Genomic DNA, 138,389 nt, shown 5'->3' on the forward strand with positions numbered 1-138,389 from the left:
CATGCACAGATAGACTGATGGGCCACAAGGCACAGGAAGGGACACTGTCAGGACCCAGGACATGCCTACCACACACATGAACACACCACACACACAGGGGCATGACACACTGAAACCGAGCAGGACCCTGCAGGGCCCCCCGGGGTACAAAAGCCCCTCCGTGTCCCCCATTTCTTGTTTGTAAAAAAACTTTAGTCTCCTAGGCCTTCCCTGAGTTCCAAAGAGCAGACTCAAGCAGTTACTAATTAGAGAAGTAAGGGAACCAGAAACAAAGGAAAAGCAGTCAATCCAGAGCAGCAAGGATAGCTTCAACCATAGTCAGCGATAAAGCAGAGTCCTAGCTCCTCCTCAAGGGATTCACACAGCAACCTGACGCAGATCTCTGAGCTGTTCTGCAGAAACTAAGACGCTCACTCAGGAGGAGGACGGTGACCACATGCTGACCACAAGCATGCAGACCCCAGACCGGTTGGAACCAGAAGGTTGATGATACTGACTCCTGATTTTACCTCCTCACCAACTAATCAGAAGAAAGTCCATGAGCGGCAACCCTCACCCCTAACGCTGCCTTCCCTGAAAGCCATCAGGGAGTTTGGTTCTTTTGAACAGGAGCTGACCGGTCTCCTTGCCTGGTGCCCGCAAAAATAAATGCCGTACCGTCCTCCACCACAACCCAGTGTCAGTAGGTTGGCTTTGCTGCAACTGGGCGAGCAGACCCAAGTTTGGTTCGGTAACAACACTCACAGACACACATGCCCACACCACACACGGTCACAGAGACGGGCTCCGTCACAGACTCACGCATCCCTTTCACACATACCCCTCGGCAGACACACAGAGGACGTGGACCCCACCCCACCCCTCCATCCACATATACAACAAAAGTTTTGCATTTCTATTCAATGCTGTTCTCCTTCATTTTAAAAAAATGAGGTCACAATCCTCTAAGTTGCTTTCTCTCCTCGCATGGGCCATGAGCACACTTTTCACTGGACCTGGAGGTTCGAAGTCAGGTGAGGAAGGAGAAGCGAGCAGGTGGACGGGCACAGCAAGATGGGGCAGGCAGGGCCTGGGGTGCAGGGCAGCATCCATCCGCCTCTGAAGACTAAAGCAGACAGGGGAGGGAGGGTGACGCGATGGGATTGGAATCCCAGCAGGCCCTCTGCTTAGGCTGGAGAGCCAGCAGGGGCAGAGGGAGGGGCTGCGAGCCGCTGTCAGGAGGGTCCAGGAGAAGCCTGCTGGCCAAGGCCCGGGGAGGTGGTGGTGGAGGATGGGTAGATACGAGAGGTGCCTGGAGGGCGCGCGGCTTGGACCAGACCAGGGGCTTGGTCTCTAGGCCAGGAGAGGGTGAGGTCGGCGGTGTCAGTGCCGCAGGGAGTACCCAGCAGGATGCCTTGGGTGGGGGGGTGGTAGGAGATGGGTGTGGAGAGGCCCAGAGAGTCTACGCTGCAGACACTGCTCAGGGGTCAGGCAGGAGATGAACCTGGATCAGGAGGTGGCAGTGGGGAAGGAGGGGGGTGAATCCAGAGGGTTCAGCAGAGACACTAAGCCAAGGGTGACGGCACTGGGGGCCATGTTTCCTGCAAACCACGAGGGGACCAGATCCAGGGAAATGCGAGTTTACTTTAAGAGGTCGATGTGAGGGGCTCTGGTTGCCTGGAGAGGCCTGTGGGTGGTCTGAGGAGTGGACCCCTTTTGCAGCTGCCTGGAGGAAGGAGCTGGGACCTGAGGTCAGGCGGTCAGCTGGGGGTTGGGGAGCAGTGGCCTGCGGAAATGGAAAGGGCCGGACAGAACTCCCAGAGCTGCGGGGGGCGGCGGGGGGGCAGCCGGACCTCCAGCATGGGGAGGGGCCTCCTGGGCCAGGTCTCGGAGGCAGGAGCGCCAGAGCAGACACCTCGTGGGGCGCAGGGCCCATCCCCTGGGGGGCTTCAGGAGTGCGCGCAACGTGGGGAGTGGGCCACGACGCGGCCACGGCGCCCACGAGGCTGGGCAGGAGAAGCCCGGCTCCCCTTTCCTCCATCCGTCACCCCCTGGCGAGGAACGTCTTTGTTTAAATCGCCCGCCTTCCTGCTGCCCATCGGACTCAGGGCCCGAGGGCGAATCCCCTGGTTACGGTCACCTTCCCGAAGAGACGCTGGGCTGGACACACTGCGTGTCCCTGGACCTTGCCCCGGTTTGCAGCCTGAGACCCCAGGTGCCGCCTTGGGCAGCGGCAGGGGCAGCTTTTCCTGAGGCGGGGGCTCGGGCCGGCCACGCTGCCTGGGGACTGGGGGTCGGGGGAGAAACATTGCGGCTGCAACGCAGGGGTGCTAGGACCCGGGGAGCGGCCCATGGTCGGGTTCCGGGTCCACACCCCGCTCCGCGCAGGGTTTACTCCGCGCCAGGCCCTGCCCCCTGCCCGGCCCCCTTCCCGCCCACTGCCCTGGCCCGTCCTGCCCCCTGACCAGCTCCGCCCCCGCCCGCCCGCCCTCCGCCTGGTCCCCGCGGCGGTCAGAGCGCGGCCGGCCGAGCCGGCGCACCGCGGTGGAGGCGCAGCATCCCGCGGCACAGACGGTCCGGCCCGCCTAGCATGGCGCCGAGGTGCGGGCCGCGCAGTGCCGAGGACGGGCGGGGGCAGCGGGGGCTCACGGGCGGGGGACGGGGGCGCGCGCGGTACCCTAACCTGTGGCCTGTGCCCGCAGGTGGCCCTGGCTGCGACCGCGGCGGCGGCGCCTCCTGGACTTGCTCGCCCCCCTGGTCCTGCTGCTTGGGGTCAGCGCGGCGTCCGCAGAGCCAGGTAAGACCAGCGGGTACGCGAGAGTGCTCGCACCTGGCCCGCCCGCCTCCGGCCGCACTTCGTGCGGGTCTCTGGCAGGTCCCAGGCGGCGACGTCCTCACCCCAGCCCGTCTTGGCTTCGGTCCCGGGAGGCGGCCCCTGCTCTACCCACGCGCGCAGGTGGCCCGCGGGCGGCGGTCGGTGGGTGGACGGGGTCGGGCCGGGGCCGTGTGCCCGAGCGTCCCGCGACGGCCATTCATTTCTCGACTGCGGGGGTTCGCGCCACCTGGGCGCGCCCGGGACTCGGGAGAGGCCCGGGCTGGGGATGGTGCGGGCCAGCTGCGTCCTGAGACCCTCGTGTCGTGACCAAACTTCGGCGACTCTGGGGAAGTTGATGCGCTCGACGGACAGCGCTGCGGACCGAGGGCCAGTGAGGTCCCGGAGCCGAGGTCGTGGTGACGGCCGTTACACACGCGGTGGCTCGGAGACGCCCTGGCATCCGAAGCCTGACCGCGGGCCTGTGTCGCCGTCACCGGCCTGGTGCCTCCCAGCGCCTCTGGGCCCCAGTGTAACCGCGCGCGGAGTCTAGCAGGTCTTGGGGAGGACAGTGCGGTGCGGGGCGCAGCCGTGTTGTTTCTAACCTGTTGAGGCAAAAGTGCCCAGGTTTCCCCAGGGCCAGCCTTTGTGAGCCGCCCCGGCCGCCAGGCCTCTGCCCCCGCGTCCGCCGCGGTGTCGGGTTGCGCGCGGTCCCTTTGATGCGGCCGAGCGCCGAGCAGCCGCCGGGAGAACAATGCGCAGGGGTCCGTTGTTTGGCGGCGCCCTCCCGCCGCTCCTCCCGCGTGGACCGCAAACTGTGGTCGGGAAGGCCGTTCTGACTGCGCTGAAACTTCCTCTGCCCCCAGCTCCAGGGACCCCATTCCCAACCACGCGGCGGCCCAGGTCCTCTTCCCAACCGGCCCAGCAAAGGCCCGGGAGGAGCCGGTGGAGGTGCCAGGCCCGAGGGGAGCCCCCGCCCCCAAAGCGTAGGTGCTTTATCACAGGTGGAAGTAGACTGCCTGCCCTGACATCCGTCCTGGGCAGCCGGCTCCCCGCGGCGTGAGTGCTCACTGTGGTCAGCACAGCGGTCACCTGCTGCCACAGCGGGGGGGGGGGGTGTCGCCGGAGGGAAGTGTTCTGGGGAGAGAGCCATAATAATTTGTTTCATTGTTTCCAGTCGGCTGGGTCATCAGGTTAAACGGCAACACAGACCTTTTAAACAAGTAACCACCTGGTAAATAGATGTGGGAAAGCACCTGTTTGTAGTGTAGCAGATAACTCCTCAGGTATTTGGGTTAACTCTGGGGGCGGGGGGGGGCATTTAGGGGAGTGTTTGTCCTTATAGGGTTCTGTGGTCCCCGGGGTTCCTGGGGTTCTTATGACTGCCCGGGACCACATCGTGGCTTCAGGGGCCATCCCCTCAGACATGTGCAGGAATGTGTGAGCCTGAAGGCTCTTCTATGATTATGTCTAGTCGGGAAAAGGAAAGACACTGAAGCATCCACACCCCAGCTTATGAAACTTTGTCATCAAGGAGAGGAAGTCAAGGGTGTTGACTCTGAGCCTCAGAGAAGAAAAAATAAAATGTGTTCGGGAGGTTGGGTGAGATGAGACCTCTAGGTTCAAGTTAATGCAGACTCTGGGGGCAGTGGGTGGCACAGTACCGGTTCAAGAAATGGTGTGGTTTTTTTTCAATTTATTTATTTTGTGTATTTATTTTTGGCTGCGTTGGGTCTTTGTTGCTGCGCGCAGGCTTTCTCTAGTTGTGGCGAGCAGGGGCTACTCTTCCTTGCGGTGCACGGGCTTCTCATTGCGGTGGCTTCTCTTGTTGTGGAGCACGGGCTCTAGGTGCATGGGCTTCAGTACTTGTGGCACACAGGCTCAGTAGTTGTGGCTCGCGGGCTCTAGAGCGCAGGCTCAGTAATTGTGGCGCACGGGCTTAGTTGCTCTGCGGCATGTGGGATCTTCCTGGACCAGGGCTCGAACCCGTGTCCCCTGCATTGGCAGGCGGATTCTTAACCACTGCGCCACCAGGGAAGCCCGAGAAATGGTGTGCTTTATCTTCTGTCCCGCCGTGTGGCTGCAGTGTTGGGAGAGAAGATAAAGCACAGCAGGGTTTGCCGGAGTCTCAGCTCGTCCAGAAGGAAGGGAGCCCCTTGCAAGGTGCCCAACAGAATGTGCTCTTTTTGTTCCCTGGAGCATAAAGCAGGAAGCAGCCTCAGCGGGGCTTGTGTGCCGCCCACCCCTCCCCCGTGCTGGGAGAACACAGGCTCCTTTCCCTGCTGGGACCAAGTCCCCTTGGAATGAGATAATAATTGCCCCTCTAGATGTTGGAGAAGAGCAAAAGTATGTGAACGCCTGACTTAGCAGGGGCTCAATTTGTTCTAGAAACACTTCAAAATTACCCCTGGGAGTCAAAAACTTAAGCCCCGTTTGCTGATTTGAACATTTTTTCTGACCCCAAATGATGCATTTTCCCAAGTCTGTCTCTGTGCTGTACTTGACCAAAAAAATAAATAAATAACGACTTTTGCTGTTTTGCTTAAGCTTGGCCGCTGTCATCCTGATGCTCTTGAATGGCGTCATGTGCTTTCCCCTGTAGCCAGAGAGCTGGTGGGACCTTGGCTGGGCGGGCTTACGAGCCTGGGGGCTCAGTGCTACCTGCGGTCCCCTCTCCCGGAGGAAGTACCGGAGTCACGGGTCATTCCTTCAGGGCTGAGCAAGAAGGACCTCGCCCTGTGGGCATTTGCAGGATGCCTGTGGCCACGCCAGAGCCCTAGGCTTTGAGTCGCCTTGTCTCTGGCCCCTCCCACATGTGACTTTGGGCTCAGGCTCGGTAAGCTCCCCGCACACCCCAACCCCCAGACCCGCGTGTCCCACCCTTTCTCACCACTAGGGTCCATCAGTGGGTCCAGGTCTCCGCTGATGGCCATGGTCCTCCCTCCCCAGAACTCCCTCGGTGGGCCTGCAGGGTTTAGGCTTGAACAGGACATGGCCAAGACCCTGTGGGTCCCTGTGTCCGGGGGTGTCTGTCATCCTGGGGTTCACAGGCACCTGGGTAAAGGATCTAAGCAGAGGGAAGGAAATTTTGTTCAAGGCAGGCTCGTCTGGAGGGGCAGCACAGATGGGGAGTCTTCAGGGTTCAGGAATAAGACCTCTAAGGTAGTCTTGAATTTCAGCAAAACTTGTTTTTCAAGGCACTCTTGTTTTCCTTTAAAAGAAGGAGGAGGGGGAAGGTCCTTGCAAGGAAACCTAGAAGGAGAGAAACTGACTCCTGAGCTGTCCAGAGCTCGAGGGGCCTAGAGAGCCTGCCGCACCCGCCCTGCTTCACCCTGAAAATACAGCTGCGCATGCGCTCAATGCGCACACACACGTGCACACACAGATGTACACACGTGCACATCCATGCACACGCTTGCTCTCTCCCCACCAGAGTGCCTGGTCTCTCTTCAGCTGGGTTGTTGAAAACATCCTGGCGCTCCGTGGGTGACAGAATGGGACAAGACCCATCTTCTGACACGATGGCCAGCAGACTTCCCTCTCTCAAGGCCTGAGTACTGCGGGGAAGGGCCGGTCAGTGGAGGGGTGGGTGAGGGGCAAGCTGCTCTTGCTGCAGCCGAGGGTGATGAGCAGACCCCAGGCCCGGCTCTGTCTGCAGTGGCTGGCCTATGCCCCATGGCACATGCCCGTCTGCAGTCCTGGTCGAGGCGTGGCCACCCCCGTGCCTGCGAGGGTCGGACCACAGATGGCACACTCTAATCTCAGCTCTCTGCTCGGAGGCTTGGAGGCTCTGGGTTAGCTGTCATCTGAGAGAGAACCCCGAAACGGCGGCCCCTCTCCCCAGAACACAGCTGGCCAAGCACCAACTGTCTGATGTCTGGGTAGAAGGTGGACATTGCAGGATGTGACATGTGAAACTACCCGAAACCTGATGCTGTTGGCGGGAGGGAGGGATAAATTACTGGGAAGATTAAAATATATGTTTGGCACGCTCATAAGATGATTGCATTTGATACATCTTGACGGCAGGGGCCCAGAAGGACAGTGAGAACGTTGTGGGAGGTGCCTGCAGTGTGCCCTGGGTCCCCACAGCTCTCGTCCCTTGCCGGGTCACGTGGCTTCTCTGGACCTCACGCCTCCCATCCCTGATGGCTTAGGGTCTGGATGAGCGCTCTGCCAGGCCCAGCTCCTTCCCAAGAAGGACTGGGCCTCTGAGCCCTCCCTGCCCTCCTGCCAGTCTTGGGAGGAGCACTGGGGGGGGTGGGTGCTGCCTTGGTTTCCTGCTTGTTTCCCGGGGCGGGGACAGCCCCTTCCCCCTTTCTGGGTGCCCCGAGCAGCAGGTGGTTGCATTGTGAAGCCCCTCACAGCGCCCGTGTGTGACATGCCTGGTGTTTGATGCTGCTCGTGGAATCTCCACACGTGTCCGGGACCTCGCACCGTCCACTGCATCCCTTGGGCATACTTGGTGAAGACAGGGAGCTTTCTCTGTCCTGCTCCCCAGCACTGCCCGATGCCGGCAGGGTGTGGCTGGGTGACTTGGGCTGGCCCTTGGGGTCATGTTTTCGATTGGCGGGTCTGGGCCGTGCAGAACGGCTGTCAGAAGGAGCTTTAGATCACGGATGCGCTGAGTCAGATGAAATTTGGGGGCCGCAGGGCAGTGTCTGTGCTCCGCCTGCCAACCGGCAGGGGCGTGTCCTACCCCCGCCCCAGCTTCTCTGGCAGAGGAGACAAGTCCCGGCACGGCCTCCTGGCTGACTTCAGCGAGTGCCCAGGAAGGAGGACTTGTTCACAGGCCGGTACACCTTTCTGGAATTCCGTGCTGGCAGACGGGGACACTCCTGGGCTGATGCACCGTGACGAGGCCGGTGGCACAGGGCAGGGGCACCCAGCACTGAGCTGGGGTGATGGGTGGGGCTCTTGGCCACCCCTGGTTTCTGGAAGACCAAGAGGCTCTGTGGTGGGTCCAGCTGGCCCAGGCACTGGCCACGGGTCAAGGTTGACCTTTACAGGGTGTTTCCCCACAAAGGACATGAGACCAGAGCCAAAGGCTTGGGGACGAGGCTGCAAGGCGAGGGGATGGAGCCTGTGTGACCAGAGCTTGGTGGCGGGTCACAGTGGCAGGGCCTGAATGGAAACTGCAGAGACCATGCACGTGCTTTTGATGGATTGGTGTTGGTGGTTGTCATGGAGCCCGGAGCAGACATTGCATGTTACTGATTTATTTATTTTTTTATTCATTCAGTCATTCATTTAATTTTGGTCCGAAGTACTCGTTTCTACTTTTTGCACTGTTCCTTGAGTAGATTCAGAATTAGGCACGGTCAGGCCTCCTTGTTTTGCATCCAAGCTCAGAAATCTTGGAGACGGTACCAGGCTCCGGCAGCTGGGTCTCCTGTTTGCACAGAACCTGCTGGCACAGGCTGTTTTCAGTGAGCACGAGAGGCGCTCTTCCGCTTTGGGGAGACTTGAGCCGCTGTGAAAGCAGTGCCTGGAGGGCACGTCCCGGCAGCGGTTGAACCGCATCTTGGTGCCCACCGTGCACAAACGTAAGCTTCTCTCGTCCTGGAAACGGGGACGGCCCGGGGAAGAGCACCGACCCAGCTGCTGGGAGCTGGAGGCCGAATGCATCTCTGCTGGGGCCTGAATCCAGAGCCCCCATGGCCTCTAGGGCGAAGGGACACCTTTCTTCCCCGTTTCCGTTTAGGCAACCAGGGGACTTCATCTTGGAAGGGAAACCGTGATTTGCGTGGATGCTGCTGCTTTGACAGCGTGAGGCGGGAAGGTTCTCCCCCTCCCCTTGCAGTTGGGAGGGCAGGGCCGTGGGCAGAGGGGATAGTGCTCCGCAGGCCGACCGGGCGCCTGATGCAGGGTGGGCCTGAGCCCCTGAGGGGGCCCTGCCTGCCCCTGAGCTCCCCTGGACCAGCCAGTTGGGCCACGGAGCCAGGGTCTCTTCCAAGCTGGGGCTCACGCATCTGGGGCCGGGGGTCGGGGTTTGCATTAGCGGAGAACTTGGGAAGGCCTTCCTTTCGCCCCGGCTGGTCCGGGGCTGGGAGGTGGTGGGTGGTGAACCCAGCCACCTGGCCCCTTGGTCCATTGACTTCCTCTTTCCTGAGTCATTTTTGAGCACCTCTGTTTGCGCCCTGCCTGCCCCAAACAGGAAGGTAAACAGCAGTGTCCCTGAGTGACCGAGGGCAGGGTCTGGGCTGCTTATCTGGGGAGGCCCCATGGCAGCGCTGGGGCTGAGTGCGGGGGTGGGGCTCTAGTTGGGACCTTCGGGAGGGGGGTGGACATCCCTCCAGATGGATATTAGTTCCGTGCAGCTTTTCAGCCCAAACCGCCAGGGCTGGGCACTGTCACTTTGAAAATCCTGCTAATCTGATAAATGGAGAAATACCATTTCTGTGCTCTACTTTGTGAGTTTCCGTCCAGTGAGGGTGCAGGTTCTGGAGTGTTCTTTGGCCTTCGCATCTCTCCTTCTCTGACATCCATCCTCTGTCTGTGCGCTCTCTTCCTCCTTGTCATGCCTGCCTGTGGTGTCACCTCCTGGGGGGCATATTTGGCATATTTTCTAGTTTGTGGGCAGGCTTTAATTGGGAATGTGAAATTTCTTAAAGCAGGGTGTTGTTTTTTTCCCTTATTTTTATGGCCTTTTCCTGTAGAGGTAGGACACGTGTGACGATCACGGCTCAGGGACAGCGGCCTGGGCTCATCTGCGTTGCAGGGGTGATGCGGGGGTCGGGAGAATTCAGAGAGGAAAACTGTGCGCGCCAGCAGGCAGAGTGCTGGGGGGCCACGGGCTGCATGTGGCTCTTATTTTCTTGACTCGGCTTTGGTGGGCGTGGAGTTAGAGCTAGTCCTTGCAGAAAACAAGTATGGAGTCACTAAATCGTGGTCTATTACAGCTGGCAGGCAACCTGGCTGGCCACTTTGTGTTTGTGGATGGGACACCATCTGCTATGTGGGTAGAGAGCCCAGGCTCCAGGTTTTAATTCCAGCTTTGCTTCTGAGCGCTGTGTGACCTTTGGCAGATTCCTCACCGTCTCTGTGCCTCTGGTTGTAAATTGGGGAAGACAGTGGGGCTCTGTGGGACTGAGTAGGGCATTCCTGCAGGGAGCTTCCTGGGATGTGTCCTGACAACTCCTCCTTGGGCTCTGGGGACACCGTCGGGGATGGCCTAAGCCACCCGGCAGGGCGGGGCCTGGAAGGAGGGCCTGGTGAGCACCAAGAGCAGGAAGTGGGTCCTCGTGACCGGAACACAGTTTTTGTCCTTCTTACTTGGCCATGGGCTCCGCCTGCTAAGACGATCATGTGTTTTAGACAAAGCAGCCCACTCATGCCCGCAGCTCCGAAGTCCTGCAAGTGTTCTGGGCCCAGGTGCCCTTGTGGTCTCACCCACCCACGTGTCCCATGGGGGTGATCCAGGGATCGCAGACCTGCCTCTGCCTGTTGGATCTTGTCACGAGGCTGCTGTATTTTGAAAAAAATCTCCCGCTGAGATTCCACGGAGCCTCTTGTTCTCTGCGAGCCAGGCCAGTTCCTGGGGTTCCCGCATTGAGGCCCCGTCTGTGCTGGGAATCTGAGCTCAGCCTGATGGGGTGTCGTCTGGGCAGCGCTTGCTCAGAGGACAACAGACAGGGCGGCGTCCTTTCTGTCCTCTGTCACCCAAGCCTTCCAACCAGAACGAGGGGAAGCCACCCTGGATCCCGTGCACGCTCACCTTCAGGGTCTCCCTACCTGGGGCAGACCTGCTCCCTCTCCAGCGGCTCTACCCCAGGCCGCCAGGCACCGCTCGCGGGCCCAGCTCAGACCCTCCTTCCCCTCCTCACACAGGGCCTGAGGGCTTTAAAAGGCAGGCCCCCCAGGAGAGGGCACAGCCAGCCCATCGGTGGAGCTGGGAGAGGCTTTTTCTACCACAGACGATCATTCCAACTAGACAGCTCTCCTTCCGCCGCCCTGGGCATGTCCACACCTGGCCCTGAGCCACCTCTGCTCCTCATCCTCTTGGCCCCTGGAGGAGAGGACGGCCCTTTCTGAGCCCAGATGCCCCTGCAGGGCCCGGCCCTCCTGCCCCACTTCAAGGTTCCAGCTGTCACTTTGCTCACTTCTCTGGCTCACTTCTTCTCACTTCCCCAAGGCTGACCCAGGGTTGCAGGCTTAGCATGCTTCCACACCGGCGGGTAGTGTTGGCAGCGACCTCTGCTTGCCTTGGGTCCTCCCATCTTGGCCTTGTCCCCCTGTGGCACCGGGGGACCCATCTTGGTCCAGGTCACCAGTGTCCTTGGGGCAGCCAGGACCTTCCTGTTTTCTGGCTAATGTGAGCCTCCATCCCCAGGGGACTCGGGCCCGGCTGGCGCTGACTCAGAATCTGCGATGCTCTGCTGTTCCTTCCTTCATAACCTTATATTGCAGCAATAGTTAAGAATGCTGTGGAGGCTTGGAAACCAGAAAGAAAAAGCACCCATTCCAACCCAGTCTTTACTGTCAATGTGGGGGAAATGGGACATCTTAAACGGACCTGGGCTGCCCTCCCTGCTGACTCCACTCCCAGCCTGCGTGGACAGCCCCTCTGGGTGCAGAAGCCTCAGGGCCCCCCGGAGAGCCAGCCGCAAGCTGGTCTGCTTCCCAGATGGGAAAACATCCCCACCCCACCGCCCACTCCTGGACGGCGAACTGGCCTCCCAAGCACCTAACTTCCCCACATTTAAGACCCTAGACAACCCCACCTCCCAGCGTTTAAACTTTTTCTTCCCATGGCATATGGTCTGCTGAATGTCAGCCCCCAAAGACCTCGCCATCCTGATCCACAGGACCCGTGAATGCTGCTTTACGTGGTAAACAGGACTTTGAGTGGGATGAGGCTCTTGAGCTGCGGAGACGACCATGGATTACCTGGGTGGGCCTACATGGAGATGACCCTGGATTACCCGGGAGGACCTACGTGGAGATGACCCTGGATTACCCGGGTGGGCCTGCATGTAATCCTAGGGCCCTAAGAAGGGATGGGGGAGGCCAGAGGGTCAGGTCAGAACAAGGAGACGTGGCGATGGAAGCACAGGTTGAGGGAGAGATTGGAAGATGCAGGAAGGGGCTACGAGCCGAGGAACACAGGCGGCTTCTAGATGCTGGAACCGAGGGACTGGGTCCTCCCTGGGGCCTCCGGAAAGGAGCACAGTCGTTCCGACACCTGGGTTTTAGGCCTCTGGCCTCCAGAACTGTGGAGCGCAGTTCATGTGGTTTCCAGCCCCTGACTCCGGGGTCATTTGCTCCAGCAGCTGCAGGACGCTGTCCAGTGTGTGGCTAGGTCAGCGGCAGGGGTGGAGTCACAGTGACACAAATTTTCTCGTTGGTAAAGTGCTGCTTCTCGACAGTGTGAAACCTCTGAAACTTTCGAAGGCCTTGGGACCCCCACGCCCTGTACAGGGCCCCTGAGTGCCCTTCCTGACCCCCAAGTCCCGAGGGTCGACTCCCCGTCCTGCACACCCAGCACCCTGGCCTGGGGACTCTCTGTGGAGAGGTTAGAGGGGCCCCTTCCTAGGAATCTCTTAGAGCTCAGTGGGACCCCATTCTCAGGTCCCAGAATGACCTCCACGTGTCCCCGGGTGGCACCAGGGGCTCTGACATGCTGGCTCTGGGCTCCAACTGGCTGATGGAAGCTTGAACGGGGGAGGGAGGAGGGCGGACAGAGGGCAGGTGAGCGGGGCCGGGGCAGACGTCAGGACGCCTGAGAGTGCCTGGACGGGCCTGTGGGCAAGGGGACTGTGTGTGTCGGGGGGTCTCTCCTGCGACTCTCTCTGGCAGGGCCCTCGCAGGGCAGGGGTGGGTGTTATTGTCCATAAGGTCGGACAGCAACCCCCTCTGTTCTGTTTTTGGAGAATGAGGCAAATGGCACAAAAGCACATTCCCAGAAAGTGCCAATTCTGCCCAGTGTCCTGGCGTGTTGCAGAAAGGGTTTATAAAGTAAATCTGACCAGTTGCCGGGCAGGTGGACAGTACTCAGTACTTGTGGAACGGACCAGTGCTTGTCAGCTTCCAACCATCTTGGGTGCTGGCTGGACCTTAAGTTATCTGGGTGCTGGGTGGACCTTCAGTTATCCGAGATGGACCTTCAGTTGTCTGGATGCTGGGTGGACCTTCAGTTATCCGATATGGACCTTCAGTTATCCAGGTGCTGGGTGGGCCTTCAGTTATCCGAGGTGGACCTTCAGTTATCCGGATGCCGGGTGGGCCTTCAGTTATCCGGGTGCTGGGTGGACCTTCAGTTATCTGGATTCTGGGTGGACCTTCAGTTATCCGAGGTGGACCTTCAGTTATCTGGATGCCAGGTGGGCCTTCAGTTATCCGGGTGCTGGGTGGACCTTCAGTTATCTGGATTCTGGGTGGACCTTCAGTTATCCGAGGTGGACTTTCAGTTATCAGGTGCTGGGCGGACCTTCAGTTATCCGAGGTGGACCTTCAGTTATCTGTGCCAAGAGACTCGATGGCCGGTGGGAACTGGTGGCCAGACTTGCTTCACTTACGAAAACGGCCAGACTGGCCCATCTGTGAGGTGGCTCCTGACAGGCAAACTACATCTTCATTTGCCTTCACGTACTGGGTGTTGTCACCTCTCCTCCGGCACAGGGACCTTTCTCAGATCTCACGCACTCAGAGAGACCAGGGACGTCCGGGCAGGGCGTGTGGCTGAGAGCTCAGCCTGGCTCCCGCAGGCCTGGCTTTGTACCTTCTGGGCGGCCAGAGACGGAGCCCAGGGTGGCAGGCAGCCAGGAGGGGTTGGGGGCTGTGCCCGTGACCCTTGGGTGCAGTTTGCTCTTGTTCCCATCCCCCGACTCCCAGAAGTGGATGGGCCCCCCGCCTCAGGCCCTCTGTAGGCCAGCTCAGGAGCGGCCAGGGCTGGCCCAGCCCAAAGGTCACTTCCTCAGGGGACTCTGCGGGGAGGCTGTGCAGCTCCTCCCCAGGGTCATGGGACAGAGGAGGGGCAGGGCACATGTCTCTGCTTGGATTCAGAAATCCAGGGCCTTTGGCGGCAGCGTCGTCCATCATGGCTGGTCACCCTGGTCTGTTCGGTCCCAGCTGAAGACCCTGCTCACCAGGTCTCTGCGCAGGTTGTACTGGGTTTTGAACCCTAAGTAGCTAGTAGACGATGGGGAGTTGAATTCTAAAGCCGCAGCTCTCACCTGCCCACTGGATTGGAAATCAGCCCCTCCCCGCCATCCACCTTTCCCTGTGTTTCCCCAGTTACATGCGAGCATCCCTTGGGAACGATCCAGGATCGACGCTTCCAGGGGCGCCGTCTCACTTTGAGTTTCAGGTGTTTGGAAGCATCTGATTTGACCTTTGCCTTTCTCTTCTACAGAAACAACCCTCGTGCCTTAATGTGCTTTTACTAAAGGGCCTTTTTGAGTGATGAGGAGTCTCTCCTGTTTTCCTGGCTCAGGACATGCATGTTTGGGGAGCCACTTCTTAAAGGGCAGCGCTGGGCCTGAGCTTCTGGGAGACGCGGGTCACAGAGACGAGGGTGGGATCCGCGGAGACACCTTCCTTGTGCCGCGGTGTCCCGAGCGGACTTCGTCCTATCAGCGGTGACGGTCGCTCGCTGTGACTGCCCGAGCTTCGGGGCGCCCGTTCTCTTTCCCTGTGCCTGTTGACCAGCCCCCCGGATGCCCCCCGCACGCCCTTCCGTGTGCCAGGGCCCGGCGTCCCTGCGACCGCACTCTTGGGTGTCCTTGCTCTTTCCCGTGGGTCACGGCTCTGGGTCCCGGCCCGGCCGCCCCCCTGTGCCAAGGGGTCTGGGCTGTGCGTCCTGCCCCCCGCCGTCCCTCTGCTCCTCCTTGGTGGTCAACATGCCGACCCTGCCGTTCCGTGAGCCCCGGCTCACCCAGGACACGGGCGGGAAGACACCGCACAGGCCGCGGTGTAACCTGCTCTCAGGTAAAGGCGTCCCCCTGTAAGCTGTGGCTGCGTCGGCCCCGGTGAAGCCACACCACCTCCACCCCGGCCCGCGTCACCCCCGAGGCCAGGTCGAGGTGCCGCTTTGTGGCCTGTGCCGTTCCCGGGCCGGTGGCTGCCCGTGAGGTGGGGGGACGCTCATGATGGGAGGTGGGGCTCCGGCTTCCAGGGTTGGGGGTGGCTGCTCGCACCTGCTTGGGCCCCAGGTGGGTGCACTGGTGCAGGTTGCCCTGACTTCACTTTGCACCGAGCACAGGAGTTCCCCTCTCACGATTCACATCCCCCCCACCTCTGAGCTCTCTCATCGCTAATCGAGGCTGTGAGGCCCCTCAGATGAAAGCCCCTTTGTGCACAGCCTGCAGCGGGCCCCGCCCTGGGCTGGCGCTCACGGCCTGAGCAGGCGCGATGGCCCTCTCACCACAGGAGCGTCCCCACGAGACACCGCGCACAGCCTCCTCCTTTATTTCTGCTGTCAGTTCATGACGCTGCGATTTGGGTCCAGTTATATCTGGAGAAGGTCGTGCTGTCTAGACGCTAGTCCAGCTCGGCTGCGTCTCCTCCTCGCTCGTATCCCAGCAACAGGATTACGGCTGGCGGGATGGCATTCCTGTAGCCCTGAGAGAGCGGGTTCCCTGTCCTTCCACTCTCCGGAACCTTCTGGGGCCAGCGGTGGGTGTGGGCAGCGAAGGCACTTGGACCCAGCTGCCCTCAGGCTACCAAGCGTTAGCGGTGCAGGACTCCCAGCGAGAAGGAGCTGCGGCTCCGGACCCAGGGGCCTCCGTGGGGAGCTGTGCGTGGCGAGTTCCGTGGTCCTGCTGCACACTCCTGCCTTTTACCAGGAAGGGCAGGGCTGCTGATGGCCCGCCTGTGCTTCTCAGTGTGCCCCCGACTCACCAAGCTGGAAGGCGGGCCCCTCTCTGCGGCTCCCGACGGGCTCCCCAGCGGCGTCTGCACTGGCGCCTACTCTGTGTCAGGTTGGCTGGTGCCCGTGTGGGTCCCGCTCAGCACACTCTAGGCTCCTTGAGGACAGACGGGCAGACGGAGGGCCTCTGGGTGAGACTGGACTTTGTCCCCGGAAGTGTTTGCAGCCCTGTTTCATCCTTACTGAAAGTTACAATCCTGTGCCATGTGTTTAGTGCCCCTTGTGAGGAGACCCGTGGCCCACGTTCAAGGACCACCTGTGCCTCTGACCCCAGGAGTGACAGTGGGTGGGCTGAGCAGTAGGAATGGTCCCATCGCAGGGTCAGCGGTAGTCGGACGGGAGCAAGAAGGAGGTGAGTCCGGTGAAGGGAGGTTGAGGCCCAGTGTGTACAGAGCAGCAAGGCTGTGCTGAGTGAGGAAGAGTCCTGACTACTTCACCTCGGAGCAGAGTTCCACACGGCCGGCAGGGCCTTCCTGCATCTCGCTGTCCTTTTGGGGCCTCGGTCAGGGGACGCTCCCTCCTCCCGCTCTGTCACACGGCCCCTGACACAGCCCGGAGGTGGGGAGGGGGTGGGGGTGCAGGGTCCCGAGCACACCCTCCTTCCCGACCACAAGGCCATGGGTGGACATTTGAGTGCAGCTCCCGTCTGTGGGCACCAGATCCCTCCGCTCCTGATGGTAAGGCTAGTTTGCAGTTAGCAGATTCCAGAACCGCTCACAATGAGAAGCTAGGTCTCCGCATGCTACTTATTATGCTTTCATTTGATTAGTAACAGTCCCTTCCATCTGGCGATTCCTGCAGGTGCCTCCCACGGGGTTGGAAGGGGTGGGCGCATGGCGGGGGGTGACAGGTGGTGTCTTCGCTCCTAGCTGACCGAGGCGCACGTCATTTTAAGTTCAGCCACGTGCGGGGGGTGCCTTCCTGACACGAAGCCCCAGGTACTGGGCAACGACCGGTGGGCGCTGGGGCTGGGAGGGCCGTCAAGATCTTCTGGGCACCGGACGCCGGGCACCTGCTTGTACTGGAGGAGCGAGAGCTCTGCGCAAATGTCCTCGGCTCCAAGGGCCCTGGGTCACCGGCCTGTGGGACTTCTGGGCGGCTGTGACCCTCACGCCCACGGTGGGGGGGGGCCCGAGCCCAGCCCACACTCGACTCGGCCCACACCTCCTTTCCTTCCACCCGGACAGCACACAGGCTCACCCTGAGGTTTAACCAAGTGGCATCTGCACCCCAGGTCAGCTCCTTGCAGCCTCGCCGCCCCCATCCCCACCCCCCACACGCAGCTTCCTCCCGAGCTGTCCAGCCGCCAACCTGCCCCTCGTCCCGCGGAGCCCGGGCAGGGGGTCCTTAGCTGGCCACTGGTCCAGCCCGGCCCCCTCTCCCCAACCCTGCGTCCACCTGGAGGGAAGCGGCTACAGGCCCATCCGGGCCCCCCCACTCCCCACTCCATGCCAGCCTCTCTGTGGCCTGGGAAGGAGATGGTGGGCAGTGGCCCAAGGGGCACCGGGACGGCCACCCCAGGGGACGACGCCCGCCTTCGAGTGTCCACCTGCTTCTCCGTCTACCCCGTCCCTGCCTGGTGGACCTCATCTACCCCCTGGACCCGACGCCTGCACCTCCACTGTGGCCGCTGACCTTTCCCCTGCCCAGTGCCCTGGGCATCAGTGTCTGGCTGCCATCCTCCCCCAGCGCGGGGGACCTGAGGCCCCCAGCACCTAACGTCATGCCTGGCCCACAGCTGGGGCTCGTAAATGCTTCCCAGATGCATGGATGGACTTCTGAGGGCTTCGTGAGAATGATGGCTCATGCACTTGGCCAGAGTGCACGGCCGGCCCTGCCTGAGGTCTTGGCGGTGCAGCTTCGCGGGGCGAGGGCCTGGCTTAGGTGCGCAGTTACTGGGGATGCAGAGGCGTTCCTGCACCCAGGGGTCACCAGGGGGTTTGCCCGCTCCTGTGCGGGCTTTGAAGGTGTGCGGACGCTGGTCGCCGTGGAGCTGCAGGAATGGGAGAGAGACGCTGAAGCCCACGGTCTGGCCCGGCTCCCCTCACCGGCTGGCCACCGCGCTGGATGCTGGGTGTCAGCAGACACGGAGCAGACGAGGTCCTGCTGCAGGAGGCCAGGCCGTGCCGGGAGGGGCTCGGATGGCTGTCTCAGGGTCGTGAGGCTCACGGGCTCTCCCTGGCCGAAGGGCCGCTGTCCCCACAGGGAGATGGGGGTCTGCGGGGGAGACCCCTCAGTCCTGGAGGGCAGTTTCTAGGAGGTTCGAGAGATTTCAGGGGCCCTGACTTGTGGCCAGCCATCCCTGCTACCTCTTCCTTGTCCTCAGGGCAAATTGAGCTGGGAGATGGGGTCACTGAGCCTCGGGGTCTGATGATGAAGCCTTGCTGGGACTGGGCGCCTTCGAGAGCGTCCGTCTGTCCTGGGTGTCCCCAGGCGGGACAGAGCACGGGAGGCCAAGGCCGCAGACCGGCCTGGACAACCTGCCTCGCTGGGTGACCGTAGGTCGCCTTCTCTGAGTCCTGGTCTCCCAGGGGCCGCCCTCACTGCCGTGTGGGCACCTTGTCCCAGCCCTGCTGTGGGACCCCGTCAGCGCCGAGCTCCTCAACATGAGCCCTCAGGCCCCCCTGAGCCCCTCCCCGTTTTTGGAAGAATGACTTCCTTCTCACCCCAGATGTATGGTCAGCAGCTGCGGTGGCACCTTCCCCAGGTTGAGCCAGCTCCTAGGAGCCGTCCGAGGACCAGGCTCTGCAGCGCCGTCCCTGTGGGCAGTGGCCGGGTGCGCCCAGTGTCCCCAACCCAGACGTTCCTGCCGCGCGTCTGGTTTGGAGTGTAAGGTGCAGAACGCGCGTGAGGCTTGAGAGGCTGGACAGAGGAGCCCCCCCTCCCCGCCGGGGTCTCAGTGCCTGGGGAGCCCGTGTCCAGCCAGCCGTTCAGCGGCCTTCTGGCCGGAACCACCAGACAAACTGCACTGGGCCTGGGGGAGCTGGGCTGCCCCTGCCACCCTGGTGGGGCAGCCCTGAGTGCCCAGCGCTGGTGCCATGGGGTCGGGAGAGGGTCTTCCGCCCGAGGGCCCTGGTGGGCCACCTCTTTGCCTGAGCGCCCAACGTGACACCCGTGGTAACACGGCCAGCGCCTTATGGGGAAGGGCATGTCGATGCACACAGCAGCTGAAGAGCGCGCCCACACCCACCGAGCGCCTCCGTACGGCGGGGTCCTGGCCGTTGCTGGGCTGAGCACACTCGGTGCTGCCCGTGGCAGGCCTGTCAGACTCTGGGAGTGGACACGAGATCCCTCTCGCTGGGAGGCCCTGGAGTGGGTGGGGAGGTGGGCAGGCTGCCGGTCATCACGCCTGGTGCCCAGCTCTGCCGTGTGTCAGCTGCGGGGCCCGGGCGAGTGTTCAGGGGACGCCGCAGCATGGTGACCACCCGGGGCCAGCCCTGCGCTGGCCTGGAGTCCCCCGCAGAGAGTCACCGGACGGAAGGGACACTCTGCTCCCATTCTCACTTCAGAATGTCCCCCTGTGTCTCGTGCTGCTCTGGTTGAGAGGGCTCAGGAGGATGCTGTGGCAGAGGAGGGGCCCATCTCTAATGTCGGCCCCCGAGACCCGGTCCAAGGTGTGGATCGAGCCCCTCAGTTCAGGGGGCACAGGGGGATTGTGGCTGGAGGCCTGTGGTTTCCGTCCTGCACTTTGGAAGGGCAGGGCACCGTCCTCCGCCCGCAGCTCCCTCTGTGGGGCCCACCACTCACGGACCCCCCCCGGCCTCCCACAGGTCTGACGAGGCCCGAGGCTGGCTGTCCCCCTTTCCGCCTGGTGACCTACCTCGTTCAGATTGCCCCGGGCAGCCCCCGGAGGGCCTCAGGTTACTGGCCCTCCCTGTAAAGCCCCCTGAAAACCCTGGTGTCACAGCAGGATCTCTAGGAGGTGGCTGGCGCCAGCCCAGACCTGGGACACTGCCCAGTTCTCAGGTGTCCCTGAGGGCCACAGGCAGGGCCTGCAGCCCCCGGTGGTGGCCTGGGCTGGGCCGTCGGGTGGGCCCCGGTAGAACCCGTGCTGATTAAAACAATGACAGCAACAAACCCGAAACTTCCCAGATGCCAGAGGCTGCAGCTGGCTGCTTTCCGTCTTACTGTCACTTTGGGAAGGAATTTAAGCTGTGTGCCTGTCGGCCTGTTGATCTTCATTCGCGTGATCCCGTCCCTGCCTGTGGTTTCTCGTTCTCTAAACCTCCGTTTTCTGCTGTCAGGATCCCTCCTGTGCTCTAAGGCCGGACGGCACTGCGGGGGCCCGGGCGGGACTGGCTGGCGCATGTGGCTGCCCCCAGGGGCCTCCTGCAGGGGCCAAGGTCCCCCGGGTGTGTCCTGCATCCCTGCCTTCCCCAGCTGTGGCCCTGGTCCGGGGGGCGTGCAGAGCTGGGGCTCCAGACATGGGGTGCCAGGAAGGAAACGCCCCTGCCTGAGGACTTGGCGTGGGGTGACTGGGGGCCTCTGGGGAACGCCTGCTCCCCACGTCATCCAGGAGGGCTCCTCCCAGGGCCTGAAGGACGTGGCTGTGCGCTGCTATGAACCTAGTGCTGTCTGACTTTAAACCCTGATAAATTAGAGAGAGAGAGACAGAGACAGAGAGGGAGAGAGAAAGAGAGAAGGAGAGAGAGAGAGAGAAGGAAAGAGAGAGGAGCCTGAGCATCCAGCTCCAGGCCCCAGGATTCCTGTTCGCCGACGCAGAAACGCAAACCTCAGGGCCACCTGCGACTCCCGCGTGGGTGAAGCACCTGCTCCTGACCTAGCGACGTCCTTTTTGCTGGAACGTCGTGGAGCATCGTCTGTGGTTCTGTTCACCTCTTTAACCTGGACGAGAATTGGGGAGGGGCTAAGCGCGAGTCCCCTTGGTTTTCCCGCCTTTCTGCAGGCGCCCTGCCCGGCGTAAACGACAGCGAGTGTTCTTAAGCCGCTTGTCTTTGCGTCTTTCCAAAGCCCTGAGCCCCCTTCAGAGGCCGGTCCCTCTGAGCGCCTGTCTCGGTGGATCGTTTGATACCTCAGTGCATTGAGCAGTTTCAGGAACAAGCACGCGGCCAATGCGAGCTGCTGTTGGGGTGAGGGCCGAGGTGACGGGGCACGAGGGAAGGGGCAGCCGGGGTGCTGGACCACGGGCCATGTGTGCAGGTGAGGGGGCCTGTGACCCCCAGACACTGGGGAGCAGAGTTCCAGGTCCTCCCGCCCGAGCCTGGCCGGCCACTCTGGCCAGGCTGAGGACGCAGGTGGGTGGCGGTGGGGTTGGGTGCCCATTCCTGCTGAGGCAGACCAGGGAGAACCAGCTCTGAGGGCCCCGGTCAGGCCCAGTGACTGGGTCGGTAAGGGCAGTGGGGGCAGCTGGTGGCTTCCGTTCCCCCCAGACCCCGAGGAGCCTGCAGGTGCCCCGGGAGCAGCAGGGGTGCTGGCTGCACCCTGTGGACCGAGGTGCGTGCCTCTGAGGATGTGGCCTTGTGCCCTCCGTCCCAGCCGGGGGGCTGGCCTCGAGGCGGCCGGCGAGGGCCCTGCGGCTTGGGCTCAGGGCTGCCTGCAGCCTTTAGGGTAGGGGTGTCTGGGCAGAGGCATCCACAGCCGGATGGCCCGCGGGGTCCCCGGCTGTGGGGGTCAGCGTCTGAGATGGCGGGGGGTGGGCGGGGCTCGGCCTGGAGGGTGCACCCTTCCCATCTTTTCTGTGCACCGACTATGCACGGGGCCCGGTGTGTTCCCTGCTGGATTTCAGGGGCCCACAAGCCTCCACGAACAGTCCCGAGTGGAGGTGTGTCTGAAGCTGAGGCCGTTTCGGCAGCAGCCAGGGCTCCTGGTGAGCCACATGGGAGCCCCTGCCTGTCTGCTGGCCGCAGAGGTGACGTCCCTTGGGTGATAACTCTGGCATCCCTGGATTTAAGGCTAGGCTGCGGATTTGTGGGTTCCATTGTCGTCTTCCCTGGCTTGTCCTGTCCCCCGGCAGACACTCTGCCTGCCTCTTCACCGTGGCCAGTGGCCCCAGGGCTGCTGGCTGGCGGGGGAGGACCCCAGACCCTGGGAGTTGCAGAGTCTCACCCACAGTCCCTGGTGGTGGAAGGAGCTGCCGAGGGCCGTGCAGGGAGCTCGGGGCTGAGCAGAGGTAAGAGGGTGTGATGGTCACTGAACACAGGTGTTCCCGAGCAAGCGGGCGTCTCCCATCCTGCTGCCAGACAGTCCCTGAGGAAGAGAGCACCCCTTGCTTCATGAGACCTTTTTTTAAAGGCCGTGAGTGTGTGCGTGTATGCGTGTGCATGTGTGTGAACGCACGTGCATGTGTGTATGCAGGTGCATGGGTGTGCATGTGTGCAGGTGTGTGAGTGTGCCTGTGTGTGCACGCAGGTGCATGGGTGTGTGTTGTGTGCACGTGCATGTGTGCACATGTGTGTGTGTTAATTGAGGCTCCTTTGGATGGAGCATTCGTAGGGCCGGGTCTGCTGAACCTCCTGGATGCTGTGACCATGTGGTGCCCCAAGTGGGGAATGGCCGAGCTTGTCGTCTTGATGTTTCCTCACGTCTGCTTCCATCTCACTGGAGCTTTCACTTCAGAATGTGCCCCCGCCCGCCGTCCCCATCCCTCTCCTTCCCATGTGTGCACATGTTCCCAGAGACTCGGGGCCCAGAGCCCCCTCCCGCCCGCGCCTTCTGGGCTGGACCCCAAGAGGCAGGTGCCCCTCGGTCACGGCAGCCCAAGGCACCTGGCTCCCCTGGCCTCTGCCGCAGTCAGAGCCCAGAGCCCACTGCACCCATCCCACTGGGACGCTGCTTGGTGAGGGCGCCGCACCCTGTGGGTAGGCCCCCGCTTGCCCTGCCCCCACCCAGCGTGATCTCACCTGCCTGCCTGCGTGTCGGGGCCCCGCCGGCCAAGCCGGGCATGTCCGGGTGGAGCTGCCCACGTGCTAACCATGTTGCACCGGCCCCTTTGCTGGACGGTGGGGTCTGAGTGGCCCCAGTCCTGCTAGGATCTGGGTTCTGATTTCTGCCTCCAGACACGTGGGCCCTGGCTTGTCTGCGCTCAGCTCGGGGCTTGGGGCCGGACACCCCAGGGCTGATGGGGAAGCAGACAGGGCACGGCCTCGGGGTGCAGGCTGGCACCTGGGCGATGAGCTCACGGCTGAGCAATGAGGCACAGTGACTCAAGGCCCCAGGGGCCCCCAGGGGTTCTGGCCCCTCCGTGGCGAAGGCTGCTTCCTGCCGTCGTCCCGGGAGCCAGAGGATCCCAGGGCTCCTGGGTCGGAGCCGAGGTGGGCGGATGTGCCCACACCACCTCCCTCATGCAGCCCTTCTGAATGCCCCCTCTGGTCCCCCCAGGAGCTCTGAGGGTGCATCTCACCGCGCGGTGCCCCTCAGGGCTTCAGGAGCATGTGGGTGAGCGAGGCTGGGGGCCGTGGATGTGCTGCGTGATGGGGTGGCCTTCCCGGACAGGGGCTGAGGAGACTGGGGGAGGTGGGCCACCCTCACCCACCGGGTGCAGGCGGTGACCGGCTGGGCGTGGCCAGGGCCAGGACTTGAGGTCAGGAGACTTCACGACACGGGTGTCATATGCTCTCTTTTCTTTAGGCTGCGGACCAACTAGATTGCTTAACTTTTTTTTATTTTAACTTTTATTTATTTATTCACATAGCATAAAACTAACCATTTAAAGTGAACAATTTGGAGACATTTAGTACATTCACCGTGTTATGCAGCCATTGGCCCTGCAGTTGGAGAACATTCTTGTCGTGGAAACCCCGTACCCGCTGGCGGTCACTCTCCCCGCCCAGCGCCTGGTCCCCCTTATCTGCTTCCTGTCTCTGGATTCGCCCGCTCTTGACATTTCATGTGGATGGAATCCTACAGTGTTTGTCCTTTTGAGTCTGGCTTCTCTCACTGAGCATCATGTTTCCCAGGCTCATCCACGTTGTAGAGTGTCAGTGCTTTGTGGGGTTTTTTGTTTGTTTGTTTTGTTTTAATGACTAAATGATAGGCCGGTGTAGGTCCTTTCACTTTTAAAACATTTTCTTGTGTATCTGAACTGTCTCTGGACTTGGGACTCTGGACTCGCGACTGTGGCTTTCCCTAAAAGCACCCAGGTTGTGTCTGAGGGTCCTTCTCTTGGAAGCCCCGTGGGACCATGTGTGCACAGCACCCCGGCGGTGGCCTCCTGAGGACCCTCAAGGATGGAGGGGTGTTTTCTGCTCACCACCATGGGGCTCGCAAGGCGAGGGCAGGTGGAAGGGTGGTCGCTGTGGGGAGTGGTCGAGCAGGTCAGGCGGAGGCTTCCTGCCACACGCGTGGCTGTCTCAGGGGTGTCTTCCTTCACGATCCTCCTCCACTCATTCGTCCGCCTGTGTGCGCAGCATGGCTGGAGCTGCATCCAGGGGCCTCAGTTCCGGGTCCCCCCCACGCCCGTGGTCCCTGGTGGGGCTGGAGGCGTGGTCTTCCAGCTTTAAGCTCTGAGCTGATGAACAGGCTATGAGCAGGCAACCAGGCCCCACGACCGTGATGAAGCCCCTGAGAAGAGGAAGGGGACAGGTGGGGCGGGGAGCGCAGTGCCTCTTGGGCCCAGGTCGCTTTCTGTGTCGGGGGTCCTTCTGTGCAGCCAGATACACTGCTGGGTGTCTGGTTCCCCACCCCCAGCATCTGGAAGGCACTGTCTCAGCATCCCTTGTGAGCTGCGTGACCGTGACCGCCGCTATGGGACCTCGGCTGCCGGTGCCCCCTCTCCACCTCCCCGGGGCCCATCTGCACCTGGGCCTGGTTCCCCGCGTGGCTGCCTCTGACCACCCTGACGGCCGCCCCGTGTCCCCCACAAGGGCTCCTGCTGCCCTGCTGCTCGCTTCTACACTGATGCTGGGGGCCGGGGCGCGGCGTGACCATGAAGTGGGGATGTGGGCCCCGGTGGTCTCGGTTGCATCCCTGCATGTTTGAGGACCCTCTGTGGGGGCTCCCAGCTGTAGTCCAAGCGGTGGAAGGTCCCTCCTCAGCTCTAGTCACTTTGCCCCTGCTTAGGGCAGGTGGCTTGAAGCGATTAAAGTGGCAGGAATGGGGGGGGCCTCCCCACTGCCGTGGGGGCCTCAGCCACCTGCCTGGGTGCCTGGGAGGGGGTTCCAGGTGGGGTACCCCAGGCTCCTGCCCCACCTGGCCTGTGGGAGCTGCAGAAGGGGGCTGGGCCTGTGCAGGGCAGGCTCGGGGGTCGCTCCTGGTGACCCTGGGTCCGGTTCCAAGGCAGATGGAAGTCTAGGAATGTGCAGGCGGCTGGTCCCGGCCTCGGGCCTCATCGTGCGGCGGGTGAATTTGCTTTTATGTCTAGGCAGAGGCCACACGGAGAGAACTTTTAGGGCCGCAGACCCTTCTGGCAGAGGCCCCAGGCCTGGCCCTTTCATGGCACAGGCCGTCAGGTCAGCGGGGACTGGCCAGCCGGGGAGCTGGGGTCACCAGGCTCTGCGGCACAGTCACCCTGCACAGTGGGCAGCCCGGCAGGGATCGGAAGGGACCGACACAAACGAGTGGGGAGGCCACGGCCGCCGGCTCCACTGTCTGTGACCTGCGGGGACTGTTGTCATTTGTCTTCCAGGTGGTTTCTTTGCCAGGCTGGGGCTTGATGTCCCCGGGGAGGTCACATTCCACGCACAGCAGCTTATCTGGGCTGTCAGGCAGCCTGGGAGGCGACCTGAGCCAGAGCAGAGCTCTCGCCGGGGCCGAGGGCGGCGGGCACTCCAGACACCTCCAGTGAGCGCCTGCCGTGTGCAGGGACCGTGTGCACCCCACCTCGCATTGCTCCCCGCCTGGGCCCCCCCACTCAGCGGCCGCAGGGGCCGGCGGGAAGCCAGGCGCTGATGGCCCCGGGTGGGGCAGGGGGATGGATCTGATGGGGGTTCCTGCCGCCCCCAGAGGATGGCAGTTTTCTCAAGGCCCCAGTAGTTGCGCTGGGTACGCTTCTGAACCCAACAGAATTTTCCCTGAGGTCTCAGGGAGCCCCCCGGCCGCTCTCTGAGCTTTCAGTGTCTGTTACTTGAGACAGTTTTGGACGCAGGCCCAGGACTAATGCAGAGGCCGGTAAGGGCCAGGCAGCCAGCGGGGCTGGACGGGGCCCGGGCTGGACAGAGGTGGACCTTGGAGGAAGGTGAGAAGGGAGGGCCGCCCAAGTGGTGCTCGCCTGGCCCTGTGGGTCCCTGGCAGGAGGCATTCATGGAAGGCCTCGGGGACCCCACCTTTCTTGTCTTTGAAGACTTGGTCTAGTCAAGTTGCTGTCAGGTTTAAATGGAGCAAATGCCTACCAAGGGCCCAGGTGCCTGCTTCTAGGCCCCTGTGCTGAGGGACTCGGCCTTGGGGTGGGAGGGCATCCTGCAGGGCCTGGAGCCTTGGGGATGGGCAGGCCAACCCGACCCTGGGACCCCGGGGAGGAACCCCAGGGGCAGAGGGAGCGACCCCCCGAGGTGCCTCTCGTGAGCTTGGCCAAGGACCAGCCTGCCCATGGCTCTCCAGGGTGGGCTCCCCCGAGGCGGCCCCGGAGGTTCTGCTGCACCCATCTCCAGGCTCCCGTGCCTCACGCTCCTCGAAGGGCCTGGAGCAGGTCACCCAGGGCAGGACCCCTCCCTCACACCCCTCGTGGCTCCACACTGTGAAGACGTGACGTGGGACCCACCTGAGGTGCCCCTGGGGAGGGCGCAGTCTCGTCCCCTCCTGCCCGAGGCTTGCTCGCCTCTCCGTGGACGGAAACTGCACAAATCAGACTGACCCCTTGACTGCCCGCCTGACTTCAGAGTGATGTCAAATGTGCCGTTGAGGGCTCCCGAAAAACGCCCCCTACAGGGCACCCCGGCCCCCTTCCTGTAATGACTGCGTGAGAAAACGCCAGAAAGGTTCTAGAGAAAAACAGCAGCTTGCACAGATGTTAATCCTCTTTGAAACTTGACTTAACGACATAGCCAAAGAAAATAACAACAGCGGTTTCATTTTGAGAGGGGTCACAGACTCTTTTTAATGTTTGATTTCTTTTGACCTTCTGAGTCTTGTAGAAGAACACGGAGACAGAAACATGTTGAATTTGTTCAGATGTCGGTAGGAAGTCTGGCTGATGAGATGGAACGTTTTGGTTCAATCTTTTAAAATTTCAAAAATGCTTCATTTTTAATAGGTACATTCTGAGCAGACTTTAAGGGACTAGGTTGTCACTACTTGTTAGGTGTGCCAGTGGGACCACCTGGTTCCCGAGGGAGAGGCAGACTCAGTGGCCGTCCCGGGCTGGGCTGCTCCGGGGGCTGGGGGGGCCTCGGACGGCCCAGGCGCGCCCCAGCCTCGGCGGTCTTCGCGGCTGGATTCAGGTTCACAGACCTCTGCCCAGGACCTGTGAGGAGGCCCCTTCCCCAAGGCCTCCGTGGCCTCCTCACAGGTCCTGGGAAGAGGGAAGCTCGTTCTGCTCATCGGGGAGCAGGTCTGGGGGAGACTCGGAGGGGCCCCAACAGGCCCCATTCTCTGGATGTTTCTTGACATGGTGACCGGCCACGTGCCTGCCCTGCACCTCCGGCCGCGAAGGGGCTGTGAGGCTGTCGTGCGGGTGCTGAGAAGTGGGCAGCTGGGGGACGGGCTCTGGCCTCTCCAGGAGCCCCAGCCCCACGGTCGCGTGCACGGGGACCCAGGGGTTGTGGCCCCCCGGGGGTGGGGTGCAGCAGCCTTTCTGCCCTTTGATCCCGGCCTCAGGGAGCAGGACGCAGGTGCCCCCACATGGGCACAGGTGCGGGGGCTCCTGAAACCTCTGCTCTCAGCTCAGAGACCATCTGACCCCAGGTCGAGGGTGACACATCCAAGTGGGAGGATCTGTCTGTCCTGCTCAGCCCGCACCGTGACAGGGCCCCAGAGGGCGCAGCAGGTGGATTTGCAACTCGGATCTCCTTCCTCAGCCTCCTTCCTACCAAGGGGTTGTCAACGCAGGTGGTTTGGGGTGTGTCTGCGGGGGCAAGCTGGCAGCTGGGGCAGAGATGGGGGCGTCCTGCAGGGTCCGGAGGCTACCCCTCACCCGGCCAGGGGTCCTGGAGGGTCGCAGCCTCTGGAGCCCGGCTTCCTGTGGACGCTCATCTTCATTGGCCAGTGCTGGGATGGCTCTGGGTGTGGAACGACCCCAGGGCCTTTGAACAGCCTGTTCTAGGCAGATGGGGGCTCTGTGGTCCGCGTTACACAAACAGGCTGCAGTTTAAGAAGAACCCAGGCATGGGAACCCTGTCAGGGCATGGGTTAGGGGGTAGACTGGGGAGGCAGTGTCCGACCCCCATGGCTTTCTAGGAACATGCTCGGTGGGCCCTGTCTCTGGTGCACCCGCTGCCCTGCTGTCTGTGTCTGCAGCCCTGCCCCCTTCCCTGATGGCACGAGGTGGGAGAGGAGCTCGTGCACACCCAGGTGGGGGCCACGAGAAGGTGTGGGTGGGGTGAGCCCCCTGCGGGGGATGCAGGCGCAGGTGAGGGTCCCAGGGAGCAGGGTGGGGCAGGAGGGGGACAGGAGGGGACACACCTCCTCGGTGCTGTGGGTCCCCCACCCTGGCCCCCAGAGGGAGTGGTTTGGTCCGAGGGCAGGCAGTCAGGGTGGGTGTGGAGGCCCACCGTCTGGCGCTCAGCTGTGGCCACAGAACCATCCAGAAATGGCAGCCCTGTCCTTGGTGAGCACTGGGGGCCAGGGTGCTCCCCATCCTGGCAGAGGGAGCCCCGCATGGCCTGAGTGTCCGACAGGTATGGGCCGAGCCCTGAAGCCCTGCCCAGATCCATGGCTATGGGACAGACAGGCCGGCTCAAGGAGGGACATCTGCGGGGTCTGCAGTGGGTGGGGTCTGCTGGGGGCATGGTGGGGAGCGTGGCCCCCTCGCTGGGGCAGATGGGAGGGTCTGACACCACTAAGGAGGCTCCCACAGGGCCAAGGGGTTGGGTGTGGCCCAGGGCTGGGGCTTTGTGGGGGTCATGACGACTTGTGGTCCCCTCGCGTGGGTGTGTGGGTGTGAATCGGAACTTCTGTGAACACACGTCCCTTCCATCACCCATAGGAGCCCCTCCTGGCAGCCCTTTTCGTGGGAGGAGCGGGACGGGTGGCCTGGTCAAGGGCCAGCGTGGGACGTACTGGGGCCCCGGCTCTCCTCCTGGGCGTGGCCTGTAAAGCCAGGATGATTCTGGGCTCTTTTAGACAACGTCCTCTGAGAAGGAACGTTTTCACAGGGAATTCATCTCCAGTCTGACCTGCAGTGTTCCCAAGTACTCTGTCATCTTGTTGGTGACACTGATTTTAACCTTTCGTTGATTTCCTTGGGCCACGTGGGTGGGGACCTGCTTTGAGAAGCAGCCTCTCAGGAAGGCGGGGCCCCTTCATCCTCCAGTGGAATGCGGCACGGAAGCAGCCGCACTCTGTCCTGGACCCCGTCCAGCCGCGTGGAGGGGGAACGGCCCACGTGACTCAGGGTGGGCTGTGAAGGGGGCTGTGCCTGGCGCTCCAGTGAAACAAACCATCTTCAGATGAATCAACTTTCACTTTTATAACTTCCTGCACCACATTTTTTGTGATTTTAAAGCTTAATGGAATACCCATTTTCAACTTTCCTCTGGAACAAGAGAGGCTGTTAATTAGGGGACAAGGTCGCCTTTGTTGGACGCAGCTCACGCCCAGGCTGCAGCCCGGAAGCGGCCGTTAGAGCTGATGGTGTGTTCTCGAGTGTCCATCCCCAGCAGCTCCAGGCCAAGAAGGACTGTCCCCTCCCAGGTTTGGGCCAGCCTAGCTGCCCGAGTTCTGGAGGTGGGATGTGTGTGTCTCACACTCACACACGCACACACACACACAGATGCACACGCACACGCCCCGGCTGGCGACTCCCAGAGCCGGCTTGTGGGCACGGCAGCTGTGGGAGTGGGTGCACCAGCCGTCCATCCTGCCCTTTCGGCAAACCCCTCCTTTCCCTCCTCCAGCTTCTCGCGGCCCCGCCAGCCCCAGCCTAGGGCTCTGCTCTCCTGTAGGGCTGGTGGGTCTGGCTTGGGGGCAGCTCTTCCCCAGGAGAGGAGGGGAGGGCTGCGGGGCTTGAGCCTGACCGCGGCCCCTCTATGCTCGGCCTCCCACTGGCCCCGCGCAGCGCGCCTCAGTGGTTGTTCTCTGGAAGCGGCGGTTTGCTTGCTGACCTGCGTGGGCAGGTCTGTCCCTGCAGCTGGAAAAAACCGACTCAGATGTCTCTGTACATGGTGACCCAGGGCTCCCGGGCAGTTTGGGGTGAGGGCACTGAGCACAGAAAGCGACAGTCCCCGTGTGGAAACGCTTGTGTCATCTTGCATCACTGTGACATTTTTACTGTATTTTATAAACTATTGGCCACGACAGGTCGGGGGAAGCGGGTCCTGGCTGGCGGGTTGAGAAGCAATGGTCTGAAGGTCCCCATGTTAAGAAGGAAACTACAAACATCAGGCTGTCATTCAGGGCAAGGTCGGGGGCATCACAGTGGGGGGGGCAGCTAGAAAAGAACCCACCAAGAGCGAGGGATGGAGGGTTGATCACATGAAAATGAAAGTGAGAACAAACCAGAGAAAGTGTTTGCAAAGCTGAGTCAGAAGGAAGCCTGTGCCCCGTAACAAACGGGGCCGGCAACCCGCACCCCAGATGCGGAAGAACAGGGCTGGATGCAGGAGGGACCCCCGAACGTGGAGATGCAGGGGCTGCTGGTCAGGTGAAGGGCCCACTGCAGAGCAGGCAGGAGATGCAGAGCAGATGAGGGTCCAGCGGCCGCTGTGACCAATGACCACAAAGTCAGTGCCTTAAAACTACACAGATTTATTCTCTCAGAGCTCTGGAGACCAGAAGTCTGACGTGGGTCTCGTTAGGTTAAAATCAAGATGTGGGCAGGGCTGATCCTTCCCAAGGCTCCAGGGGAGAATCCGTTTCCTGCCTTTTCTGGCTTCTAGAGGTGCCCGCGTCCTTGACTCTCTGGGCCCCTCTGCCTTCAAAGCCAGTGACACCAGTTCAGTCTTTCTCGTGATGCCATGTCTTTGGCTGTGGCTCATCCGCCTCCCTCTTCCCTACTTAAGGGCCCTTGTGAGTCCATTGGGCCTGTCCAGATAATCCAGGATCATCTCTTTAAGGTCAGCTGACTAGCAGCCTTAATCCACCGGCACCTGAATTCCCCGCAGTGTTCACAGGCTCCGGGAACAGCATGTGCGTATCTTGGTGATTCTGATTCTGTCTGCCCCTCCCTCTGGCCCACGTGCAGAATACGTTCATCTGCCTGCCTGCACCCTGCGTGGAGGAAACACGAAACACGCCATCCCCACTGCAGGGTTGGCAGTGCCGGGGGCATGTGCATCCTGTGTCTTCATTGGAAGGTCCCGACCCTCTCTGTTACCTACATTCTAGGAGCTTGTGTCTTTGACCCCATGACCCCATTTTTGGGAAGCACTTCCTGTCAGGACGTCAGTTCAGCAGCATTAGAGCAGCCAGACCAGACGAGACCCACTGGGACCCAGCGCCTGTGCCTCCCGGTGGCCCAGTGAGCCGGATGGAGCTGGGTCCCCACAGGCCGGCCTGGAGGGTCCCAAGGTTCAGAGTCACCGGGGGTCCGAGGGTGGGGACAGAGGAGTGGGTGTCACTGAGCTGTGGGCGGGAGCGGCTCCTTCCTGGGCCTTTGTGCGTCACAGCATGTACGATGCTTTTATTCTTTGAAAGGACCCCACAGAGTGAACTTTTTGGTTCCATCGCCACCGGGTCTCCCATCCCTGGGTCTGTGGCTCCCCCCAGTGGCCGGTCCCCCTCATGACAACCCTGCTCTCGCGGGACCTGGGGAGTCTTCCGCGCACAAAGACTGTTGACAGCAGAGCGCCGGACAGTTCTGGACGCACGCGGGGAGCTCAGCTAGGGGCTTGGGAGGCAGTTTATCTGCACAGAGCCTGGTGTTTGAAGGGTGCTCAGTACGAATGAGCCTGAGAAGGGATTTACAGGCTCCGGCTATGCGTTCAGCCAGAAGGGAAAGTGGGAGCCCGGTGGACAACGGTGTCTGGACGCCTGCCTGTGAGGGTGGAGCCCCGACCTGATCCTTCCACCCGTCCATGTCGCCGGCGGCCCTGAAAGGGCAGGGAGCAGGGCCCGTGGGTGGGCTGGCGGGTCTCCTGCCCCTGGTTCTTGGGACATCTCAGGCGGCAGAGAAGGAGATCATGGCCCAAACCAGCTGTCTGTTTCATAACTGTTCTGGCACCAACTTACCAGTGACGTTTTCTGGATCCTGGGTGTACTTGATTGCATCCTCCAAGCAAGTGCCATTCGATGGTGGGGCACGGCGGGCGGGGGGCGGGGTGCGTGTTAGCAAAAGATCTGAAGCCAAGGAGGTCAGGGGCTGCAATGTCCCTCCCTTTGGTTTCTCAGCCCGTGGAGTGGACCCCTGAGTGGGTGGCCTGTGCAAGGGGTGGCATGGGGTCCCTGCCCTCCGACCAGGGCCGACTCTCCCGCTGGGGTCTTAGCTGCATGGAGCCCTCCCTGGCGAGGCCTGGAGCCCAACAGGCAGCCGGGCACGCGCTCTCTCTGCTTCCCCACCTGAGGCCAGAGCAAGGCGACCCTATTGTCCTGACCCCAGGAGGCAGCTGAGGCCCCTGTATGTGAGGTCACGTTCTTGTGACACAGATGGACGGTGACCAGAGGCCGCCTCTGGAAGACGCCACCGTGGCGCCTCGAACTTCGTCAGGGGCCTGGGCAGCCTGCATAGGCGGCTGTAACCAGACCACGTCCTCGTCTCCTGCGCAGCCGAGGGTCCACCTGGGGAGGGGACAGAGTGGGCAGTGGTGACCCCCAGCCGTGGCTCTGCCCCCGAGGGCCTTGGCGTCCCGTGGGTGATCGTGACCCAGTGCACAGGCGCCCGACTAGGGACCGTTTCTACCACAGATGTGGGACCAGCGCTGTGGGCAGGCAGGTCACAGGGCGGCAGCCCGACTGCAGGGGAAAGCCGTGGTGCTCGGGGTGGGCTTGCTGACCCCCGTCCCTTGCCTGCCCCCACTGTTCCCACCCTTGGGGCTCCTGGGGTGGTCATCACAAATGACCACACACTGTAGTGGCTAAACTAACAGAAAACTATTCTCTCCCAGATCTGAGGCCAGAAGACTGAGGTCAGGGTATCGCAGGGCTGTGGTCCCTCCAGAGGCTCCAGGGGAGGGTCTTTCCTGCCTATTCCAGCTAACCCTAACCCTAACCCCTAACCCCTAACCCCTAACCCCTAACCTTAACTCCTAACCCTAACCCTAACCCTTACCCTAACCCCTAACCCTAACCCTAACCCCTAACCTTAACCCCTAACCCTAACCCTTAACTGTAACCCCCAACCCCAACCCCAAACCCCAAACCCCAAACCCTTAACCCTAACCCCTAACCCGGCCCTAACCCCTAACCCTAACCCCTAACCCTAACCCCTAACCCTAACCCCTTACCCTAACCCCTAACCCCTAACCCTAACCCTCACCCTCACCCTGACGTCCCTCCTGTCTCTCCCTGCATCTCCATGTGCTTCTCCTTGTTCTGTGTCTCTTGTAAGGACCCTCGTCGTGGGTTTGGGACCCGGTTGGGATGATACTGTCTTGAGACCCTTAATTACACCTGCGAAGACCCTTCTCCCTAATAAGATCATGTTCGTGGGTACTGTGGGGGTTTAGGAGGTGGGCATGTCTTTTGGGGACACCACAGGCGCTGGGGTGTCTGTGACACTTTCTCCTGCCATCCTGTGAGCCCCCGCCGGCTCCTGGGGTGTGATGGCATATGTGCTCACTCAGCCAGCCTGTGGGTCCTGCCACCCAGAGGCCAAGCAGTACAGGAAGGACAAGAAATGCCCTCCCAGAGCCCAAGGTGCTCCACAGAGCCTGGCCTGGCCACCACCCTCGCCCACCTGCCCCCAGCACTCTGCAGAGCCCTGTGGGGCTGGCACCCAAGCCCCGGCCAGAAGCTGCTCCAGGTCAGGGCCTTGCTGGAGGTGAGGGGGGACATGGGCCCAGGGCCGGGGGTGTGGGATGGAGGGTCCGGGTGGGAGATGGCTAAGCCAGGGCTGACCCGGAAGACAGTCCAGGCAGGGGAGGGCCCAGCTCACGTGTAGCACCAGAACACAGGAGCCGTCCCACAGAGGCGCGCACACCCCTGTCCCTAAAATAAATCCATGCAGCGCCCTCACGTGGGCCGGTCCTGCCCAGGCACCCAGCCCAGCCACCTTGGGCCACTACCCTGAGTGTGGACGCCACTGGACACTGCTCACACACTCGACTGCACGGTGCCCATGTGAAGCAAACCATCCGCTTTCCCAGTCCCTGCACCTTCTTCTTTCTCCTTATTCTTCATTGTCTGTGAGTTTTGTGTTCATAATTTTCAAAAACATGTGCCAAGAGCAAGGATCAGGTAACCCGCGGCCGGGCTGCACCCCGTTTATGTTGTCACAGTCACCGCGGAGATGTCCTGTCCTTGCCTGGCACCCTCCAGCCTGGCCGGGTCCTCGGCCCTCCTCCCTGGCCCCCTACACGTCCTCTGTGGTTTGGGGTCCTCCTGCACCGGGCAGCAGCGACTTGGCCGACCCTCCGGTGGACGAGCACGCCTGGGCCCTCTTCCCTGAGGGCACGGCTCTGTGAGATGAGTGAGGGTCCCGCTATCGAGGAAGTGCTTGTGGACGTGAAATCAGTAGGGCAGCTGTGCAGCCCCCAGGGCATCGGGCTCCTGCCTTGACTGGCCGGGCCGTGAGCCCCAGAGCGTGGCGCCTGCAGGGAGCGTGACCCTAACCAGGGTGGTCACAGGTGGGGGCCAAGCAGGCCACCGCCTCCCGGCCCCTCCCCGTGGGAAGCTGGCCGCGGGAGCCTGCCTTCCAGCCTTCCGTGAAAAATCCAGTTAATGAGCAGCTGCCAGGCCCTTAAAAACTAATCGGGCTGCTCGCTGCTTTAAAGGTCCCCTCGGGTCCTTTGCATCCTCTCTGCTCCCCCCTTGGCCCGCGCCTGCAGGAGCCCAGCTCCCAGCTGTTGGGGGGCCCTCGAGATGCTGGGAGCCCCTGGCCGGGGCCTCCTGCCCCCCCAGCGTGTTCTCATGGGTTCTAGAAGGTCACGGGGGGTTGGGGCTGCCCTGTGCCTGTATGAGGGGGTGGTGGGGACATGTCACTGAAGAATGGAGCAGTGGCCTCCCTGGTGGCGCAGTGGTTGAGAGTCCGCCTGCCAGTGCAGGGGACACGGGTTCGTGCCCCGGTCTGGGAGGATCCCACATGCCGCGGAGCGGCTGGGCCCGTGAGCCATGGCCGCTGAGCCTGTGCATCCGGAGCCTGTGCTCCGCAACGGGAGAGGCCACAACAGTGAGAGGCCCGCGTACAGCAAAAAAAAAAAAAAAAAAAGAATGGAGCAGTGACGTGACGCTCTGCAGCTCCGAGTCCCTGGGACGCTTGGTGGAAACACTAGTCAAAGATTAATTTCCTGGGTCAAGAGCCTGCATTTGAAACGCTGGCCCCCTTGTGCCCCATCGTATGTGTCACGAACATGACACTGAAGCTGCAGACACTAGAGGACTCTGCAGCTGCTAAAGTACCCAGGTCTCACGGTGACATCAGCTTTGGTTGACCTCAAGAGTCCCGGAAAGGGGACCGTCCTCCCCGCTGGCCATCAGGGACTGCTTCTCCCCTCCTGGATAGCCAAGCAGGTGTCTGGCCTTTCCATGGGGAAGGCCACATCACTGCACAGGACTTTGGTGTCCGCGTGCGGGGAACCCGTTTCCCTGGGGGCTTCGGGGACGCTGCTCTGTTTATCATCTTCCTAGAGGCGCCTTCCCTCTGCCCTGCGTCCTGGTCTGGGCGCTCACCCCGTGTGTCCCTTGCTCTCCCAGCTGGTTCTGTTCCTTCATGTCCTCTTTGTGGTGGACTCTTCCTGCCCTGAGGCTGACCCATCTTCAGCGCCCAGAGCAGGGCTGGGCACACAGTAGGAGCTCGGTGCATGTTTGTTGAATGAAGGAAGGGACGATGTCCCAGGCGGTGAAGAATTAGAGGAGTGGCTACACTTTGGGCACCAAGCCGGAGGGTTTTGCTCCCCGCCCCCACTGGGGGCCGGCCCACCTCCTTTCCTTCCCTGGGCTGCTGATGTGATGGAGGAGGGTAGTGAGGCTGATGCCTACCAGGGCAGGAGTGTGGTCCGACGTGCCTCGTGCAGAACGAGCACCCTGTGAGTGTCAGCCACGGGCCCGCGGAGTTGAGCGCGGGCAGCTCTGTGGATGAGCCGGGCATCCAGGCCCAGAGAGGCCCTGCGGGCACAGAAAGAGTGGGAGGGGAACCTTAAGCTCATTAAAAGTAAGAACCTGGGTTTTGTGAAAGAGGCTTTGTGATAAGCTTGAAAAACAACATTAGCAGCAAAGATGACCTGTGACCATATCCCTGGTTTTTAAAAAAATGGCAAATACTCCTTTAGAAAATGAGTAAAAGTTCATAGGAATTTATAAAGGAAAGAGATATTTTCATTGATATATTCAAAACCTCAATCTCAGGAACAATCAAATAAATGCAAATTAAGTAGCGTTTAGGGTTGTGTGGTTTGAAAAAGGTGACACAGTCTCCCTTCGTTCTTTTTTTAAACAGCTTTATTTAGCCATAATTCACATGCCATAAATTCACGAACTTAAAGTGTATGATTCAGCAGTTTTTAGTATGTTTAAAGATGTGTGCAACCATCACCACAGTCAATTTTAGAACATCTCTATCACTTCAGAAAGAAGCCTTTAATTTTGCCACGTGCAACAACATGGATGGACTTGGAGGGCGTTATGCTGAGTGAAATAAGTCAGACAGAGAAAGACAAATACTGCGTGTTATCACTTATATGTGGGATTTAAAAAATGTGACAAACTAGTGAATATAACAAAAAAAGAAGCCGACCCACAGATATAGAGAACAAAGCAGTGGTCACCAGTGGGGAGAGGGGAGGGGGAGGGGTAAGATAGGGGGAGGGGATTAAGAGGTACAAACTACTAGGTATAAAATAAGCCATAAGGATATATTGTACAACATAGGGGTATAGCCAAGAGTCTGTAACTCTAAATGGAGTATAACCTTTAAAACTGTGAATCACTGTATTGTACACCTGTAACTTATATGATATTACACATCATCTATACTTCAGTAAAAAAAAGAAACCTTTTAGCTGTTACCACTTCCAGCCCTAACCAATCACTAATCTACTTTCTATAGATTTCCCTATTCTGTCTATTTCATGTAAGTGGCATCACCTATATGTGACCTTTTGTGTGTGACTTCTTTCACTTGAACGTCATGTGTTCAAGCTTCATCCATGTCGTGGCGTGTGTCAGGACTTCAATCCTTGTGGTGGCTAAGTCACACTCCAAAGTGTGGATGGACCCCCCTGTGTATCTCTTCACCAGCTGGGGAACACTTGTGTTGTTCCACCTTTTGGGTGAAGTAAATAATGCTGTTGTAAACATTTGTGTACAAGATTTTGTGTGGACGTATGCTTTCGTTTCTCTTGGTATGTATCTAGAGTGGAACTTCTGGGGCATAAGGTATCTCTGCTTAATCATTCAAGGAACTGCCAGACTGTTTTCCAAAGCATCTGCCGCATCTGACACTCCGGCCAGGAGAGGATAAGGGTTGTGACTTCCCCACATCTTGCCAGCACTTGTGATTATGTTTTTGATTCTAGCCATCTTAGTGGGTGTGAAGTGTATCTCGTTGTGGTTTCCATTTGCATTTCCCAGATGACTGGTGTTATAAAGCACCTTTTCATGTGCCTGTTGGCCATTTGTATGTCTTTTTTTTTTGGATGTGGACTACTTTTAAAGTCTTTATTGAATTTGTTACAGTATTGCTTCTGTTTTTTGTTTTGGTTTTTTGGCCTCGAGGCATGTGGGATCTTAGCTTCCCGACCAGGGATCAAACCTGCACCCCCTGCACTGGAAGGCGAAGTCTTAACCACTGGACCGCCAGGGAAGTCCCCATTTGTATGTCTTCAGTGGAGAAATGTCTATTCAGATTCTTTGCCAATTTAAAAAAATTGGATTGTCTTCTTATTGTTGGGTTGTAGGAGTTCTTTTTATATTCTAGATACACATCTCTTATTGGGTATGTGATTTGCAGATATTTTCTTCCATTCTGTGGGTTGTCTTTTCACTTTCTTGTGTCCTTTGAAGCACAAAAGTTTTCAATTTTGATGAAGTCCAATTTATCTATGTTTTTTCTCTTGTTGCTCAGACTTTTGGTGTCATATCTAGGAATCCTTTGCCAAATCCTAGGTCATGAAGATTTATTCTATGTTTTCTACTAAGAGTTTTATAGTTTTAGTTCTTATATTTAGGTCTTTGATCCATTTTAAGCTAATTTTTGTATATGGTGTGAGGTAAGGGTTCAACTGCATTCTTTTGCCTGTGGCTGTCCAGTTGTCCCAGCATCATTTGTTGAAAATACTATTCTTTCCCCACTGAATAGTTTTGGCAACCTTGTCAAAAGTCAGTTGACCATAGATGCGTGAGTTTATTTCAGAGCTCTCAATTCTGTTTCACTCATCTATCTGCCTGTCTTTGTTCCAGTACCCTGCTGTCTTGGTTACTTAGCATTATAAAAGGTTTGAAGTAGGGAAACGTGATTCCTCCAGTTTTGTTCTAACCCTACACAATGTTCTAACCCAATACTGTGAACAATTGTATTTTAACAAATTATATAACTTAGATGAAATGAACAAATTCCTAGAAAGACATAAACTACTGAAATTCAATAAGAAATAGACTATTTGAATATATCTATAACAAATGAAAAGATTGAATTAGTAATCCCAAAACTTCCCATAAAGAAAAGACCAGCTTCACTGCTGAATTTTACCAAACATTTAAAGAAGAATTAAAACCAGTTCTTCACAAACTCTTTCAAATGATAAGAGAGGGGGGAACATTTCCCAGCTCATTTTATGAGGCCAGTATTACCTGGATACCAAAACCATACAGATATCACAAACACAAAAAACTACAGTCCAGTGTTTCTTTCAACACAAAAATCCTTAAAATACTAGCAAACCAAATTCAGCCACATAGAAAAAGAATTATACATCATGACCCAGTGGGCTTTATCCCAGGAATGCAAGTTTGGTTTAATGTCTGAAAATTAATGTAATACATCAAATCAACAGAATAAAAAATAAAAATCACATGATCATCTCAATAGACACAGAAAAGGCATTAGAGAAAATCCAACACCCTTTCGTGATAAGAACATTAAAAAAACTAGGAAAAGAAGGGAACTTCCTCAAGCCAATAAAAGGCATTTCGAAAAACCCATACCTAACATCGAACTTACTGGTGAGAGGCTGGACGCTCCCCCCAAGACTGGGGACAAGACAAGGACACCCCCTCTCACCACTTCTATTCAGTGTTGTACTCTATTCACAGATGACGTGACCTTATATGTGTCAAGTCCTAAGGAATCTGCTAAAAAACTGTTACAACTAACAAATAAATTCAGCAAGGTTGTAGGATACAAGCTCAATATAAAATAACCAATTGTATTTCTCGATAACTTGCAATGAACAATCCAAAAATGAAATTGAGAAAAAATTCCATTTACAAAAGCATCAAAAAGAGTAAAATAGTTAGGAATAAATTTAACAAAGAAGTGCAAAATGTATACTCTGAAAACTTAAAAAAACAACATAGAGAGAAGTTAAGGAAAAGCATCCCATGTTCACGAATTGGAAGACTTAATATCGTTAAGACGGCATCCCCTCCCGCAAACAACCTCTGGCCAGTACAGCTCCGACCCGATCCCAGATGATGCCTTTGTAGGAACTGGCAAACCGATCCTAATATCCATATGGAATTTCAAGGCACCCAGAATAACACTCTTGAAAAAAGAAGAAAAAAGGAGAATAACCCCTTGGTTCTTAAAGGGGTTTTTAGAGCCTGTAAATGTATCTGCTTTGCCTTGGGGTGTAGCCTGGATGATTCCTGTAGAGTCTAAAACCTGACTGAGAGAAACACGTTTAGATCTTTGTTTTGTGAAAGTGAACCTAAATGACGCCAAGTCAGAGAAATCGGTGACTTTGCTGCCCGCTGGGCGCTCAGGGAAGGCGGGAGCCACTCCCAGCTGTGTGGCGACCTGCCAGGGGCTTTTGAAGGCTCGGCAGGGATAACACCCACGTGTGGCCCTGGGGACTGGACGTGCCTGGAAAGCAGTTCTTACCACCCTCCGCTGCGTCACCTGCCTTTCCAGAGACAAAGCTGGTGGAGAGAACGTTCCAGGCGGACACAGGAGGAGAGCTTCACTTTCCCCATGAAGTTCTCTCATGGGAACGTCTCAAACCTGCAGAAAAGTCGGAAGGACAGTGTGGGGTTTGCTCACGTACTTCCTTCACCGCGGTTCCCCTCGGTCTCCAGGTCTGTCCCTGTCTGTACCCAGGACCGTGCACACCTGCACACCGTGTCCACGTGTGCATCCACACTCACATCCCCGTGCAGGTGCACACGCTCCTTGGGGATGTGAGCGCTGCATCCTGACTCGTGTCCTGCTCTTCGCGTGCGCCTCCTGTCCACCTGTCCTTTATCACACAGGCCACATTCAAGGGTCCGCCGGGTCCCAATAGCGTCCTTTATGAAGCTGGCCCCTGTCTCTGCCCGGCGGCCCTGGGAGCATCGAGGAACCACGTGGCGCTCGATGGCCGTGGCCCCTCAGCCCGTTAGTTTAGAGCCGCCCCCTGTGCCTCATCTTTCCTGACGTGGATGTTTCTGGGGAGTCTGCCGCTGTCCCGTGAAACGCCTTGTCTGACTTGTCCAGCTGATTCCTCGTGTTTGGATTAAGGCTTCAGCTGCACACCCTGGACAGGCAACCGCGTGTGCCCCGCGTGGCCTTCCCTAGGGAGGTGGGAGGGTGTGGGTGTCTGGCGGTCATTGGGTGGCCCCGGGGAGGCACCTTTTCCCCGAGATGTGTCGACGTCTTGAGAATCTCTGCTCCCAGCCACCTTTCACGTCCACTGCCGACCCCTCCAGCCGGGGGTCTCCACCTGCCACGCTCGCCTCCCCAAGGGCCGGCTCTGTGGGGGCCGGAGGGTCCCCTGTGTTCTGTCACCGCAGACCAGTGGTGGGGCTGTGGGAGCAGCGCGCCCAGCTGAGTGCGGGGCGACGCTTGGTGTTGATCTGGGATCCAGAGGGTTCCCGTGGGCTCTGCTGTTACCGTAGAGGAGTCTGGGTTTGGGCCAGGACAGCCTCCTTCCCACCTCCCCTGCCCGCTGTGCCCAGGCAGTGGGGCCTCGGCCCTCGTGGGAGCTGGGGGCTCAGCTGAGGGCGTGCACCTGGCGACCTGAACCCGGGTCTCCACTCTCCCACACTGGGATGAAGTGGGTTAAAGGACACCTGAGGGCGGAGGGGGAGGGCTGGACAGCCTGGTGGTTAAAGATTAGATGGTGTCGCAACATACCCGCTGCCCACGGTCCTCATGTCTGTGTGCTCGGCTCTCACTGGCGGTGTGGCCAGGCGGGTCCTTGGGTGACCGACACCCGAGGGGAGGGGAGGCACCCGTGGGCCTTGACCTGTAGCCCTGGCTGCCCGGCCACCTTGTGCCACTTAATCTTCACAGCAACCTGAGGGCGGGCAGTGGCCACAAGGAGAGGCCCGGCCAGTGCAGGAACCTGGCCAGCAGTCATTCCACGTAGAGCTTGTCGTCAGCAGGCCCAGCAGCAGGGCCTTCAATGGGCATCTCAAGAGCTGTGGCCTTTCTCACTGTGGCTCAAAAAAGTCACCATGAAACACAGGCTTGGGGCAGAACATTTGGACAATTATAAACAGAAAGATGAGCAGGTGTGTTCCATTCTGGAAGGGCTGTAAACGTGTCCACAACGCACGGGTCTTTTTATTTTTAATTTTTAAATATTATTTATTTATTTTTGGCTGTGTTGCTGCACGTGGGCTTTCTCTAGTTGTGGCGAGCGGGGGCAACTGTTCCTTGTGGTGCGTGGGCTTCTCATAGCGGTGGCTTCTCTTGTTGCGGAGCACGGGCTCTAGGTGCACGGGCTTCAGTAGTTGTGGCACGCGGGCTCAGTAGTTGTGGAGCACGGGCTCTAGAGTGCAGGCTCAGTAGTTGTGGCACATGGGCTTAGCTGCTCCGTGGCATGTGGGGTCTTCCCGGACTAGGGCTCGAACCCGTGTCCCCTGCATCGGCAGACGGATTCTTTACCACTGCGCCACCAGGGAAGCCCCCACAATGTACGGGTCTTTACTGGACATGCTGCCGCCCTGGGGGCTGTCCCCAGCACTGGATGCTGGGACTGTGGTTTCCCAGGCCTGCTTATTGGAGAGCGGGGACACCTGCCTGGGCTGGCCAGCTCCTCGCAGGCCCACGCGTCTTGAATGGCCTCTCGTATCTGGTCCTCGGGGGAGGAGCAGGAGAGGTGACCCTGGGTGACCTGAGGAGGGGTCCCTGCAGGACGCTGCTGGCCTGGGGAGGCTGGGGGCGGGGACGGGCCGAGGGATGGGCTGAACAGAGGAATCAGGGCCAGTCTTTGGGCCATGTGTGGGCAGCCGCAGGCAGACCCCCCCGGAGGGGCCCAGGAGAGACCCCGCCGTGGGCCCAGGATGGCTGAGGCCCCCGTGGCAGCATCCCTGAGCCCCGGGCAGACGAGGCCGCCCTCTGCGCTCACAGCCTGAGGCCTCAGTCCTGGACGCGCTCTCCGCTTTGCTCCTCGGACTTGCTCTGCTCACGTGAGGGTGTTTTGTGCTTTTGAAAAAATGAAAATAAAAGACCACATTGTTCAGGAATCCAAACCAGAAGGGCCACACGGAACACAGCGCAGGGCGGGGCTGGAGGCGGGGCTGGAGGCGGACCGGAGGGAGGTCCGGAGGCGGGCGGGTCTCCCCGCAGCAGGAGGGCAGAACCTTCTGGAAGTTTAGGGTGCTGGGTCCTCTCGGAAGGGGTGGCCAGCCCCTCGCCCCCCCACCTCCGCCCGTGCTTGTAGGGGGAGTGATCCTGAGCCAGAGAGACCTGTCTGATGAGGCCGGCGCCCGGGTGCCCGTGGGGAGGCCAAGGCAGGTGTTTGAGGGAGCGGCTTAGACATTTGCGGCTTTGGGACGTCATTCCGAGAACGTGCAAACCTTGGCTAACAAGTTAGCAAGTCCTAACCCCCGTCCCCGAGTAATGCAGACCCCAGGGGGTGGCCAGCAAACCCTGGCCTGGCAGGACTTTCTTGCAGCCTCCCTGGCGTCCAGGAACCCAGAGACAGTTGTGTGCACGGGAGTGAGTGGACGCATGTGGGCACAGATCCAAGATGTGTGCACACGTGTGTGTACACAGACATGCACATGCACGCACACAGAGACGTGATCACACGCCCATCAGAGAGACACAAACACACACCTATAGACGCACGTGCACCCGTGCACCTGGCGAGCCCTGGGGTGAATTAACGGGTGAAGGTGTTCGCTGGCTTGGGCCACGAGCCGCTGTGTGTGTCGTGGGTGGAGGAGGGGGGGGCCTTCCAGGAAGGCGGCGTGGGAGGAGTGCGGGCGCGAGGGGAGAAGGGGCATCGGCAATCCACCCAAAGCTTTGCTAGGGGTCACCTGGCACCTACAAGGCATCTACAGGAGTTGTGGCCAGTTCATTCCCAAGAAAGAGAAAGCCCCCTTGTTATTGCCAGTGCCACCCGCATGTCTCCTCTGGGTCTAGAATTCTCTTCTATAATTTAAATTACCCTTGTTGTGTTGGATAGTATCCAGGAGCCTTCAGACAGAAATCCGATGTCCTCCAGGGGAGTTTTCAGCCACCAGAGACAGTTCTGCAGGCATGGGGAGGGCTGGGTGGGAGGAGGAACCCACCCACGCAGGAGAACTTGCCTTAAGTCAGGGACGCAGCATGAAATGTGAGTACGGGTGGACACCAGGTTAACAAAGCACAGAAGCTACCACACCATCGAGGGGTGGGGCGTCGTCACCAAGGCAGGACCCAAGGCAAGAACAGCGAGCCCTGTCTGGGAGCCGCAGGACAGCAAGCACAGGGGATGGGGTCTTGAGGGATGTGTAAGAGTTTGCCGGATGGAGACCCCAGCAGCAGTTGCGCTGTCCTTGGCCTTTGGTCCTGGACCTGGTGAATTCCCAGCTCACCAGGAATTCCTGGGTCCCGGTCATTCCTGAACTGGGTGCTGGGGGCCCAGGGCTCCTTGCATGGGCAGGACTTGCCACGGGTCCTCAGAGGACGGCACTCTGGGCAGCTGGGGGCTTTTCCCCTTCTGGGCACCTGTATGTGGTCAGGGGGTCCTCCGGGGGCCGCTCTGGGAGCTTAGATCAATGCATGCGTCTTCCCGGATGCATCTCAGCCTTCCCCAGAGGCCATCCCACCTGGGTGCCGAGCTGCTGCCTGCTTCTGAGGTTTGAGCCCAGCTGGCTGGTGGCAGGCAGTGGCGAGCCCACGCATGGGTCTATGGACATCGAGGCCACTTCCTGGTGGGGCAGTGCCCTCAGGGTCCTCCAGGGCCAGGTAGATGCTCAGACTCCTGGAACCCCCGTGGCCAAACTTGGCTGGAGGGCCCGGGACAGAGCTCAGCTCCTTCGGGGGAGGGCCAGTCCTCAGGGCAGAGGGACCTTTAGCCTCAGGCCCCACGGGAGGTGGCTTCTTGGCCAGGGTCCCACGAGGGGCCTGCCCCGCACGGAGTCACTGTATGCAGGGAGCCCCCGCGATGGCTTCCAAGGGGCTGGCCTCTCAGGCGCCACTGTCCCCACCGACACCAGTGCCCAGGTTACCAGGGGATGACTAGAGAGTGACCCAAGGTCATAGGAGCCCAGGAAGGCTTTAGATGTTGCTGAGCAGCCCGTGGTCAGCTGGACAGCCCTTTGCCGGCTGTTCTCCTAAGTGAAACCCGAAGGGAGACCACAGACCCTTGAGGGTGACGAAGGGGCCCACGGGGTCCCAGGATGCTCTGGGCTCCACGGGGACCCACCCGTCTGCACATGCTGCCTGGGGGTGTGTGATTAGGGGCTGGTTTGTTTCCTGAGCTGCCCGTGAAGTAACTGAGGACATGGCCTCCGTGCTCCTTGTCAGGAGCGGCTGGGAACCCTGGGCAGGGCACACAGGGTGGGGGAGTGGGGGGTCCACTTCAGCCCCGAGGCGATGGGGCGAGTGCCCTTGAGACCTGGGCCTCTGCTCTCTAATCTGGCCTGAGGAGCCGCAGGGAAGCTGGCCAAGTCCCCGCCAGGAAGGAGGCTGGGACCTGGGAACCTGGGCCCCGGGGCTGCTCCGGGTGGAGGGCTGGGAGGGCCAGAGGAGGCTGTGCTCCCTAGTTCTGACTGGGCAGCGCCGAGGCACCACGAAACGTCTCAGATTGCACGGAAATGCCTCTGTGATACCCTGAGCGGTGGGCAGAGGGGGGAAAGGCCAGGTCACCGCTGGGGGCTGGTGAGGGCATGTTGGCCTGGACGCGCCCGCCTGTGCACCCCTCAGCGTCTCGTCCGCTCCCTCTCCCTCAAGGGCATGAGGATGAATGGGTGGGGGCATGACCAGGGACCGAGGGACCACTCTGTACACGGTGGGGGGCACATCTGCAGGGGCCACCTTACCTGGGGGGCCTGGGTCGTTCCTCAGCACAGCGTTTGTGGCGATTCTGAGGAGGGCTGAGGGCGCTCTGGGCCCGGCCTTGGAGAGCAACGTGCTTCAGAAAGAAGTCACCTGACCCAGTGGGCTTTCAGATGGGTTCCCTCGAAACCCATTTTCCCCTCCGCCTCCATCCCCATGAGTGATGGGAGATGATCCAGCCTCCACAAAGAGCACAGACGCCATAGGGACCAGTGCTGACAGGACCCTGCGCACGGATGGACCAGAGCCCCGTGTGTCCCTGAGGGACTGGGCCTGGGCAGGGGTCCTGTTGCAGCCGCAGCCTGCTGGGGGAGCCTGGTCTACACCTCAGGCTTTCTGAATGCTGCAGTGTCCGTGTGAGTGTGCATGTGAGTGTGTGCACATGTGGGGCTACGCACGTGTGTGTGTGTGCATGTGCACATGTGTGCACACGTGCATGCGAGCCTGTGCACGTGTGGGCACGTGTGGGCACATGTGTGCAGGGAGCCTCACGGACCAGCACCTCGGCAGGTTGCTTCCTGATGGGAGCCAAGTCCTGGGCAGAGCTGTGCTGACGTTTTCCAGAGAAGGTGGACGTGTGACGTTCTAGGAGTGCCGGGGAGTGACCGCAGCCTCCAGAAGGTGGGCCTCCAGAAGGTGGGCAGGAAGGGTGTGGTCTGGAGCGGGGAGGGCGGGGGCTGCCCACTGGATGGTGGTGTGTCGCTCAGTGCAGTGGGGTCACAGCTACCATCCCCCTTTGCCCCGCGGTTCCGCGTTCCTGGCTCTCCCGGGAAGCGTGAGTTGAGCGAGTGAATGAAGGGCTGGGGGCTGGCGAGTGGCCCCCAGGGAGTCACTGAGGGCCCGGGGCCGTCGGGGGACAAGGGCGGCCCCACCCTGATGGGCTCAGGGGCTCTGCCTCAAAAGGGCCCAGGGTCCCTCTCCGGGACGTGCTTGGAGGAGGGGAAGGGCCTTTGGAATATCTGCCCTGAGATTTTCCAGAGACTTTTAGGCATAAAATCACATTAGCGGCAGTGACTAGCAAGAGACTGTTCTCTAGGCGTTTCTAAGAATTCCGGGTTGGATGGTGGGACCAAGATTTGGCTTACAGGGTGCCCCCCGCCTTTCGAGAGGGGACCCGCTGTTCAGCTGTCCTGAAACGTGGGTTCTGATCCCAAGCAGCCCAGCTCTGCCCTTTGGCCCGTGCTCGTCGACGGCATCCTCGGCATCCTGAGCTGGGGTCCCTGCCACACCCTGGAGAGGACGGGCTTCCAAGGGGACTCAGACAGAAGGGGTGGCTGGCATGCAGGGCACGCGTGGGGTCTAACGTGGAACGTGTGGTGAGACCCGTGCATGTGTGAGGGTGCATGTGATGATGTGAGCCTGCGGGAGGGAACACATGTGTTAACACAAGCGAGTGTCAGGCGTGTGCAGGCGTGTGTGTGTGTGTGTAGAGACCGCCTGGATTCCACTCGGGACCCCCCTCTCCTGGGCCGTGACCCAGAGCCTCTGGTCTCCGGGCCGAGGTTTCCTTACCACGCAGTGTGCCTGCCACAGCGAAGGCGTGAGCTGGGTCCCTGCAGGCGCCAGGTGGGGAGGGAGCAGCTATCGTCCAGGTCAGACACCCGCACAGGCTGCGAGTCCCAGGCAAGGCTGCTCCCGGTGCCCGGGCCTTCTCCCCAAAGCCCGAAGCAGGTGCTGGCAGGACTTCAGGCCATGGGGCAGCATCCGATAGTGTTTTGGACAGAGGGATTGTGTCGTCTGAAGTTTTATGAAGGGAAGGAGTCGGGGCTCGGTGGGAAAAGTCCAGCTGCAGGCCGGCCAGGCTAACCCGGCCTCCGGAGCGGTCCGCAGAGTGGGACACCCCCGGAAGGGGCGCCCAGTGATGTCTGGAGGAGGCTGGCGCCCGGGGGCTGCGTGAAGGGCTTATCCCCCAGTCACCCACCCTGCACACGGGCTGAGCTCTGAGGTGTGGGAGTGGCAGGGGGGACCTCTGTCTGTCTGTGTACCGTTGGTCTCACCGAGTCCCTAATCTTCCTCTGCCTTTTGTCGCTTCCCAACTGCTGTGCTCGGTCCCTTTGGAGCAATTCTCAGGAGTTCATCAGCAACTCCCCCAGGCCTCAGCTAAGCGCTGATGAGAACTCGGACACTGTCAGGGTCAGCCGGGGAGCGTGGTACCAGCCCGTGAGACAGAGGGCTGGTGCGTCTGAGCAGGTTTTAAGAGCGAAAGCTGGGGGGAGGGCGGCCGGGCGTCTGTTGGGGGACAGAGCTGGGCAGGCTGCGAAACAGGTGACTTGAGCAGGCCCCAGGGGACTGGACGCTGTCATCTCAGGGCAGCAGCTGCAACAGAAGGATGGACTCACAGCGAATCCAGTGGTTTCTAAGCTCCAGCTTTGCCCCAGAGCCGTGGCTTGAGGCCAGGCTTCCAGGCTGTTCTCAGTCAGAGAAGCTCCAAGTGCAGAGCATCGTGGGCACGGGGGGGCCAGGGGCTGTACCCCAGTGTCCTGAGGCTCCCAACCACGCGCAGGACGGACGCCCCGAGGACCTGAGCCTGGCGCTTTCTCTTGGGTCTGGGCTCTGCAGGCTGCAGGGCGAGGAGGAGGGTCCTTCCCAAAGCTCCAGAGCACCCAGGAGCACCCCCGCCCTGGAGGGGACCGCGGGGTGCTGGCCCGGAGCCCATGCGTGCCCACGCTCCAGAGCAGGGACTCGCGGCAGTCTGGGAGGGCCCGGGGAGGGAGCTGGGAAGTCCTCCGACAGGGCCGCCCCTTGGCCTCTGGTGGAGGGAGCGTCTGTGGCTGCTTCTAGGTGTGAGGAGTTTTCCAGGGGGCCTGTCACCTTGGGTAGAGGCGCGCGTCCGTCTGTTTCCCTCCTTGAGAGCAGGGAGGCGGGAGGGGGAGGGGAGCTGGCCGCGGGCCCGGGGGCGGGGGCGGGGGCGGGGGCGGGCCCGCCTCGGGACAGCAGAGGCCGCCCGCTGCTCCGTGGTGCGCACAGCCTGATGGCTCCGGAGCCCCGCGGCCACTGCGGCCACTGCGGCCTGCTGCTGCTGCTCGTCTGCTGCTTCACGCCCGCCCGGGCCGACCTGATGTCCTGGCTGTGGCCCGCTGGCACTGCCGGGTCCACGGTCACACTGGCCTCTAAGCCCCCGGGCAGCTCACCTGTGCGACCCACAGAGGACACCTCACCTGTGCGGCCCACAGAGGACACCACCACGCACGTGGCCCCCCAGGATGACCCCACCCAGCAGTGGAAAGCCCTTGCCAGCCCCGAGCCGCCTCTGGAGAGGCCGGAGGTGGGCCAGGGCCAGGCCACCGCTGTCCCCTCGGCGGCCTCCACTGTGAGCCCAGACACAAAGGAGGAGAACATTGCCGGCGTCGGAGCCAAGATCCTCAACGTGGCTCTGGGCATCCGGAGCTTCGTCCAGCTGTGGGACGACACCACCCCCACCAAGAGCTCCACCACGGCAGGGACGCCAGGCCCCGAGAACCCCACGGACCCCCTCACCACCCCTGGACCCTCCAGCGGCCCCCAGGATGACGGGACCACTCTCTGGCTGAGCACTGGGGCCCCGAGCTCTCCGGACACCCAGAGGACCGAGGCCGGCACCCTGCCAGCGCCCACCCAGCCGCCGCCCTCCCTGGACAGGCCCCGGGCCCTGCTCGGGGAGCCTGCGGTACCACCGCCATCCTCAGGTAGAGCTTCTGTGTCCTCCTCGCGGGCCGGGGCCCCTCCCCAGGGAAGCCAGCCGCCCCCAGGGTGGCCCCAGGAGCTGGACAGCGAGGGACTCTTGCCCGCGGCAGCCCGTCCCGGCCAGCAGCACCAACGCTCTGATGACCGCACGCGCACGCCTCCTCCGCTTGCCCTGGTGACGGGCTCCCCGGGAGCGCACGCTGCCCCCTGGGCTCTCTCCTCTCACCCCTCCAAGCTGTCTCACGCCGCACTTTTGGCTCTAAGTGGGGACAGGGGTGCTTGGGTTCCCCACGTGGCTAATCCTGCGGGGCCTGGTCTCGCTGACAACTCCTCACTGCTGGGGGCTGCCGGCCGCTGCCTGCCCCTGCTGCCCTCCCTGGCGCTCTGCGGCCACCTGGGCATCGGGCGCTTCTGGCTGCCCAACCACCTCCAGCACGCGAGCGGCGAGGAGGTACAGGCCGCGGTCCGGGCCTGGGGGGCGCTGCTCCAGACCCACTGTCACCGCTTCCTGGCCTGGTTCTTCTGCCTGCTGCTGGCCCCCCCCTGTGGCCCCGGTGCCCTGCCCGGCCCGCCGCCCTGCCGCCAGTTCTGCGAGGCCCTGGAGGACGCGTGCTGGAGCCGCCTGGACGGCCGCGGGCTGCCGTTCCCCTGTGCCTCGCTCCCGGCCCGCGAGGACGGGCGCTGCGTGTTCATTGGGCCGCCTGCAGGTAACGGCCGGCCCGCCGCCCGCCTTCCCGTCGGTCCAGCTGGGCGAGCGCCCTCGGGAGGCTGGACAGCGTGCGCTGCTTCCTTTAGGGGGCAGGCTGAGGCCTGGGGAGGCCGAGAGGCGTGCTTGAGACCAGAGGTTCTGTGCGTGACGGCAGGTCCCCCACGCCCTGAGTTCGCCTGCCACACGCCTGTTGCAGAGGGGGAACCAAGGCACAGGACGGCGACAGGAGTTCCCACCGAATTCTGCCCGCTGCTCCCAGCCACTGTGCCCAGCCTGCACGGTCGAGGGGGCGGAAGGGACGGGGGAGCTTGCTGCTCTTAAGGTCGAGAGGTCTTGACCATCTAGCGGCCAGTGAGTCTGTGGGGCTCACGGGGGCCCCCCAGCTGGTCCGTGAGCTCCAGAGCCTCTCCACCCCGGGGCAGCAAAAGGGCCACTCCCTCCTGGGGGCCACATCCCCCCACATGGACTCGCCCCATCACCACGTGGCTGGTAGGGGAGAGGGACGGGCCGCCGCAGCCTCCTAGGGCCCACCAGCTGCCTCTGCATCCTTGGTGTGGCTGGGCCCCTGAGCGGAGCCTGCTGCCCGTTTGCACCTGCGGGCCCATCCGTGCCCTGCTGTGTGTGTACTGGTAACCCCCACCCCGACTGTGGTGCCATGGGGAGCAGCCTTGACCCACGCCTTGGTCTCTGAAGTCATTGGGCTTCGGAGCTGGGCCAGTGGGGGTTAGCCACCGGCACTGGACCCCGAGAGGGGGCGTCACTCTGCTGGGCCCCTGAGGGGTGTGCACGGGTGATGCCCTGGCCAGGCCTGGGATGCAGCAAGGAGGTGGCTGCTGGTGCCCAGGCTGCGACAGGGCAGGAACCAGTGCCCATGACGGGTGGTGCCCACCCCCAGGAAGAAGCAAAGCAAGGGCTGGGAAGGAGAGGGAGGCGGGACCATGGCCTCTGCAGACAGACGGATGGGGACTGAGCCCTGCGTGTGAGCAGGATGGCCAGGAGGGTGTCCGAGGAACAGCCCGGGCAGGGTCCTCTCTGGGAGGGCCTGGCGCATGAGGAGCCCATGGGCCCTGTGGCTGTCCCTGAGGGCCGGGCCGAGGGTGGGGGCAGGGGCCTGCCCGGGCTGTTGGCACGGAGGGCATCGATCTCACGCCGAGGGCGGGGTCTTCAGTGAGCTGCGTGCTCCCTCACCCTCCACGCCGTCAGTGCCCGGTACACCCGACGCTGGGCCAGCCCGGGCCCCTCCAGCCTCTGTGCCGCGTCCCCCAGCCAGCCTTGCCCTGTCCCCAACCACGTGCGTGGGGCAGGGGCAGCACCGCAGGGAGGTGTCCTGCCAGGAGGGTCCCCGGGGCCACGCAAAGGCCCGCCTCCACAGGGCAGGGGCGGGGAGCGGGGACGGGCCAGGCCTGCCCGCTCAGAGCCCTGGGCACACACATCCTGCTGCTGGGCCCAGGTCCCGTTTGGGTTGGGGGTTCAGCAACGGTGGGTCCGGGGCCGAGGGCCGGTGCAGCATGGGCCTCGTGCCGACAGGGCCCAGGGAGGGCTGCACAGGGTGTGGAATTTCCTTGATCGCAGCTGGCCCGGTCTGGGGAGCGGCCTCAAGGGGACTTCTCACTGGGCGTGGGCCGCGGCCTGAGGCCGTGTTCAAAGCAGGAGCCTGCGGGATTCTTCTGTCGGCTGCTCGGACGTCCACCACACCAGGGACCCTGCTGGCTGTGGCCTGGCCGGGGGTGTCCCACGGGGCCAGGGCTGGAGTGCCCTTCCCCTCCTCTGCCCCCTGCCAGTCCCTTGGGCCAGCCCTGTGTGCAGTGGGGGAGGGGCAGGCGGAGGGGGGAGGCCTGACCGGGGAGGGCGGCCCTGGGATGAAACTGGCTCTGGCCAAGTGAGGTCCTGGGGCTGCTTGTGCCGGCCGTGGGGCGGGGTGGGCGAGGCCCGAGCCGCGGGCGCTGCCTCCTTCCCAGGCCCCAGCAGAGCTGCCCGCAGGGGCCCCGCACCCCCGCGGTACCACCACTTGCGTCCCTGCTCTCAAGTGTGTCCTGCAGGGCGGTGGCGGACCCCAGGACAGACGGGCACCCTCACCTCACAGTGGCCGGTGGGGCGTGGATGGGTGCACAGCAGCCTGAGGCCGCGGCCCTGTCCAGCCCATCACAGCGCCTCCCCCTGGACCTGCTTCCTCCCTGGCGCCAGCTGGCGGCTGGGGGGATGCGCAGCCAGCGGTGTGGGGCTCGGGGAGGTGGTTGGGAGGGACCCCCATGCGGGGCCCCCAGCACCGTGTGGCCAGGAGGGGAGGGGAGGGCGGCTGCCGCCACCAAGGCCCCGCCAGCTCCGTCGGTGTCTGCGGTCAGGCTGGGCCCCTGAGCCGTGCCCGCCCCCTGCCTGGCAGACCGGGCCGGTCCATGGTGGGCCGTGTGTGTCCCGGCCCCCTCCCCTCCCTATGGTGTCGTGGGCAGAGCGCTCTGTTCGGGAGGGGCTCTTGTCCCTCAGGCCCCAGAGATTGGGGAGTGAGGCCTCCACACGGGCGGGTGGGGCACCGTCCGTCCCAGGTCCTCCCGGGTCCCTGCTGGGTGGGCCAGCGGGGGGGGCTGACCCCTGGGAGCGAGGACGGAGCTGGGGTCGGGGAGGGGGCGCCTGCGGTGTCGGGGGAGGCCCCGCTGAAAGGGGCAGGTTCTGCAGGTGAGCGGCCTCAGTCCCGAGGAGGGAGAGTGCAGAGTGGCCATTGCTCAGAGCGGGCCTTCCTCCTGCCACCGTGCACGTGCTGGCCCAGGACCGCCTGCACCTGCCTCTCTCGCCCCTGAGGGCCCCCCCTGCTCTCACTGTGTCCTCCGCTGCTTCTCCCTGTGTTAGATCTTCATCCCAGAGCTAGTCGTGAAGACACTCATCAAGGTCCGGGCCTCACGAGGGAGGGCCGGACACAGCTCCCTGTGCGGGGCGTCTCTGGATTTGCACACATGTGGTATGTGCGTGTCCTGTGGCCACCGAGACAAATGACCACAAACTCAGGGGCTCAAGTCAACACAAGTCTGTCACCTTTGGGGTCAGGAGTCTGAAATCAGTCTCTCTGGGCCAGAAGCAAGGTGTCTGCAGCGCTGCGCTCCTTCTGGGGCTCCAGATTCGGCTTCTGTCTTCTCTAGCTTCTGGAGGCAGCTCATGTTCTTTGTCTCACGGCCCCCCTCCACCTTCAAAGCCAGTGGTGCCGCCTGCCCTTCTCAGGCTGCGTCTCTCTGGCTCTCTGTCCTGGTGGGGAGAGGTTCTCTGCTCAGCTTGTGGTTAGATTGGATGGTCTCATCCCAAGTGCCGTCACTGTAATCACACCTGCAAAGTCCCCTTTGCCAAGTTCAGCGACAACTCACAGGTTCCAGGCGTTGTGGGACACACATCTTTGGGGCCCATTATTCTGCTGCCATAGCGTGTGCGTGCACGTGTCTGCACCCACACGTACTTGTGAGTCCTGCTTTGTGGACGTGGGATCACGTTCTGTGCACCTGAAAGTCTCCTCTTCCTGCACAGGGTCTGGGAAGCCTCCCTGTGTCGCTGGAGGGCCAGTGGCCCCGCTCAGCCTCCACGAGTTCTTTGTTCCTCAGTTGTTCACGTCGGTGTTAATGACTGGCGGCCCGAGAGCCCCTGTGCAGCTTTGGGTGCTGGGTAACACGCCCCACTTGGAATGCATAGCCTTCTTCAAAGACTCCTCGGATGCCCTTGGGCACTTTCCCTCCTAGGTCATCAGAAACATCCCCCGAGGCTGTGATTGGTCACGGTGGACGTGTGCGCAGATCTGAACGCTGTAAACATGTCGGCACATCCACAGGGACTTGGGTCACCTCTCCATTTGTTTAGGATGCTTCCCAGTCCTGCATGTTTCTGAGATGTTTGTTCTCTGTGGGTTTTCTCTGTGATGCTGAGATGAGGTTCCCCAGCCCCACAGCTGTGTGGACTTGGTGACCACTGCCATGTGTGCAGAAGGGACAGGATGGACGTTCTTTGGACACGTGATCAGGTTGTCTCACTGAGGAGGTTATGTCCCATCTCAATGGGAAAGTAGGGCAGGAGAGAGACCCAGGGTCTGCATCGTGAATGAGGACTTTCTCCCCTTTTTGCCATGCGTCCTGGGTGCACGGGGTGGTACCGGGCTCATCACATCTCGGTGGATTGTCAGAATTACCATCCCCTTTGTCCCACTTAATGCCTTTCATCTTGAATTCTGTTTTATCTGATAACAGGGTTGCAATATTTACTTACTTTTGTTATCATTTGCCTAATTTTTTTAACAGACTTTTTTTTAGCGCAGTTTTAGGCTCGTAGCAAACTTGAGGGGAAGGTCCAGAGAGTTCCCCACTGTCAACACCCCCACCAGTGGTACATTTGTTGTTATTGATGAACCTGCCCTGGCACATCGCAATCACCCGGAGTCCAGAGTTCAGGGTTCACTCTTAGCGTTATATGTTCCGTCGTGCGTTTGACAAATGTAAATGACATGTAGCCACCATTACAGTATCGCAAAGGGTGTTTTCACTGCCCCACAAACCTTCTGCACCCCACCTGTTCGTCCCTCCTCCCCGAGTCCTGGCGGCCACTGATCTTTTTACTCTCTCCATAGTTGTGCCTTTTCCAGAATGTCATGTGGTTGGAATCATACAGCCTGTAGCCTTTTCAGATTGGCTTCTTTCACTTAGAAATATGCATTCAAGTTTCTTGCATGTCTTTTCTTGACTTGATAGCTCATTTCTCTTTAGCTCTGAATACTATTCCATTGTCTGGATGGGCCACAGTTTATTTGTTCACCTGCTGAAGGACATCTTGGTTGCTTCCAGATTTTGTCAATTATGAATAAAGTTCCTAGAAACTTCCATGTGCTGGTTTTTGTGTGGACATAAGTTTTTGACTCCCAGGAGCATGATTGCTGGTTCCTATAGTGAGAGTATGTTTAGTTTTGTAAGAAACCACCAAACTGTCTTCCAAACTGGCTGCACCATTCTGCATTCCCACCAGCAGTGAATGAGAGTTCCTGTTGTTCCACATCCTCTCCAGCATTTGGTGTTGTCTATATTCCAGATTTTGGCCATTCTGATAGGTGTATAGTGATATCTCATTGTTTTTTTATTTTACATATATATATATATATATATATATATATATACACACACACATATATATTCTTTTGGCCGAGCCACACGGCTTGTGGGATCTTAGTTCCCCAACCAGGGATTGAACCTGTGCCCTCGGCAGTGAAAGCACCGAATCCTAACCACTGGACCGTCAGGGAATTCCCTCGTTGTTTTAATTTGCATTTTCCTGATGACAGCTGATTTGGAGCATCTTTTCAAGTCCTTAACTGCCATCTGTATATCTTCTTTGGTGAGGCGTCTGTTCAGATCTTTTGTCCATTTTTTAATCAGGCTGTTCATTTTCTCATTGTTGAGTTTCAAGTGTTCTTTATATATTTTGAATAACAGTCCTTTATCTGATGCGTGTTTTGCAATTTTTTCTCCCAGTCTGTGGCTTGTCTTCTCATTGTTGTAACTGTGTCTTTTGGAGCACAGAAGTCCAGCTTGTCAGTTCTTTCATGAATTGTACCTTTGTATCTAAAAGGTCATTGCCAAACCCAAGGTCATCAAGAGTTTCTCCCATGTTATCTTCTAGGAGTTCTGCATTTTACCTTTAGGTCTGTGATCCATTGTGAGTTAATTTTTGTGAAGGGTGTAAGGTCTGTGTCTAGATTCTTTTTTTTTCTAGCACCATTTGTTGAAAAGACTATCTTTTCCCCATTGTATTGCCTTTGATTTTTTTAATTAAAGATGAGTTGACTGTATTTATGTGGGTCTATTTCTGGGCTTTCTGTTTGGTTCCATTGATCTGTTTGTCTCTCTTGCACCAATACCACAGTGTCTTGATTCCCATAGCTTATAGTAAGTCTTAAAGTCAGATACTGTCAGTCCTCCAGTTTTGTTCTTCTCCTTCAGTAGTGTGTTGGTCTTTTCCCTCTCTGTATAAACTTCAGAACTGACTTGTTTATAGCCCCAAAATAACTTGCTGGGATTTTTATTAGGATTGCACTGAATCTATAGATCACATTGGGAAGAACTGATATCTTGACATCATTGAGTCTTCCTATCCATGAACATGGAATATCTCTGCATTCATTTAGTTCTTCTTTGATTTCTTTTGTCAGAGTTTTGTAGCTTTTCTCATGTAGATCTTGTATACATATATGTCATACTTATACCTGGTATAAATATAAATATTTCATCTTGGGGTGCTAATGTAAATGGTACTGTGTTTTTAATTTCAAATTCCACTTGTTCATTGCTGGTATATAGAAAACGGTTGACTGTTGGACATTCATCTTATACCCTACAGACTTGCCATTATCACTAGTTCCAGGAGTATTTTTTGGGTAATTATTTTGGGTTTTCTACATTTTGATTTTCATGTCATCTGCAGATTGATAGTTTTATTTCTTCCTTTCCAATCTGTGTGCTACTATTTCCTTTGCTGGTTTTATGGCATTAGCTATGATGGTGAAAAGCATGGTGAGAGGGGGCATCCTTGCCTTGTACCTGGTTTTAGTGGGGAAGCTTCAAGTATACCATGAAGTATGAAGTCCACGGTAGGTTTTTAGTAGATAGTCTTTATCAACTTGAGGAAGTTCACCTTTATGCCTAGTTTATTAAGAGTTTTTTATCATAATGTGCATTGGATTTTATAAAATGCTTTTTCTGCATCTAATGATAGGACCATGTGATTTTTCTTAATTCTGTTGATGTGTGACGGATTCCATTAATTGATCTTCAAATGTTGAACCAACCTTAAGTACCTGGGCTAAATCCCACTTGATCCTGGCTGGCCTGTTTGCTGAAAGGGAAACTATCTTCAACTAGCAAGTCCCCAATTCCTTGATCTGAAGCAAGTGTGGCAGACCAGAGGGCCCTGGCTTATGTAGGTGCCACCCACTGTGTTCCCAGGAATGCGTACCTCTGAGCTCCCAGAGCTTGGCTTGGGCAGTTGCTCTCTGGAGAGGTGCTGGTTCCCTTCCCGAGACAGCTGGGCCAGCGCCTCTGGCCGCACCTCCAGCACAGCAGCTGCCAGATCTGCAGGGAGGTGTGGCCACTTCCCCCGCACAAGACGCCTGTAATTGGAGAGTGGAGCAGTGATCTTAGGGCTGTGGCATTCGGAGGCCTACTCCCGATGGGAACCATGGAGAATTTCATGGAGAGGGAATGGGAGAACTTTGGAAAGGAACTGCTCATGCATCTCTGGGGTCCCTGGGCTGTCCCTATAACACGCTATTGTCTTCCAGCCCAGGACGTCAACGGCTGCTGTATCTTGTGTTCTCAATTAATCTGGAAAAGTTCTAGCTGCCTGGGAGGAAGGGCGCTGCTGGGGCACATCCATGTTTAACTTTGGGGGCAGCTGAGTTGGGACACTGGGGCCACTGGTACTCAGGCTGGTGAGGGTCCTCTTTCCTAATCTTAGAGCATCTCCCCGAGTGGACACTTGGGCCCTGGGCACTTCTGATACAAAGGGACCATATAGCAGCCACCATCTGGGTGGACAGCAGTGTCTGTCTCTGAGCAGGAAGTGACTGCTGGCCTCCCAGAGCCCAGGGTATTGGGGAAGGTCCCCTGCCCCTGTGAGGGGGACCATTTACCCTGGGCAGGCGCTGAGGCAGGCCACTGTTCCGTGGATGCTGCTGTCTGCACTGCCCTGGCTGTTCCCCACTTCTCATTTGCATAGGGGTCTTATCTGCAAGGGGCAGGGTGAGGCTGAGGGGGAGCCCACATTGTGGGAAGTCGGAGCCACGCAGAGATGCCGCTATCTGGGAGGGACCAGCCTGGCGGGTACCCAAAGCCCTGGTCTTTGTGTGGGCACCTCTTGTCTCTTCTCATATTTTGTTCTCAGGGTGCTCTTTGAAAGGCACGGCTTGTCCTAGGAAGTTGGGGTCCAGCTTTTCTTCCCTCTGCTTTGTCCCAGGAAGTCCCGGGTCGGCCTGACCCTGCGCTCGGGGGCCAGACTCCAGGCCCCCACCACACACTGACGCACGGACGCAGCCACGCTGTCCCCTGCACACATAGTCGCGTGTACACTGGCGGGCTCATCCGCGCCTTGGTCAGGACAGCCACACGTCAGCAGCCGCTCCTAGGAGAGCATCTCCCCGTGGACCTCATTTTGGAGGGAGACCGCGCCCAGATTACGGGGGTTCTTGAGAGAAAAGGCCTTGGGGGGGCCCTTGGCCAGACCACAGCCCCCAAGTCCCCACTCTGCCCGGCAGTGTGGGCGTTCAGGGAAGCCACTGGTGAACCGGCCTCTCCTCGCAATGGTGTTTCCCCCTCCTGGGGTGGCCAGTGACCACGTCCCCTGTACAGATAGGGGACAGGTAGGCCCTGCCGCCCCCAGCCCTGGACACCCCCGGTCCCAGCGATCATCAGTCCAGGCCACTAGTGGCCCCTACACGCCCGGCAAGCAGTACTGTCCATGCTGTACCCACGGCTTGGGCGGGTCCAGGCACCATGGCTGTGTCCCAACCTGGGCCCATGCTGCCGAGGGTGCTCCGTTTGGTGGGGGGTCGCTGACCACACGAGGAGGAGGGACAAAAGCGCACGGGGTAACTGAGAGGATGGGTGGAGCGGTGTGGGGCCGAGAGTGTGAACGGGCGGTGAGGGAGGAGGCCAGGGTCGTCCATCAGGCAGCCCTGTCCAGGTCGGGCGGTTGTGTGTGGCGCCTGGTGTGGACACTGGGCAGTGAGGAGCCCCGTGAAGCAGCCACCAGCTGGTAAGACCCCCAGTAACCTGGGAGGCGGGGGTGGAGTTTGCGGTACCAAGTGTGAACAGACATGGAGACCACAGCTAAGAAGGGCCCCCCAAGAAACGCGGCCCCTTTTATGGCCTCCCTTCCTAGGAGTGTAATTCGTTTCCGGGATGTTCCTAGTGTAGACGCAGCTCAGGGCACCCCCTGTGTGCGTCTCTCTCTTTTTTGTAACGTTGCGATGTCTTGAAGTTACACCAGTGTCCCGGGTGGGTGAGGGTACCTTGACCAGTGTCTGGTGCGTTCCTCCTGGGCTTCCAGTGTGGGAACGGGGTGGGCTCGAGCCCTCGGCACCTGGCGGTGGCTCCTTGAGCTAACGGGGGATGGGGTCCCCAGAGGGCTGTGCCCCTGCCCCTCCCACCACGCTAATTTGGGAGGGTCTCTGCACCCCACTTGGAAGCAGCGAGCCTGTGGGGGTGGGCGTGGTGCTTGGACGGGCAGGTGGCTGTCGTGTCCCCGCTGGGGCGGGCGGGAGGGCAGCCGGGCCTCGGTTTCACTGGGGGTGTGCGGCCTCACTGCTGTCTTTCTCTCCACAGAGAGCCAGGTCCTGGAGGTGGGGCTCCAGCCGCTGCTCGGGGAGCCCCTGCCGCGGCAGGTGGCCCTGGTGCACGACCCCGACGTGGGGCCCGCCTACGAGTTCGGCGCGGACGTGGGTGGTGACGGCTGGGCGGCCCGGAGCCTCCTGCCCAGCACGTTCTTCCAACACTTCTCCCTGCTGGTGCGCGTGCGGCCGGCCTCGGCGCGCGCGGGCGTGCTCTTCGCGGTCACGGACGCGGCGCAGGCGGTGGTCTTGGTGGGCGTGAAGCTGGCGGCGGCGCGCGGGGCGTGGCAGCAGGTGCAGCTGCTCTACACCGAGCCCGGTGCCGCCCGCACACACACGGCCGCCAGCTTCACGCTGCCCGCGCTGGACGGTCGCTGGACGCGCCTGGCCCTCACTGTGGACGGCGCACATGCTACGCTCTTCGTGGACTGCAAGGAGGTCCAGCGCCTGCCCCTGGCGCACTCCCCACGCAGCCTGCAGCTGGAGCCCGATGCCCGCCTCTTCGTGGCCCAGGCCGGCCGAGCAGACCCTGACAAGTTCCAGGTAACCGCGATGGCTGCCAGCACCCGGGGCAGGGGGCGGGCTGGGGATGGGGACGATGGTTGCTCCCACCTGCTGCGGCAGAGGCTCCGGGGACAGGAGAACCCCGGGGGAGCAGGCCCTTGGTCCACCCAGCTCCCCCTGGGCTTTATTCCCCTGCTGCTCTGGGACCGCCTTCTTCACTGGATACCCACCTCTGCCGCTGTCAGGGGCCCCACCCCATGTGTGCATATGTGTGTCTGCATGTGGGTGTGGTGCCGCCCCCATCAGTGAGCAGGGGGCTTTGTCCAGGCCCAGCAGCAGACCACACACAGTGAAAATTAGATGGCAGTGGAGCGCTGAGTGTGGGTCAGGGGGTTCATGCCACGCACCAACATTCATCGTGCTGGTTATTATTTTTGCCAAACTGTGCAGTGGCCCCATGGCCGGTGAGCCCAGGGCAGGCCTCTGCTTCAGAGCAGCATGGGCAGAATTTCCCCAGCGGTGACCGGCGTGTGGCGGTCTCTACCATGTCCCCAGGGAAGTGCCTTCCCCCAGGCCTGGCCCTGGCCTTCACTTCGGGGGGGAGGTAGATCCCAGATCCTAGTGGGGTCTTTCTCCTGGGCCCTCGGCCCTCACAGTTCTTGGAACCTTTAGCTGGAGCCCGCCTCCTGGAAACAGTGCGTGGGCACCCATAGCAGGCGCTGATCCACAAGTCCCTGAATTCTAACACTGCAGCCACTCTGCAGCTGGCACGCCCCGCCCGGCGGTCCAGACAGGGGTCCCTGTGTGTGCTAATGGGGGATGTGTCCCCAGGGGACAGAAAGTTAATTATTGCCCAGACAAAGGCTGCTTGGTTAAAGTTGTTCTAAGTCCTGGTGACTCGGTTCTGAAAGCTGACCTTTCACCTTTGGCAGGAACTTTCACCCATGGGGTCTGGGAGCCAGCAGGACTTTGATACCAAACTGGGCCTCTTCGTGTTTTCATTTTGATCCTCAAACTTGTTTAACTGGAGAGAAGTTGGAGAGAGCCGTTCTATGTAGGGAGGGGCTGTGTGGACTGGCGAGGTGTTGTGAGATTTCCCACGCTTTTCTAGACGGAAATCTCCCCCATAAGTTCCATGTTTCTTTAACACTTTAAAAGAAAAGTTGCTCCTGTGTTGGTGGGGACAGGGGTTGCCTGTCTCACGGTGCTGACAGAGGTCACCACCTTCCTGCCTCGAGGATAGCTGGGGGGTCTCACCAGGCTGGTGTCACCTGTGCAAAACACACTTGCCAGGCAGATACACAGGCAAACGGTGTCTGGGTGTCTTAATTTGCATTTCTTAGTTGTGAGTGAAAACAAACTTTAATATTTCACGTGTTTACTGGCTATTTGTATTTCTTCTTGTGACTAGCCTGTTTATGTCCTTTGCATTTTTGTTTTAATGGCTTCAGTTGTTTCTTATTGGTTTATATGAACTCTTTATGTATGTAAGACACTGATTTGTTTCATATGCAGCAGATTTTATTTCCCAGTTTTTCATTTGCCTTTTCACCTAGTCATTCTTTTTAACCATTGGGATCTTTAAAGTGTTTATGTGTTTAAATCTGGCCTGGAATAGACACCCAGAAACATCCTTGAAGATTAGAGAGACAGGAGCAGCAGACAAGCAGAGGGGACTGGCCGGCTCTGTCTGGAGCCCTGCTTACCAGGGTTAGGGTGCTGCCCCTCCCCCTGCTGTAACGTGCCACTTCCAGCTGAGTCCAGTGTAGTGAGGCTCCTCTGTCCGCTTGGACTCCAGTTCCAGGAATCTCTCTCTGGGAGTCTGATCAGACTCCAGCCAAGTGAGAGGTGCAGCGTGTTTTCTGGGGGGAGGAGTAGACAAGATGGTTTAGGACAGGGTTTGTCAGCCTCTCTGAACTCAGACTCTTGGGGAAGCCTCACTCACATGTGTGACTGCGAAGACTTGGCCCAGATGAGCACAGAACTTCGGGTGCGGAATGAGCCAGGGTGTCCCCACCGATGGTCTCCGGAGCAGGGTGCTCAGCCCGGCCCCCCTCCTGACGATCCTTGCAGACCCTCTGTTGTTTTCTCCCGTCACAAAAATTATAATGTCCTTGGTCTTTCACGTTCATTCTTATTCTTGAGCTTATTTTGTAATAAATATTTCTTGGGAAATCCCTAATTCCACCCAGTAGTTGCAACATTCTGCTTAAAATGTTACTTCCAATTCTTTTTCTGTGGTTATTGACCTCATTCTTTTTTTTTTTTTTAACTATTTCAAACACTATGTAGTTGAATTTTCTTGACTTAATTTCTCTTTGTTGAAAGTGTTCCTGTTTTCTCATTCCTGTTGGCTTTTCTCTTTATGAAGCCACCTTCCTTGTTACCCAGGTTTCTGTTGAGGTTTAGTCATCTGTGTTGTCAGACCTCCTGGGACCCTCGTCCGAAACTGGTACTGGGCCCGGGCAAGACTGTGCTTGGGAGCAAGAGACATGGCCCAACTTCCAGGCTGTGCTCCAGCTGTGCACCTTGTGTTGAACATTCGCAGCTTTTGTTCTATGATGAGGGCACTGGAGGCTGTGAATTTTCCTCAGCAGGCAGCTTTGTTGGCCACGTTATATAAGGAATAAGTGATTGGTCCATTGAAGCCAAAAGGGTGCCCACCAGCCACGCTAGGTTTGGGTAGGCTTGGCCCCAAGGATGGAGCACAGCAGGCAGGGAAAGTGCTGGCATCCTCTGACACCCCTTAGTCCTCTCGCTGTGGCCCCCAAGTCCAGCCATACCAGACCTGCTGCCCCTGACTGAGGGACAGCTCAGGGCACCAGAGGTCACTGTCACCAGCTTCTCCCAATATTCCTCTGTCAGTCATCTGAACTGACCTGGACCCGTCGTGTAACTGGTCACAGTCCTGCAGCAGTCACGCAATTCCCTGACTTCATGAAATGGAGAAATGGGGAGAGAGTTGCTTGTAATAGAATTTGACGCAAATAGTTGAGGAGTTGGGGCTTGATATGGTCAGAAGCCACTCAGTTCAGGACATATGGGAAATGGGACAGTGGTGGTGTGGGCCAATCACAGAGACAGCCGGGGTAGGTGACAAGGGACCAGGCAACCTGGGGGTTAGCCAGCAGAGGAGGGAGGGGCCGGGGGTGAGGAGGGGTGAAAGCAGGCCCAGGAGGGCTGCTGCCCACCCACCCCCATCCAGGCTTGCTCAGCTCCACTGCCCTGGGCCGGGACACGGCCCTTCCAGATGGAGCAGACACCCCTGACACCCCTCAGGGGTGTGGGAGGCCCCCTGGAGAACCCTGGGGTGCCTGGAGTTGGGGTCCCAGGGAGATGGACCCAGCACCAGTGACTAGGGATGCGCTTTCATGGCGTGGGGCTCTGGTCGTCTGCACACAACCCTAAGCCCAGTGGCCCTAGTGAGGTAGCAACAGGACAGATTGCAAACGGTCTGGATTTCACAACCTCTGCTTGCAAGTCCGTCCAGTGCGTGCAGTGGGTCTCATGGCCTTTGTGCTGCTGGCGTCTTCCCAGCTGAGCGTGGTCTCGGCGTGTCCTGCTCCCCATTTCTCCTGGCGTCCGGCAGCCTGTTGCTGAGTGGCTGGCCTGATGCCGGCTGGTGTGGGGACCCTCGCCTCAGGGCACAGTGTCCGTGTGGGGACGGTCATGCCCAGATGCCCTCCGCCTGCCGGGAGCCTCGTGCCCTCCCCGCATCGCTGTCACACACGAAGTGCCCCCAGCGCCGTTCAGAGTGTGGCTTTCTAGAAATTGAACGTCTGGCCCCTCGTGCCGCCCCTGGCATGACTCTCTGTCGCCCGGAGACGCCCTGTCCCTCCTCCAGCAGGGCTGGGTGGGCCGAGAATTTCCATCCCCAACATGCTGCTGACCCGAGCCCAGTGACCAACCCCTGTGCATGCACACACGTGTGCCCTCCCGCACACAGACCCTCCACACGCCCCTCCCGGCAGCTCACTGCCCTCCCTGGTGGCTGGAGCATCTCAGGATTCCAGGGGGGCATAGACCATCCACTGCCCACGGCCGAACCCCCTTCAGACTGGAGCTCCAGCCCCAGGTGGTCTGCAGGCCGCCAGCCCCTCGCAGCCTCTCCTCCACCCGCAACCAGGTTCTGCCTGTAGGATCCACGTACCACACAGGGCCCAGGGACCCCGATGCCTACACAGTCCCGCGGTCAGTCAGGCCGTCCTCTGTCCCACCAGTGATCTCCAGCCCTGGACACAGCCTCAGCTCCCCAACGGCCGCCGTGAGAAGGGGCCAGCTCCACTCTGACTGTGGGCCTTGTGGGGATTCTGCAGGCTGGTTCAAGGCTCCAAAGAAGACCGTGGCTTTCTGCTTTCGGGGGGCCGGTGACGGGGGACCCAGGGGAGGCAAGGATGGAGCTGGATGTGAAGGGCAGAAGCAGCTGGACTCAGCTTTGGACACAGGTGTCTGCGCTGGTTCAGCTGAAACAACGGACTAACCTCAGACTGAGGGAGACGGCGCTCCACATGCCTGGTCACTTCCGGGAAGACGCTGCCACCTCCCTCCCGCCAGCCAGGGGACAGGCTCCTGGACGGCAGTGCTGACCGTGACCCCTGCCCCCCAGCCCTGTGGTCTGTCAGCTTCCCCTGGAGGCCCAGACATTACCAGGCGGGTGCTGGTCCTCGCCAGCCCATCCTGCAGAACCTTCTGGAACCGCTGGTCATCCTGGGTGTGAGAAGCGTGCAGCCTCCTGCCATGGTGTGAGGGTCGGAGCTGCAGGAGGGGCTCACCAGGCAGGATGGGCCTTGGCCATGAAGCCATGGGTGCTTCTGCCTTAGAGCTTCTGAAATGAGCTGTGGTCAGGTGGTGAAAACAGTGAACGTGGCCCGTGTTCCCACCAACGGACACTGTTCTCACCACCTTCGGAGATCGACCAGCGACAGGACGCCATTGTCGGCGACTTGGTGCCCCCGTCGGCTGGTGAGGCCGAGCAGGGCCCACCGCCCCTGAGGCCGGCCCTCGTGCTCACTTGAGAAAAGGGGGGTGTCACACGTGCGCTGCAGAGCTGAAACTCCCCGCCTGCACCTCCTCCCAACCTGTGTCTTTGGCCCCCTCCTCCCCTCGCAGGCCTGGCTGAGAGTTGTGTTGGGGACATGAGGACCTCATGTAACTGGGGGCTGTGGGGCTCTCCCTCAGCCCCCCACCTGGGCCAGCTGACCTCACTCGCCTCCCAGGATCAGGTGTGTGTGCCTGAACATGCACACACACCTGTGCACATACACACCCACGTGTGCACATACACACAAGCGTGTGGATGCAGGTGCACACTCACACGATGCACGTACCTGCATGACACACTTATACACTCATGTATACACGTGCACATCCATGTGCACGTGACACACGCGATGTGTACACACACACACACAGGGAGGTGGGGTGTCCCACCCCGTAGGCCTCACTACCAGTGGGAGTGGAGGTGCAAGGTTGAGTGTGGAGCCGGGCAGCACGGGCCCCCGGAGGCGCTGATCCTCGGGAGGGCGTCCGTGGGGCTTCCTGGAGGAGGTGGCCTGAGCTGGTCCCGGAGAGAGGAGTGGAGCCCTCAGGCGAGGGCGCATGGGGACACGCGGGGGGTGTTTGTCGGCTTGTGGTCACGTGTGGAGCAGGATGGCCATGAGACGGAGGATCAGTGATAAAGGGAGTGTGAAGGGCACTTAGGGGATAAACCGTAACCTGACTGGGTCGGCACACGGCCCGAGGACATCCCGCCCGCGCCTATTTTTATACAGCCCACGACTAGAAAGGCTTTTGCATGTTTAAGTGGTTGCAAAAAACAAAAGAAGAAGAATACTTTGTGAGGTGTGAATGTTTCCGTGTCCTGTACCATCTGGTGGGGGCAGCTGCGTCCAGCGTCCACCAACTGTCTGCGGTCAGCTTCCTGACACAGCCGCAGAGCAGCGGCAGCAAAGACCTGGAAATATGCACCATCTGGCCCTTGACTGAGAACGTTGGCCAGCTCCTGACCTAAACTGGTCTGTATTGAGAGCTGTGAAAATGTGCATCTTAGACTCGATGAAATGTGGTCTCTATTCAGGAGAAGATGCACTGATAAATCCCGTGGATTAAAATGAAAACAAAAGAAATACCAGGCAAGCATGTGTGAATACTCATAACTTCCAGGCAGGGACGCCTTCTAGAAAGGGCACCAAAGGCCCGGGCTCCAGCGGCCTCACGCACGTGTCTCTGAGATCTCGGCTGCGATTCAGAACCTGTGGTTGTGTCACCCTCTGGGGAACAGGAGACCTCATGGCAAAGGCCCCAGTGCAGCCAGGCTGAGGTCCTCGGCCGTCGTGCCATCCCAGCTGGTGGTGGCCCTGCCCCAGCGTCGGGCTTTCTGTAGGAGCGCGTGTCCTGGTCTTCTCCGTGCCTGCTGCCCCGACCTCCCCCCAGCCAGTGCCGTCTGCCTCGTGCCCCGAGGGGACACCACCTCCAAGGACACTGCACACTGCCGACCTGTTCTCTGCACTGGGACCCGAGAGATGTTTGTGCTGTGTCCTGGCACCTAGTGTGGGGCTGGGACCTTGGAGGGAGCGCGGAGCCCGCGAGAGGGTGATGAGCATTCATGCTGAAGAGGGAAGGAGGGAGGGAGTGAAGCCACCGGCTGTGGTGTCCCCCGCTGTGGTGTCCCCCGCTGTGGTGTCACCCCTGGAATTGGCCTCAGACGTGCCGGGCTCCGAGCTGGCTGCAACTTGAGTTGGGGTCTCCCTGCGCCCTGAGCCTCCTGCCTTGGGACCCCTGGTGACCTTCCCCTCTGTGTTCAGGGCCTGATCTCGGATCTGAGGCTGCGTGAGGACCCCCAGGTGAGCCCCCTGCATTGCCTGGATGAGGACGAGGAGGACGATGACGATAGGGTGAGTGGCCGCTGCCTGGGCTCAGGCAGGGGGCTCCCTCCCCTCCCCCACCTTGTGGGAGGAGGGACTCAAGGCCAGGAGTGGGGTGGCCTTGCCTGGAAACCCAAAGTAACAGGACCAGAGAGGTCTCTTTTGAAAGATGCTGCTTTGGGTCAATGTTACCTGGGATTATGTTTCTATCTACCTGTAACCTGAGAAAGAACCTCCCTTGCCTAGAACTTTCCACATAGAAACACTTACAGAACCTAAAGGTTAAAAATCACCCCTAGAATAGCCGGTTGGCGACAGAGTCACTAGTAGTCACCAGAGCAAAAAGTGTGTGTGTGTGCACGTGTGCAGTAGTGTGTGTGTGTGCGTGTGCGCACACTGTCCCGTGGGACCTAAGGCAGAAAGCACACCAGTTCTGGCGTGGGAAGGACAGACGGGCAGGAGACCTGTGTCCCCAGCGCAAGCCCAGGTCTCAGCCGTGTGCAGGGAGCAGGGCAGGCGAGAGGGGGCATGACCTTCACGCTGGGTCCGAGCCCCCGAGGGTCCCTGGGCGGGGCCTCCCCTCTCGGCTGTTTCCCAGGACAGCATCCCACAGGATGACCCATCGAGAGGAAGGAATGCGTTCTGTGCGGGTCTGTGTGTCCGGCCAGTCGCTGAGCTCGCTTCCTGCGGGCCTTTCGTTCTAAGTGGTCTGATGGACACGTGCCCTGTTGAGGACCACCCTGACCCCCACACCCAGTCCGCCCTCTCCTCCCGCCCCGAGCTCCCAGGGGGCTGGGGGCTTCGGTCACCGGCTTGTTTCCTGTCAACCCTGCAGGCATCAGGAGACTTGGGCAGCGGGCTTGCGGAGACCTGGGAGGAGTCGGTGAGTGCCGGGGCCCTCAGGGTGTGGTGTCGGGGACATGTGTGCACACGAGTGTGTGAATTCTAAGGGATCCCTGGGCGGACAAGACAAATTCCCGCTGGAGATGGGGGACCGGGGCTCTGGCTGAGCGGCTGACACGCCTTCCGGCTGAGCCTCCTCTGGGGGGGAATGTTCTCTCGAATCCGGTGTCTGGTCCAGACCTCGTGCGGTTGTCTGAGTGACCTTGGCATCTGTTGCGTCTCTCTCACCTTGTGGGGCCGTAAGGGACTAAGGGGCCAACCCTGCTCCGTAGCCCACACGGCCCAAAGCCACACACAGGGCTGGGGGTGTCTCGGGAGTGACAGGACCATCGCCTTCTCCTGTTTGGACAGATCACCTCCTCCTAGGGCTTGGGAATTGAGGGGCCGTGATGGGGCGGAGTGCTGAGCCGCCCTGGGGTGGGTGGTTGGCGGCCCCCCGCACGCCGGGGACGCCGGGGCTCCCTGCACTGGCCAGAGCAGCTCTCGGGAAGCCGCGCTGGCTCTGGCGCCCGGCCGCCCCCTGGAGGGTGTCAGAGGGTGGTGCCCACGCCGGCCCTGCCGGGGGTCATGTGGCCTGTCCACTCCTCAGCCATCTCCACCCAGGGGCCCTGGGCACAAACTACAGCGACGGCGGTGTCCCCGCTGTGCCGGTGCCAAGGAGTGAAGCGCTGCAGCCACGGGGCCTCTCTTAACAGACTGGAGGCGGGGGGGGGGCAGCCAGAGGTGGAAAGGGTCATCTGGCCTGCGGTGCGCTAACTAGGGAGCCGTCCCGCCAGCTCCTGCTTCAGAAAGTCTGGCCGAGGCCGCAGTGAGGGAGGCAGGAGGGGCCGTGCGGAAGCCTCTGTGCGGGGCCCAGCCTGGTCCAGGGCACCCTCGGCCTCTCAGCGCCCCCTGTGCGCTCTCTGTGCTCCTCAGTGCCTCTGCCCTCCCCTGCCCACAGGGTCTGGGGTGTCAGTGGCTAACCAGCTCCGGGTCCCTGGGGACCCTCCCCATATCGGAGGGTTGTGGCTGTAGTGGGGGAGGCCTGGTGTCCAGCGCTGGGTGCCGCTTGCCCACCGGGCAGTGGGGGAGCCCTTGGACAGGCCTCACAGGCATGCCGTCCGGGCACCTGGACCAGCACTGTCTCCCGAGCACTGTTGCCAGGGAGCTCGTGCCAGGTGTGGATGGTTGGTCATGGGAAGCGTCTTCAGTGCACCTGTGCCCACGTCCTCGCAGCTCCGGGTGCCTCTGAGGACAGGGAAGTGGGCTTACAGAGCAGGGCCACCCCTCCCCTTGTGCAGTGAACGCAGAGGCTCCCTCCCTCTGTGGGCTTCCGCCATGGTGACGGCTACGTGCTGGTCACTGTCTGGACCACGGGCAGGAACTGGGGTTCCCTGAGTCTCTGAGGGGCCATCCTGGGCCCTGCAGGGAGAGGGGGAGGGCCGGCGCTCAGCCATCCCTCCAGGTGTGGGGGGTTTGGGGACTTGCCGGCTTGCAGGGCCTGGAGACCCCCATTTCCAGGAGAAAATGGCTCTGGAGGGGCCTAGAGCTTCTTCATGTCCGTGACGGAGTCTCTGGTGACTCCTTAACTTCCCTGAAGTGCGTAAACATCTCTTTTTACGACCAAACGCATGTAAACCTGACAGCTTTGCCGGCGCTCACGGGCCACACGTGTCGCTGAATAACAGAGCTGCTTCCCACTCTCATCCCAGGGCGCACCCCTGGAACCCAGGCTGCCCGAGGCTCCTCCAGTCACTTCTCCACCCTTGGCCGGAGTGGGCAGCCAGGAAGATTTCAGAACTGAGGAAATTGAGGAGGAGACCACGGTGTCTTCATTAGGAGGTAAAGCTTTGCTGGGGTGGTGTGAGTGTCTGTCAGTGGGGTGTGCGTGTGCATTCAGTGTGTGCGCCCAGCGCGTGTCTGTCCTTGTGGCAGAGGAGGGGCTCCCGTCCGTCACACGCACGCCCCGCTGGGGAGGGCCCATGCATGCCCCGCCCCCTCGCTGCCCCGGTGGCGGGTCCTCAGCTGCTCCGTGGACGTGGTCTCTCCTGTGTTTTGTTTCTCACTTTCTGCTGCTCCTGAGGGATTTGTGGGACCGTCCCAAGGGTGCTGCTACTTCCCAGCCTGGGGACAGCGGGGTCAGCGGAGGATGTGAGAGCTGATTTTCAGGGAAGAGGTGCAAAGGTGCCTCTGCTCAGGCCCTCTGCGAAGTAGGGCAGCATTTGGGGGCTCAGGGGCTCCCCCCACGCCCGGCCCAGAGGGTGCACAGGCTCGGACGCCCGGGCCACCCTGGGAAGTGGACCGTGTCTTCGTGCACAGCTGCCCGTGGCCGTGTGCAGGTGCCCACGAAGGTTGCTGCTTGCCACAGGGCCCATGTCTCCCTTCAGTTGCTATTCCTGCATCTTCTTTAATAAAACTCTGTTCCAGTCTCACGCCCGATTTCTAACAGGCCGTTTGTTTTCCTGTTGTCGAATTCTGAGGGTTTTTATCCTCTGTACACGACTCCTTTGTCACATATCCTCTCCGTCTGCGGCTTATCTTTGCGTTTTGTTAATAGTGAGTTAGAAGAGCACACGGTTTTAACTTGGATGAAATTATCAGTTTGTTCTTTGTGGGTCTCGGTGTTGGTGTCACGTCTGAGAAGCCGGCCCAGTCTTAGGTTTTCACTCGGGCCTGCGATCCACAGGACGTGGTTCTCGTATGTGGTTCCCGCACGTTTGTTGGAAGGAGGGTGCTTCGCCTCTGCGTTGCCCTGGGCCTTGGCTGAGAACAGCTGTGCGCATGTGCCAGTCTGTCTGGACTCTCCTCCATTCCGGACCCTGTCTCACCGTCTTCACAGCTGTTGCACACGGTCCTGATCGCTTGGCTTTATGATAAGCCTGGGCTCAGGTGGTGTGCGGCCTCCAGCCTTGCTCTTCCTTTACGGAGCTGCTTTGGTGTTCTGTGTGCTTCGAGGCTCGTGTGAATTTTCGATCCGTGTGTCAGTTTCTCCGAGAAGGGCTGCCAGGGCTTTGACGCTGCAGGTCAGCGTGGGGACAGGCCTGGGCGTCCAGTTAATGTTGAGTCTTCCGACCCCGGACTCAGGATCTGTCTCCTTTGGCTTATTTAGGCCTTTGCTTTCTCTGAGCGACATTTTTGCGGTTTTAAATGTCTCTGAGGCAGGAATTTTAATTTTGTCTTCAATCATGCTAACACAGGAAGAGGCCTGGGAGGTGTCCTCCCAGGCCAGCGTGGGGCAGGATGGGGTGCCCTCCGGTGGCTGACTTGTGACTTGGCAGGTCTGTGGGGGTGGGATGGGGTTGGCTGAGGCGACAGTGCCCCCAGCAGGCACCGGCCGGCTCGCGTACTGAGCAGGGCAAGCCCAGGGGTGGCTGCAGGTGGACATGGGGGGTTGTGGCGCCGAATTCTTCTGGAAATGGGCACGGACGTCCACCAGAGCTGTGCGACCCTGGAAACTGAGGTCCTGTCCGGCCCCCAAGCTCAGCGCCCGGCACTGTCAGAGTGAGATCAGGACCTCGCAAGGGCACAGGCCCCTCAGGAAGCGGGACGTTGGAAGCGGCTTGAATCCCGTTTTGTAATTGACTCAGTGGTGCTGATGCTATTGGATGAAAGCTTTGGGGGAACAGTATCAAAGTCCACCCCCAGATTCCTGTCCATCACAAAGGGGAGGCGCCATCTTGCACCCAGTGGAGGGAAAACCCGCAGGCGGGGGCGGGGGGACGCGCAGGATGATGTGTCGGGCCAGGCGTCCGTGCCACAGGCACTCGTCTCTGTGCTGTTTTGTTGCTTCCCCAACGCTGTGGGAACTGTCCTTAGCTTGGGCTGAGGCTGGCTTTGGCCGGATTTGGCAGGTGGACCGACCCTCCACGGGTCCTGGAACCGCCACCATCACCATCCCCCAAAAGGAAGCCACAGGGGTGTGGTTGGGCGCAAGGGGAGACTTGGGTTAGGTCACCACACAGAACAACACTGCACTTCCCACGTGTGAGCTGGGTTCTCGGAGGCCCTCGCTCCCAGGCGCTGCCGCCTGGCACTCAGGGGGGAAGGGTCGCGAGGATGCCGCAGACCCTCAGACGGTTCATCGGGAGGAGAAATGGGAGTGCAGGGGACGGAGCTGGAGCCGGGGCTCGGGGCCCGGCCAGGACTGAGCGCCAGGCGGGGGCAGCCTGTGCTGGGGACGGAGCTGGGGGACGGAGCTGGAGCCTGGGCTCGGGGCCCAGCCAGGACTGAGCGCCAGGCGGGGGCAGCCTGTGCAGGGGACGGAGCTGGAGCCGGGGCTCGGGGCCCGGCCAGGACTGAGCGCCAGGCGGGGGCAGCCTGGGGACGGTCTGATGGCCACCTCTGCCTCCTACAGCTCAGACCCTCCCCAGCTTGAGCACAGTCGCCACGTGGGACGGGAGCGAGTGGAGCCCTGGGGGCAGCCTGAAAGAGGTGAGGTCGCCACGGGGACCCCAGAGCAGGCGGAGCCCCTGCTCTGCTCACTGGGGACCCTGGCAGAGTTCTGGGGCTCCCGGCCGTCCTCTGTGCCCCCCTGTACCCGTGGGCGCCAGCAGCACCGGGTGTCCGCGGCTGGGGATGCTCCCCAGCCAGAGCACAAGGGCGGGTGTAGGGGACGCCGGGCAGGCAGACCTCTGTTGTTGCTGGCACTACCATGCCGGCCCCGTGTGCGTCCACAAGCATGTCCCCTTGCCTGTCCCCTGCGCCTGTCTTGTCTGTGTCCCCCTGCTGTGTGATCCGGGCCCAGCCCAGGACGCAGGCGAGCGTATGTGCCCCCGCCCCAGCCTGTACCCTCTCCTCTTCGTCCCCAGCGAGGCCTGAAGGGGCAGAAAGGAGAACCAGGCGCCCAGGGTCCCCCCGGCCCGGTCGGTCCCCAGGGTCCTGCAGGCTCCGCCGTGCAGAGTCCCGATGCACAGCCTGTTCCCGGGCCACAGGGACCCCCGGGGCCCCCGGGGAAGGACGGCGCCCCCGGAAGGGATGGCGAGCCCGTGAGTACTGTCTCCGCTTTGTCCAGCCGGGGGTGGGGGCTTGGCCAGAGGGGAGAGGGCAGCAGGGTCCTGGGGCTCCAGACGGCCGATTCCTTCCCTGGGTGCAGCGGGAGGGTGGCCGGCGGGCAGGCAGAGCCAGCCCAGGGCCGCGGGCGGGGACGCGGCCACAGGGCCCTGGACGGAAGGTTCTCCAGCCCCGTGCAGAGAGCCACCCTCTCGTGGGAGCAGAGGGCTGGGGGGACAGGGGTCCGTTTCCACGTTCAGCTCGGGGGGGGGGTCAGGTGTGATTTTCTGTCACTGATGGTTTCTCTCCCACTTTCCAGGGTGATCCTGGCGAAGACGGGAAACCTGTAAGTTGCCTTTTCTTTCAGAACCTGTGTTATCTGTGACGTTTGCATGAGTCCCCAGGCTCCCTCTCTTCCCCACCCAGTGGGGTTACCCAGTGACTGTTTTTAAGCTCAACAAACGGAAGAGATTTCAAAATGAAGCCATTTTCAAAATGCAACTTTTGTTAAGAAAATATAAGTCTAACGGTTGATAGAGAAATATAAGGTTATGCGTGTGTATTGAGACGTTTAGGCTACCAGGAAACAAAGAAAACGAAAGAAGTAAAAGTAAAGCTTCCAGATTCTTAGAGGTGAGAGAGAAACAGCCTGAAGTCGGGGGTGGGCAGTGGAGCGGGGACACAGCACGTAGAGAAGGAGAGAGACGCTTGCAGGAGACACCACGGGGGCTTCCCTGGTGGCGCAGTGGTTGAGAGTCCGCCTGCCGATGCAGGGGACACGGGTTCGTGCCCCGGTCCGGGAAGATCCCACATGCCGCCGAGCGACTGGGCCCGTGAGCCATGGCCGCTGAGCCTGCGCGTCCGGAGCCTGTGCTCCGCAGCGGGAGAGGCCACAACAGTGAGAGGCCCGCGTACCGCAAAAAAAAAAAAAAAAAAGGAGAAACCACAGGCTCGTCAGCCATCACGGTGGATAAGACAGCTTCTGTCTTAAGACAGTTTGGATTTTTAAAAATCAACAAATGCTATTCGTTGATAATAACAGAATAAAATGACACAAGAAGGTTCAAATAAAGATTTGTGAAACGACAGACCCACAAATGGTGACGGGAAGGCAGGGAGGGAGGCTCTCAGGACTGAGCGGAGACCTGGCGGACGCCCGGGGGGACATCAGGAAGGTCGGCGGGGGCGTTTCATGTGGACTCAGCCTGTCCTTCATCGGCCTCTTTGCGCTTGAGGACCAAGCTTGGCTCGGTCGTTGCGGGAGCCTCTGCAGAGCGGGGTGCGTGTGTGTGCACGTGTGGGATCCAGGGTCCGGTGACTGGATTCGCCAGCTCCTGGATCGGGGTGCGCTGGGGCCTCGAGCCGGACGCGCCCTGCGTGCAGACGCTCAAACACATAGGGGGCCGTTTCAGCCGCGCGGCCTCCACCCATTCACACAGGCAGCACCCACGGAGGCACTCCTGTCCTCAGTGTCCCCGCAGCACACGCCAGCCAGCACACACACGGCGGGCAGGTGCCACCGTCTGGCCTGGTGTCCCCAGGACACCGAGGTCACCTCTGCGGGCTGCTGCTCCTGGTGGCGGCCTCGCATCTCTGAGGTTGGCGGTGCCCCGCTGCGGCCCCCATGACAGCCCCATCTCCGTAGGCACAGAGCCGTGTGTCGGTGGTGGCTTGGCCGGTGACGGGCACAGGGCCTTCTCCTGACCGAGCCTCCTGGCTTCTGTCTTCCAGGGGGACACCGGGCCGCAGGGCTTCCCAGGAACCCCGGGAGACGTGGGCCCCAAGGGCGAGAAGGTGAGAGGTAACCGGCCGGGCGTGGGGCGGGCGCGACCCGAGGTGGGGCTGTGAACCCTGGTGTGACAGGGGTCTTCTGTTCCCAGGGGGATCCTGGGGTCGGGCCGAGGGGACCCCCAGGACCCCAAGGGCCTCCGGGGCCACCCGGGCCCTCCTTCAGACATGACAGGCTGGTGAGTCCTCCCTCTTCCACCCCGGTCCCAGCAAAGGGGCCTCTGGTCGTGCTCGGCTTCCGATGCCGCACTGCTCGGGTCCGGAACCGGCCTCCCGGGGGCGTGTGCAGGCCCCGGGCACTTGGCCCCTGCGCTGCCTCGGGTGTTTTCATTGGGGGTCGGGGGGCTCGAGGCCACTGTGACAGTCCTGCACGGTTAGCTCCAAGGGCCGGTGCTCGGGGCGGGGGGACCTCGGGGCAGGGGTGTGGCCTCGCCGGCTGACCGCAGGTGGGCCGTCTGGGCTTCTGGTGACTCGGCCTCTCCCCTCAGACCTTCATCGACATGGAGGGATCTGGGTTTGGTGGCGACCTGGAGAGCCTCCGCGTGAGTGACCCTTGGCCGGGGTGGCCGCTGCCCTGACGTCCCCAAGCACCAGCGGAGCCCGTTGGGCGGTGACGAGGCCTGGCAGGGTGGGGGGCAGTGGGCCTCCTTCGGCCAGTGCTGCATGCAGTGACGGTTCTGTGTTTTCCGTGTCCAGGGCCCTCGAGGCTTCCCCGGCCCCCCTGGGCCCCCTGGCGTCCCAGGCCTGCCCGGAGAACCAGGCCGCTTCGGGATGAACAGCTCGGACGTCCCTGGACCCGCAGGCCTTCCCGGAGTGCCTGGGCGGGATGGGCCCCCCGGGCTTCCTGGGACCCCGGTAAGGCCCGCCTCCTCTCACCTGCCTGTGTCCGCATCTGGGTCGGGGGGACAGTGAGCGTGGGGCCTTCCTCCATCTGGGTGAAAGCCTCCCTCACCACCTCCATCCTCCCCCCAAAAACCTTTTGGGGGGCCACCCATCTTTGGGCCCCCCAGGGTGGGAGGGACCTCTGTGGGTAGCCCCGTGGTTCTGGCTGCCGAGCCGCTGGTGCCCACATGACAGCTGCTCACCTCCCTGCCCTTGCAGAGGCCGTCTGGGGGTGACTCATGGGACGGGGTTGGCCCTGATGCCTGGAGGATGGGAGGCTGAGAGGGGCCCACGTTTGGCCCTGCGGGCCCCGCTCCTGGCACTGGGGACACTGCACCGTGGCCTGGCAGGTGCCTGGAGGTGTCGCTGTTGAGATTGGGTCCCAGGAACCAGGGATGTGCACCTGGTTTTCACCCAGAAACGTGCTCGGGACACAGAGTCCGTGGGCCACGCGGTTTCCTGCTGAAGGCGTGATGACCCTTTACTGAGAGTCCACGGCCAGTCACCAGCCCCAGCCTCTGCACGCAAGGCCACGCCCTCCCCGCGGGGCTGGTGGCCCTTCTCATCCTCCCTAATTTGATTGGCGACTCAAATTAAACTAAAAAGGGGGAAGAAAGAAATACAAACCCGAACAGAGCTGTCCGACGCCCTTGACCGTGCACGTGGGTGGGTCTCCCGTGAGCTGTGGGACTCTGGGCCGTGTCCCGGGAGTGTTTCGGGTGCCGGATGCGCAGATGGGCTTCTGCTAACCCAAATCATTCTCTATCTGGCCTCACACTCTGCTCTTCTCTCCCCAGGGACCCCCAGGTCCTCCAGGAAAAGATGGACAGCCAGGACAGGCCGGCCAGAAAGGCAGCCTTGTAAGTCACTCCCCCTGGCCTCCAGGGCGGACCTGACCTAGCAACGTGGCGTGTGGGTACTTGGGTGGTGTGGCCCCGGGTCAACAGAGGAGAAATGCCACAGGGCAGGGCGGTGACGGCTTTAGCCCAACAGGGAGCCGCCGTCTTCTCGGTCCGACAGCCGGGGAACCCTGGGCCTCCCACGCTGGCTCAAAACCGGCCGCTGGGGCTCCTGTAAAAATCCAGGACTTCACTACATAGTGCTGTTTCTCTATGATGACAATTGGCCTAATGGTTTTGAAGAATATCGACCCTTTACTTGATTTGGACATTTTATTTCTAGTTTCCATTTTGGTTGCATTGATAATGGAGAAACTTTCAAGGCTGCACAAACCTGTAACCGGGGCCCGTGGTTTCCATGTGGTTTTTCGGGGATGGACCACGGGAGATGCCCACACAGTCGTCTGGAGATAATACTTCCCTGTGATCTTCCAGCAAGAACCTGGCTGTTTTGGGCCCAGCAGAGGAGGCCAGTTTTAAGGGAACCGTTTGTGCTCCGAGCTTGCTGCTTTACAGCCATTGAGCTAGAAGGACTCTCCGCCTGGTTCCAGGGGTGGCGGGGGGCGAGGGTTGCTGCTTAGCAAGGTCAGCCCCGCCCCCTCCACGGCTGAGCCTCCCAGGAGCCTCCATCCCCATCTGAAACGGGTGATGGCGGGAACAGCCAGGGGTGCACCAGGGCCAAGAGGAGACACTTGGAGTTTTAGAAATAGTTGGTACAAGGGGAAAACTTGGCCTCATGGGTCGGGATAAAGCAGGTGAGACGCTGTCTGCTCTCTCTTGCTGCCTGCACCCTGGTCCGATCTGGAAGTAACTGTTCTCTCCTCCCTCAGGGCGAGGCGGGCGCCCCAGGACCCAAGGTACAGACAAAGCCCCAGTGCCGCTGCTCTTTCTGGACGAATGGGCCCGCCGGCCAAGGGGGTGGGGGTGAGGGCATGGCGGCCGGGAGATCGAGCTCCCGGGCACTGATCGTGGGGTCCGGCCAGGAACCGCGTTTGTCCTGCAAGACCGTTTCCACTCAAGTTCTGGTTCAGATGTGCTCGGAGTCAGGCAGCCCTGGGGTCCCGGGGGCTGCAGCGGGGGAGTGGCTGCTGGCAGTCGGGTGCTGCTGGGGCCCCAGGGTGGTCCGAGTGGGTCCCTAGCACCGTCACACAGGCCTGGTCCTGGGGACGCCGCCCCAGCTCCTCCATGAGCCATACCGGCAGCCCTCCCAGGAGGGAGAGCCCGTCACTGGGGAGGCCGCCGTGGTGGTGCAGCTCCAGACTCGTCCACCGGGAAAACCCATGGGGAGGAGGGGGAGGATGACAGTGGGACTGGAGGGGCCTGGAGGGAGGGACGAGATTCAGAGTAGAGACTTGGGTGTGTAAACGCGCACACACACAACACGTGCATGCACACACGGCCATGGGCTTCAGGGATAAACGGGGAAAGCTGGTGAGATTTACCAGCTGGGGTCTGAGGGAAAAGGCTACAGCGGGGGGTGAAATTCAGCAAAGGTGAGGCCAGACTCCACTTGTAGTTGGAGATCCTGGACACCAGAGTTAGATGCTCAGCTACCAAGGCCCCTCAGACCTGAGAGACGGGTCTCAAGTATCTTGACTGAGATGCCTGGGCTGGCTCCAGTCACAGACGCGCTCATGGTTCCCTCATCCCTGTGGCAATGGGGTCCTGGGCCCCCTGCCCTGCTTTCGCCAGTGGAGTCTTCCCCCCTCCGGGAAGGAGTGTCTCCGGCCCCCGCCTGGGGGTCTTGCTCGGTGGTTTCGTGTTAGGTGGATGAAGTCTGGCGAGGCCAGAAGAAAGAGGTGCTGTGGGGTTTGCGTAGCTGCTGGCTGGTTGCTCGCCCCCCGGCTCTTCAGGTGTAAAACGCTCGTGAGGAGACACTGGTGTGCTGGCAGTGCGGTGGCGCCTGGGGTTTAGGGACGCCCGAGGGCTGAGGGTGATGACCTTCTCTCCCACCTGTGCAGGGAAGCAAGGGAGACCCCGGCCCCATGGGCACGCCTGGGGAGCACGGCCTGGCAGGACGCCCCGGACCAGCAGGACCACCAGGGCCCCCGGGCCCCCCCGGGCCCCCAGGCCCAGGACTCGCTGCGGGGTTTGTGAGTACCCGCTGCTCCTGGCCCCCAGAAAGCCCGGCTCTGCGGCCCCAGGTGCCCTCGGGCACCCACACTGACCGGCACTGCCGGGCAGCAGCCAGACTGGTGCCACCCCTGCCTGGGCTCCTCCTGGCTGGTGACAGAGTCCCCACATGTGAGCGCTGAATGGGGGGCGTTGGTAGCCCCGCATGTCCGCCCTGCCGTCCCCATGACCCACCCAGCAGGGGCCCTGCAACTGGCAACCCCACCCTCAGAATCCACCCGCTCGGGCGTTTGGGTCCTGCCCAGCCTGGGGCAGGTCTCTTCCTATGAGAAGACACGCAGACCCTGGCATCCCTGTGTGTTCTCCTCCAGGACGACATGGAAGGCTCCGGGGGCCCCTTCTGGTCGACAGCCCGAGGTGCCAATGGGCCGCAGGTACTGCAACAGAGCTGGGCTTGGTCAGCTTGGGGGCGGGGCCGCCTGGGGGGGTCTGGGGGAGCGTCCCTGGGACTGGCCTCCAGTGGGCCCAGGAGCAGCCCTGCAGAGCCAGCGAGCCACCTGCCTCCAGGACGCTGTCCACCTTGGGGCCACTGGTCTCCAGGGTGGGGAATGCCACTGGTGGTGGAGCTGAATGACCACGGGGCAGGATGGGCCCCAAAGACAGGTCTTCCTGGGAAATACTAGTCCAGTTCTCTTTATGGCCCTAACTTTGGGGAAGTTACACAGTTTTGACCTGAGCAGAACTTTAGTTAAAGAAAAATGGGGACGCTTTTCCTGTGAAAAATGGATGGATTCCTATGAAATCTCACCTTGTTGTGCCATCGACATGCACTGGTCAGGATTAGGTCCAGCTGGCGCTCCTGGCGTCCAGAGGTAACCGAGCTTAGACCGGACGGACGCACGAGGGGCCATCCCGGGGGCAGGATGCCTGGGACAGGCAGGGAGAGGGTTCCCTCCCCCAGGAGCCCGCGGGGCCGACACAGACCCCACTGGGGGTCCTTAGGGGACCTCGAACCAGTGTCCAGCTCGGCCCCTGGAGTCTCAGCCCAGCGAGAGGGTGGTGGGATGGGCCTCCTGTCCTGAGCACCACTGATGAGGATTTTCACTTGGGCAGAAGCTAACTCTGGTGACATAGAGCGGTTTTGCCCCTTGAAGTTGAGTGCCTTCCCCTTTATGCGTTAGAAGGGCTTAGTTTGGGGCAGTAGCTGTCGGCTGCCTGGGCATCAGGTGAGATCGGAGCCAAGGGGACAGGGCGAGGTCGCGGGGCAGGGTCCCCTCCTCTAGGTCCGAGGACACAGCTCCCATGACGCTTGACCCCTGGAGGGGTCTGTGGGCTGTTTCGTGGCCTCAGGGTGATGGAGACCCTCGGGTGGGGTTAAACCAGCCAGTGCCCTGGGGAGGCCAAAAGGCAGCATCCCATCCGTTCAAATGCATTTGTTTCTAGTTAATAAAATGCAGGTTTCTGTGTGTTGGGGTGACTTGCTCATGCCCTCCCCATGGCCAGTTTGTGTGCCATCTGTGGGACACCAGGTGGTGCCGAGGACAGGCCACCTCTGGTGGGGTTTTGGGGTGTGCGGGCCCCTGCTGACACAAATGCCCTTTTCTTCCGTTTTTTATAAGAGGGACTAGTTTTCTTGGGGGGAAAGGCTGTCCCCCGAGGGGCAGGAGCAGCACCGACCCGGCCCTCTTCCTTCTCTGCCCCCCACAGGGACCGCCTGGCCTGCCTGGAGTCAAGGTCAGTGAGAGATTTGTTAGCCCGGGGGTGCCCGCCGCTCACCCCCTCCCCGCCATGAGCTACTGCTCAGTGGCCCCGAGTTCCTCGTGGGAAATTTGCAAAACACAGAAAAGCCTAACGGGGAGACGGTCCCCAGAGCTCGGGTTCAGGGGGTGGCGCCGTCTCATCTTTCTAACCCTGTGAGTCGAGATCTCTGGCTCCACACGTGCCAGGTGTGTGCGGACTTGGGGAGAGCGAGGGGCTCAGGGAAGGAGCCCCCAGCCCGGGGGGCAGTGGCTGGCGCCCGGCAGAACCTGGGTGTTTCTCTCGCTGCCGCTGGCCCCGCCTCCCTGCTTGGCCCTGCCCCCTCCCCGCCCCTGGGGGACAGCAGCTCCCACCCGTCCCGGGAGGGGGGGCGGGGGGCGAGGGCAGGAGCAGCCCCACCCTGCTCCTCCGGCACCCATGCGGTCCGGGAGTGCAGGGTTCCCCCGCGGGCCAGCTGTGCCACCCAGTCTCTTAGAGCGTTCTGCTGTGATTTGCAAACCTTTGAGACAGTTGGAAAGATGGCTTTTTTAGAAGGACATACTTCTTAGCTTTCTTGAAACGTTCAAGGTGAAGTCACCTGAGTGCTCCTGCTTCTGCGGGAAATGGTGGCCTGGCCTCCAGAACAGTCCAGGCCGTGTGCGATCAGCGCGTGGGTGGGTGCAGGGCCCGGGGCCCTCAGCTCTGAGCTGCGGGGTGTGGCGTGGGGACCACTTGGTTACCTGAGGAGGGGTGGGCGCTGCCTGGGGGCTGGGCCAGCGCTCGCGGCCCCACAGAACCCTTTGTCCATTTTAGGGGGATCCTGGAGTCATGGGGCCACCAGGGACCAAGGTAAGAACAGTACCTGGGGTTCAGGAAATCCACAGTCGTTAGCAGCCCTGGTCTGGGGTGCAGGGTGGGGTCCCCAGGCTGAGACCAGGAGCTTGGCTGGTCCCCATTGCCTGGGGCCTCAGTAAACGGGTGAGTCCATGCCAGGCCCAGCATCCTTCTCCCGCTGTCCCCCTGTCCCCCCGGGTCCCCCCAGGTTTGCCCGTAGGACAGCTTTCCTCCCATCCCCGCTCCGCAGCAGAATCCTCTGAGCCCTGCCCCCTCCTCTGCCCCACGGCGCTCCCCAGGGGGCCGAGCAGGTTGAAGCTCCCTCAACCTGGTCAACAGACCAGGTTGAATCGGGTGTGAGCTGGTGGCCAGCGGAAACCCCCGCCTGGCCAGCTCCGGGTCACTGTGGCCCCCAGGTGCCACGGCTGACGCACGTGCTCTCCTTATGTCCACTGCAGGGAGAGGCTGGAGCAGACGGAGCTCCTGGGTTCCCCGGCCTTCCTGGCAGGGAGGGTGTATCCGGACTCCAGGTGAGTGGCCACCCAGGGCTGCTGCGGCTGACACCCCCCAAGTAGCCACACCTGGGTGAGAGCTGGCGCCCAGTGTGTATCTTAGGGCCCCACAGGACCCGGAGACCCCAGCTCCGTGGGACGTGAGTCAGCGGTCCAGGCTGCCTTAGGGGGTTTCCTGCGTGGCTGGCCCCCCCACCCTCCAGGCCCCATTTGGTCAGTGCAGGGAAACTCCACATCTTAACTCAGGGCCAGTCCCGGTGGCCTGGGGTCTCCAGGAAGCGGGGCTTGTGTGCTGTTTATGATGAATGATTTCCTTCCTGTCTCCACAGGGACCAAAAGGAGAAAAAGGGCCCCAGGGAGAGAAAGTGAGTTTGCGGGAGTTGGTGGGTGTCCGTGGACGGGTGGCAGGTGCACGGCAGGGCCAGGGATGCTGCTCTGTGCCCCGTGCCCGCCCCCGTGGTGCAGAGACTTGGGGGGTATCCGGGCTCAGAGCCTGCCCTGCCTGGGGTGGGGGCTTGTGGGCCAGTGTGCTCAGCCCTCAGGCATCTCCTCACACCCCGTGGGCACCGGAAGCCCCTCCAAGTCCGGGCTGGGCTGCAGTTCAACCCCCAGGGGAAACTCTCTTCCAGGGCAACCCAGGGAAGGACGGAGTGGGGCAGCCAGGCCTCCCGGGACCCCCCGGACCCCCAGGGCCTGTCGTCTACGTGTCGGAGCAGGACGTAAGAACCCTGCCTGGGTGGACACGTGCTCTGCCCCAGGTCCCCAGCCGTCCCCCTGTAGGGCGACCTCCAGCGACACCGGGGTCCCCGTCTGTTGGTGCCATGGGGTTTCTTGGCATCGAAGCTGGCCCTTCCAGAGCTGCCCTTTGGTCATGCTGTTTGCCCGCATGTCACCCACTCTAGCTGTGACAGGCCCCCTCCGGCCCCCGTGCACAGCAGCCAGGGAAGTGGGGGGCACTGCCCCCTGGTCCCAGGGTCCCAGGCCGGTTCTGTGGTGCGGGAGCGGATTCCCGGGGCTGCTTCATTTCTCGTCTCAGGGACCTTGAGGCCAAAGCCAGGAAGATGTCTTTCACGTTGACTTTCTGGTGTTCTTTGTGGGTCTGTGTGGGTAATGCCATGGGGGTTGAGTGTTCACGGTAAACGTGGTCCTTTTCCTTCCTTCTCCGGGACACTGGCTCTGCTGACTCGTGGACAGAGAGCACTGGCGAGCGTGCCGGGCCCCGAGGTACATGCGGCCCCGGGACGGGCTGGGCGCCGGGCACCTCCCCGCGGCAGGTCCTGACCGGCGCTGTCTCTCTCTCCACAGGGCCGGGTGGGGCTCGCAGGCCTCCCCGTGAGTACCTCCCCAGCGGGCGCGGGGCCTCTGCTTCACAGGCAGGGGGCCGGGTGGGCCCCCGTGAGTCCGAGGAACCGGAGCCGGAGACCCCATCCGGACAGGGGTGTCGGGCGGGCATCTAGGGTGAGGCGGGGGCTCACGGCCCTAAGGCAGGGGCCTTCCGGGCAGCACTCTGTGTCTCCTGCAGGGACCAGCTGGGTCGAAGGGAGATCTGGGCTCCAGAGGCCAGCAGGGCCTCCCGGGACCCAAGGTGAGGGGCCGTCCAGGGTCACCGGGTGACCGCTCATGGGGAGGGGGGCCGTGCCTGGGAACTTGGGGCGGACTCCCCTCTGGTCTTTTCCCTGGACCTGCCAGAGGCCCCGCTCACGGCTCCATGTCCTGGGCTGTGGCGTCGGTGCCGAGGGCAGTTCACTGCAGGGCTGGGGGGGCGCGAGGCCTGCTCTTGCCCGAGCCGGCCTCCCTTACCCACCCCCCTGTTCCAGGGCGAGAAGGGTGAGCCGGGCATGGTCTTCAGCCCTGACGGCAGAGCGCTGACCTCCGCCCAGAAAGGAGCCAAGGTGAGGGGGTGTCTGGGCCCAGCTTGCACCCTCTGTCCTGCCTGGCCGGGGCAGTGGGGCTTGGGGGCCGTGGAGACGGCACAGAGGGGTTTGTCCTCCTGAGAGGGCCAGCTCCTGCCCGTACATGGGAGTCTCTGCTGATTGGGCTCTGGAAGCTTCCGCAGCCTGGGCCCCTCACCTGTCCGTCTGTTCCTCTCCCACCACCCTGGTGGGAGGGTCCTCGGGGCCCCTCAGAGCCTGCGCCTCGGATCAGCCTCAGCCTGACTGGCCCCTCGTTCTCCTCTGCCCGTCAGCGGAGCCCACACTGCAGAGGAGCGGGGGGCTCTTGGAGGCCCCAGCCTGGGCCTCTCCTGTGGGAGCTGCACCCCTGTGGTGCCTGACTGGCCCTCTGGGGGCTGCCGCTGGGGGCAGGGATCCTGGCCTTCCTTCCTCAGGAGGGGGCCAAGCATGGCTGGGCTCGGGAATGGGCTCCACGGGGGCCTGTGCCCTGGGTCCCCTGCCCCCCTAGCAGGGGACCCCCAGCCCTGGGGAGAGCTGGGTCTGGATCAGGAGGCTGCTGGGGACAGGCTTGCAGGGGTTCCCCAAAGGCCCCCAGGATTGTCGGGGAATGGGCCGAGGGACCGCGGGGCAGAGAGAACTCTGCCGGCCCCGCTGTGTGTCACAGCTGAGGTCGGGGCCCACAGACCCCTCCAGCCCGGGCGCTGTGGGGCCGACCCTCTGGGTCTCAGGGCCCCCAGGGTGGGCCCCGGGACACAAACCCCAGTCCAGAGCTTTCTCCCTGTTGCTGTTTCCTTTTCTTCCTGGGTGTTGTCAGTGCCTCGGGCGCCGCCAGGGGCATCCAGATGGACACAGGGACCCTTCGGGGGCTGCTCACTGTGGGGCGTGACCTACGGCCACCTAACGGTACCTTCTGGTTTTCTGTTCAGGGTGAGCCTGGCTTCCGAGGACCCCCGGTGAGTAGACCCAGGCTTTCCCACAGTGCACATGCGCGTGCTGCGGAGAGCACCGTCTCCTGCCTGGCTGCTGGGCAGGCGTGGCAGCCGAGCTTCTATCCCAGCTGCGCCTCTAAATGCGGGGGCAGGCGTCGGGAGGGAGACCACGGGGCAGCGGGCCGGTCACGGCTCACCTAAAACCTGGCTTCCCCCACAGGGTCCCTACGGGCGGCCCGGGCACAAGGGCGAAATTGGCTTCCCTGGACGGCCGGTGAGTCCCTGGGTCTCGTGCCGGGTGTGGACAGCAGCCCAGGCCCACGTGGACGATGGGCCTGGAGGGGAGTGGGCTGCAGTCTCTCCGCTGTCCTCCACCTGGGGACCCCCCGCCAGAGCGTGGCTCTCTCCAGCCCCGCTCGCGGGCAGCTTGGGCCGCAGAGGGACGGGCACCCCGAGGAGGCCCTGGGTGGGGACAGGAGCAGCTGGACCAGCCCTCACGGCTGCCACCCACTGTGCTCTGCCCCAGGGGCGCCCCGGGATGAACGGACTGAAAGGGGAGAAGGGGGAGCCGGGAGATGCCAGCGTGGGATTCAGCGCGAGGGTGAGTGTCTTGCGGGGCAGGCGGGGGTAGGAGGCCCGGCCACAGTGGCTCGGGTCCCAGAGCTCACCTGTGGGAGGCTTCTGAGCAGCCTCGTGGCCCTCGGACACGCAGACCCCCATGCACACAAACACGTGTGTGCACACACACGCCAAGGCCACCGGACAGTGCCCCGGCGTGGTTTTCTCGGAAGGGCCTGTAGGCCGCGTGGGCCCTGGGGTGGGCGCCTCTGGCCCGTGGGGCTCTGGCTCGGCCGCCGTCACGCTGCAGTGACTGCCGCCTCGGGGGCTGAAGGCTCGGTGAAGTCCCCGGGTGAGGCCCTGTCATCGCCTCTACCTGAAACGGTGCCATCGAGAGGCAGGACTCGCCTCTGACCCCGCTGGGCACCCAGTGGGCCCGCCAGCTGCACCCGGTGCCTTTTCTCCTGGACCCCCTCCGACCCGGCCTGGCCGAGCGACGCGGGGTCCTGAGGGTAGTGGCTCAGGCTGCGGCTCTCCCGGTGTTTCCGTCACCGCGTGTCTTCATTCGGGCTCCCTCCTCCTTGCAGTGGTTTCATGAAATCTCAGAACACGAGGCAGCGTCTTGCAGAGTTCTGAGATGGAGGTGGACTGGGCCACTTCCGTCGAGCAGGACTGGGGGCTCTCAAATCCCCCCTGCGGTTTTGAGTTGTAGAGGCGGAGCGCCAGCCGCTGTGCGCGCGCCCTGGTCAGGGCGTCCAGCGCGTCCGGCTTCTTTGTGGGCCTGAGCTTGCGCCTCTGTTCTGCTGCCAGCCCTCTCTCCTTGGCCGCAGGGTAGGGGCGAAGGTGCCCAGGGGCCTGAGAGCAGGTGCCCGTGAGGTCCCAGGTCCCTGCCCCCAGGCACCTTCATCACTCAGGCCAGCCCTTTGGCGAGTGAGCCGTTGCTTTCAGAACAGGCTCTTCTGACACTACCTGAATCGGCCGTTTGTCCTTTTTCTGCGAGTGGGTGAATGAACGGAGCCGACCTTCACCCAGCTGGCAGTTAGTAACCACACGAGCCGCGTCCGAGGTCGTGTCCAGCGCAGACAGCCGCCCGCACGGCTCCCGTGGGAGTATTTGGGCAGGACTCCGATCTGGGAACGGGAAGGGGATAGCTCTGCCCTCAGGGAGCCCACGACCACAGAGTAAACCGGAAGCATTCTCCATGTGATGTTTTCTGACTTCACCGTGATTCTCAGAATTGCTTCTACCCACATCTGCTGTCCTGGCTAGTGTCGATGTCCAGTGTTGACTGACCAGGCTTTCTCTCCCCCCCACGCAGGGTCCGCCTGGTCCACCTGGGCCCCCAGGGCCCCCGGGCTCTCCCGGGACTCCTGTCTATGACAGCAACGTAAGTCACCGCGACACCTGCTGTTCCCACTGCGTCCTCACACTTCCCTGCACTGGCTTCCTTTCCCCTCCACTGACCCGGGAGGGCTGAACCCCAGGCAGGGCAGCCAGAGCCACGGCCTCTGAGCCCCTGGTGGGGGGGCTTCTGGGAGGGGCGCAGTGGTGGGACCCAGGCCCACCTACCTTGTAGGCCACACCTGGTGGGCCGTTGGTTAGAAGACAAGCCCCCAGGGGAAGTGAGGTCGGGGGAGGGCTCTCTGGATCTGGGCTCCTGAGCACGAGCCCTGGGGTCCTGGGGGGTGAACACCCCCCACCTCACAAGGCTCAGTGACGTGAAGTGACCACGTGGGGCAGTCATGTCGTGACCGGGGCTCCCGACTCCAAATCCTGTGTCCTCTCCCTCCCCCTCCCTGCTTCCCTGTCTTGGGGGGCAGGGGTGCTTGGGGGTGTGGCCTCGCAGACCCTTGGGCAGGTGGTGGCCTCAATTTCCAGAGCGTCTCTCTCAACGGCCATCTTTGGCCTGTTCTTTGCAGGCGTTTGTGGAGTCTGGCCGCCCTGGAGCCCCGGGATTGCCAGGTGAGGGTCCTGGGGCCTCGGGGAGGGCAGGTCACCCCTCCAGCCACAGCTCAGAGCAGGGTGTGGGCATCCCTCACCGGGGTGCTGGATGATCCAGGCCCCCCAGTCCCGGTTGATCACGGCCCCCTTTGCTGGGCTCCTGGGTCCTCCCAGCACAGCCTTCCAGGCAGGCCAGCCGTGGATGGGAGTGAAGACCGAGCGGCCACCCACTGGCCATCCACTGTCCAGCTCCAGCTCCTCGTCCAAGCCTGCTGTTTGTTCGAGCCCCTCCCTGCAGGAGTGGTGTGGCCTCTGGGAGCAGAGGCTGCAGCCCCTGGGGCGCGACCACCGGGCACTTCCACCGGTCACGAGCTCTTGCTCTGACTGTCCCTGGGTTCACACGCTGCCCCCTCCCTGGTCCAGGTCTAGGGTTGGGCCATGCGTGGGCAGGAGGGCCTGTCCCAGGCGCCTTTGTCACATATTTAGTAACAGGCACTGGGGTCTCTGTCCCTCCAGGGCACCAGGGGCCTTCTGGACCGAAGGGTGACAAAGGAGAAGTGGGCCCACCCGGGCCACCAGGTGAGAGTGCTCTGGGGGCCTTGGGTTGTGTGTGGTCACCCGCCCACCCGGCTCCTGGAGGAAGGAAGCCCTCGGGGCTCAGGGGGCTCTGATGGGACGCCTGGTTGGCCCCGCGATCTTGGGGCAGGGCTGGGAGCTAAAAGGACAGGGGCCTGAGGTGGTGGCCAGGCAGGATGTCCCAGCCCCCCACTCGCTGAGGAGCAGGGCTGGGCCCCAGTGTGCACCTCCCAGGGGAGACCTGGCACCCCCAGTGCATCGCGGGGGCCTCATCGGCCCGGATCATCCAGGCGATGAACTCCCAGCACCTCGGTTGTCCCCTGGGATGGCGAGAATCCCCTGCTGAATCCTGCTTCTGCAGCTGATGAAGCAGGAAAACGTGTGATGCCGGGCGCAGGCCAGGCAGAAGCCAGGAGAGCTGGACCCCCGGGCACTGCCAGAGTCTGCGTAAGCTCGGGGTTCCCCTACGAGCTGCCAGAAGCAGAAGCAAACCCTCCCCTTGAGGAAGGTGAGCGCGTTGAGGTCCTGGGATTCCCAAGCGGGCAAGCAACCAGCCAGCAGTGACCGGAGTTTCCAGGCTTGGCCTTAACCAGGACGACAATGATGCCCAGACGTAGAGGAGAGGACATGGCAGCACAGAGCTGGGGCCCATGGGCGAGAGTCGGGTTTAATTCTGGGACTGAAAACCCGCAGCCTCTGGACATGAGGATTCCGTGCGACTTCGATGGGACACAGCTGAGGAGGGCAGAGGTCAGCCCGGAGTCTGGGTGACGCGCTGGGCAGTTGGACACGCCGAGGGAGGTCAGACGCGTGCGGGTGAGGACACGCGGGTGGGGCTGGGGCAGCAGAGCATTTGAAGGCGTCACGGCCGAGCTTCCAAACCAGGAAGGGTTCCAGGAGCTCTTCACGCGAAGGGTCAACACGAGCCACAAGCTGGTTCCTCACGGGGATGAGAGGAGCCAGAGACCATAAAGGGTCCCAAAGGTCGGAAGCAAGGAACCGCTCACCTAGAATTCTGCATCCGGTAAAGACAACCGTCTCCTACAGGAAGAGCAAGTGGGCAGCGAGGCCTCTCAGGACACGAGCCTCAGTGGGGACCGCGAGGGCCGCTGGGGAGAAGGAAGTGGTGCTGACGACACGGGGACGGAGGTAGAGCAGGAGGGCCGGCGAGACCACGCGTCCACGTCTGGCCGCGCCGCAGGGAGGTCGCGTCCCCGAGACCCCAGCCTGGCCCCGAGGAGGCCGAAACCTCGTGACATCAGACCCAAGCGAAGGACGTACCCGTCACCTCAGGGTCCAGCCAAGGACGGGAGGGAACGTGCCCCTGACAACCGAGCAGGAAGGAAGAGCAGCGTAGGAAAAACCCGACCCGAAGACGGCGGGAAAGGAGAGAAGAGGAACCCGGAACAGGCGGAGAAACAGGAAACGGGGAGTGAAGATCGATTAAACTCAGACCCGTTGGCGCGTGTGTCCAGTGAGCGGGTCCACTCTCCCGTATAAAGACGGACGTCGTCAACGCGACAGAAGCGGAGCTGTGCTGCTTACAAGAGGCCCAAGTGTAAGGACTTGAGAGCCGAGGGGGACGGGGGTGGCGGTCTGGTGAGAAGGGAGCCGTGTGTGTGTGCTCGTGAGAAATCACACAAGTGTATTTTAAAGCAGGAAATACTGCCAAAATTGTTTTTAAACTCCATAATGATAATGGGGTAAACCCGCCAGGAAAGTACAGCGATTCTAAATTTCTACACCAGTAACAACATAGCTTCAAGATATGAAAAGCAAAAATTGAGAGAACTAAAAGGGAAAACACACAAATCACTCAGTACAGGGGGAAATCTATAAGCGAGGGAAGCAGCAGACGAAAGACCGGGTCAGTTGGGAGGTGGAAGGTCTGAACAGCAAGTGACAACCTGGCCCCCAGTCCCAGCACCAACATGGGAGGCCACAGGCCCACGCCGGGCACACAGCAAGTCCCTCAGGCCTGTCTGCCCTCGAGGGAGCATCGAAGACACAACCGGGACGGGCCCACCGAGCAGGGCACCTGCGGGGAGGAGAGGCCACGGTGGGAACTGGAAACCCTGGAGCTGAAGGACAAGGATATGTCTGAGGGGCAAGGGTGCAGCCAGGGCCGGGTTTGGGATTCTCGGCCCTCACTCCATGGCCCGCGGTGGCAGTGGGGTCACCCTGCTCTGAGGAAGGACCCAGGACAGAAGCTCCAGGTCGTGAACATGAGCCGGGTGGCCTTGGGCAGGCGTGGGTTTCCCGGAGCAGCCGTGGCGGAGCCCAGATCTGGGGCTCCCCGAGGCCCATGGTTCACTCAGCTGGCATCACTTCACCCTGGGGGTCTGACCCCCACCCTTATCAGGTTTCCAGGGGAAAGGCCACAGGAGAAGGGTAAGCCAAGGTCGCTTTCCCACCCAGAAGGAGTGAGGGTCTTGTCAGCTCCTTGTCTACAAGGTCACAGCCTTAAGTAGCCTGTGCTTCAAGCATCCAGCCCAGGAAGTTAGAAAACAAATAGATTTAACTCCCAGAAAACAGATGGGAGATGCAGTGAATGGAAAAAAAAAATGTACATAACAGGAAGCATCAAGAAAGCAAAGAAGTCAGATGTTAATTCTTTGAAAAGACTAATAATACTCCCCTCGAGGGACTGATGAAGGAAAGAGACAGCAAGAGACACTGAAGATGGCATCCCCGTGCCCCGGAAAGAGCGGGCACCCTCCCTCCACCATCCGCAGTGGCGGGGCGGGGCCACGGGGGGTGGCCGGTCATTGCCGCCGGCGTGGAGCCCAGCCAGGGTGCGGGGGCAGGAAGAGAAACAAGTGCAGAGTGTGACTCTAGAAGAAATAAACCCGCTGTTCTCACAGAGGACGCCTTTGAGAATGTCAACAACCAAAGCAATGTGCAGATAAACCGTCAGAATTAATGAGTGAATTGACCAAAGTCACAGGGGCAGTTCACAAAAATCGATGGCCAGTCATAGACTAAATGAAATCTTTAAAAGGCACCATTTAGAAAAAGTTCAGGTTGGTTGCCAGAGGTGGGATGCAGGGTGGGGGGTGAAAGGGGTCGAAGGTACCAACGTCCAGTTACAGGACACAGCATCTGGGGGCACGCAGCTATAGCCAACACCCCTGCCCAGTGTACTTGAAGGTGCGAAGAGAGAAAAGCTCTCGTCACGAGGGAAAACCATGATTTTTCCTTTGCGTGTGTGTCTCTGTGAGGTGGTGGCTGTTAACTAAACGTCCCGTGGTGGTCATTTCGCAGCGAATGTTAAGCCCGTCGTTTGCGGTCCCCCTTGACTGTCTGCAGTGCTGTGTGTCAGTGATAAAAACTGCAGGGAAAAAGGCACCGTGAACAAAAAATATCAAGTGATTGGGAGTAAGTGTAACAAAACGTGCAGGGGTCTCTGCACAGAAATACAGGAATTAGCACAGAGGAAACTTAGGTAACTTCGGGGGCGGGGGGACGGGGGGACCAGGCGGGAAGACAGCACCTCACTGGACCCCCCAAACTCTCCCCCCTGTAGGGCAGTTCCCGTTGGACCTCCTCCACTTGGGCGCTGAGATGAAGGTGGGTGACCCCAGGTCCTCACACCGCCCCCCACACGGGGCCCCAGAGGGCACCCGGGACGCACACCCTTGGCTCTGTTTTTCGGGAATTCGGTTGACGCAGTGGGAAGCTGGGAGGCCGAGCCCTGTCCTGTCCGGCTGGCCAGGCCTGGGCCGCAGAAGCTTCACCGTGGGCTTCTGGGGGTCGGCGCCCGCCCCTCCCCACACGGCACCGGGAACGGGGCTGTCCCGACAAGCTTTTCCATCCACAGGGGGAGAAGGGCGACCAAGGGGCCGCAGGGCAGAAAGGAGAAAGGGGCGAGCCCGGGGGCGGCGGGTTCTTCAGCTCCAGTGTACCTGGCCCCCCCGGCCCGCCAGGCTACCCTGGGATTCCGGTGAGTCTGACCCCAGCCGCCTGTGGGTGCCACACACAGGCCCAGTCCCGTCCTGTGCCAGAGCTCGCGTCCCCGGGGTCCCTGGGGCCTGGAGCCAAGGGCAGGTCCACCCTGCAGCCTGGGCCCCGAGCGTCCCCCTCCCGGTTCCTTGCCCGATTGTGGGGCACCCACGTGGGGAGCTTGGTGGGTGCATAGTGGCTGCCCTCCCGGATTGGGCATCTGATCCTCCTTTCTCCTGCTGGCGCTGTTCTCCACCAAACTCCCTCAGGGAGACTTCTGTCCTGAAAGTGTCTGGGGGACCGTGGGCCCCAGCTGCCATCCGGGAGTGGAGGAGGGGTGGGGGCCCTCGGGGCTGCACCTCTGTGGGTGGATGTCCTCGTCTACGTCCCAGGGCCCCGTCCCAGTGGGGGACACACGGGGTGGGAAGGCTGGGTTTCCCAGGCCCCGCGTGGGCAGTGGGGGGACGGGGGCTTGGGGGCCGTGCTCCCTGCAGGGGCTCGTGGCAGATGCAGCCAGGACTTTCAAGCTTGCTTGTCCCCAGCCTGGGGACATAGGTGACAGCGCCCTGTGTTTTGTCTTCCACGCTAGGGGCCCAAGGGAGAGAGCATCCAGGGCCAGCCTGGCCCTCCTGGACCTCAGGGACCCCCTGGCATTGGCTACGAGGGACGCCAGGGGCCTCCTGGGCCCCCCGGACCTCCAGGGCCCCCGGGACCCCCATCCTTTCCTGGCCCTTACAGGCAGAGTAAGTTGGGTGGAGAGTGGGCCCTGGGCTCCAGCCTCATCCAGGAAGGGCCACTGTTCCCACCCCTGGCTTCTCTCTTGTAGCTATCAGTGTTCCTGGCCCCCCGGGCCCACCTGGGCCCCCAGGACCACCCGGATCCATGGGCACGTCCTCAGGGGTAAGCGCCACCCTGTTCCTGACCTGTCGGACCCTCACTGCCCGGCTACCCTTCCCTTTGGAGGCGTGTGGGTGGGTACCCCAGCGCCACGAGCCCTGAGACGAGGTTTCCAAAGCGGAAGTGGGGGACCCAGGTGTGGCTGGGGTCTGAGATGGGCCAGGGAGGAGGACGAAGGAGGGGCGTTGAGAAGGTCCCTGAGGGCGGGTCTGCTGTGCAGAGGCTGTGGTGGCCCAGGCACTCCGGGGTTGAGGTGTCCCCGTGGTGCTCATGGGGCCAGCCTGGCAAGGAGGCGGCCACGTAGGTCTTCAGACTGTCGCAGCCCCCAACCCTCCCCATGAGCCCAGAGGCCCTCTATGCGCAGGGGACCCCATTGGGCTGGCCTTCCAGCAGGTGAGGGTCTGGGCCACGTACCAGACCCTGCTGGACCAGGTGCCCGAAGTGCCGGAGGGCTGGCTCGTCTATGTGGCTGACAGAGAGGAGCTGTACGTCCGGGTCCGGAACGGGTTCCGGAAGGTTCTGGTGAGTTCTGGACAGGGCGATCCCTGCACGTGGTGGGGGGACTTCCCACTTCGCTTTTGGGGTGAAGGGTACAGAGAAGATGGGAGGCGGAGGACCCGCGTTGCAGGGGGCCCTGGCGCCTGGCGAGCAGTAGGGACCAGCCGGGCAGGGCCTGCGGGCGTGCTGCCAGCGGTCCTCCATCCTCACCCGCTTCCCTCCACTTCTCTCTTCTATTAGAAGCTGCTCTATGGCAGTTTTAGGTTCACAGAGAAGTGACTCTCAGTTTTTAAACTAACAGATATGCTTACTGTGTGCCGGGCACCAGGTGGGGGGCACTGGGACGCAGCCATGCCGGCCTTCCCCGGTGTGGGGGGCGGCCAGAGCGAGTGGCGCTGGCTGGGTCAGAGGTCCCGGGGTGACCCCCTGTTTTCTTCCAGCTGGAGGCCCGCACGCCCCTTCCCCGCAGGACGGTAAGGAGCATCCCTTCTTCCCACGACCACCTCGGGGGAACGGTGGGCAGGGGTGCAGCCTGGGTGGGGCCCCCTGCCGGGGATGGGGGTGCAAACCGTCCTCATCACCCTCCGTGAGGGGCTCCTCTGAGTCCTTGTCTGTCTGCCCTCGTCCAGAGGGCTGGGCACGGGGACAGACCCTTCAGGCTGTGGAGGGAGGAGGAAGGAGGGGGCAGGTGGGAGGGGGCCCGGGATATTCCAGTCTCCCTAAGTAGGGGTCGCGTCCCCCAGGCGGTGGCTCCTCTGAGTAGAAGTCACAGCCTCTCAGACGGCTCAAGAGCGGGGCTCCGTGCTAGGTCTCGGGGGTCCGGGTTCAGTGTGGGCTGGTCTGCCCCGACGCCAGGCTCGGGGAGTCCCTTCTCTCACGCAGCACCTCCTCCCGGGCGCTGTTCTAGGCGCGGGGACAGCTGTGCCTGAAACCGGCAAAGCCCCCGCCCCGTGGAGGTGACATCGTGTTGGGGAGACAGGCAGTAAGGGCAGTAGGTGACTAGGCAATAGCCTATAATTATATAAATATAAACATTTCAGATAGATACATGAATTCATTCTATAACTTATGATTGCATTAGATGTTACTACCAGGTAATAGGTACCAGGTAACAGGTATACAGGCAACAGGTGTCCGAAGGTGCTGGGTGCTGTGGGAAAGGGATGGAACTGGGAAGCGGGCGGGGCACAGGGGCTGGCATTTGGAGGTCGAGGTCACCGTCAGAGGTAGGAACCGGGCAGAGGCTTAAGGGGCGGCTGGTGCCACGGCTGCAGCAGGGGGAGGTCAGGGGGATGCGGTCGGCCCAAGGGTGCCCAGGGCCACGGGGAGGAGGTGGCTCCTGAGGGTGATGGACCCGGGGGCTTGAGCAGAGGGCCACCCAGCCCGACTGAGGTGTCACCAGGCCGGCTCTGGCCCGACACGCCGGGCGCCACCTCCAGTCTGGCGTCGCCGGCCCAAGAGCACAGCTGGGTGCAGACGAAGGGTGTGCAGGGCCGGGCAGCGGGACCCGCGGGTGCAGGAGGCCCAGCCCCACGGCGCCGACTGCCTCTCCGCCTGCAGGACAACGAGGTGGCCGCTTTGCAGCCCCCCGTGGTGCAGCTGCACGAGGGCAACCCGTACCCCCGCCGGGAGCCCCCGCACCCCACTGCGCGGTCCTGGCGGGCCGACGACATCCTGGCCAGCGCCCCGCGCTTGACACACGCCCAGCCCTACGCCGGGGCCCCGCACCCCGGCGCCTACGCGCACCTCCGGCCGGCAACCCCCACGGCCTCCCCCGCCCACACTCACCACGACTTCCAGCCAGTGGTGAGTGACCACCTTGGGCGGCGCTGGGGTTGGAGAGTCCGGAGCCCAGAGCAGCCGGGGAGGGCGCCGCTGCTGGTGCTGGGACCCGCCCTCCCCGCTCCCTCGCCCCTCCCCTCCCCCCCCACCGCTGCCCCGGGGTCCACCCGATCGCATCCCAGAGACCCACCCGGGGTCGGGGGTGGGGGCCGCGGAGACCCGGGCCATCGGGTCTGACACGCGGCTCCACCCGCAGCTCCACCTGGTCGCGCTCAACAGCCCGCAGTCAGGAGGCCTGCGCGGCATCCGCGGCGCCGACTTCCAGTGCTTCCAGCAGGCGCGCGCCGCGGGGCTGGCGGGCACCTTCCGCGCCTTCCTGTCCTCGCGGCTGCAGGACCTCTACAGCATCGTGCGCCGCGCAGACCGCGCCACCCTGCCCATCGTCAACCTCAGAGTGCGTGCGCGCCCCAACCTGGGCCGGGCCTGGGGGTCGGGTGGGCGCTGGGCAGGTCTTGCCCCTGAGGACCACCGGGCACCCTATGGAGCCCCCACGTGGTCCCCGACCCCTGCCCCCGCCTGCCAGGCACGCTGGTGCATCACCAGCTTCCGGAGGTGGCCTGGTCCCTTGGGCCCTCACCACTCGGGTGTCAGTCCAGGGCTGGGCGTCCCTGCACCGGTGCTCTTCACGGGGATGTGTCCACGGCTCCTTCCACGAACGGAACCACGTGCTTTCTGGATGCACCGAGCGCCGGTGTTCCCCGGGACCAAAGGCGGTGGACTCACTCTGGCCCAGGGTCCAGGGCTGGGGGCGGGTGCCCTGCGTTGCTGGGAGAGGGCGGGAGGCCTGGGGCCAGCCCCGCCTTGGGCGGGCGTGGGCGGTGCTGCGGCCCCCTCGGCCGCTCGTCCCTCTGGCAGGAGATGACCGGAGACGGGGTGACCCCGCTTCCCTCCGCAGGATGAGGTGCTGTCTCCCAGCTGGGAGGCCTTGTTCTCGGGCTCCGAGGGCCGGCTGAAGCCCGGTGCCCGCATCTTCTCTTTCGACGGCAGAGACGTCCTACAGCACCCCGCCTGGTAGGTCCGCTGTGTGGGCGCAGCAGCTCGGGGCCTCTCTGGATCCAAGAGCCCTGAGCAAAGGGGCGACGCTCCTGGCTCTGAGCCTCCAGGCTGACCCCATCCTGGAACACGCTCGTGGCTTAAAACCCCCAAAATCCAGAAGCACAGGAGGAAGAGTAGTTTGCGGTGTTACCTGAAACACCCTCACCTGGCCTGCTTCCCCGGGCAAGTGCCCCCAACTTCCTGTTGGGGAGACAGGCTCCAGCCCCCTCTGTCTGTCACATAACATCACGGCGAATTACCTCTATAAATTCCTCAATATGGAATCTCTGGGTCGGAGAACACGCGTGCCTACCTGACATGCTGGCAGAAGTCGCTAGCTTGCCCTCAGGTCGGCTCCACGCCCATTGTGCCCCTGCTTGCAGGTGTGAAGCCCCTGTTCCCCAACACTCGGGGGCTCAGGGTCTCAGACGAGCCCGCGTCCCTGCCTTCACCGAGGAGCCAGGGCCATGCTCCGGCCCGTGTGGGAGCCTCGGGCTGGGCTGTGGGCTCCACCGGCCCAGGGGCTGGTCCGAGGCCAGAACCCCAGGCCTGCGCCTCGTTCCCAGCGAGGAGGCCATACTGAGATGGGCTTTACGAAGCACGGGCACTCGAAGCCAGGTCCACCCAGGCCCCGAAGGGTCAGCCCTCGAGGTCACCGGGTGCTGCTGGCCAGGCTGTGCCCCCAAAAGCAGCAGCAGGACGGGGTGTGATCTGGGAGACCGAGCGCCCAGGACGAGGTTGGCCTGACTCCTGGCCACCCGAGTCCCGCCAAACCTCTGCCTTTGGGAGACGCCCTGTCCTGCCTGGGGTGGCCTCCAGCGTGGGGCGGGGGTGGCCCCCGGTGAGACTGACGGCCGGTGCCCCTTGCAGGCCCCAGAAGAGCTTGTGGCACGGCTCGGACCCCAGCGGGCGCCGGCTGACAGAGAGCTACTGCGAGACGTGGCGGACAGAGGCCAGGGCGGCCACGGGCCAGGCCTCCTCGCTGCTGGCGGGCCGGCTGCTGGAGCAGAAAGCGGCGGGCTGCTCCAACGCCTTCATCGTCCTCTGCATCGAGAACAGCTTCATGACCTCCTCCTCCAAGTAGGGCCTCTGCTGGCTCCACGGACAGATGGACACACAGAGGGCCGGAGAAGAGCCAGGCGGCAGGCAGGGGAGTGGACACGCCCCCGGCCCGCGGAGGGAGCCTCTGCTGGCGCCCAGGGCGGGGACCTGGCTGGGACACTTTGCTGTATGGTTCACGTTTCATGTAATCCTCCAGAAATAAAAAGAAGCCAAAGAGTGTATTTTTTAAAAAGTTTAAGACAGCCTGGTGCCCAGACTCTCCCTCCCACCCACCGCTCCCCCAGAGCCTCGGTGCCTGTGCTGCCCTCTTGGCCCGAATCAGACCAGGGGGTGGACCTGGCCCATCTAGGCAAGAGGCCGACTTGGAACCTTCTGCCTGGGGAGGCCCCCCGGGTGCCGAGTGGGGCCCCCAACCACCCGGGCAGGTGCTGGTGACTCTGTTTCCTGCGCAGAAAGCCTTGTGGCGCCAATGCCAGGCCTGTCTGCAGGGCAGCCACGAGGAGGCGCTGGGGCCTCCCTCCTGCCTTCTCTCCAGCTGGCCGGCTCGCTCTCGGGTCACACGCAGTGCCAGGGGAGACCACCTCCTCTCAGCCTCTGGCAGCAACTCCCCTGGCTGCAAGGTTCCAAGCTCAACTCCCCCCCCACACACCCCCAGGGCTCCTGGTGCTGCAGTGTGCAGCCAGCCCCGCCACGTGGGCCCGTCTGCGGTCCTCTCTGTCCCACGCTGGCTTCCCATGTCCCGAGGTCCCACCGGCACAGAGCCTGGCCCGGCCCGGACTGTACTGGGAGAGCTTTGAGGGGTCCATAAACCAGCACCGGGTCCCTGGGCCCAGACCTCACACAGGGTGCTCCTTTCCTGACTCCAATGCCTGCCCAGCTCTGCCCAGCAGCATGTCCAGGGACCCAACTGGGCCCGGACCCAGGCTGCCTCAAGTCCTGGGTCAGACCTGCCTCCTGCTGAACTTGGCACCAAGGCCCCGGGTTCACCTTTGCAGGACAGAGAGGCAGAAGCCCTCGGAGGCAAAAGGCCACACGTGCCCCCCGCCAGGACAGAGCCCACAGGCTGGCCAGCCAAGCAAGCCCTGGGACGGGCGAGGCTGCTCGGAGGGGCTGGGCCGTGTCCACAGGCGGGCCACGCGTGCTTGGACCCTGCTCACCACTGTCTGTAGCAGCGCCTCTCGGGGAAAACCCACATCATTGCCTTCCTTGTGGGAGGAGTGCAGGGGACATTTTGGGGTGCGCGCGGGTATCTCCAGGGGAGCTGGCGGGGTGGCCCAGAGCCCAGCTGCCACAGGGTCTGCTGTCCAGGCACTGTGACTGTAAACCGCAGGGGCTGGTCCTGTGAACTGTGTCTGTGGTTTCCAAACAGGCGCCAAATAAAAATGACCATTTCCACTGACACTTGGTTTGCAAGCAGCTTTCACTGTCGTGAGTCCTCAGGAGCCTCTGTCCTGGACGGCCCAGCTGGTCAGTCCTGCTAAAGGAGCACAGGTGTGCACAGGTGTACGCAGCAGATGTATACGGATACACACAGGTGTGCAGATGCACACGGAGGCACATGAACACACATGGGTTCCCAGATGCATGGTCGTCCTTCGGTATCCGTGGGGGATTGGTTCCAGGACCCCCTCAGATACCAAACCTGCAGATGTTCAGGACCCTTATATAAAATGGTGTAATACTTGCATATAACCTATGCACATCCTCCTGTATGCTTTAATTTCTCTCAGGTTACTTATCATTCCTAACACAAGAAAAACGCTATATAAATAGTTGTAAATACAATGTAAATTCCATGTAGTGGCTGGCACATGGCCAATTCAAGTTTTGCTTTTTGAAACTTTCTGGAATTTAGAAAAAAATATTTTCAATCCACAGTTGGTTGAATCCTCAGATGTGGAATGCACGGATATGAAGGGCCACCATGGGTGTGCGCTGGTGTACATGGATATACACACGTGCAGATATACACATCTGTGCATGGGTGTACATGGATAAACTCAGAGGCACATAGATGTGAGTGGATATACATGGGTGTGAGATACACGTGGGTGTACACATGTACACGGATGTGAGATACAGAAACACATGGATGTACACGGCTGTCCATGGATGCCACAGGCGCCCCACACCTTTTTTCTCTCTCAGGGTCTCCCTGGCAGTGGCCAGCAGCCTCACCAGCTCTTCGGAGCCGGGTAGGTGGTCCGGCCCCGGCCCCCGTGCCCCCCACAGCTGTGGCAGATGTCTGAGCCCGAGGGGCCGTGCACACTGCACAGAGCAGGGGCTCAGTGGTACCCCAGGAGCTCGGGACCGGGGGTGGCAGAGGCCGAGCGGGGGGACCAGCGCCTGTGGGGAGGCTGCAGGGGAAGCAGGGGGCAGCGGGAGACCAGGGCGCTGGGTCATGCTCATGGGGGGCAAAGAGCAGAGCCCTGCCTCCTGGGTCAGTAGCCAGAGGCGAGCCTCCTCCACCCATCAAGCCCCGCCAGCTCCCTGAGCATGGAGGGGGTGCTGCCCTTTCCCAGCAGCGCCCTGGCGTCGGCTGTGGTGTCTTGAGCGGAGGCGCCTGGGGACCACCTGCCCTATCTGACCCACACCAACAGCCGTGAGTTGAGTCAAGCTGCGTGTACAGCCTCTTCCTTGACCCTCAGGGTGCCCTGAGATGCCCTGGTCACCCAACCTGACCTCAGGGGTCCCAGGGGGCAGCCAGCTCTGGCCCCTTCTCCACCAGGCGTCCTGCTCTGAACTCGCAGCAGCGACCTTTCCCAAAGACCCTGGATGAGGGCCGGAGGCCATGGGAGGGGCCGGGTTCAGCTCAGGACGGGGTTGGGTCCTCACCTGCTGGGGGGCAGGGCTGGGACCCCCTCTTGACCGGATGGATGCGTGGAGTCAGGGGTCCCCTGGGGCTGTGTGTCTGCTTCACGTGCCTGGGGCCAAGTGGACGGTGTCACATCTCAGAGGAAGCACGACCGGCTCTCGGGCCCGGCGGCAGTGCCCGGGGAACGTGGGCAAGTCCCCCGGGGGCTGGCGCGTGAGTGGCCCCCATCACCGGGAGGGGGCCAGCATCAACCCAGCTCCGGATCGAAGGACAGAGAGGACCTGGGGTGAAGCCCAGAACGGAGGAGCTGGTGCTCCTGGGCTTCCACCCGACGGAACCGCCACCCCCAGCGCCCCACTTCTCCCCCAGAAACAAGCCAGAAGAGGGTCCTCGTTTTGGTCAGTTTTTTAAAAAAGGAAGAGAGCATTGTTTACAACGGAGGCACCTGGACAAGCGCAGACGCCACAGTCCAGCCACGGGCCCAGGAACACGGCCCCCACCCCCAGGGCCCGGGACGCCCCGTGGGCACCGGGTCCCCTGGGCTTGCGTCTGGGACCACTGTGCCATTTCCCTGGGACAAGGGGGTGAAAGCAGGGAGGTCTGGCGGGCACGTGGACCCCCCACACCAGCCACGTGTAGGCAGGGACAGAAAACCAGCCCCCAGTGGCCGGGCAGCTGCCTGAGCGTCCCCGGCAGGCCGCGGGTCATGGCCAGGGCGTGAAGCAGGGCTGAGGAGTGCCCCGCTCGGGGTGAGCCAAGGGCCCCTCGCAGAGGCTGGAGGTCCCCGAGGCTTGGGTCTCACGGACAGAGCACGGGGGCCCCACAGTCACCAGTGCCACAACCTGACGACGTGGACGATGCCGGAAACCTGGCTGCTGACACCCAGAAGACAGGCAGCTGCTGGGGACGTGTCAGCTGTGAGGTCAAGGCCCAGGCTCGCTGCCTCTGGTGTCAGGAATCTGGCCGCCCACCGGCCAGGAGAGCAGGTCGGGCAGGGTCAGGCCTTGGCCTCGGGCCACTGCATCGGCTCCCCCACGGCTCGCACGCCGGCCTCTGGGGCGGGCCCGTCCTGCGCGGCCGGCTCCCGCACCGGGCTCATCAGCTCCTGGGCCGGCGGCAGGGGCTGGTGGCGGCCCTGTCGGAAGTGGCGCAGGCCCGCCAGCAAGGCCGCAAGGACATAGGCGGCAAACAGCACCAGGAAGTACACAGAGTAGATGAGGAACTGAAAGAGAGAGGGCGCAGGTGAGGCGGGCGGGGCACCCGCCCTCACGCCCTCCCGCTCAGAGGCCAGCGGAGCACGCACGGCAAGGGGGGTGGGCACCCAGGGGTCGTGGAGGCAGGAGCAGGGCCCAGCCCCCACCCACCCAGCGGAGCTTCTGTAAACCCAGCACTTCTGCGCCTTCGCCATCTGCCCCGCAGCACTTTGATCACCTTGTGTGACAGCAAATGTGCACTTGGCTCTGGGGCCAAGTCCTCACGGAGGACACCTGTGCGGGCAGAGGCTGGTGGAGGAGAACAGGCCGCCCAGGTCTCGCGGCCCCCGCAGCCCCCATGGCCCCAGGGCAGTGCAGCCCTGCACCCGGGGACCGGTGAAGCTGCACAGCGGTGACGCACACGGAGGAGTGCCCGGCACACGGGAAACTCCCCCCGATTCTCAGACCGCAGTGGGCAGGGGGTCCAGGGTGGTCTCCTTCGTGTGGGGGCCAGACGAGTGTGAGTCCCGCCCACGGCCCCGGAGCTCAGCTGCCCCAAGTGGTCTCCCCGAGAACCCCTCAGCACTGCATGCTCAGCCCTTCTAGGAAAGCTCATTTTCAGAAGCAAAACCAGGAAATGAAACGTCGGGGACTTGGCTTCCGGGAAGACGGAGCTGGCATGACTTGCCTGTTCCTCCCAAGTACGATTAAAACCCTGGACACTGCACAGACGACACACAGAAGGTGCCTCTGAAAAGTGGATGGGGGCAGACTAGCTGGGACCTTGGAATCCAAGAAGCACCACGGCAATGTGTTCCCTGGGCTTTTTTTCTTTCTGCTGCAAGTATTTTTAAAGGAACCAGGGCTTCCCTGGTGGCGCAGTGGTTGAGAGCCCGCCTGCCGATGCAGGGGACACGGGTTCGTGCCCCGGTCCGGGAAGATCCCACATGCCGTGGAGCGGCTGGGCGCGTGAGCCATGGCCGTTGAGCCTGCGCATCCAGAGTCTGTGCTCCGCAATGGGAGAGGCCACAACAGCGCGAGGCCCACATACCGCAAAAAAAAAAAAAAAGAAAAAAAAGGAACCAAAGAAGCCCACAAACCAGGAATACCAGGAAACACAGAAGAAAACACTCAACAAAAGCTGCTCCGACCGAAGGATCAGGAGAGGGACCCCCACCCCAGCCATCAGGACAGGACACTGATGAATGGGAACCACTCTCCTCCAGCCAGACCCCACCCTCGTGACCCAGGCTGTAAAACCCCTCACCCCCGTCGGGTGGTGTTGGTCAGGGCCCAGTGGGGAGCTGGAATGTTCACCCCCATAGGGACCACATGGAAAGCCTGGACTTTCACTCCCCCCAGGTGGTGCCCCCCCCTCCCTGAAGAGTCAGGACTTTTACCCCACCCAGCAGCAGTGAGAATGCCCCTCCCCCACCAGTGTCACTGGAGGCCACATGGGGAGCAGTAATGAGGCACCCATGGCCCTCCTGACCACTGCAGGCCATGTGGGGAGCTGGCACTCCCTTCCTTGCCCAGCAGTAAGGAGAAGCCCCACCCCACCCTTCAGTGTGAGGAGGGCTGAGTCGGGAGCCTAGAATTCCACCCCACCTGGCTATAACGAGTTGCATGCCCCTAGTCCTCTGCTAGGCTGGTGTCAGGAGAAGCTAGCTAAAACGGAAGGATTAAATAAGAGCCAGAGTCTCAAAACATAACAGCCAAAATGTACAGGTTTCATTAAAAAAAAAAATCACTCAGCATACTTACAACCACAAAGATCTCTAAATGAATGAAATACAATCAACAGACACCCACACCAAGATGACAGAGATGTTAAAGTTATCTGAGAAGGATTTTAAGGTAGCCATCATAAAAATGCTTCAACAAGCAATAACAAACATGCTTGAGACAAATGAAAAAAGTCTCAGCAAAGAAACAGGAGAGATAAAGACGAAAAGTTACAATTGAAAAATATAATAACCAAAATAAATACTCAGCAAATGGTCTCAACAACAGAATGGAGGGCATAGAGAAAAGAATCAGTGAACTGGAAGATGGAACAATAGAAATCATCAAATCTGAACAACAAAGAGAAAACAGATGGGGGAAAAAAAGCAGAGCCTCATTCTCCAGGGGACAAAATGTAACACTGTGTCATGGGTGTAAAATAAGAAGAAAGAAAAAAAATGGGGCTGAAAAAGTACTTGAGGAAATAATGACTCGGAAAACTTCCCAAGTCTGGCAAGGGACATAAACCCATAGATTCAAGAAGCTGAGAGAACCCCAAACAAGACAACACCCCCCAAATCAGACCAACACACTATATTCAAATTTTTGAAAGTTAAAGACAAAGAAAAAGGAAAAAGCTTGAAAGCAGCCAGAAAAAAAAAATGACACCTTAAGGGAAAAATAATTAGAATGACAGTGGATTTTTCATCAGAAACCAGGAAGGCCACAAGGAAATGACAAATTTTTCTCATACTGAAAAATTCAGGAATGAAAAATAAATCAAGACATTCTCAGATAAAGAAAAACTAAAAGAACAATTTGTCACTGGCAGACCTGCCTTGAAAGAATGCTTAAAGGAGGGTCTCTAAACAGAAAGTAAATGATAAGAAACTTGGAACATCAGGAAGGAGAAAGAACACAGTGATCAAAATTGCGGGTAAATAGACTTTCCTTCTCTTCAGTTTCCTAAATGTTTGACAGCTGGAGCAAAAGTTATTATCCTATCTTAGGTGGCTCTAATGGTATACAGAAGAAATAAGTAAGGCACTTATACTTAAACAGTAGAGAGAAAAGTGACCTAAAGGAGGTGAGGTTTCAATACTTCACTACAACTGGCCATTTAATACACAAAGCAACCATCAAAAAAGTTACCATGAGAGATACACTCAAAAATACAACAGATAAACCAAAATGAAATTCTGAAGAATCTATAAATAATCTATGAGAAGGCACAAAAAAAGAAAACAGAAACAAAAGGCAGAGAGAATAAAAAGAAAACAAAAAATGAAATGGCAGACATAAGGACTAATACATCAACAATTACACTAAATATAAATGGTCTAAATAAACCAATTACAGACAGATATTGGCAGAGTGGATTAAAAAACATGACAACCATATGCTATCTACAAGATACTCAGGTATAACAATATAGTCAAGTTAAAAGTAAAAGGATGGAAGACAATATGTCATGTAAACATTAACCAAAGGAAAGCAGAATGGCTATATTAATATCAGGTGAAGTAGACTTCAGAGAAAAGAAAATGGCCACAGGCAGCAAAGAACATTATATAATGATAAAAGGCTCAATCCACCAAGATATCCAGTGTATGTGTATGCAACAGAGAGCTGCAAAAACACGACAGAATTGAAAGGAGAAATAGACAAAGTCACAATTATAAATGGAAACCTCAACACCCCTTCTCAACAATAGGCCAGACAAAAAACTCCATAAGGATAGAGAAGAAAGCAATACCACCATCGACTATAGGACCTTATTGATATTTATGGAACACTCCACCCCAAAACAGCAGAATTCACATTCTTTTCAAGTGTACATGGAGCTTATAACAAGATAGACCATGTCCTGGCCCCTAAAACAAACCTCAACAAATTATAAGAATTGAAATAATACAGATTGTGTTCTCTGATCACAATAGAACATAATCAAAATAGAAATTAACAACAGAAAGATAACAGGAAAATATCAAAACACTTGGAAAAAAACCAACACATTTTGAAATAATCATAGGTCAACTAGAAAGTATGAAAGGAGACAGAAATACATAGAAATGAATGAAAACTACAAAATGCTGAAAGAAATCCAAGTCCTAAATAAATGGAGAGACATACCATGTTCACAGGTTGGAAGATTCAACATAATAAAAGATGTCAATTCTCCCAATATTGATAAACAGGCTTAATGCAATTCCTAGCAAAAGCCCAGCAAAAAATTTTGTAGATATACACATGATTACTCTAAAATTTATAGGGAAAGGCAAAGAAACTATAATAGCTAAAATAATTTTTTTTTAATTTCAAAGTTGGAGGAATCAGTGTACCAAATTTCAAAAACTTACCACCTAGCTACACAAGCAGGACAGTGTGGTGGTGGAGGGAGGGTAGGCACACAGCTCAACAGAACAGACAGAGAGCCCAGAAACAGACTCATGCAAGTGGTGGAAAGCAATTCAGTCTTTTCAGCAAATGGTGCTAGAGCAACCAGACATCCACAGACAAAGGAATGAAATGTTGTAAGCTTCACACCTTACACAAAGATTAACTCAAAACAGGTCACAGACTGAGATGTTGGGGAAAATCTTTGGGACCCAGGGCCAAAGAGTTATTATATGTGACACCAAAACTAAGATCCACAAAAGGACAAGTGAATAAATCAGACCTCATCAAAATTAAAAACTTATGTTGAAAACAACCCTATTAGGAAGATGAGACGGTGAGCTACGAGCAGGGAGAAGACTTTGCAAAGCACACACCCAACAAAGGACGACTACCTAGAATCTACAGACATTCTCCAAACTCAAGTGAAAAAACAAAGGAGCCAATTAGGAAATGAATGGGCAGAAAAGTGAAGAAACACTTCACCAAAGAGGATGTACAGATGGCAGCTGCAGGTGGGAAGAAGAGCCTCACAGCCATCAGGGAAAAGCAAATTCAAACCACAGGGACCATCAGCCCTCCACACTGTTCGCAACGGCCGAACAGAAATGGTGACCACACTGAAAGCTGATGAGAATGTGGGGAAACCGGATCCCTCAGGCACGGCCAGTGGGAATGTAAAATGGTGCAGCGAGACCGTGGAAAACAGTCTGGCAGCCACCACGTGACTCAACAACTGCACTTCAGGGCATTTGTCCAGAGAAATGGAAATCTGGGTTCACACAAAAAGCTATAAACAAATGTTTAGAGCAGCCCCCAACCAGATAAAGCCAGGGCTCTTGGCGGTGAGTCGGTAAATGAGCCGTGGTCCAGCCACCGCGGAGCCCCACGCAGCAAAGGACCAGAGTGAAGTAGCCACGTGTCTCCAGGACTTGGGCTGAGTGGGGAAGGCAATCCCGACTCACAGCTGCAGGGTCCCACTCTCGCAATGACAATGCTATAGAAATGGGGGGCAGACCGTGGTGGCCAGCGGTCAGGGAGGAGGCAGGGTGGGGGCCCGGTGTGGCCGCAGGGGGCGGGGGGGCTGCTCCCGTCTCGACTGTGCGAGGTCCGTATCCCGAGAGCGCCCGCGCCGCAGAACTGCAGGACGTGACCGGTGGGGAGGCTGGGCCCGCACCAGGTACGTGGGTCTTTGCATCATCCCCTGTTACCCCACAGGTGAGTGTGTGGTGACCCAGAAGTAGAGTTCAACTGAGAAGACAAGCCAGCCCAGGCCAGCTCCCTGCACGCTCCGTGCTGGTTCCCACCCCCGGCTCTGCCCGGCTCTCACCACCCAGGACGGAGGGAAAGGGCACCCGGAGCACCACACGCAGGAAAGGTGAGGAGGCGGAGCCAGGGTGACTTTCCTTCTGGACGCCCCCAGGATTTCCAGCTACGAACAAACCTCTAGAGTTACCTTTTAACCAGGAGATTAATCCAGCAGGAGAAAAATCCATATATTGTCGTCAGCTTGACCCAACGTGGCCAGAAGCTGTCACGTGGAAGGGGCTGGGGCCAGGTCAGGCGAGGAAGGCCCAGCCCCTGCCCCCCGCCTTGGGCCCCTCGGAAGCCCCGCTGCCCAGAGCCGGGACACCCAGGGCTCCAGAAAGGGAGAGGCTCCCCCAGGTGCTGGGGCCCCTCCCAGGCCAGCTGGAGAGCTGCCAGGCAAGGCCCCATGGAAAGGCCAGGGGACAACATGCTCCCCTGCGGAGGTCACCGCTCTGGGGGAGAGGCCTGCCCCGGAGGGTCCCCAGTGAAGGAGGCCCCAGCCCGCCACCTCTGGACGACAGGCCTTGTGCTCTCCGGACAACCCCTCCCGCCCACCCCATAGGTGCAGCTGCACATGCACCTGTGGACCTGAGTCCAGCCTGGCCACCCTGCTCAGCCACAGTCCCCAGTGTTCAGCCTGGGGTGGATGGGGCAGTGTCCCTGGAGGGCTCCACTGGTGACCAAGGGCCAAAACCTGCCTGCCCATGTGGACACAAAGGACCAGAGGCTCTGATGTTCTTCACCAAAATGCATGCCCAAACCCCATCCAAAAAGCCAGTTTCTGAACAAGAGGGTCTCTCATGCCCGGGACTTCCTTCCTGGCCAGCTTTGAGATCACCAAGGCACCTCGGACAGAGGGCTGGGACTTCTCCATGGAGCTGACCAAGCCCCAGGGAGGTCTGGGCTCCCAGCAGATGGAGGCTGCGTCCCACAGGCAGAGGGTGGGGCAGGATCCCTGGGGAGCCCGGTAACAATCCCTCCCACGGGACCATCCTCTGGCTAATTCCAGCTCACTCAAGAGTGGTCCTGCCCTGGGTGAGGCCACCGGGAGTCACATGCCCGAGCGGCCCCCAGCCTCACAGCGAACAGGAATTCTCAAGTTCTTCTTGGAAGACCGAGGACCTGCCTAGGACCGGATGGAGGAAGGGGATGGGAAAGGGGCCAGCACGCGCCAACGTCAACCCCACGAGCTCCACTCTCCGCTGCCCTCCACAGAGGAGACAGACAGCTGTCACGTGAGCCAGGACCCATCGCAGGCAGGGACCTGAACGAGGGCACAGGGAATGCTCGGTCACGCCTCTGTTCCTCCTGGGACCTCAGCCAGTGCAGGGGGCGCCCAGGGCCAGTGAGAGCGCCTCCAGAGCGACCTGCACCCAGGCCAGCCTTGGAGGCCCCAGAGGTCTCACCACACTCGACCGCGCATGCCCACCGCACTGCCCAGACGCGGGCGACATTTACAGCCCCAAACTCAGCCCTGGCAGGGAGCCGCACAGGCCGGATTGTGGCCCCCTGTCACCTTGCCCTCTGACCCTTCCCTCCCTGCTCCCGCTCAGTCCAGAGGGTCTGGATGGAGACGCCCCACCCTCAGCGGGTCTGTGGTCTGGGTCCCGGGAAAGGCAACACCACTGGCTGGGTGGCCACCAGGAGGCCTGGCCAGGACACGCCCCAGAGCCTTCCCTCCTCAAGGAAGTGAGCCCAAAACGGGGGCTCACCTGAGAGTGGACCGGGAGGCCCAGGCCCCGCTTGTCGGAGACAACGAGGGTGATGATGGTCTTGAGAACAGTGGCGAGGAACGTGTTGACTCCGAAGACAAGGGCGCGGAGCTCTTGAGAAAGAGAAGACGCGATCTGAAAACTTAACGGGGAAGCGGCCGAGGTCAGACTCAGCTGGGGGCGAGATGCACGCACAGGCGCAGAGGCCCAGGTGCGGGGCAGCGCTCCTGGGCTGCCAGGAACAGCCGCGGGGGACAGGCGAGACCCGCCCAGTGCCCAGGCGGCCCACCGCTCCGGGGCTGCGTCCTGATCTGGCACGTCCTCCTGCATGACTCACAAAGCGAGTGCAAAGCCAGGTGCAGAAGGCAACCTCGGGAGATACTTCAAGTCTCCTGGTAACTCCAGGGCAGAGTAAGTCATCATCGCTACAGGTTCCCGGAAAATCGGCCTCATGAGAGCCGGGCGTTAACAGACAGGGCACTGCCCGGACAGAGTACGAGGAAAATTCCGGATTAAAGTCCTTTGTCGTTAAGTGATTCACTACATTATAGAAAGAACCGTAAAACAAACAAAGAAGGCAGGAGGAATTAATATGCTCAGAGCCTGCAATGCTCTGCAAAGAAATTAACATTTGAACGTACTTCCAGTTAAAAGCCCCAAAGTGCCTTTAAAAAAAAAAAAGAAAAAACTGATCAAGAAGTGTCCTAGAGTTCTGAAGAATAAACAAACAAAAATACCCAAGAAGTCTTTAAAGAGAATGACTGAGGAGCTTCTGCTGGGGGGCTCGGGGGAGGGGACAGTACATGAAGTAGGAGGATGAGCAGTCATGTGACCAACGGCGCACTAACTAAGAGAAGACAGCAGGCGGATCAAAGGTCCCTGACGACAGGGTAACTCCTGGGAAGCGGGAGCTGGGCCAGGTCCCGCGGGCACAGGCAGGACGCCACACCACACACACAACCGACTCAGGCAGTGCTGCACCAACTCCGAGAGTCGGATGAAAGCAAACGGGAACACGGCAACACGTAATAAAAGGCTCCTGTCACGTGTGGTAGATGTAAGCGCGCTGCAGATAATCAGGAAAAAAGAAATCCCAGCAGAAAAAGAAGCCACAGGTATAAACTGGGCGGGACACCAGGGAAAGGCAACTGGCCCGCGGGCAGCCCTCCACCACCCGCAGGGGCTGTGTGCCTGCCTGGACAGCGTCTGCAACATCTCTGAAACCCCCTTCCAAAGCACGTGCCCTGTGACCTGGCCGGTTCCCTTCCAGGACCCACCTGAGGCCATTATCAGAATTTGGGAAGAAAAATGTAGGTGAGAGGGTGTGGCTCCCATGTTGTCTGTCACAGGAAGATATCGGAGACAGGGGCCTTATCACCAGGAGGACCAAGGACAATGCCCTCTGACGTGGAGCCACGCGGTTACGAGGGGCAGGGGTGCAGGGTGACCCCGGCTCGCTCCAGGCAGCCCAACACCCACGTCAGCCACGGGGGCTGGGGTCTGAGGGGGTCCGAGGGGGTCCGGGGGGGTCCGAGGGGGTCTGAGGGGGTCTGTTGTCTCCTTCACGCCTTCCTGCCTCACATTTGACCTTTTCTGCATCGTACCAGATCTTTTTGCCACGAACATCTATGGCTTCTACAATTAACAAGAACACGTGAGACACTAAGTGGTCCTGGGAGAAGTGAGGGAAAGACACCCACGGCCCTGGCGCCCGCTCCGGAACGCTGACAGTGACAGGACAGGTGGGACGTTTGCAGGCTGAGCCTCAGGAGGGGAGGACACAGCGTCCAGGTTGCGCGGAAGTCCAGGCCATAGCCACGGCCACGGGGGCAGGGGGGCATTAGGAGCAGAAACCAAGAGAGCAGGGGCAGGGTAGTCGGGGTGTCTGGGCAGCACTGACCCTGAGGGGGAGGAAAGGAAGGACGCAGCCCAGGGCAGGAGAGGGACGCTGGGTGCCAGGCGCTCCTGTGAGACGGCTCAGGGGAATCAGGCCACCACACTGCGGGGCGACGGCTGCAGAGGGTCAGGAGTCCGAGGACACGCTCTGAGCTCAACACCAGGCAGGGACAGATCTCGTTGTGTGTGATCGGAGTGGACAGTTGAAGCGCGGAGGGAGGTGCCCCCAGGGAGATGGGGCTCGGAGGGGAGCTAGGGCCAAACGGCTGGGGACAATGACAGGCCACCTGCTAGGTGCAGGAGGTGTAAGCATGTGTCCTGAGCATGTGCGCTGTGTGTGGCATGAGGGCATGTTGTGGTGTGAACACATATGGTGTGATCACATGTCTGGGGTGAACACATGGTGTGCATGTGCAGCTTCGTGAGAGGTCCAGTCCAAAGGGTGTATGAGGGTGTCAGAAGCCAGCAAGATGCAGGCTGAGGAAGGTTCTGGAAGGCATGGGTGGTCGGCACGCAGCTCCCGGGATGTCCCTGGGCCAGTGCTGGAGCATCCCCAGGACTGTGAGGAACACAAGGGCATCAGGGGAAGGGCTCCCCCAGGCAGAAGGCAAGCTGGGTCACCCAGTCACTCTTGGGCTGTGGGCCACCGTGCCCAGCAGCGGGAGTGGGAGGGGATGGGAATGACCCAAGATAGGACAGCAGGGCCAGGAGACTGGAAGAAAGGACTTCCCAAGGTCCGGTCCCTGTGGACACTGCGGTTCGAGGGGGGAGCAAAGGGGACACCCACATGGCTCCTTGCCCAGCCTTGCGATCCCAGTGGCCAGGATGGGGCATGCTGTGGACAAGTGGGGTCCTGGCTAAAGGCACCTGCTCCACGCTGCCCGGCACATACCCCTGCTGCTCCCCATGGAACCTTCTGGAAGGAGGCCTCTCGATACACACAGTGCACGACCCTCCAGCTGCCCGCCCTCGGCTCCAGTCTTTCGGGACTCTCCTGCCAGCAGTCCCACATGGCCACCCCACACCAGCCCGACTCACGTGGCGATGGGCACCAGGAACTGGTAGGAGCCACGGAAGAGCACAAAGGCCGAGTAGCACAGCCAGATGTTGCTGGTCTTGTACATGAGGAAGATGAGCCCAGCCTGCAGCACCGTCACCACCGCGATGATCAGCTTCGCCCACAGTGCCCAACGGATCTTCACGAAGCCGGCGGCAAAGGAGGTGACGGCACCTGGGGAGACAAGACGCGTCGGCGCCGTCCTTGGCCTCACGGGTCACCCCCGTCTGGGTGAGGCAAGCGGGGCGTACCGAGCAGAGTGGAGGCGGCATCCGCCCCGCCGTTGTAGACCCTCGTGGTGTCCGTGGTGGGGTTGACCACGTTCCACAGGATGTGCACGTAGTAGACGATCAGGTAGTAGCCGGCGGAGTTGAAGACCCACCAGAGGGACCAGAGGCGCAGCTGCGGCAGCTGCGCGGTACGGCCCAGCTCGCGGAGCATGTGCGCGAGCGCCGAGTCCCGCCAGGAGGCCGGCAGCCGGCCCGGCTTCCCACCCGTGGGCTGAACTTGGCCCAGGTTCATCCGGTCCAGCTCGGAGGGCGCGGCCCCGGCACACGCGGGCGCTCCGCGGTTGAAGAAGAGGCTGCGCTTGGGGCGCTTCAGGAAGAGCGTGAGGACCAGGCTGAAGGTGAGGAAAGCCAGCGAGATGTAGTTGAGCGTGGAGAAGGGGACCCTGCCCATCGTGACCAGCAGCTGGCCCAGCACGGAGCTGGTGAAGACACCCAGCAGCACGGAGGCCCGCGAGTAGCCGGCCATGCGCTGGTAGCAGGCGGGGGGCACCAGCGAGAAGATGTACGAGGAATAGGCGATGCGGGCTGCCGTGGTGATGCTGAAGAAGAACTCCATGAACTGCATGTGCAGCACGGACGAGCCGAAGAGCAGCAGAAGCCACACGGACACGTAGCTCAGGCCCTGCAGCAGCAGCACCGGCTTGTAGCGCAGGTAGTCGGTCAGCAGGAAGATGGGCACCAGCACTGCCAGGTAGGAGTAGGACAGCACTGGCGTGATCTCATTGGTGACCTGCGGGACAGCAGGCGTGTGACCCCAAGCCCCCGGGGCGCCTGTCGCCCATCACGTCTACCGGGCTTGGCCGGGTGCCTGGGAGCCCCACCCGGACCCCACGGACCCCTTTACCACGGCGCCCCACCAGGACCACGTGGGGCGCGCCGTCCTCCAAAAATGTGCAGCCCATTAAGACTGTCCAGGGCAGCCAGGGAAATGGAGAAAAGCACAGCCCGACCCCCGGCCGTGATCTACCCTGACCCCATCCCCCACGGGCGTGCTTCTCAGACAGTAGCTCGGTGCTGACACACGCAGAGAGCTGGTAAGTACACTGAAAATAACCAGTAACTACATGCTAAGCCATGCTGATCCAGGCTTGTTTGTTTCTACCTAAATAAAAACACGATATGATTTCACCTTAAGTCTACCGATACAGAAAACAGAGCTGTGACCAATCTACACTCATGCTGGCCGCCAAGGAAGGCCTTCAGTGGCTGATCCCACTCGGTCCCAGGGCACAAGGTATGCAGGAGAGGACCGGGCCCTCAACCCCCCTTTGCCAGGCAGGACTAGGGGGATGCGTACACGGGACCCAGGACTCCCGGCTCCACCAAGGGAGCTGCCCGCAGCCTCGGTCACTCAGCTCTCCATTCAGAGAGGGCTGGCCCAGTAGGAACCTCCTTCCTGGGCACACAGGGCAGAGGCCAGAGCCACAGACCCACTTGGGACAAGAGCCAGATGTGCCCATGGCCGCCCAGGAAGGGCTATCCTGGACTCACCTGGGCCCAGGCCCCACCAAGAGGTCCCAGCTCACGAGAGGCCCAGGCCCCTGGCCTTGGCCCCTTCCTGGGGGATGGACACGGGGGGCACCCTGTGCTCAGAGCCTCTCCTGAGGCCCCAGGTGGGTTTTCAGCAGGTGGCCCCTCACAGGGGTTGCACCAGACCCCATCTGACACCTCCCAGGGGCTCTGACTGAAAGCCTCACCCAGGGATTCCACCTGATGCTGCCCAGGGCCCGGCCATGGCTCAGATCAGCCAGGGCAGCACCAGGTGAGCCTCGGGCCTTGTTGCGCTCTCAGAGGCTTTGGCCTCCCTTGGGTCCTACCTGACTCAGGCCTGACCACCTGCTAACACCATGGGGCGATCCCTGCGCCAGCCCAGGGGGCCCTCAGCCCTGCAAGGCCAGCAGGCACCAAGGCCCACTTTACAGATGCTACCGAGGACCCAGGGCCGAGCCCAGGCCAGCACGTGGGGCCCAGCCAAGCCCACCGCTTAGTGGCCGGCTCACCTGCAGGTTTCTGCAGCCCTCGAATCTGTCCACCCAGGATGTGCCACCTGACCAGCCAGCCCCAGGGCAGTGCTTCCCAGTGTGTGCCCAGGACCCCGGGCTGGCACGCACACCCACCACCTCCAGGGCTCCCCTGCCTGGTGGCCTCCTGCACCACATGCCCACCAGAAGCCACGGCTGACCCCAAAGGCTGTGGCCCCCCAAACACCGAGCACTAATGGCCCCAGGACAGTCTAAGACAGTATTGGTGCAAGTCCGTCCCCGGGGCAGGATGAGTAACCAGCGCTGGTCCCAGAGCCATGGGGGCCAGCTGCAGGGGTCAGAGCCTTGTTTATGGAAAAGTCCTGGAACATCAAACCATCCCTCAGTTAGCTGACAAAACCTCTTGGCAGATGGCTTGCACAGCTGCAAGGGCCACGGGGTCAGAGCTGAGGGACACCAGCTGGACTCTCCGTCCCGCTGCCGCTGCCCACACTTCTCAGGCAGGGCAAGCACACAGGCCAGGCGAGAGGCTGCCCTGTGTCACACCTGTGAAGTGCTGGGAGCACGGGCACCCACAAAGTCCCTGGGGCATGAGGACGGCCTCCTACTGGCCTCGGTCCAGCATCGCTGGGCCACTTCCCAACACCTCGGTTTGGACGGGCCGGGTCCAGGCTGATGGGCAGGATGTGGGAGCTGGGGCCAGGTCATGACCCAGGTGGCTTCAGGGCAGCAGCTGCTCTGAAGTCAGGAGGCCTGGCTGGGGCCCCACAGCAGCCAGGACCAGGATGGGGCGCCATGGGCCCTGAGGACCGGCAGGACTGGGGAGCAGGGCCAGGCCAGGCCAGAGGGGACCTGCATTCCAAGAGGAGCAGCCTCAAGAGCCAACACCTGGCAGCACCCAGGGGTCGCTGAGTCCTGCCTGACAGGGGAGGGAGGACAGGACAGGGCCGTCACAGAGGATCCCGCCAGAACGGCAGGGTCAGCCATGGGCTTGGAGGGACTGCTGTGTGAGGGGCAGGGGTCATCATGGCAGGGGTGGGGGCACGACCCAACCCAGGCAGCTCAGATGCAGAGGAATCACAGGCCCAAAGGCGCAAAGCAAAGCTCGGACCCTCCGGAGGTACTTCACGAACCGGGGGTGGCGGCATGTGGGGCAACACTCAGCACAAACCAAAAGGAAAATCCAGCAGAATTAAAAGGTGAAGCTGCGGCATAAAAGGACCACGGCAAGCAGGGAGGAGGCCGGCGCAGACAGGAGAAGCCGCTGCCCACAGGCGGTGGATCCCGCCAGCGCCAGGAGCCCGCCAGGCACAGGAAGGCAGACGCCCACAGGGAGGGGGAGACTGGCTGAGGCCTCGCTCCAGGGACAGCCAGGAACACGGGACCGCGGCAGAAATCGAGGAAATGCAAACCCAGCAGCAAGCTCTTCCGTCTATCAGATGGGCAGAAACTCAACAGTGCCTCGCGGGTGCTGGCCCGAGGAGCTGGAAGCAGCCTCACGCTGCAGGGGGTCACAGCAGGAAGCCACCAGCAGCAGCGTTTCCCTCAGGGACGAGCTGGAGACCCCGGAGACCCCTGGAGCAGGGGTGGGCAGGCCCTCAGTTTGGGGTTTGAGGTCCTGAATGCAAGTTGGGCAGCTGCAGCCCAAATCTGTGTGGGAGGGTCACAGACCCACCGGGCTCTTCCCACACAGGCCCCTGCCGTCCTCCGGTCACGTCCAAGGCCTGGTGGGTGGCTTAATTTCTGCAACCTATTGTTTAATCAGTTACTGCATGAGCTAAGAGGGCAGGTGGGGGGAGTTCATGACAGGTTTTCCTTCTGGTTATTTTCACGGAGCTTCCCACTCACTCACGTCTCACCTCCGCAGTGGAAGACAGCCCCTTGCAGAACACAGCGGTGTCCGGGGAACTGGCCAATCAGTGAGCGAGGGATGTGCCAGACTGGCTGTTCGAGGGGGGCAAGCCCCCACCCCGGACTCACCTGGGAAGTGACCCCTCTGGCTGCAGTGCTGGCCGTGCGGTCAGACACAGTCACACACACAGACACAGATTTGAGCCTGTGCACGCAGCCCAGGCACCCCAGTGTGTCCATTTTCCAAGAGGACTACTTTGAGGGAACAGGCCTCATCTGCACGGCGACTCCATGTGACTTAATTCTGGGGTTGCTGAGGGGTTGGGGCCAAGCTCTGGGCCAGGGAGAGGCAGGGGCTCCCTGAAGAAATCAAGTGGGAAATCTAGGGGGCCAGCAACAGCGACAGCGGGTGTGGAGGCCGGCGGCCACCCTGGAGGGGACAGACAGGGCTGGCGGGCCGGGGCCACGCTCTGGGGTGGCGGGCGGTCCTCAGGCAGGACGAGGTGTGGTGACCACAGCCTAGACCGTGAGCTTCATCAACCAACGGCCTCTGAGCCCTTTTGATTTGTTTTATTTTATGGAGACAGAAACCGGGAGGGACACTGCCTGTTGCTGCTTCTACTCCACGTTTGACCCCAGAGACTCCCGTCAGGTATAAGCTTATTAGTCAGGTTCCAATGAGATCCTTTGTCCTTGTTCTGAGCAAAAGGCAAATTCCTTCCGTAATCCCTTTGGGCAAACAGGCCTCTGCTGGAAGCAAGGGCCCAGCGGGCGGGCGGGGGCCCCCTTGCACTCTCCCTTCAGAGGCCCACGGCAGGCATAGACCCCTCTGCCGGACCCGCCATCCCTCTAACAGCGGGGACCTGGTAGCCGCCAGCGCCCGCAGCCCGAGCAGCCCCCGCGCTCCGGCCCGTCCCGCCCACACGCGCACCCACGTGCCTGCTTCTGCGTGAAGTTCTTGTCGGGGCCCAGGAGGTAAGGCGTGATGAAGCTCTCCCCGGGCCGCATCTGGGCCATGAAGCCGTAGAAGCAGAGGCAGAACACCAGGCTCCACCAGGACTGCAGCTTGCGGCCCGGCCTGGGCTCCGCCGGCACCTGCTTCTCCACCTCCAGGCCGGAGAGGGCCATGCTGCCCAGGTCCCCGACGGCCCTGCAGGAGACCGAAGGGGACGCTGTACCTGGGAAGGAGAGCCAGAGTCAGGGCAGCACAGCAGACAGCCCGCAGCCGTCTCCCACTCCCGGAAACTTGGCTGCAAAGGGCTCCTCCCCCCGGCATTCAATCGGGCTCAACTTCACACGGTGGACAGGCCTCAGCCCCAGCCCCAGTCCCAGCCCCGTGGTCCAACCTGGAGCGTGTGACAATCCAGGAGCCAGGCCCAGCCAGGCCACGCTGTCACCACTTCTGGGGGCTCCAGGGCTGCAGCTCTCATAGGGTGGCTGCCAACCACATGGGGCCCATAAATGTTAAGTAACGAAAACTAAATGCAATTTAAGATCCAGGTCCCCGGGGACACTGGGCTCATCTCACGTGCTCACGGCGCCGGCTGCGATTGCTGGGCTGCGTGCACCTCCCCCGCCAGGCCTGACGGCCTGATCCTCACGGGGTCACAGCACCAGGCGTGTCCAAGTGCCAGACCCAGAGGAGAAGCAGCCGCGCCCGCGATAGCCCAGAGGACGTGGCAGGAGGAGGACCTGCCGGGCCAGGCACACACCAGACCACAGTACAGGGGTCAGGGATGGGGGCAGAGAACCCCCAGGGGCCACCGAGGGCAGAGAAAGACTTCACCCAGTACCGTGATTTCAACACAGGCCTGGGCCTTGCTCAGCAAGGGGAACTACTGCAGTCAACTGAGCCCGGCTGTTCCTTCCTCCTGTGTTTATTTCTGTGACTCAGGGAAAACGGGGGGCTGCTGTGTGACGGCAGTCAAGCCCCTGAAGAAGCTGCGGCTGGCAGGTTTGTTTGTGAAGCTACAATGAGGGGCAGGGTAGGGGTGAGGGGGGCAACAGTGGCCCCGGAGTTACAGGGTCCTAGGTCCCAACGTTCTCAAGGGCCAAGCGAAACACCAGCTAGGAGGGGGTTGGAACCCGGCCCCTCCCCCAGCACCCCTCCCCCGGGAGGTGTGGTCCCCCAAGAACACACAGGCCAAATGGCTCCAGCAGAAAGACTCTGCTGTTTGGGGCAGGGGGTGCACACACGGCCCCCCACTCCAGCCCCAGGAGTCCCCCAAGTTCATTCTCCCACTCCCGGGGCGCTGCTCCCTGGGTGCCAGAAAAATGCACACTCTCAGCCAGATAAGCACCCAGCGCGGGGTGAACAGCCAAGAATTTACAAAGCCCAGAATTTACAAACCCCTGCTCTTGGCCCCCCTGTTCTGAAAGAGATGACAAAGGCTTCCCTACCTGGCGTCCCGGAATCCCGGGGCAGAAGTCTCAGACACCAGAACCCAGCAAGCTCACCAGCTTCTTCTTTCTACTTCCTGGACTCCCATGGCTTCTGAAACCCCAAGGCGGTGCTTCTGAGACTCCAGTGAGCTTGTCAGAAGTGTGTCTGAAGGCCTCGGACACACGCCAGGACTCTGCACCCTGACTCGGCCCCCAGACACGCCCGAACAGGTGACCGAGCACGCAGGGAGCCGCTGCCTCGGAATTCCCAGCTGGTCACCGATAAGAGCTCCGCCTCCGGTATTTCAGGCCTACATGCAGATGGGCCCCAGGGCCCCGGCGCCCAGCCCTGAGGGTCCCAGGAGTCCTCCAGGGTCACAACACAGTGGTGGATCACCGCCATCCCCAGAAGCAAGGACATGCAAGGGTCCACACCCTGCATTGGCCAGGGAGCTGGGGGGGGCGGGGGTAGGGGTAGGGGGCAGTGTCTGCTGACACCCGGGGAGCAGGGCTGGAGGGACGGGCTTTACATGGGGTCTCGGGGAGTGTCCCACGAGCTGCGCCCCCTCCCTCCCAGCCCCACCCCTACAATCTGGGGACGCTGTGCTCAGTGCTGGAGTCCCTCACCTTCCTCCCGAGTTACGGCACAGCTGGAAGGAAAGAGGGGCCTCCGCCGGCCAGCAGGGAGAAACCCAGGCCTCCTCTACTCTTGGATCACAGGAGCAAAGGGCCAAGGGCTCACCTTGGGCTCACGTGCACACGGTCTCGCAGCCCCCTGGCTGGCGGGTCTCCCAGGCTGCACGGGGAGCCTTCTACCTGCCGTCTCCGAAAACATCTGCTCAAGGAGCCCCTGAGCCTCAGGCCTGCCACCCAGCAGGGGTGGCCGAAGGAAGGCAGCCTCCTCACGGGGGCTGGGAAGGGCCATCACACGCACCAGAAAGAGGGACTCAAACTACCTCTGTGCTTCTCACTCAGCCCGGGTGCCAGGGACCCACTCTCCAAGGACGTGAGTGAAGATGCCCACCCCGGACAAAGGCAGCTGCCTATCCTAGGAAACCTCTACCGCCCCGTGGCGGCCCAGTGACCCCTGGAGCCCAGCCTCCCCCTGCCCCGTGCCAGGGGAGCAGAAACAGCAGTGAGGATGCCAAGAAGCACAGAAGGTACCAGACCCCGCGGGGCTCCCTTCAGAAATGGCCACTGTCATCCCTGCTTGACGTTTTTTCCTGAGCGTTGCTTTAAAATCTGTTCCTTCCACCCACATAAGGCCCTCCTCCAACTTCCTGTGGGGGGCACAGTCCTGGGCCCGCCCTTCACCAGCACCCCTGGCTCCCCACGGGGAGAGGGCCCCTGCAGGGGCACCCAGGGCAGAACTGCGGGGAGGGGGCCGCGAGGCAGCGCTGACCTCTGCCACCCGTCACAGGCAGAAACGCCCCTACAGGCCTCACTGGAGAGAAGGGCCAGGCCTCAAGGAGCCGGCACTGCGGGACCACCACCCGGGGCCGTGAGCGGTGGCACTGATCCGAACTAAAGGGACACCCGCCACACCAGGCCGGGCCCACTTTGGAAGGTGCGTCCCTCCCACACAGTCTCCCACACTTGGCTCCGCACCACCGGACGCGCTTCCCAAAGCTTCCAAAACAAGTGGAGGGCTGCCAGCTCATGGGCCCATGGCTGGACTGCAGGGTCACGGGGAGTTGCTTGGCCCCATCCCGGGAGCACGGGCCGCCACACAGGAGCAGCAGGGCCCCCGGGAGGAAAGGCCACCTGTACTGGGGTCTGGGGTGGGGGTGCAGAGGAAAGGGTGGACGCGGAGCAAGGTTCTCCCCTAGCCAGGTCGGGCCCCAGCAGGGAGCTCCGAGGACTACGGCTCCAGCACTGGGGGCAGCCTGGGAGACAGCTGCTTCTAGATGCACTCTGGAGTTCCGAGCTGGCCCAGATTCCAACCTGTAATCTGAGACCTACGGCCGGGGATCCCCACATGGCGAGGAACCCCGTGAACACACGTGTGTGCCTGGCGGATACCTGGACACTCAGGACAAGTGTTTCGGATAGGACCCGGGGGATAGCTTTCCTCCCGTAGACGTGTAGAGCTTCCCACTGCTCTGGACAGTCTCCAGCGCTGGGCTCCAACCGCGCCAGGCGCTGCTCCAAGGGGAAGTTGTTCACAACTACAGACTCCGGGCGCAGGAAACGACAGTGGCTTGGCTGGAGACCAGAAGCGCACCGGGGGCTTCTCCACAGGCCCGCGCGGAGACCGAAGGTGACAGACGCTTGGAGCGTGCGCCTGGGTTCCCACATGGGGCGAGGCTGCACGTGGGACTCACCACCCCTCCACTCAGCGCCAGCGCCCCCGCGCCCAGCCCTGCGCCAGGGGCCCATGCACCCTGTGCTCTCCCCGGGCCCCAGAGCCCCCGGCCCCCGTCCACCCCGACTCTCGGAGCGCGTGCACCCCCGCGCTCCTCCCGCAGCCCCCGGTCCTCACCCCGGAGCTCCTGCAGACAGGGGAGCCCCACTACCTGCGCGCTCGCGGCCTCCGCTGCTTGGCGCTAGAAGGGACCACACTGCCCACAATGCCCCGCGGCGGCTCGCTTCCGGGAGGCTGGGGGAGGGGGCGCACCTGGTCCCGCCCCCGCCGCACGTCACCGCGGACGGCAGTTGCACGGTCTCTGACACGCGCCCCGCTGTGGCACCAGAGGTCCCCGCGGGACGGGCGCAGCAGCTCCGCGCGCACGCCCCGCGTCCCGGGACTCGGGACTGAGTCCCCACCCCAGCCCACCGCGTCGCCGCCCCCGATCACACGCCCCTGGCCGCCCAGCGCGGGCTACTCCCCGTGCGTCCACACGCCCGGCCGCACCCTCCGGAGCCCCCTCCCGAACTCCTCGCGCGCCCCGCAGCACCTACCCCGCAGCGCCTGGCTCTGGTCATACTGATCACAGCTCGGGGTTGTGCTGGAGGCCTCCGGGAACGGACCTGGACAGAGACGCGTCCCCCGCGCCCCTCAAGATGTGACCGCCCCTCGACGAGTGCAGACCCCCTGACTTCTGCACACCCTGTCCCGCCGCCACCCTGTGCCTTTTCTTTTTGGTTCATTCATTCTGAGATGTTCCTTTCCTAGCCAACCCGCAAACTCAAGCCAGGGACGTGGGCCACTGAGCCAGGCAGGAGACAGGACTGTGGGGTTGGAAGGGGCGCCCTCCCCCCACGCAGCCTTCTGTGCGGATCACCCTGACCCACACGTGCTCTGGTGGTTGACTGGGGACTCCAACAAGGCACAGGCTCAGCTTCCCCGAGGGAGGCAGAATAATTTGGGAGAGGGGCACAAAGACAAAGGAATGGACCAGAGGTCTGCTTGGATCCCCTGGAGGCATCCCAGGAAGGCGACAGGCCAATGTCTCTCCCCGCTCCTCACGGCAGGACCGACCCCCCTGGTCTTGACCTGGCTGGCGCAGTGAGGCCCGTGACGGTGAGGGATGCCGGCCTCTGAGTCACGGCAGGGAGGTTGCGGGTGCCCAGGCTGTGACCCTCAGGCTGGAGCAGTGGGAAGCAGCCCCTGTGGCAGCCCCACTGCTCCCCACTCCTCTCTGCTGGGAGGGGGAGAACCTGGAGGCTGGCCTCACAACCTCAGAAAGTGGCTTCGCCCTCCCGCTGCCCTAAAGGATGGCACAAAGGAGCATGAGCCATTGCCATTGGCCAAGTCTGGGAACTGGCCCAGACCAGCAGCGCGGCCCCTTGGGGAGCAGGACGGACAGCACCCTGGGACTGGGACAGGAAGGGTGGGCGCCCATGGCACACACAGGTGTGCACAGGTGTACAGAGAGCAGCTGCCCCTGAGCAGGCCCACAGTGAGGATCGGAGCTCCGTCCCCCAAGTCCCTCAGGGACCCTGCGCTGGGCCTGGGGCGGGGTGGGGGGTGTCACTGGCCCGAAGGGGTCTTAGGCGGGCTCAGCCCAGCTGGGGCTGCAGTGTCTGGCTGGGCCATGGTGCCCAACAGCACCCCATGGGCATTGTCACCAGGAGGCCGCTCCTCCGTGGGAAGAGGGAAGGGCTTCCAGAGTCCAGGATGTGATCCTGCTGCCAGGAGCAGCCTGGACACCAGGGCACAGGGTCCCAGAGGCCCCACAGGTGCAGCTGGCTGGAAAGTGGGATTGCCAAGCAGAGAGACGTGCAGAATCAAGTGGCTTGGGGCGAGCGGTCATTTTGGAGGATGGATGGATCTTGTGCTTCAGTCATTGTAGATTTAAGTGGTTCTCTTGGCTTTAACAGTCTATTCGTCAGATGTTTACGTTCCGGCTCCACGCAGGATCGGAGTAGCTGCCACGGGGTGACAGAGGGAGCGAGAGTTGGTCCCTGGGGGGACCCATGGTCGGGAGGGGTCAGGAGGGGCCCGACAGCGCTGAACCACAGCCTCACCAGCCTCAGGCTCCAGTCATGCCTGCTCACAGAGATGTCCAGGGTCTACTGCCCCACGAGACCCCTCCCCTCTCAAAGGGGAGCTCAGACACGCTCAGCAGTTGTAGTGAATGACAGCCCCCAGCCCATACCTGGCCCACCCAGCCCTGTCCCCCCGCGACGGGGTACCCAGCCTGTCAGCTCCAGGCGTACCCAGCTCACCACCTCCTGGGACCACCCCCCCGCAGAGTGTATCCCCTCCCCCTTCCATCCCCTTCCCTCTCCACCACCGGGTAGAGCCCCGCACCCCAAGTCGAGGTTGAGATAGCAAGGGGCCTGCTCACTGCTGTCCAGGCCAGCCTGCCGAGGTCCCAATCTGGGGCACGTCTCCCCCTGGGAGGACTTCAAGGGAGGCTCATCTTTGGGGGTCCGTGGCGCCCAGTCTCCCAAAGGGCTTCTCCCAGGCTTCGGGGGGCAGATGGTGGACTTCTCCCCGCTGCCAGCTCCTGCCCAGGCCCCTCGGGCTCTGCGGGGACACCCTGGCCTAACCCAGGGAAATGGTCCATCCCCGAAAGGAGGGCCCAGGGACTGGCTGCGGGGGTGGCCTTGAGCTGCGCCGAGGAGAGAGTGCGGAAGGAATGTGATCCTCACAAACGGGAGGAGCTGACTGTCTTCGACTGCAAAATGCCCAACAAGGGGGGACAGAAAGGAGACAGGAGCCAAGGTGACCCGGGCTGAGTGAGACCAGACTGAGAGGTGTGGGAACGTGGAGAGAAGGGGTGGGGGGAGAGAGATGGAGAGACACGGAGAGACCGCGGTGGGGGGACCAGGACGTACCGGTGGTGCTCAGCGTGGGAGGGACACAGGGCCCTGGACCCGCCCAGCACGCCTGGGCCGCCCCAGGCTCAGGGCCCCTTGGGGAGCCTGTGGCCTCTGGCCTGGTTGGCGAGTGGGATGGACCGTGCCTTCCCCCAAGCCTCGGCCTCGGTATCATGTGTCACCTCTGGAAGCAAGGCTGAGACCAGATGCCAGCACACAGAGGCACATGCACACATGGGCACACACGCATGCCACAGGCACCCCGACAAGCACCTTCTGGAAAGATTCCCTCAAAGGCACCCAAGGACGCAGCCACCACAGGGTCAGGCCAGGGGCCCGGCTCTCGCCCTGAGGCACTGGTGCACGACGGATCGGCCCCGAGTGTCCTGCGGCCCCGCATCCTGAGCATCTGTTCAGCCCTCACCAACGAAGTGTGTACTGCGGTCTCTGGTGCCCAGAAAACTTGGATGAGGACTTCAGGAGGACTGAGGCCACTCACAGGAAGAGGGACCTGGGAGTCAGGGCACCTCTGAGGCTTAGGGCCCACAGTCGTGGGCAGCATTGCTTTCAGATGGAGACCAGGAATGTCCGCGCTGGGGGTTCAGGACGTCAGGGAAGGGGCCTTGTCCTCCCCCAGGGGTGTAATGGATGCTTGAGCGCCCTTGGCTCCACTCCAGGGTCACGGAGCCTCTGGCTGGCGGGGTTGTGTCAGGACAGGAGTAAACAAGCTGAGACATGTCAGCCAAGGTGGGTGTCGGGCTGTTGGGAACACAGGTCGCTTTGAAGGTACGCGTGGCCCAGGGGGGAGGTGGGGGAGTCATCGCCCCTTGGCTTTGGCCCGTGGATGACAGACGATAACAGGCGGAGGTCTGAACTATGCACTGAGGTGGGACTTGCCCTGCCCACTCCTGCCTCTCACCCAGACCCCGCCTGGTGCAGAAGTTCTAAGAGTCACATGGTATTGCACCGGGTACAGGAATGTGCAGGGAGGATGCGGCCACATCCAGCCATGGAGGGGACGCTGACTCCTGTGGCCAAACTCAAGAGATCCCCATGGAACATGCATAGTGAGTGTGTGGAAGACTTAAGTCCCACTGTGAGCAATTTTGATCCTATTTTGTATATAAATTGCAGTATGCATAGCGAGAATAGACATTTTTTCCCTACAATCCCATGGAAAAGTTTAAAAGATGACCCAAAATCAAGCTGCAAATCAAAGCTCAAACCAATTTCAAAAAATGAAAATTCGCTTAGGCCATATTCTCAGATCTTAACTTCATAAAACTAAATATAAAGGATACCAAAAAGGCAATCAAATCTGACAGGTTGAAAATTTTCAACTGTTCTTCCAAGTGAGCCACAGGTCAAAGAGGAAATCGGGCTTCTGTGGATAAACACCTGTCACCAACGTGGGTGGGGTCCGGACAAAATGGCCCCAGGAGAATTCTCTGTTAGATCATGTTCATCATTTCCTGGCTGTACTATTAAAGTTAAAGAAACATAGCAGTTAACTCGGAAGCTAGATCAAAAACGGAACAAAATGAACAAAAGAAAGTAAAAAAAGAATGAAATACGGAGAAAAACAGAAATTCATTAACTGGAAAGCAAATAAAACTTGATTTTTTAAAAATCCAAAAAAGAGCTCCTCAAAAAATTAAAATAACATGGCGTAGGGAATGCTTATCAAATGCTTGTCAATTTGACCAAGAAACACAGTAAAAACAAATGTCCCCATTGGGCTGGAGGACAGTGCTCACAGTTGGGGGTCTGTGCACAGCCCCTCCCACCGAGTGTGACAACTGAGGGAGACCACGATGTCTGGCAAAACCTCAGTCTGCAGAGACACTGCCTCTTCATTTAATGCAGTTCTGCTCCAGATCTCAGGAGGAGCTGTCTGTTTTATGAAACTTGGCAAATAAAATTTAAGTTCATTTCTAAGACTAAATAAGACAAAATAGCCAAGGAAACTCCAAGGAGAAGGGCCCTTCATAAACTCACTTCCACACGGCAGTGGTGTCAGCAGTGGGTCCAGCCCGTGGAGGGAGCAGGCGAGGACCCCTGGCTGCTGCTCAGCTAGAGGTCCCCAGAGCCAGGCCCACGTGCCCCCCGGGGCACACCGGGAGGTGGGGGGCCCCAAACCAGGAGGGTGACTCAGACCAGCAGGAGGCATCCCCTGGGCCAGGTGGGCAGGAGGGCAACTGGGGGACACTGTCAGAATGCTGGGGAGACGGGGACAGGGAGGGTGGCGAGGTGCGGCCAGGTGCCGCTCAGTGTTCGGCCCCAACCACTCGTGGCCGCCCCTGGAAATCCCAGCGCATCAGCCTGGGCTCTGGGGAGAGATCGACCCCAAAGTGCAGGAGGGATTCGGGGGTCTGCAGCCTGGGAGGGCGGCCCTGGGGCTGAGAAGGGGTGGGGGGGATGGTCTCCGTGGGAGATGCGTGTAAGTCACATGGAGTGCACCTGACTTTGCCCCCAATGCACCTCAAGGCTCCAAGGTCACCTGGACTGACCTGCGACCGAGGGCCAGGGTGCCAGTGCCCCATCCCCTTGGCAGCCCACGCTCCTGGCTGGGGAGGGTCCAGGCAGTAGCCCTCCCCATCACCCACGGCTGCTCCCTGCCCCAGCCTCTTGTTCCCTCGGACTCCCTTGCTCACCACCCTCTTCTCCCGAGGCCTGTTTCCCTGTCAAAACAAGCTGGGGCTGGACCCCCAGGAGATGACGAAGTGAGATGGGGGTCCCACGACCTTTCACCCACTTAGGGCAGTGCAGGGTTTAAAGAATCAAGTTTATTAAGGTGCAATTCACATGCAATAAGTTGCAGTGAAATAAATTGAAGTATGCAGTTCAATGCCCTCTGACAGCACCCCGCCCACCTCTATACCCACCCGGATACAGAGCACGTCCATCCATCCAGAGAGCCCACAGCCCCTTCCCAGCCACAGGCAAGCGCTGAGCTGCTTCCCTCAGGACAGGGTTTTAAGGGCAGAGGGTTTACTTAGGGGGGGCTGTGCACTCAGCAGTGCTTCTAGGAGTCACTCAACTGTTCTTTCCTTGTTATTCTGAGGAGTTTTCATTATATGGATCCACCTCACGTGTTCATCCTTCATTCCTTGATGGACGTTTGGGTTGTTGCCAGTTTTAAGGATTATAAATAAAAATGCTGCAAACATCCGTGCATGAGTTTTTCTGGTGAATGTATGTTTTCGCCCCTTCTGAGTACATGCCTAAGAGTGGACTGTAGGGTCTGATTGTGGGTGCACATTTAACTTTGCGAGAAACTGCCTGACTGTGTTCCGAGGCTGTACCATTGCCCCGTCCACAGCCCTGTCAACACTGAGTGATGTCATCTCTTTAAATGTCAGCCTTTCTAACAAACTGTCGTGATATGGAGCACGTTCCCATGTGTTCATTAGTAGTTTGTGTATCTTTAAGTGCCATGCAAATCTTTTGCATATTTTAAAAAGAGGATATTTGTCTTCTCTTTGGTGAGTTGTAATGATTATTACATATCTGAATACCATTTCTGTGTTAGATACATAGGATATTAATATTCTCCCCCAGGTGTGGCTTGTCTTTTTGTTTGCTTAAGTATCCTTTAAAGAGCAGAAGATCTACTTTTGATGAAGTCCAGTCCATCCATTCTCCTTTCATGAATATTGCTTGCTGTATCCTGAGAAATATTTTCCCATCCCATGTTTGGGAAGATTTTCTGTTATGTTTTCATGTATAACAACCCAGTCCTATAGACGTCCCTGTGATGATAGAAATGTCTCCTGTCTGTGCCATCCGACAGGCAGCCACCAGATATGTGTGAGCACTAGAAGTATGCCTAGGAATTGAATTTTTAACTTAACTTCAATTAATTTAAATTTAAATACAACATATAGCTAATGGCTCCCCAAATGGACAACACAAGTCTAGAAGTTTTACAGATTTAGCTTTTAAACTGAGGTTTGTCAACTGCAAAAAAAAAAAAAAAAAAAAAAAGCACAACATGAGAGCTGTGAGTTCAGTTTTATTTGGGGACTTACTGAGGACTGTAGCCCAGGAGACAGCCTCTCAGTAGCTCTGAGGAAACGCTCTGAAGAGGTAAAGCGGGGAGGTCAGTACATACGTGATTTTGGTGAAGGCAGTATGTGCAATCAAGCACATATCTCGGTAGAAGGTTGCTGCTGGTCACGAGGAGCAGAGGCCTGTGTTAATGGATTTACTGCTTTTCTAGGTATAAGAAGATGCAAGAATTGGGTTCATAAAATTTTCTCCTGAAAATATCTAACCATCTGACATCCTGTTCTTCCAGTTTTCCCAGAGCCCTTCACCCAGAGCACCTCATTCCTGATCTCTGCCCTGAACTCCTTTCAGGCTGTGTTAAAGGTCAGGACTGCAGTGGTCGGTGACCTAATTCTCATAGAACCAGATGGCAAATGACTGTTTAGTCATCAGGTTCATTGCCCATTTCAAATGAGTGTTGTGAAAATGGGTACCCAGTGGGTACCCAGCTGTTCTTGCACTATTTGATCCGAAGACTATTCTTTCCCCAACTGAATTATATTGACACTTTTGTTGAAAGTCAGTTGTCTGTGTATGTGTGGGCCTCTTTCTGGACTCTATTCATTCCCTTTGATTTTCTGTGTGTCTGAGCCCTCCCACTTCCTCTTCTTTCTCAAAATTGTTATGGCTATTGAATGTTCCTTACATTGTCATATAAATTTTGAATCAGTTTCTCAATTTCTACAAAATAAAAAACCAGTTGAGATTTTGATTGGATTGCATTGAATCTATAGACCAACTTTGAGAGAATTTTCACCCAAGCAGTGGGCCTCCCAATCCATGAACATGGTACATCTCTCCATTTTTAGATACTCTTTAATTTCTCTCAGCAATGTTTTGTAGTTTTCAGTGTAAAGAACATGCAATTTTTCATTAAATTAATTCTTAGATATTTTATGATTTTAATGGTACTGTAAATGGTGTTTTAAATTTTTTATCTACCTATTATTTGTTCCTAGAATACAGAAATACAGTTTATTTTTGTATGAACTTTGTATCCTGTAACCTTGCTAAGTTGACTTATTGATCCTAGTATTTCTGGATTGCTTTCTTAGACTTTGCTGTACTCACGATCATGCCATCTGTGTACAGAGACTTTCACGTCTTCCTTTCCAATTGTTATGCCTCTATTTCTTTTCCTTGCCTTATCACTTTGATTCTCATGTGAGAACAAACATCCTTGCCTTGTTCCCAACCTCAGAGGCAAAGCATCTAGTCTCTGGTCACTAAGAATAATGTTATATGGAAGTTTTAAAAATAGCCTGTTTGCAGCCAGCGTCCACTACCAGTGATTTCCGGGCTGGATAGAAACCCCTCTTACCCCCAGATGTTTCACGTAGCGAGGGTGTCACTCCATGTGGGAGAGAAGGCTAAGGACACCAGTGCTTCTAGAGGGTGAGAGGGTTCTTCTGTGTTCTGGAAATGAGAACCAGGCAGGGCAGTCTCTGAAATGGTCACATTCAAATTCTACTTTGTACTGGCTCTTTTCCACTGGTTATTTTAATGTCTTCTGAGCACTTTCCTATTATTACTTGATATTCTTCTTCTTCTTCTAAACAGCTTCGTTGTGACTCCATAGGGGTCTAAATGTCCCTCATCTCTCGTTGGACAGGCTATTTGGCTATCACTTTGCAGCAGTGACCGTCGGAAGACTTGGAGGATGGGGTCAGTGTGAGCAGCCTGGGGTTCTCGGGACGCTGTGCTGCGGCTGCCCAGGGGCTGCCCCAGCAGGGGTGCTACTGTAAGAGTGCTGCAGTGGTGGGCCCTGCTCTGGGAGGGTTAGGGGATAGGCCACGGAGGGGGGATGAGCCAGGTGGAGAGGGGATGAGCGTGGCCCTCAGCTCGCGGGCTCCCAGGAAGACGAATGACCAGCTCAGCTACCGCCTGCCTTCAGGGCTTCATGGGGAGGTGGGCGGGGTGGGGGCGGGGCCTGGTGAGACTGGAAGCCGGGGGTGGGGAGGGGGACTTGCTCCTGGGCATCAGTGCTCCCCTCCCCCACCCCAGACCTTTGGGGCTCGCTGCCGCCCACCCTCCTGCTGGATGTTTTGGGTGTGCTTGGGGGCCGGGCCTTCTCACTGACAAGGGGCAGCACAGTCCCTCTGCTGCTCTCTCCACTGTGTTCAAAGCATCCAAACCCTCGGGAGACAGAGGGCTACTTACGGGTCCCCTGAGACCGGGGCATCGCCTCTGCGGAGCTGGGGGTCTGGGCTCAGCCTGTGGGCCGGGCGGGGGCAACGAGATGACGAAGGAGGCCCTTCTCCAGGCTGAGGGCAAAGAAGCATGACGTCCACGGCCGGCTCGTGCTAACGGTGAAAGACTTGCCACTGGGGTAAATCACACCTCCGTAAAGTTGTGATGGGCCAGAAAGATTGTGCTGTTTAGAAAGCAAACCCTGGGACGTCAGCGGGACCCCGGCTGGGCTGCACAAGCTGGGGGCGGGGGCAGGGCTGCAGGAGACACCACGAGGCTGCTAAAACCACATCCTGACACAGGAACTGCTGTGTGTGGAAGAGGCAGAGAGCAAACTCGGGATCACACACGGCCGCTGTGTTCATACTTCCTGTGTGCAGGGAGCGTGTAAACGCACGTGCGTGAGTGTGAGTGCGTAAAGAAACTGAGAGAGCTCGAGATCCCAGGTCCAGCCCCTAGAGACTCCAGGGTCAGTCGTGCTTCCTCCCCTCCCCCTTTCCTCCCCGTTCCCGCCCCTCCCCCTGCGGCCGTCCCATCTCCCTGCTCCCAGGTGCTCTCCCCTGTGGATCTGAGTCTTTGTCACCTGCTGGTCCCCCCCACCCCGGCCCCTCTTGCAGCCCCAGGAGGTAGGGACTGTCCCCCCTCCATGTCCCGGGACCCAGAAGAGGGGGCACTCGGCCCAAGTGAGCAGGCGCCGCCCCAAGGCCGGGCCCTCAGGCAGAGTGAGTGTCGTTGGCGGTTCTGTGCTGCGGGGTTCACTCCTCTGTTCAGAGAAGGAGGAACCAGAACGAAGCACCTCAGGAAGAGCCTCAGGCGAGCGGAGCGGGCGGCCACCGCAGGCAGTGCGGCTCTGCCTGCTGCTGTGTGTTGTGTCTGTCCTGGGGACACTTAGGGGACTCTGGGGGACCAGGCTGGCACCGCTGCCCAGGGGAGCTGCTGGAAGGGCAGGCCGCCCACTTGGAGTTCGGCCCAGGGCCAGCGCCCGGCAGTGTCCAAGCGAGCAGAGACCCGGCCCCGGGGCGCAGACCTCCTGAGGATCCCGGGTGGAGGGACAAGCGTGTCGCCATCGTCCCCAGAACAGGAGGAGGTGCCTTGCCCAGAGCAGCCCCGAGCCCCGAGCCGTTCCTTGGCTCCCTGAGCTGAGCCCCAAGTGGGTCCCCCCGCTGTGCCCCTCAGGCCTGGGCTGAGCTCGTCCCCGCCTCGGGGCTCTGCCCGACACAGGGCCTGTCCGTCCGCCCGCCCTGCGCCAGCGCCCAGGTGATGGCGGGACAGGTCACGACATGTACCACTGCTTTGTTGGTTTTTACACAAGACCTGCGGCACAAGAAGCTTTTCCTCCCAGCAGAGCTGAGTCAACAGACTCTCCCACGTTGGAAACGTGCGTATTCCCGGCACCGGCAGTCTCCGCTGTCTTCCTTCGCTCCAGGGAAGGAGCCCACCTGACCTTGGGGATAAACCCTGACCCTCTGGGCTGTGAGGCCGGTGGTGTCTGCCTTGGGCGGGTGACCAGCCCCAGCCCCGGACCAGGAACGGGCCCTCGGTGCCTCGTGGCTGGAGGGCAGTGGGGTGCTGGTCCCCCACAGAAGGGGCGGGAGCGGGCCCTGTGCACCCTGGGATCGTCCTGCGGGCGCCCTCTGCTCATCCCGGCCAAGGGAACCAGAGACGTCGCACGTTTAAGCTTTGTCTGGGTGACAGGTCCTGCATCAGGTTGTAATGGCCATACCTCAGGCCACATCCCCTGCCAACCCAGCAGGACGGAGTCCCGGAGGAGTTACGGATGCAGGGCTGCCCCGTCACACCTACTGTCTCCACCCACCCCGCCAGCAGGGCTGGGTCCCCATTGCACCAACACCCTTGGGCCTGGCTATTATTATTACTTTTTTACTGTGGTAAAATATGCGTACCATGAAATGTACCATTTTAACCATTTTTAACTGCACAGCTCAGGGTCACTAATTAGATTCACATTATTGTGCAACTATCACCACCATCCATCTCCAGAATTTCCACCTCCTCAGACTGAAGCATCCCCATGAAACACTCACCCCCCCATCCCCTCCCCCAGCCCCTGGTCCCCACCATCCTGCTTTCTGTCCCTATGAATCTGGCTCCTCCAGGGACCTAATGTAAGTGGATCGGATAGCATCTGTCCTTCTGTGACTGGCTTACGTCACTGAGCATAATGACCTCGAGGTTCATCCATGTCATAGCAGGTGTCAGAGTGTCCTTCCTTTTTTTTTTTTTTTTTTTTTTTGCAGTACGCGGGCCTCTCACTGTTGTGGCCAACTCCCGTTGCGGAGCACAGGCTTCGGACGTGCAGGCTCAGTGGCCATGGCTCACGGGCCCAGCCGCTCCGCGGCATGTGGGATCCTCCCAGACCAGGACACGAACCCACGTACCCTGCATCGGCAGGCGGACTCCCAACCACTGTGCCACCAGGGAAGCCCTGTCCTTCCTTTTTGAGGCTGCATAATATTCCGTTGTATGGATGGACCATGTTTTGTTTCTCTGTCCATCTGTCCGTGAACACTGGGGTAGCTTCCACTGTTGGCTGCTGTGCTGCTATTATTTTTACTCCTATTATTGTTACTGACAAATTGATAGGTGGACCTTTTTGTTAGCGTTTGGGGTTTTCCCTACTTTATTTTATTTTACTTTTAACCTACCATCCAGATTTACCAAATCCTAACATGACACCTTCTTATCACTTTCCACAGAAAATCCAGGGGGTCAGCACTCCCTAATCGTAGCCCACTCTTCTTCCCTGAAGGGCCCTGTCATGAATTCCGGATTTATAGGGCTAGTCCCTGGTTTATGTTTCCAAAACCTGGTACCCTGTTACTTGACCCATTTAAAATATTTAAGTAAACGGCTCTGGAACTGGCTTCTCTTCTACTACCTTTTCTGAAAGCAAGGTGGCTGAGACGTGCCCTGTCTGGGACGTGACCACCAGGTGGCAGGCGACTCCTGGCCTTAGGGGCCCCGCTTCGCAGGCAGCAAGGCACGACAGGCACGCTTGGGAGCCTAAGGGTTGGGCTGGATGGGGTGCCAGGCAGGCCCACCGTGAGGGCCCTGGACCCTGGAACCAGCAAGCAGGAGGCAGGCGGGGAGGGGCCGTGGGGGTGGGTCAGGAGGGGAGGGGAGTAGCGGTCGAAGTGGAGAGTGGGTGGGGTGCAGACACCCCACCTGCTTCACAAGCAGCAGTGGCCCCACGAAAGGCAGATGCAGGGACACCTGTGGCTGCCAGGTGGGGTGCAGGGGGTCAGGCTTACCATGTGCCTGCCTTTCCAGGGGCTCTGCTCAAGGCAGTAGCCAAGTGGGAATTCTCCTCAAGTCGAGGGGCCCAGCGAGGTGCTTATTCCCGCCTCTGGGAAGGAGGGTGGACTGGGCCGCCCCACCACGCTGGGCTGCTGCTTTTCATGGACTCTGCATATGGCTTGCCCTGGGGGTCACAGACAGGACACTGGTGGGACAGTCTGTTGGCAGAGGGGTCAGTGGGTAAACAGTGCTCAGAGATATGAGATGACGCCCACCAGAAGAGTCCACGGGCAGGAGCGTCATCAGAACCTTGGAAGCGGGTTTGCAGGAAGACATGGCCTGGAAGAACGCAGGCTGGGAGTCCAAAGTGACCCTCACCGGCCCATACCTGCCCTCACCTGCCCATGCTTGTCCTCACTGACCCTCATTCAGCCTTATCTGCTCATATCTGCCCTCACTGGCCCTCATCAGTCCTCGCCTGCCCATACCTGTCCTCCCCCACCTCACCTGCTCTCAGAGACCCTCACCTGCCCATACCTGTCCTCTCTGGTCCTCACCTTGCCCTCAGCTGCCCATACTTGTTGTCACGGGCCCTCATCCGCCCTCGCCTGCCCTTACATGCCCACACCCACCGTCACCTGCCCCTACCTGTGCTCACTGGTCCTCCCCCGCCCTCACCTGCTTTCACTGGCCCTCATCAGTCCTCGCCTGCCCATACCTGTCCTCACGGACCCTTACCTTGCCCTCAGCTGCTTTCACTGGCCCTCACCTGTCCTCAATGCCTCTCACCTGTCCTGACTGGCCCTCACTGCCCTCCTGGCTCTGGGACCCTCACTGACCAGGCTCCTCCCCCCAGGGGCCCTGAGAGCTGATTGTGGGTGGGCTGAGCTGTGTGGTGGCCTGAGGGTGAGGGCACCCCACCTGGGGCCAGGCTGCGCCCTGGCTCCTGAGACCAGCTCTTTCTGCTGGCTCTGAGCAGTCACCGCGTCCCTCGAGCTTGCGAGACCAGGCCGGGGGGGGGTGGGGGGGTGGGGGGGGGGGAGCAGCACAGGGAGGGGAAGGGAGCGAGCAGGGACCCTGTGCGTCCAGCGGAGCCGGCGCCTCGCCTGCCCCGGGTGACCCCTCGCCTCTGCCCAAGGAGAGGCCTCAGAGCTCGGCTAGCCTCAGGCGGGGGGGGGGTGGGGGGGCGCCTCTCCGGCGGCTTCTCCATTGTTTGGGGGCGGAGGGGACCGGCTGCGGCAGAGTGACCTGGTGAGCGCTCTGGCTCTTCTGCTGTCTGGGGGCAGGAGCCCGGAGCCCAAGGGCACCGGGTCGTGGGTCAGAGCCTCGAAGCAGGAAGAAGCTGGTGCAGGGGGAGCACAGAGATGCGGAAAGAGGGGCCAAGGGTCTGCTATCTGACATTTTTATGTGAAAGCCCTGATTTTTAACTAATAAACATTTTAAATTAGTTAAAACTGATTAAAAGTGATTAAATTTGTACTAATTAAAACTAATTGAATTCCATTCAAAGCACGGAGCTGACTGAAGCACCAGACACACGGACACACCGTCTACTGGCGGGTGGGCGCCGGTGCCAGCGGGAAGGGCATGAGCCCGGAGGGTACAAGAGAAATGAATTGGGTTCAGCCGCTACCCATTTGTCTCTCCACGTTGCCAAGTACTTAAAAGGTGCCTCACGGCCGGTTTCCCCCAGTCCTGATTGGACAGGAAACGGGGGACTTCTGGAGTTGCTGGTGGACGGGAGCAAGGCCAGACACCTCCACGCAGGCTGCTGGGGGTCAGCTGGCCTGCCGCTGCCTGGTCCCGGGAGTGTTGCCCACCGAGTGACCCCGTCCCACTCCATGCCCCACCCCGCCTCCCTCTGTGTCCCTGGGCCCCTGCCCCTCCCCCCACGGCTCTACCCTGTCACCCCTGCCACACTCCCCAGGCCTCTGGTCCACATGGGGTGAATCCAGGTGCCGGCTGGCAGCTTTGTTGCCCCTACCTGGTCCCAAACCCCGTGCCCCCCACCAGGAACGGGGGGGACCTTTCAGTCTCTGCTCACTCACAGGGGAGGGAAGGCAGCAAGCGTGGGGGGAGGCGCGGAACCACTGGCACATGACCGTCTGCCGCGAGTGACCAGCTCTGGCGCTGGTCCCCAAGAGGGGTGTGGCCACAGCAGAGGAGCCGAGAGGGGTCAGGGTGCAGAGACCTGTCCCGAGGTCGCTCACAGAAGCAGGCAGAGGGATGCTCGGGGCTGGGGCAGGGGTGGGGACTCATTCTGTGTCCTGAGCTGGCCTGGGGTTGGGTCTCCGGACTGACCGCCTGCTGTGGCCCCTAGGGCCAATGGAGGCCACGGATGCGGATGGAGCTATGTGAGTGCCCTTGCCCCTCAGGTGACTCAATCCTGACTCATCTGGGGCAGGTGGACAGCAGGTGGGGATAGGCTGGCACGGGGTGGGCCACCAGATACAGGATGGCGACACTCACCCTGGAAGGTGCCAGGGCCCTAGTGATTGCCGTTTTCACTGCCCTCTGCCCTGCTGTCCTGGGAGAATCTGATGGTCCACGGGTGACAAGAGGGGCGAGCTTGTCCAGCTCAGAAGAGGAGCTGGCTTCTTAGTTGACAACACGGACCCTCAGCACAAGCAGAAGATGCCGCCATGGGAAAACTGGTGCATGTGACCGCACCCCGCTGCCCTGGGCCTCGGTTCCCTGAGGGGGAGGCCGTGAGACAGGTGTGGGCGGGGAAAGGCCTCCGGTGTCTGACCCATTACTCTTATTACTCGAAATTTCAACACCAGCTCCGTCCTTGGAAGGTGCACCCTGGGGACACCTATTTGGGATATTTTTACAGCCTTGCTTTCAAAATGAGGCTGCTGGCGATCGCCCTCGCTCCGATGAGACAGTCCAGGGCCTCCTTGCTGCCGGGGAGGTTTATGGCTCACAAGCTGGTGTCTCGAAACCCAGGCGGGCAGGGCGGGCAGGACCTCAGCCGGGTGACCCTGGGACTCAGGTGCTGACGGCTCCACTCTGCAAGCCCCCGGCCTCCAGGCCCTGCCACTGAGCAATCCTGAACTGAGTCCAGAGGGCGGGAAGGACTCACCCCAGCTGCTTCACTGCACTGGGGACCCCGAGAGCCCCAGGGAGACAGTGGGGATCCTGGACAGGCAGCACGAGGCCCGCACATAGTGATGGGGCCGGGAGGCCGGCTGGGCTAATTGGAGGCATAATGTGACCACTGTAGACAGTTCCAGGCCAGCCTAGCCTCCCCTTCAGATGCTCTGACCTCCCTGGGCCTCTCTTCTCCAGGGACCCGGTGCAGGGAGGCGCTGGCTGTTTCCTCGGGCCTGGGCACACAGAGGGCAAGGCCCAGCCCTGAGTTCTCTCACTCTCTTGGGGCAGCTGTGGACACGACGGTCCTGCTGGGGTGAGGGCTATGCCCTGCCCGGCTAGGCTGGCCCCAGCGGAAGCTGCGGGGCTGTCTCTGGGCACCTTGCACCAGACGGGCCCACTGAGGCTGCCGGGTGTCAGTGACAAGCGACCTTCAAGCCTGGCTGCGGGTCAGGGGCCCGTCCGGGTGGAGCGTGACATCGCTCAATTCCTCCCCAGTTGGGGTGGCAGCTCTCAGGTACAAAGACCTTGCTAAGCAGCTGAAACACAGCATGGAACGGCCTGTGTGGTCCACGCGGCTTCCTTCCGAGGGCATCTGGCTGTGGCCGTGCTCTGCTTGCCCTGCCCTGGTCCGAGAGGGAGCCCAGAGGGGCCGGCCGTGGAGCCAGGGGAGGGTCCCACTATCTCTCTGCCTCTGCTCCCGGGCTCTGTCTGGCTGGAAGCAGTGAGGCGGGTCCGGGGGTGAGAACAGGCGGGGGTGGTCACCCAGCCCCCATTGTCCACCTCCAAGTGGGGCACACCAGCCAGCTTGCCCTCGGACAAGAGGATGAAGCCATGTCCCTCACGGTGCTGTCCTGTCTCTCTTGAGCCTCCTGTGCACATTTATCAAGGGAACGCCGCATTTTCAACTTGGAAAAATGACTCTCACCTCTTCAAATAGTGCAGACGAGCAGAGGACGGCCCAGCAGCTGGGCCGTGTCCCCCTCGTCCAGCCCCAGGCCTGTGCCCCGAGGGCCCCACTGTCAACCCTGGCGGGTGACACAGCCTCCCCATCAGCTCCGATACAGAACCCGCCCTCTTCCGTGGTGGTCCCCAAATCCACACTTCACATGAGGGCTGTGACAGGGGCCATCCAGACACGCCAAGATCATGGGGGGGAACCTGAGCACAAGCTGTGGCATCTACGAGGCTGGCCTGCCACGGTCCCCTGGGGGCCCTAGACGTGGCCCGAGACAGAGGAGCAGCGTACAGTGCCCTCTGCCGACTCCCACTGGGGTCCCCTCCGCCCTCCTCATGGGGGATCCTGCACCCAGATGTCCTTCCTTCAGCCCAAACCCAGCTGGGGCTCCATCGACTGTGGTCCTGCCTGGACCAGCCGGGTGTCTAAGGTTTCCTGTCATCTCCAGACCCGCTCTGTCCACCACAGTGGCCACTAGCTGTGTGCGTCCCGTCAAATGCATTAAGCAGTATTTGAAGTCTAGTTCCTATGTTTCAGGCCCTCGGTCCCATGTGAATGGAAGTGCAGACGTGGGCCGTTTCCATCACCGCAGACAGATCTGCGGGCAGCGCTGGCCAGAGTCCCCCTCCTCAGCTGCCCAGACACACTCCCTCGAGGTTTGAGCCATACCAGCCCTCCCCCTGCCCCAGATCTGACGCGTGCCCACCCAGCTTCGTGCAGCAGAAAGGGCAAGAACGGACACCGTGCAGGAGGTGACCACAGGGACCTGGGGCGAAGGAGATCAGGAGCTGGGCCCTGGCCTTCAAGGTGCAGCCGTTAGCCCAGAGGTCAGTGTCTGCCGGTCCTGCCTCTGCTCCATCCCTGGGCTGTGGCTTCTCCCGGGGAGGCAGGGGTGGCAAGCAGAGGGCGTGACGGGGCCCCCGACGTGTGAGCGGGCGGGAACGCCGGGAAGGGTCCGAAAGTCCCGTGGCCCACACTGGAGCTACTCCCTGCCATTGGCTGCAGATTTAGACCCCCCCACGAGAGCCAAGTGTGACACTTGGAAACATGTTAGAATCGTAAGAGAATTAAGTAAAGTAACTTGTTAAAAAATATGTATATGTGTGGACATGTCTAGAGTAAAGTATAAGATGTTTAGAAATAAACCCAACAAGAAATGTACAGAACATATATGGGGAAACAATAAAGCTTTCGGACGGACCTTGAAGTGAGTAAAAGACGTGCCCGGAGCCCAGGGGAAGGCTCGGTGCCGAGCTGCCTTTCCCCCAGGACGGATCTGTAGAGTCAGTACAAGGTCCATCAGGATACAAGGAACGCGTTTTCTTCAACTTGGGAAGCTGCTTCTAAAGCTCATCTCTACGGATAAATGTGTGTAATGGAATTACCTTTTGTCTGCAGAAGAGCGGCTTCAGGGAGGGGAGCGGTGCTGGTGCGAGGAGCTGGGACGGGCTGTGTGGAGGCGGCTGACACGTGTCCCCGGGGAAGGGGCAGCACTGGGGCTCTCAGCCCCTGGGAGGAAGAGGAAGGTCGACTCAAACTTCACAGCACAGAGAAAACAACTCCAGGTGAATCGAATTTCAGCATGAACCTCAATAACCACATGGATCTGGGGAGGCCGGAGGGAGAAATCACAAAGGAAAAGACTGCCGGGCGTGCCTGCATCCAGCTAAAAACATCTTTAGGTCAAGAGCACCACAAGGGACTGCAGCCCCAGGCTCCCTGGGAGCAGGTCTGCGAGGAGCCGCCAGGTGGGGCTGCCGTCCTCAGGCAGTGGCTGTGTCTGCACGCATTTGCTCATTCCTGTGTTTGATGAGCATCGTTGGGCCAACGAGGAAGAGAGGAGCGCACATGCTGAAACACGGGCACGCGACGGAGATGGCGACGGCTCAAAACAAGAACTAAAAAGAGTCACGTTAAAGTCATGAGAAGGCCGTGTTTTGACAATCCAACTTGCAAAGATTTTTTTAAAGTTTAACCTATTGTTTCAGGGTTTGTTTTATTTTTTTGTCTTTCTTTTATTGAATAGGTAGTGTATTTGCATAATTCAAATGTCAAAAAGTATAAAAGGTGATGCGGTGAATGTCTCCCTCCCACCTTCCCCCTCTCTGCCTGGGTCTCACTGTCCCAGCCCTGCCCCCAACAGGCAGCCTGGGTCCAGGGGCAGAATCCACCCCAAATGTGCAAGGTGGCACACACGTCCATGGCCCCCTCGTCTTCTGCGTGGCTGCTGGCAGACTGTGTCCACCTCCCCCTTCCCTCGGTAAAGCCTGGAAGACAGCTCCAAACCCACACACAGGAGCTTCGATTCTCTTCTGAACAGCAGTGAAGAACTAATCACCTTGAACATTCACCATTTCACTGGTGCACAAGGATATTTATAAAATCCTTTCAAGGAAATAAAGTTTGCTGTCAAAGTGGCCCTAGTAGAGGTGGGGCTGGGGGTGCATGGAGAGGTTTGTTTTAACCATGACGCCCAGTTCTGGTGACGGTGAGGGCAAAGAGCGCTGCAGGTGTGAGAACACCCACATGTCAGCAGAGAGGGCCCAGCCCCAGTGGTCAGGGATGTGTGTGAACAGAGCAGTAAGGGGACCTGCAGGATCAGGGTGCAGGTTAAACAGCGCTTTCCACCTGGCTGACTGGCAAAGTGTGGGAAACTGGCCGGGATGTGGGCTGCTGAGACACTTCGGGGGTGGTGCAGTGTGAAGTGGGCAGCCGTCCTGCAGAGGGGCCTGGCGCTGATGGTCAGCTGAAGCCCTGGGGACACTGTGGCCTCCCGCCCCTCTCCAGGGTCATTTCCCCGTGGCCTCCTTCTCCAGAGCCACTCCGGACATAGACCGCAACACAGTGGGGCCCCAGGCGAGGGATGGGCTCATGCCACCACCTGGAGAAGGAAGTGGCAGACGTGCCGGGTGCTCACGGTGGTGCCCCTGCAGTGGTTAATCAGCCCCACAGTGTGGATGGCCACGTGAG

At 60.4% G+C, this 138,389-nt stretch overlaps 2 protein-coding genes across 6 annotated transcripts; one reads left to right on the plus strand and one right to left on the minus strand.

Moving 5' to 3' along the window:
- Nucleotides 1-2,464: 2,464 nt before the first annotated feature.
- Nucleotides 2,465-96,286, plus strand: COL18A1 (collagen type XVIII alpha 1 chain). Of its 4 annotated transcripts, XM_082624967.1 has the most exons (42): nt 2,465-2,580; nt 2,682-2,776; nt 58,915-59,462; nt 66,227-66,316; nt 67,122-67,169; nt 68,881-69,010; nt 71,523-71,599; nt 71,977-72,153; nt 72,477-72,503; nt 73,889-73,951; nt 74,038-74,124; nt 74,434-74,487; nt 74,642-74,800; nt 75,625-75,687; nt 76,557-76,583; nt 77,688-77,819; nt 78,171-78,233; nt 79,507-79,533; nt 80,350-80,385; nt 80,829-80,900; nt 81,212-81,247; nt 81,512-81,601; nt 82,077-82,106; nt 82,188-82,214; nt 82,405-82,467; nt 82,700-82,774; nt 83,701-83,727; nt 83,924-83,977; nt 84,230-84,304; nt 85,580-85,648; nt 86,181-86,223; nt 86,719-86,781; nt 90,305-90,348; nt 90,599-90,721; nt 91,310-91,463; nt 91,547-91,620; nt 92,008-92,139; nt 92,556-92,588; nt 93,676-93,921; nt 94,154-94,351; nt 94,853-94,968; nt 95,863-96,286. In XM_082624967.1, exons 1-42 carry the CDS (start codon nt 2,570-2,572, stop codon nt 96,074-96,076), a joined length of 3,972 nt encoding a protein of 1,323 aa, XP_082481093.1. In that variant the 5' UTR covers nt 2,465-2,569; the 3' UTR covers nt 96,077-96,286. The 4 variants fall into 4 exon arrangements, with proteins under 4 accessions (XP_082481093.1, XP_082481090.1, XP_082481091.1 ...); XM_082624964.1 differs by lacking the exons at nt 2,465-2,580; nt 2,682-2,776 and adding an exon at nt 48,167-49,580; XM_082624965.1 differs by lacking the exons at nt 2,465-2,580; nt 2,682-2,776 and adding an exon at nt 48,167-48,875.
- Nucleotides 96,287-96,366: 80 nt separating this feature from the next.
- On the minus strand, nt 96,367-119,234 carry SLC19A1 (solute carrier family 19 member 1). Of its 2 annotated transcripts, none has more exons than XM_082624968.1 (6): nt 119,145-119,234; nt 115,220-115,458; nt 110,409-111,177; nt 110,139-110,331; nt 107,205-107,346; nt 96,367-100,091 (listed from the first exon to the last, which is right to left on the minus strand). In XM_082624968.1, the coding sequence occupies exons 2-6, from the start codon at nt 115,406-115,408 to the stop codon at nt 99,867-99,869; spliced, it is 1,518 nt and encodes a 505-aa protein (XP_082481094.1). In that variant the 5' UTR covers nt 115,409-115,458; nt 119,145-119,234; the 3' UTR covers nt 96,367-99,866. The 2 variants fall into 2 exon arrangements, with proteins under 2 accessions (XP_082481094.1, XP_082481095.1); XM_082624969.1 differs by having other exon boundaries at nt 119,179-119,218.
- Nucleotides 119,235-138,389: the final 19,155 nt, after the last annotated feature.

This window comes from Mesoplodon mirus (genome assembly GCF_964341445.2).
Source record: "Mesoplodon mirus genome assembly, chromosome: 6".
NCBI lineage: Eukaryota > Metazoa > Chordata > Mammalia > Artiodactyla > Ziphiidae > Mesoplodon > Mesoplodon mirus.

What these genes read in the sequence shown, in the direction of transcription:
- SLC19A1 (XM_082624968.1), bottom strand. Translation starts at nt 115,408, where the DNA reads ATGGCCCTCTCCGGCCTGGAGGTGGAGAAGCAGGTGCCGGCGGAGCCC. An exon ending in TGCCGCCTCCACTCTGCTCG is followed by an intron (nt 110,332 to 110,408) that starts GTACGCCCCGCT and finishes TTGTCTCCCCAG; the next exon opens with GTGCCGTCACCTCCTTTGCC. An exon ending in GCCTCCCGGTCCACTCTCAG is followed by an intron (nt 100,092 to 107,204) that starts GTGAGCCCCCGT and finishes TCTCTCTTTCAG; the next exon opens with TTCCTCATCTACTCTGTGTA.
- COL18A1 (XM_082624964.1), top strand. Translation starts at nt 48,182, where the DNA reads ATGGCTCCGGAGCCCCGCGGCCACTGCGGCCACTGCGGCCTGCTGCTG. An exon ending in CGGAGACCTGGGAGGAGTCG is followed by an intron (nt 67,170 to 68,880) that starts GTGAGTGCCGGG and finishes CTCTCATCCCAG; the next exon opens with GGCGCACCCCTGGAACCCAG. An exon ending in CGGGCGCCCCAGGACCCAAG is followed by an intron (nt 76,584 to 77,687) that starts GTACAGACAAAG and finishes CCACCTGTGCAG; the next exon opens with GGAAGCAAGGGAGACCCCGG.